The following is a 137,003-nucleotide window of genomic DNA, read 5'->3' as shown; positions in this document are numbered from 1 at the left end:
CCGAATTAAATCTTGTGATGATTTTATACTTGTAATCGTTTTATAAAAATAAAGTTTTAATAGATAAAGAGAGAAAATATATTAAAATATGAGTGTATTAAAGAGAAAATGGAGAAAAAAAAAGGAGAGGATTTAAATTCTTTCTATGGTGTGTGTTTTTCATTTTGTTGTTGGGGATTTGGTAGATTTTGTTATGTGTGTGTTTGTGGCACTACTCATTTGTGGGTCTAAGTGAGTGAAAATGATATGGTGAGTGAGTTAAAGTTAAAGACAAGAGATTTGAAATTGATGGTGAGAGTTCTAGAGGTGGCAAATGTGTTAATTGTTTAGGATTTGGTCGGATCAGTTTGGATCGGGTTAGGTTATTTCGAATTTTAGGTCAGTTTCAGATGTTAAGTTGTCGAGTTTATTCGGGTTCAGTCAATTCAGATCGAGGTCATTTAATTTTCGGGTATGGTTGTATGAGTCATTTTTTAGTCAGGTAATTTTTGTATCAGTAGTTAAAACACTTTAACTAGTACTTCGATCTACTACTTTGAACAAATAAAGTGTATTTTAGAAAAGAGGAATACTATCTACCTTCTCTTTTCTACCTTCTCCTCTCATAAACGGTTAAAATATTGCATATTTGGCCCCATCTACTTCTCATTCTACCCCACACGATATATATTTGTTTAACCGATTGTGAAAGGGCAAAGAGAGAAGGTGGAAGAGAAGGTGGGAGGGAGAAGACATCAAAATAAAGGGCACGATTTCAATGCTCCATACTAACTAAATAATTTTCTAACATTACTTTGACTTATAATACTAGTAATTTCGGGTTATTTAGATCACTTCAGATTATTTTGCATTAAGTCAATTATGAGATAGGTGATTTTGAGTTTGTAGATGCATCATTGTTTGGATAAGTTTAATTTCACATGACTCCATAACAAAGTTACTATACTACGTACTACGTAATAGTACGTTGTTAATTAATGTTAAAACATTACGGAGTACTATTAGTATTATTTACAAGAGTTATCCAAAGTTAATTAGAGGTAAGAATACACAAAAGTGAGTAAAAGCTCTGAATCCAGTACACAAAAATAGCACATGTATGTCACTTACTTGACTTTAATCGTTAAATCATTGTTGTTTTTCACTTTCTTCTCTTTAGAACCTTCTTTTTTCTAGGTAAAAATCAAAAGGTAAATAAATATATCAAGTGAATGTGAATGTTATCTTGATTCTTGAACATTTGAACAACATATATACTCCGTATGAGAATTGAGAACACTACGTCTTACATTACTTTATAATTCATATGATTTACGGCGTAGCATAAAGAGTGAAAGATGTTATTACAAATAATTATTCATCAGAAATAAAGGTATACTCGTATTATACTTTCGCCGATTCAGAGAGTTCTTTACGTTCCTTTTCATACAAAAATCCAAGTGTAAAACAAATGGACTATGTTATCCTTGTTATTCCTTTTTACGGAGTATTTTATTATCATTCGCCTGCGCAAGGATTATATTTTATAGTTATACTTAAGATATTTATATTTAGTAATGTTATAGGTAAAAAACATGCTAAATAAGGAACGAAAATAACTGATTGAAATACCCCATTAATAGAAAATGAATACGTATAAGTATAACCGCGACTAAAGGAGTATCTCAATATTTGCTACTCGAAAAATAAGCAATTATATTTAATTTATTGACGAAATAAACATGATTTCCTATGATAGAATTTCTCTCACTGCTCAATTAGTTATCATTCATATTTCATATTCCGTAAGATGGTTTTAAATAAGAGTTTGTGTAAAAATTTAGATAACGTAGTCTTTGCACTCTTTGGTAAGTGCTCATGTTTTAAATTCAATAAAATTCCGAATTTTTACGGAAATAGCCAAGAAAATATACAAGGATGTTTTTTTTTCCTAATAAAGCGCATACTTAGACGCATTAAAATAGAAAGGGGCAATTCAAACTTAAAACTATTATTCATAACACCTCCGTTTTAACCACTAGGATTGACTATTTGGCAAGTACAAGGTGAATGATCATTTGAATTAGTCCATGCATCATGCATGGGTTCATGTCCTTGATGACCTAATATAACTTTAATTATTAGCTAAGCAATCCTTTCATTTGAATTTGATGCTTACCAAAAAGTGTTGTTATGTTTTGAAATCTATGAACTAAAATTCATGCCGACATATCACATATCAACAAGTCTTTCATTTGCTACGTACTACAACTTAGATTTAATTTAAGAGGGTACAATAACCATATGGTCATATAGTATAACTTATCTATAAGGTCTTAATCTAGTGATTAAGATGGAGGTATCGTGATAGTAGATTAGTAGGTCACGAGTTTGAGTATCCTCTCCGTTATATTATATTGATCTTACGCCTCATTTGACACAGAAAAATAAAACATATAACTTGTCTAGCTAAATTTAAAGAGTTTTAAATGTAATTTAATTGCAAACAATAGAATTAATAAAATAGTGAATTTTTTATTGATCGGGGTTAGGAATATTTATGTCATACTCTTTAACGTTAGAACTAGTTTTGTGACTCGTGAAAATCACGGGTTTGATTGTTTTTATTCTTTTATTTTTGCGGTATCGTTTATGAATGCGTTATTCGGCTTGTTTGTCTTCTTGCTTATTATCTTGGATATATGTTGGTAGGATACCTAAGCAAGACAACAAAGGGGGTTCTGCCACAGTTCCTGAGGGTAAGATATATTATAGTTAGGCTTTGAGAATAAGGAGCATTTGGTAAAAAGCACGTCCCAAAGTAGAAATTAAAGAAAAAGGGTGATAATATAAAAATTGACAAAAAAGAGAAGTGGAGTGATAATTAAAAAATATTCATAAAAATTGATTTATGAGAAAAGAAAAATATATACAAATCATTATAAAAAAATAAACATTTCTCGAAAAAAATTGAGAGTGCTAGAAGAAAATATTTGATGGGAAATAAAAAATGATTTAAAGGCTTGAAAGCATTCAAAGTTTTTTTTTTTTTTTTTTTTTTTTTTTTGACAAGTAGAGAGGCAAATCAAGCTCTGGCCCAATTTGCCAGTCTATGAGCTAAAACATTACAAGATCTATTAACGTACGATATTGAAAAACAATGAAACATTGAAGCTAGATCATAGATATCCTTCGTGGTTGTCCATGTAAGGTGATTATTGGAAGTGCCCACTGCAATTTGACTCAACATGGTAATACAGTCGGAGTGGATAGAAATATGGAGCAGATTATTAGCAAGAGCCCATCTCATAGCTTCAAGTATAGCCTTACCTTCCGCCTGTTCTGGACATTGTGCATAACCAGAGATCCAATGAGTTGTTATATTATCATTAGAGTTAGAACAAGTCCATCCATATCCCGCCATTCGCGACATCTCCCAGGAACCATCAACATGAATCGTGGCCATATCGCACGAACTCATAGCGCCCACGATCCAAATTGTAGTCCCTGCTTTTAATTGTTGAATGTAGTCGGCATGTTCATCAAATGCCCCCAAAAAAGCCGTACCCGGTGGCATCTCCTCCTCTGTTTTCTGGTATGCAGCAGTTGCAACATTAAATTGAGACTCATAGAGCATCATAGCACCCACCAAATTTATTCTTGATTCCCTAAAACAGTTGTTGTTTCTTACTCTCCACATAGTCCAAAGAGTGGCAAGGAAGGAGATCACTCCAACTTTATTGTCATCCATTTTCAATAGAAAATGCAGCCAGTTAATCATCCACGTCTTAATGCTCACAAAAGAACAATTCTCTGCTCTTATCCCAATGTAGCTTCCCGCCCACAATCTTTGCGCGAAATTGCAATCGCGAAAAAGATGATCCAGGGTTTCAGTTGGTGTACAATTGTCATCTAGTCGACAAGTAGTATCATAAGTAAGGATATGCCGGGCAGAGAATTCCTGTCCAACGGGAAGAGTATCAGTAAGAATTTTCCATAGGAGGATATGCCAAACCTTTGGTCCCGGTAAAGTCCATAATTTTTTCTTGACAAAATCATGGTAATCAGGCGCTAATCTTGTAAGATCCTTAGAAGTTGCCTCTTTCGTCCAAATCATCGATTGAGCCGAATGATATCCCATCTTCACCGTATAATTCCCAGTCTTGGTGCCTTCGAGATACAGTATATCATCTGGAGCCTTGTCGAAAATGGGTATTGCTAAAATTTTTGCTGCCCAGACACAATCAAAGATGTGGGAAATGAAAGAAACATTCCAAGCATGATTTACGATTAGATTTCGGATTTTTAAGTCAATAAGACTTGGCGACCCTTCTAAAAGGCTATGATCTTTAGGTAAGGGTGCAAAACCTTCAACCCATTTTGATGTCCATACATTAAGGGTTGATGAAGAACATACTTTCCATGCGCATTTTTCCTTTATTAATTTGAATCCCCAAAGTATGCTTCGGCCACCCCAAGTCGTTCCCATTGGCCGTGTCCCTGAAACAGGCGATTTTAAAGAATCGAGCAGTTTATATTTTTTGCCAAGAGTTCTGGCAAGTAAAGAAGAAGGGAGTGAAATCATTCTCCAGGCTAGTTTTGCAACCATTGCTTGATTAAACCCTCTTGCATTTCTAATTCCCAAACCACCTTTTCCCTTAGGTTGTGATAAAAATAATTTACTACACCAACTTATATGTTTTCCCATTCGACCTCCTGTCCACCAGAACTGCGAAAGCATTCAAAGTTGGAACAATGGATTGGAGAATGATCACTGTATTTCAACCTAAAACCATGCAAAATATTTACCTTGATCCGCATTAGAAGATCCAATTTATATCCTTGGAGCATATATACTTCAACCATTCCATTAAGACATTTGATTTATAATCTGTTTGTCGACTAAGATATTTGATTTATAACCTGCTTGACAAAATACAAGTTGAAGAGCACACGGTAAACTAATAAAGCGCACGAAAGGGTGTAAGACAATTTGGTACAATTTGCAAAATTTGTCAATTAATGTTCCAATGGTTGGAATATATAATGTAACATGTCACCAATAATTAGAGATTCATACTACAATTTGATATTGCGCATACACCATTATAATAATAATAATAATAATAATAATAATAATAATAATAATAATAATAATAATAATAATAATAATAATAATAATAATAATAATAATAATAATAATAATAATAATAATAATAATAATAATAATAATAATAATAATAATAATAAAGGAAAATCCAATAAAAATGAAAAAAACATTCAAGTCAAAAGATAATTGCAAAGAAGTTCCATAACCGTTATTTACGGATTTCATGCAACGTTATCATATTCAAGTCAAAAGATAATTGCAAAGAAGTTCTATAACCATTATTTACATATTTCATGCAACGTTATTGATATGTGAGTATATCATTCTCCTGCAATTTCAATACAAACACAAAAATAATAACTAAATAAGATTCTAACTATTAATTAATTCAAAACATAATAAGAATAAAAAAGTTAAATAATTCATTTGGTTATAGTATATGCATACTTTGTTGGAATATGTGTCCTCCGACAATAATGCGATCACAACTGTCGATCATGATGATCACATGTTTAAATCTCATTTTTAAGAATACATGTGAGATGTAATATTTTACAGTCAACGGTCCACACATATCGGTAATGATTGCCTGTCTAGAGTTTGACATTACTGTCGTGCGACGGTGGTGATCAGTTGATCCCCTTAGGTCATACCTATAGGAAAATACTCTTAATTGATTATTTAATTAATCGTATGCCGATACGAGTTAATTAAATTGCTTAAAATTGACGGATGATTTGTGAGTAAGATTAACGTGTCTTATTATAATTCGATTAAATTAGATACGGTCTAAGTAATCAAATTGTTTTATTACTTAGATAAAACTATTGTTTACGAAATAATTGAAATTGAAATTGAATGAATAATTTATTATAAATACAAGATGTTGTAATTTATAATTTGATAAACCGTTTTGGTACAAGTAATTATGAATTACTAGTCGATTTTGTATATGACATATTTTATGAGTATGTTGATTTTTAATATGTTAAAAATACATTGCAATTTCACATGTCAAGTAACATGTCACATATGTCACAATTGACAAATGACAAAATAAAATGAACCATCCATTTTATGTTAAAAGTGCCGAAATAATGGAGGGAGTATAAGGTTTAAATTGTGTTAATTATTTTTAGTGGAAAACACAATGATTAAAACTAATTAGTAGCCATGCAAGCCTATTTTTCTTGGGAAGAAAATGAGCACCATGCATTGGCTCCCCTACCACCCCTCCCACCGGTTTTCCACTATGAGAAACAAAATGGTTTCCTCTAATTTTCATTCACTACTTCATCTAACATTTTTCTAGTGTAAGAAAAATTTATTCTCTCTAAAAACCTTGTGAAAACATAGAGAAATAAAAATCCTCATAAATCTTTCCTCTCTTGGCCGAAAAATACAAGAGAGAACAAAATTTATTTTGTGTCAAGTTTTAAGTAAGACTTGTATTATTTCTAGTACAAAATAATATTAGTTATTAGGGGTTTTCCTTCGGTATTTACTTTTGGGAGAGGTTCTATTTTGGACCTTTTGTTCATCCATTATTAGGAAAGCTCAAGAACTAACAAGAATGAGATCTTGTTGGTGCCCTAATATCCAAAACCTCAATGTAAGATTGACGATTTCTTCTTTTATCTTGCTTTAGTTTGCATGCATAAGATCTTCTATTTATTTTATGACTAAATAAATTTGAACATATATGAATATGTAAATTAATGAGATTAATGAACCTAACATACTTTACTTACCAGCCAAAGTGAAAAATAGGATTGTTGTAATATTTATATAAAGAAATTTTTGTAATTAATTTCAAGAATTTATTTGAGAGAATAAGAATGTTTTGTGAACTAAGGAGGCGATAAAAAAATTATGGTAAAATAAATACAAAGTATAATAATTGTGAGGAAAACCCAAAAGACCGTCTATTAAATAAAAAAATAAAAGTTAAATGAATAGGTAGATTGATACCAAATTTATGAGAGGGAAATAAAGAGTTTGTATTAATTTATATCCTTTTGTGTTTGCAACTAATATTTTTTATTTTGTTTGTATTTATTGGCATGTAACACATGGTATTTAGAGATTGCTTCTAGTTAGATAATCAAGTATTTAATATAAGTGAATTATTATTAACCAATACAAAATTACATGTGTATTAAAATTACGCAATTGCTAAATCCCGCATGCCGTTTTACTTTATCCTACACATTTTACCTTCTTTTTCCATCACTACCCTCCACTTAAAAAAAACTACGGAGTAAAAAAAGTTTTCTTTTTCTCTTCTTTCTCCCCTCTCAACACCTACCCAATTTGTAATAGTTTGATAATTAGGAACCATAATTCGCATATATCACAATTAATTTCTTCATTTTAATAACAAATTTATTAATACACATTTTTTAATCAATTGAATGAATTTTTTATCTTTAAAAAGGAGGTTTTTCAAACAATTAGGGTTTGGACGGGTTGTTGAAGAGGGCGGTTGTGAGTGGTTGCGAATTAGTCGGTGGTAGGGTGGTCGAAGTACTGTCCGAGGGAGAGCGGTGGTGGGTGGCAGACGATTGATGTGGTGGTTGTATGGCAGTTGTGGTTTTAAGAAGGCGGCAGCCAACAGTTTTGAGAAGGGCGTCAGTTGTGGCAGGCGAAGGGAAGGGACGGTCGAGGGAGGAGGAAGGGTGGTCGGCGCTGGCCATTGGGGAGGGTGGCCGCCGCCGGGGTGGCCGGTGTGGCAGCAGGTGGGGGAGTTAGTCGTAGCCCATAGGTTTCTGTTTTGGAATTTTTGTTAATTTTTTTTTTGGTGAGAAATGGGAGGGATAAAGTCGGAAAAAGATGAAAAAAATGTGTAGGATATAGTATTTTGTGTGTAGGATTTAGCATGTCCCTAAAATTAAATGCTTTAAGTAGGCTTTTAACTATATTGTATACATTTAAATCATGATCTTAAGGTTTCCATAAAAAAAATATTAGTAAACCTTATAGAGAGTTTTAATAAATAGCTCTAAAGTAGCCTTAATATTAACCAATACGTATAAATTAATTAAATTTAATAATGATAATTCTATGTGGCAAAAAAATTAAATGTGTTAAGTTGTCTTTTAACTATATAGTATAGATAATAGTAGTTGCATGCCTTCACCTTTTTCACCCATTTAAAATGACAAGAGATATTAGTCAATTTTAAACGATCAAGCTAAAAATTTAAGTCTTATGATAGATTTTATGATTGATTGGTTTAGAACATTAAGGGGGTGTTTGGGTGGAGACTTAGAGTTTCCGGAATGGATTGGTGTAGATTTAATTAGGGTTGAGCATCGGTCTAAGATCGGATCAGACCGGACCGAAAATTAAATTTTTATGGACTGAAGACTGAACCTAAAACTTTCGGTCTTGGACCGGACTAAACCGGAAATATTCGGTCCAGTCTGGTCTTTGACAGAAATGGACCTAAAACTATACTTTTCACTATTTTGTATATGATAAATACATTTAAATTCTGTTAAATCAATTGCATTGAATAATTAAACGATTGCTTTTTATGAAAAATAATTGTTAATATTAATTTATAATGTCTTTTGAAGATAAAATTATCATTCGTTTAATAATTAGTCTTTAAAAGGATAAAATTCGGTCCATTCCGGACTTAGACCAAACCAGATCAAAGACCAAAACCTAAAAAATTGTGGACCGAGGACCGGACCTTAAAGAAGTCGGCCTGGTTTCGATCTAGACCAAATGATCCAATCAGGACCTAAAGTAATTGTTCACCCTAGATTCAATTCATTCCAATGTTTTGTACGATCTTAAGTTTAAGCGATCACAATATAGTTTATCTTTACAAAAAATCTACTAAATCTTGCTTTTAAAATTTTCTTTAAAAGCATAAGTCTTTATTTAAAATTATATTCTGTATGTATCTTTTATTTCAAAATATGAATATATTAAATTTGTGAGTGGAAAATCTAAATAATTAAATTTAATAATAGATGGTGTAATGACTAATGATAACATGGTTTTGTTATGGTAAGGAAAAAGGTAAAAAAATGGGATAAAAGGACAAGATTCAGAAATACTTTAGGTTGGAGATATAATTATAGTAAAGAGAGTGAGACACAATTCAAAATTCAGCTTTTACTTTTCAATTTGGCTTGGCTTTTTATAAGAATAATTGGGTGACCAACTTTGTTTTTTTTTGGGGGTAAATAATAATAATAATAATGAGTAAACTTTAAATTTGTCTTTCTTCACATTCTCACCATTTTGTGTGTACAAAAGGTGACAAACGTAGCTTTGGCATGATCAAGTGGGGACATTTTTCTTCTTTTGACTAACTTATTAGTGTATGTAGTGTAACCCATATGCATATTGCTTGCTAGACTATGGAGTATGGTCCTTTGATTAAATTATTGGTTGCTGCTGTCATGCATGATAACCATAACGGCATGCACCTTGCACTAATAATTTGTGTATGTATGTGTGTGTAGATTTTGTGTGGTGTTCGTAATAATGTGAGTTACTTGTCGGACTTTTTACTTGTTCACAAGGAAAAAAGTTATAGGATCAAGCATAATGCATACTTCGTACACTGTAGGGCTGGTCAAACGGGTGGGTGGGACCGGTTCAGGCTGAATCGGGGCCAGGCCGGGCATGGCCCGTGATAGGGGGTGGCTCGAGCTGGGCTAGGTGGGAGTGGACCTAGAACCAGCTCGAGGTAGGTTTTAAGGGGCAGGTTAAGACCGAGCTTAGGACGGGTTCAAGTTGAAGGCGGGCCGATCCAGGTGGGAGTGGACCCGGAATCGACTCGGATTAGTGTGCGGGCCAGGCAGGGTTGTTCATGGGCCGGGCGGGACAGGGCAACCTATGAGGCGGGTCGGGTGCAGGTCGGACGAGTTGACCCGCATGTTTGACCAATCCTAATACATTAGTGTATTTACTTAGTACATAACCTCTAAAATAATGCAATAATGACTTTAGGTAAGGAGGCATTCATAAGTTAATTTTTTCGGAAAATTCACGTGGTACCCTCGAACTTTGTCATTTTGCACGTGGTACCCAATTTTTTAAGTTTGTGTACATGCATGATAGTATGATACCCTCCATGTTTGATTTTCATGCATAACATGCCATTTTTGTCGCTATAAAAAAACTTAATTGCGCATAATTGCTAGACCGGAATTCAGAATCAGCAAATAGCTTTTCCTAAAATGAATATCTCGTCATAAACTACAATTTGAGAAGAAAAAAATTGTCGCCTGACATTAAGATTTTTTTTAAAGAAAATTTCAAATTAACCATACCTTCAATCTTAAATTTCCGAATGACTATTTTCGTTTTATCAATTTATAGATCCCGAAGAGGTAATCAATTTGGAAAAAAAAACGGAAAATTCATGTGGTACCCTCGAACTTTGTCATTTTTCACATGGTACTCAACTTTTTAAGTTTGTGCACATGATATCCTTGAAATTTGATTTTCAAGCATAACGTGTCCTTTTTATCGTGTTTAAAATTTTCAATTGAGCATAAATTATAGAGCAGAAATCGGAATTGACTAATTTTTTTTCTCAAATTGATTAACTCTTCGAATCTATAAATTGATAAAACGAAATTGGTCATTCGGAAATTTATGATCGAAGATATGTTTGATTTGAGATTTTCGTTAAAAAAAACCCTATAAAATGTCAGTCGACAATTTTTTTTTTCTCAAATCGTAGATTATGACGAGATAATCATTCAACGAAAAAAATTGGCCGATTCTGAATTCCGATCTAGGAGTTATGTTCAATTGAGTTTTTTTAAAGCGACAAAAAGGATATGTTGTGCATGAAAATCAAACATGAAGGATATAATGTACACAAACTTAAAAAGTTGGGTACCATGTGCAAAATGGCAAAGTTCGAGGGTACCCCGTGAATTTTCCGGAAAAAAAATTAGTCAATTCCAATTTATGGGCTGTGATTTATGCTCAATTGAAAATTTTAAGAACGATAAAAAGGGCACGTTGTGTTTGAAAATCAAATCTCAAGGATATCATGTGCACAAACTTAAAAAGTTGGGTACCACGTGCAAAATGGGAAAGTTCGAGGGTACCACGTGAATTTTCCGTAGTTTTTTTGGATTGATGAGATCTATCGTTACCTTTTTACCAGGTATGTACTGAATAAATTCAAGAGAATTATAGTCTCCACAATTGTATACCATGCATGCATGTACGAGCTTGGCCACTCTTTTTATTGAGTAGGTGTTATTTAAGGGGTTCAAATTTGTTAAGATCGAATTCACTCACTTGTTAATCACTGGTTTTTACTCTAAAACAGAAGAGTCGTTAGATGACAACATGACGTCAGAATACAATTTGGATCATTGAGAGGAAGAGGATTTTGGGTTACTACTATAAGCATATGAATAGAGAAGGAAGACATGCATGCACTTCAGAATACAAATGAATTAGTAATGTTTTGAATATCTACGAGGATGGAAAAGACAATTAAATTTAATTAGCGTTGGGGCAGGTGTAAGCAGTGGCGTAGCCACATATAAGGCAATGGGGTCTTGAGACCCCACAACTTTTCGACAATTGATGTTTTTCATCATTGAAATTTGTCTGATTTGAAAATTTTATGTCTTTAAGACCCCGTAAAAGAAATGACTAACGATTACATTAAAATAGACTCCACACTTAAATGATTCTGGCTCCGTCACTGGGTGTAAGTAGTAGCAAAGACGATTAAATTTTGATTAGCATTGAGATATTAGATATGCAAGTAATAGTCATAGATGACTAACGTCGATTATTTAGACTAGGTTGATATATTTAGTATACAAGTTTCAATTTTAATGAAGTGGAAATTACTACTCCCTCTATCTCAGTGGTGAACGCGGAATTAAGGGGTGCATAACTTTTTTTTTCCGCATTGTCAAATATCGCTTGAAATAGTCTCGAGAAATTCGATAACTGAACCATGAATTTCATGGTCGATTGCTAAAATCATTCATGCAAAAATATTAATTTTTGAATGAATTTTCGAAAATAAAATACAAAATTAATGTAATTAAAAGAACACTTTTATAGATATATAACAAACTCGAATAAGCAAAGAGTTATGATTTAAACACGACATAGGTACCCTTAAAATGTGGTTAATAATAACTTTTAGTTCCTCTTAAATAGAACTATTGAATGAAGAATAAGAGTTGTTAAAGTGGTTTTATTTCAAAAAATTTACTAAAATAGTGGGGGTTCAAATCTTACCAACAACATAAACTAGTTTTAAACTCGTGCAAAAAATGCACGGGTCGTAATAACAGGTGTTATTATTGATACATGATCATATAAATGAGTGTTATTAAATGTGCAATGCCGTAACATTATAAATAAGCCCATAATTCAAGATTTGACGTAATATGATTTCATAATTTCAGTAACGGTCTTCATTCTGATGACATAATACGGTTTTTCATCATTAACGTAACTAACCTACATATAACGTACGTATAATTTAAAGAAAAAACAGTTTTCGTCTACGACAATGGTTTTCATCATTAATGTAATTAAAATAATCGATTTAATCTATCAGTCGCTGCTTCGAACCACTATCACGAGGATATCACCTTGGTTGGGGCTCGGGGACAATGCACGTAAGTTGTATATGTGAGTAGTATTTTTTTTTTCAAAATGTGCTTTTCCAAAGCATGCACTACAAAAAGAATTAAAACAGGCGACCGATTTTGGCGACTGAAATCAGTCGCTAAAATCAATTTGGCGACTGATTTCAGTCGTCAAACGTCAGTCGCAGACTTTAGTCGCCTTTTCTAACTTTGGCGACTAATGACGGTCGCCAAATGACAAAAATAGCGACTGAAATGGTAGTCGCCAAAATGGCGACTGATTTGAGGTAGTCGCCAAATTGGCGACTGAATTTCAGTCGCTAAATGTGGTAGTAGTCGCCAAATTTGGGTGACGTAGCCAATATCACTGAGCAAATTTGGCGACTGAATAAGGGCTTTGGCGACTGAAGTTCGGTCGCCATTTTGGCGACTACTCCTAATCAGTCGCCAATTTGGCGACTGAAATTCAGTTGCCAAATCCCTTTTCAGTCGCCAAAGCCACTATATGTTTTGGTGGTTTTTTTCGTTTTCATTGCTAGCCAAATATTTACAACCTGCATACAAACCGATGTTCCACAACGCCATACATCACAAATTTCAACACACACAACACCATACATTTCAACCCAACACCTCCCATTTTCTCAAACTTCATTTCATATATTGAAAATGAAAGTTTTACAAGCTAAGCTATTCTAATGTTCAAGTCTAAAGTTCAAGTTTTACAAGCTTACATGCTAAAATCATCTTACTTGGAAGCCAACACCGGCTCCACTCCCCCCTTGTGGACCATGCGGATCATTTGGATCGTAGTTGGGTCTAGGTCCGGGGTTACAACCTTGCCACCAATTCTCAAACATTTCCATTCTTTCCTTCATTTGGCGTAATTCTTCATCATGTTTGGCATCACGTTCATCACGCTCTCTTACTTGAGCTTGAAGTTGACTAATAATTCCCGGTTGATACGTGTTGCTGGGAATTGTTGAAGTCGATCTCCTACGTACGCGTTTTCTCATAGAAAGTCGGTGTTGAACTTCCGGTACCATACACGTGCCCTTTCTTGAAGCCATTCACCAACTCATACCATATGTCATTATCCGGTTTTTCTGGATTGGCGGGTTTTTCTTGTTCAAATGCTTCCTACAATATTAAACAAATGGTTGTAAGTTAATATGGTAACCACCTTATATACGACATTTTAAAAGAGAATAAATTAACAAAAATTAAGTGTTAGGGAAAACTTACATATAATTGCTTGTCTTTTGGCTTAGTCCAACTTCTAACCCCTTTGTGGTCAACCCGGAATGCGTGTCCGAAACAATTCCGATCATCGTCGCAATCGGCTTTGACTTCTTCTTTCCTTTCTGAATGAAAAAAAAAACATACATGTTAGAAAATCAACAAAAAATCTAACATAAAATAAACATGTTGCATTGAAAACCAAAAAAAGTGTGAAATAATAGACAAACTTACACCCAATACACGATCCCAGAACGATCGTGAACCCACGAAATGAGTAGGCTCGTTCACGGCATCTTCCTTTCCTCCTTTTTTGTTGAGGGATGCTTGCTTAGACTTCTTCTGAAAAGCTTCACTTTTGGTATGCTTTATTAAGCCTTCATACTTGTCACCTGCAATTACACATATGAAATCATAACTAATAAGTTACTGATATTATTTATAATATAAGAGAGTATATGCTAATTAATACAAATAACAAAACAAGTTATTTAAATACCTTTCATGTGCTCTGGTTCCTTCGGCGCGCGATCGTCTTCCGGATCACGTCCCGATATCGTCGAGTACCGCGTCATTGTACTATTACGGACATTATGTTCTTGAGACGGTGACCAAGCAAATGATAGCTACAAAAAAAAAGCGACAAAATTTCATATTAGTATAAAATAAAAGTATAACCTTGGTTCTTAAAAAAATTATCAAAATTAATTATTTGGTTTCTAAAACAAAGAATTACGGAAAATATATACCCGAAAGTTATTGAACCACGCCTCTTTTTGTGCATTAGAAGCTTGTGTCCACGATGTAGGAATTGGACCCACGAAATTAGTCTTCGTGCTTTTCGTGACACCTCGTACCACGCAATCGTCCATAAACCTGCATTTATTTTGAACATGTAAAATTAGAAACAATTATTATTTTACAAAATAAAAAAAAAAAAAAATAGTAGACTAATAAAGAATAAAACTTACCATAATCCCGCCGGCTCAAGAATCATCCGAAGTGTACCGTATCGGCACCCGTACTGGCTCGTCGGTAGCGTCAGTCTCCTCACCGTTACCGTCACCGTCTGTCTGCATCGGATCCTCCTGCACAAACTCCTCCTCCTCCTCCGCACGCGTACTCTGTCCAGAACCTGAGCCGCCTCCACGCTTCCTACCTCGACCTGCTCCAGCCATCTGCAGTAATACAAATAAAAATTAACACAAATAATGATAAATGAAAATTATACAGACTTCTAAATTTTAATAATTTACTCTTGAGGAATACAAAATTATACCAATTTAATCATCTTCATCTCCAAACCCCTCGTCCTCATCCTCATCCTCATCCTCATCATCGTCATCATTATCATCATCATCATCATCTTCATCTCCAAACCCCTCGTCCTTCCTCCTTTTCTCCTCCTCCCTTCTCCTCCTCACCTCCTCTTCCCCCATCCTCTCCTCCTCTTCTTCCCTTCTCTCCTCCTCCTCCGCCTCATCCTCCCCCGGCAGTCTCTCTTCCACATCATAATATTCTTCCTCTTCCATGTCTTCACCATCTTTATTCTCATGCTCATAGTTGATTTCATCTGGTGGAGACAAAAGTGTTTCATTTGAAACGTTTTCTTCTTGGAAAAAAGTTGTATCAACTTGTGACCGTGCCTATGTCTTAAAGATTGCACACCACGCATTTTGATTTCTATCATTTGTTGTGCTTGGATAAGTAGCAAAATACACTTGATAAGCCTGATGATGTGCAAGTATAAATGGATCATACTTAGAGTATGTTCTAGTACGATTCACTTCTACAAGCTTGTATTGTTAATGTACTCTCATTCCAGCCACAGAATTATCCTTCCAGTCAACCTTGAATAAGACAGTTTTATAAGCTCGGTCACGTCCATTATAACTAATTTCAAAGATATCTTCAACTATACCATAGTATTCGTTGTCATCAAGAGAAGAAATAGTAACCCCCAATTGCACCTAGCCTTACCTTTACCGTGGTTGAATGTTTGAAAATTAAACCCATTAACCGAGTATCGATTCCACGTTCTTACCATTTTTGAAGGACCAAAAGCCAAACTTCTTATCAAATCATCTTGAATATTCAACTCAATTACATGTTTCTGAAACCATGATGGAAATTGGTCCTCATGTTTGTCCCAAACATCATTATCCTTACTTATATTAGGATTCCTCTGAATGAAATCATTAACAAACTGTGTTTCGTATGACTCCAAGAGGTCACAATTAGATAGCACGTAAAGGTGGGCACGATTATACTCCTTATCATCCAAATATCGTGTTTGCCCCTTTGATGAACACCCTTCATCATCTTGAGTTTAAAAAAATTCGGGTAAACTTCCGTCTATTTCATCCGGTTTCTCAACATTCAAGTTTTTTGCTTTGGTTTCTATATGTTTTTCAAAGTAAAGAGAACAAAAGTTTGCAATCTCTTCCGTTAAATAAGCATTGCATATAGAACCTTCCACCCTAGCTTTATTACCAATTGTTTTCTTCAAATGATTAAGAAATCTATAAAAGTTAATGATGAGTTTTATTAATAATAAAGTTAACATATAATAAATAGATTAGTTATTATTATTAATTTTAATTTAAAAGTAGCTAGATTATCTTAATTACCTTTCAAATGGATACATCCACCTATATTGGACGGGTCCCCCAACTTTGGCTTCATATGGCAAATGAACCGGTAGATGCTCCATGGAGTTAAAAAATGCAGGAGGAAAGATCATTTCAAGCTTACACAATATCTGTGGTATTTGCTCTTCCAGACGAATCATGTCATCAACACATATTGAAGAGGCACATAAATCTCGGAAGAATTGACTAATCTCAATAACTACATTCCAAACGTTTGTCGGCACGAGGTGTTTCAAAGCAACGGGTAATAATCGCTCCATGAATACATGACAATCATGACTTTTCAAGCCTTGCAACTTCAGCTTCTTAAGATCAACACATCGACTAAAATCTGATGCATACCCATCAGGAAACTTCAAATTTTGTAACCACTCACACAATACCTTTCTCTTAGCTTTGTCGAGAGTGAAAATGGATGTTGGCTTAGACCCGTCGCCGCGAATGTGTAATTTGGAACGATGAAAAAATTTCTGCAAATCTTTTCTAGAAGCAATGCTATCACATTTTTCACCTTCTACATCCATGATCATGTCAATTAGTTGCTCAAAGAAATTCTTTTCTATGTGCATTACATCCAAATTATGTCTTATCAACATTGTCTTCCAATAAGGAAGGTCCCAAAGAATGCTTCTTTTAAACCAACCGTTTTTCTGCTTTTTCAATTCTTTAAATTCTTCCTCGGTACCATCAATAGGGGATGGTAAATCACATACCGTCTTCCATATCTCATCCCCAGGCACTCGTTTCGGAGGGGCATCAAGCACCTCTTTACCTTTTGTGAAAGCTTTCTTGTTCCTCCTATGTGGATTTCCCTCTCGTAAGAAGCATCTATGACAATCAAACCAGCTTATTTTCTTGCTATTGGGAAGCCAAAATGCTTTACTTTTCTCCATGCAACAAGGACATGTTTTTTGTCCTTGTGTAGACCACCCAGATAGCATACCATAGGCGAGAAAATCATTTATTGTCCACAAAAGGGAAGCTTTAAGTTGAAAATTTTGTTTTTTAGACACATCATAAGTTTCCACCCCAACTTCCGACAAATATTTCAACTCCTCCACCAATGGTTGTAAATAAACATCCAAATTACGTTTCATGCTTTTTGGTCCGGGAACAATAAGTGACAAGAAGATAAATGGTCTTTTCATACATAACCAAGGTGGTAAATTGTATGGTGTGACCATAACGGGCCAACAAGAATACTTCCTCCCAAAATTACCGAAAGGATCAAATCCATCCGTACACAAGCCAAGTCGTACATTGCGGGGTTCCTTGGCAAAATCAGGATACATCTGATCAAATCGTTTCCATTCTTCCCCATCACTAGGATGACTCATCTTCCCCGGAGCACGTGGGTTTTCTTTGTGCCATCTCATTTGTTCGGCAATGTTTTTGGTGGCATAAATTCTTTGAAGTCTTGGTGCGAGAGGAAAGTAAAACAATTGGTTACATGCTATTGGTTTCTTACTCTTTTTGGCCCTGTTACTATCGTTGCCTTTTTTCAACACCAAAACTGTATCTCCTTCACTTGTCTCATATCTATCCACCCCACAATCTTTACATTTGTCAAGCAAAGCATCATCTTTCCAAAATAGCATACATCCTTCAGGACATGCATCAATCTTTTCATGCGTGTAATCAAGACCTTTAACTACTTTTTTGGTAGTGTAGAAACTTCGGGTCATGATATTATCATCGGGGAAAGATTCCTCAAGGAACGAGGCAATGCCATCAACAACAACAAATGGCATATTAAACTCACATTTCAAGGTAACTAGCCTAGAAGCGGCTTGTAACAATGTCATTCTGCTTCCTTCATACAAGGGTTTTTCTGAGGCTTTTAACATGTCAAGAAAGGCTTTTGCTTGTGGGTGTGGCGGTTGTTCTTCAGAAATGGTTGTATGGTCATCACTATTAAAAATAGTGGAATCCATAGCATCAACAACCATCTCTCTATATGAGTTCTCATCATTTTGTATTTGTTGGGTGTGAGCTTGTTCATGAATTGGAGAATATGCTTCTCCATGTGAAATCCAATTGTAATAATTTGGCTTAAACCCGTTTATAATGAGATGTTCTTCTACTACAATGTCAAGCTGGTATTTCAGGTTTTTGCATTTGGCACAAGGTGTGACACCCTTAAATCTAGCCTTAGTTATATACGTAAATTCTACGGGAAAACTGGTAGGATATGTTTGTAAATGGTTCAACTAGTCCAAAAACCTGCAATTTCAAAACAATTTCTAACTAAACCATTCACAACCAATTCCAACTCAAGAAGAGTGTCAAAAACCCTGCAACAACTGATAAACTAATTTACATGCCATAGCTAAATAGAAAGTAGAATGATACAAACCCAAAATAGAAAAAGGGAGACATATGTCCCTTCAAATAATATACAAACCAAAAGATAAAAGGTTTACTATAATAATAGCCAAAAACTAGGTCCAAGGTTCCTTGCTCACTAGCTCGTCTGTGACCCCAACTAAGCATCAACAACCTGTCAATCGCATTTTATACAAACACGAAAGCCACAATTCGGTGGGGAGTAACTAACGAGTCCTCCCGGCCACGAATCGTCAAAATTAATGTAACATGTAATGTAACATGTAAACAATTTGATAAACCATTTACTTATCATGTATTCTAACAAATGACCCCTAAACTGACCAAACTAACTATCACGTGAATCATATAATAAATTGTAATCCAAACTCTATCAACCATAGCCGGCTTGCATCTCACCCTCTATGATTCATAGAATCATCAAACAAGAAAGGGCAATATATCAAAGACATGCATAAGTTCTTAGTCCCGTCAATAGTCACTTTGTAACTCGAGTCTATACCACGAGGTAGGGAAGGTAATCGAACCGGTATCTTGGCTCAGCGGTTAATATTAATAAAACATGGCCAAGAGACAACACAACCCTAGCCTAAAATCTGCGCAGACCTAGACATGCGGATACACACCACCGCACCCAAGACCCACAACTTTTTTTTTAAAACAAAGTGAAGTGAGTACCCTAAGGACACCACCGAAGGGTTGGCTAGTACTTAAGCTGACCCATACTATCAAAATAAGTACCTGAGGTCATGCCCCAACTTGGATATAAATCCACTAGTCAGGAACACAAAGGCTATCAAGCAGTGAACATATACTCGTCAGAGACTATAAAGACCTATCTATGATGAAGGCCGAAATACTCACCTAGGACCTAGTCCCAGCTAGTCCCAGCTTGAATACTTTAGCCCACACCACACACGACTCACCACACAAGTCAATTAAGACACCCACTTAACCATAAGAGGGCAAAAAGTCCCACTTACCAACATGAATTCTAACATTCTATCATGTAAAAGGCTATATACAGCATACAATCCAACAGAATCCTCAATACTAATTTCTAATTCTAACAATAGTAATCATATTAAAGGCTTTAGGGGAATCTAGGGCCATTACTACAAAATAAGAAGCTATTTAAATTCAACTTACTAAATAAGAAGCTATTTAAATTCAACTAACTACACATGTGAAATAGAGATATAATAAATGGCCTAAAACAAGAAAAAGGCCGATTATCTAATTCATTCAACCGAATTTTTACCCGCAATCCCAGCCCTGCGACAGGTACGGGTCAAATTGCGGCTGACCAATCACTCAATTAACTGACATCGCATCAGTCAAAGGGACTAAGGCTCAGGTTTCGGCACAATCAACAAAGCATTACAATTATCCCTATACAATTCATTCTGAGCCTATTATTTACAAATTCACTTTGTAAACTATCCTAACATGTGATAACTATTAATATAAGCACAATTTTTCCATTAACATAATTTTTGTTACTAGTATGCTTCAATTCAAAATACTACCATTTGTTACTTATACTATTCTATTATTAATTAACCCGAAAAGACCAAGATTGTACGAAAACCCGCGAAACAAGCACGGACCGACCCGGGCCAACCGTGGGCTAGCCGTGGGCCTGCCACGAGCCTGCCACGGCCTGCCACGGCCTGCCGGCCTGCTGCCCGTCACCCTATACCTCTTAATTTTCCGTTTTTTCTTCATTTTAACTCGTTTTAACATCATCCAATCATTAATTAATCGTTCCATTACTAATATCCTAACTTAAACTGACCAAAAGGCTTAAATTAAGCATGCATGCAACCATATTTTAACATGTGAAAATTATTACTTAAACCAAAAATCACAAAACATCCAAAATAACAAAGATTGTGACGATAATCCGTCGAGTAACTCGAAATATGTTACCTTAAGCTAGAAAAAGAGCAATTAACACCTTGAAAACCCAAACCCTAACGACACTAGCCGCTATCCTCTACAATATACGAGTCCCCGAACTCGTCTTCCAATCCTTCACCTAAATAAACAATTAAAACACAATAATTAAGCAAAAATACCGAATTTCCGAAAATTGGTCTTAAAATAACTTAATGAAAACTGAAATTAGAACATACTAAGTCGTAGATCTCGGCGAGGGGATTCCGGAAAGGTAAATTATGCGAAAAACGGATAAGAAACGAGTGAGTTATGTCGATTTTTGGCTTGATTTTATATAAATGGTGTTTTGGTGTTTTTGTAAGATGTTGATGATGATGATAGGAACAAAATCAGAAAAAGAAAGAATAGGGGGAGGGGATGCCGCGTGAGAGAGGAAGGAAAGGAGGAAAAAGGAAGTGCGGGATTTTTAGTCGGGATTTTTACGAGTCGGGTTTGACTTGTTTCAATAATAATTAAATCCGTAAGTCAAACGCAAATTCCGTCAAGACCAAAGTCTTTAAACACGAGATTACAATACAATTGAGTATTCATACGACCCACTTCCAAATTCGTTTACCCAACGTTCAAACGAATTGTCATTTTCCCCCCGATACGCCCTTATTTCGAAATAAAATATTTTACACGGTTTAAACTATTTTTAAACATTTCAAAACTATCAAAATAAATACTTTTCTTCAAAATATAATAAAATTATATTTCTTTGAATTATTTTTACTTTAAATACTTTATTGTCAAATTTTACTTGATTAATTAATTATTTTCGAAATATATTAACGATCCGAAATTTACGGGGCGTTACAATCACCCCTCCTTTTAAAAAGTTTCGCCCTCGAAACTTAGAAGAAGAAACTATATTTATAAGAAAATATAGGTATCTTTTCAATGAAACGGTGATACTCTTGTTGATCAGACAAGAACATCCATATTCATATCAAGATATAAAAATATTTCTACACCAATAAATGAGAAAACCCATTATTGGGACGTCACCAACAACGAGATTCAACATTCACTAATGTTAAAACCATTGAAAATCATAAAAGTATTTTCAAAATTTCAGTTTTAAAATTCTATAGTAAGAATGATATCTTACTAAATTATGATTATACAAGGCTTAGTAACTCGGAAAAAGAGTAAGAAAAGGAATACCTTACGAGAATAATTCAGGATATTTAGCTAACATAGAAGCTTCAGTCTCCCAAGTCTCTTCTTCGACATTTCCACAACGCCAAAGAACTCGGACTAGAGGTACAACTTTGCTCCTAAGTTGCTTGTTGGCTTTGTCAAGAATCCGAATTGGCCTTTCTTCAACCACCAAGTTAGGCTCCAATTCAAGAATTTCTTCTTGGATTATATGGCTAGGGTCACTAATATACTTCCTCAATTGAGAAACATGGAAGACATTGTGAACCTTGCTCAGATTTGGGGGCAATTTTAAACGGTAAGCAACAGGACCAATCTTTTCAATCACCTGAAAAGGTCCAATATATTTAGGGCTCAGCTTCCCTTTAACGCCAAACCGTTTCACCCCTTTCATAGGTGACACTTTAAGGAATACTTGATCATCAACCTCAAAGGAAAGTGGTCGACGACGGACATCAGCATATGATTTTTGACGGTCCTGAGCGGCTTTCATCCGCTCCCGAATGATCTTAACTTGTTCAATGGACTCGGTCACCAAATCAGGTCCTAACATTGGAACATTTTGGGTTTGATCCCAACAGACAGGAGTACGGCATTTTCTACCATACAGAGCTTCATATGGTGCCATTTTAATGGAAGTTTGATAGTCATTATTGTAAGAGAATTCAACCAGAGGCAAACATTTCTCCCAAGAAGTTTGGAAATCTAAAGCACAGGCACGAAGAAGATCCTCTAAAGTTTGAATTGTTCTCTCAGTTTGACCATCAGTGGCGGCATGAAAAGCAGTGCTCATTAATAGTTTACTACCCAAGGCCTTCTGTAATGCAGTCCAGAAACGAGAACAAAATCGAGGATCTCGATCTGAAACTATATCTTTAGGAACCCCATGATAGCGTACTACTTCATTCACATAGGCACCAGCTAGAACTTCTAAACCCCAGGTCTCTCTAATGGGAATAAACCGAGCACATTTAGTCAATCGGTCCACAACCACCCAAATAGCATTCTTCCCAGTGGAAGTCCTGGGTAAAGCCATTACAAAATCCATGGAAATAGACTCCCATTTCCAAAGAGGAACATCCAAGGGTTGAAGTAAACCCCCGGGCTTTTGATGTTCTATCTTTACTTTCTGGCAGGTGAGGCATTTACCGACATACTCCATAAAATCCTAATTCTACCCATCCTACCCTTCTCTCAAGTTTATTATTTAAAGGTCAAATGATTCTAAGTGGGGTGCACAAACGTGCATCGGGAGCAATAGGCTCTGATACGGAGGCAAGTACGGATCTCACGGTGGAAGTCAGGTTCAGCTGACATGGTAGAATCTATGTTCCGAGTGCAGCTGATTTGAGAAAAAGAGTTCTTGATGAATCACACCTTTCTCCTTACTCCATTCATCCGGGAGGTACCAAAATGTACAAAGATTTGAAATTGCAGGTTTTTGGACTAGTTGAACCATTTACAAACATATCCTACCAGTTTTTCCGTAGAATTTACGTATATAACTAAGGCTAGATTTAAGGGTGTCACACAAGGACACCTAAGTTTTTTGTCTACCAAGTCATATTCATCTTGTTGTTTAGCAAATTCAATAAACTCGCTAACACCCTTTATAAATCTAGCGGTAAGACGTCTTTTCTTATTGGAATGGTCTAATCTTCCTTCATACATCCATGAACGTTCCAATCTCTTCATTTTAATCTAAAGAAGACCCCACAATAATTTAAACATTTTTAAAAAATAACAATAATATTACATACAAAATTTAAACATTATACTCCACATTATACAATAAACATATGAAAACAATATATAAATATTGTCAATAAGTAATCCATCTTCGAATAGGGTCCTTATCACTCCAACCTAAACCCGTCAATGTACGTTTCAAGTCACTAGCAAACACACTTGTAATTAATGAGGAAAAAATTCGCAAAGCAATTCCCTTGATTCTCCAAATACACATCTATGTAGAATAACTAATTACTCCACATATACATGTATTCGGAGAACATTAAAGGGATCGCCACCAAACTCATTCCTCATTAATAAATCACAAGTTCGTGTTTACTACCTAAATGACTTGAAACGTACAAAGACAGTCCCAAAATGGGGACTATTCAAGAATTACTCCTAATGAGTAATTCTTGAACGGGTACTAAGTCAACATCAAATTAAACAACAACACAATCAAGTACTAAATTAATTAAGTCAATCAATAGCACAATTCAACCACATAATAAAGGTTTCTATCCTAAAATCCGTAGCATAATTTGAACTAAAATTAGTAAATTTAAAAGGTAACTGGTAAGAGGAGGTTACCTAATCAAGTAAAAGCAAAAATGAAAAGAAAACAAGAAGCAACAGCTACCGCGTACGGTGGTGCCTAGCAACAGCGGTGACAACCCCCGAAAAGAAAAAGAAAAACAAAAAAAACAAGGTTATTCAACCTCAATTCATCAATAACATGAATTATCAAACTAAATTTATCAAAATCAAGTCCTAAAGAAGGTTCCACTTAGCTAATATCTAATTTCTCTTAATCCAAAAGACGGTTCCACTTAGCTAATTCCATTAATGCAAAAGACGGTTTCACTTAGCTTAATATTAATAATAATACGGCGATTTCACTTAACTTAGTAATAATAATAATAATAATAATAACAATAATAATAATAATAATAATAATAATAATAGGAGGGAGGGCGATCAGGGGCGATTTCTAGGGCACGAGCACGACGATCTTCCAGCCGCTGTCACTGCCGCGTTCTCGCCGTCGCCACTGTCGTCATTCACGCCGGCCTTCCTCGGCGTTGGTGTTGGCAGTTGTTGAGGGTTGCAGTCACGGTGTTAGGGCCGTTGTTCGTGTTTTTGCCGTTTAGGGATTAGGGCTTAGTTTTTCTGATTCTTCTTCCGCCGTCAACAGCCAACAACCACCCCACGTCGACCTTTAGACCTCACGTCGCCGGTCAGGGGCAGTTGTTGTGGGTTGTTTGTACGGTGGGTCCGGGTTGTGAAGGGGTTGCGTGTCTGTCGTTTTTCAGGGATAAGCGTCGCCGTCTTTGCGATCATTATCGGCCTGCGCCATCATCAGGTGGTCACCAGACCTCACGTCGCCGGCCATTTGGTGGGGGCTGACGGCAGCCTTGTGATTCTCCTTCCGCCGGTGTGGGTTCGTTTCTCCTTCTCGCTCTTTTTATATTTTTTGCGTTTCTTTTTGGCCGTTGTTTTGTGCTGCTCGTGCTTTGCGGTTGCCGGAGCTTCTGCCTGAGACCGGCCACTGCCGCTGCTGCCACTGCCTTGTGTGGGTGGGGTTTGGTTGTTGTGGGTATTACGGTTTTCTTGGTGTGGAGGGTTTTGGGCCGTTTCTTAAGCTGCGGGTGGTTATCTTTTTTGTCTGGTGGTCGACTTTTCGACGCCGTGGTACGCAAGGAAGGGTGTTGGGTTGTTGTCCTTTCATGCCTGAGCTAGTTAGGTATCATTGTCCTTTTTCGAGTCTTCATGGGTGTCGGGATGGTTTCGGTAAGGGCCTTACAAAGGCAGCTTGGAAGAAACATTTGCAGGACCGACATTGTCATGACGGGGCGTTGGACCTTACGCGGCAGACTCTTTCTGATAGTTTGACTGTTTATTCCAATGCCGAGAGTTCTTTGAGACGGATGGGGCTCTGGTTGTGTGGGGTGTGTTTTATGACCCATACTCTTGGGGCTAGATGTCGGCATAATCGGGGTGATATTGTGGAGCATCCGGGGTGTGTTGATGGCATTTACACCTTCCATATTTATGGTATTCCGAGACCTTTGGCTCCTTCTACTTCGGTTTCTTCTGATGATAGTGTGGAGCTCGTTCGGGTCTATATCTTCGTTGGATCGTTTGTTGTCTTTGGGCCTTCGCACCGTGAAATCTATTCCTCCTAAGTGCCGTCTTGGGTTTGCTCGGGCTTTGAAAGGGGCCTTGGATGCGGTGTTTGATGCCCCTAGTGATCTCTCCCGCTGGGTTCGTTTGCTTGCTTTACCTCTTTGTTTGCTCAGGACTTTCGCTCCTCGGAGTAATCATGAGTGTCGGACCGCTATTCGGCGTCGATCGGGAGAGAGTATTGCCGGGCTATTCTTTCTTGGGGGACGCCTGGGGGGGGTTTGCGGTTATTACTGAGTGCTTTGATGAGGGTCCTTCTTCTTTTTCCGTGGATGAGGATCTCGATTTGAGTGACCTTAACCTCCGCCAATGCCGGCGGAAGATATCGATGGCCATTATACTGCTGGCGTACGAGTGCTTTCTTCCTCTGGGGTCGCCCCTACTCCGATGCCACTCTCGTGGCCCTGCGTGAGAAGCATCCTGTCGTCCCGCCTCCTTCATTGCCTCCTCTGTCTGGGGATCATCATCCTCTGGTTGCCTCTTCCGCGGTAGTCTTGGATATGATTCGGAGCTTCCCTCGTGGTACTTCTTGTGGGAGGGATGGTTTTCGTGCCCAAGACCTTATGGACTTTGTTTGAGTGGCGCTGTTGTGGCTATCTCCGATGATTTGATCACTTCTATTACTAGGGTGGTTAATCTTTTTCTTGAGGGTCGGTGCCCTCTTCCTCTGGGTGAGTACATTGCCAGCGCTCCTCTCACACCACTCGTTAAACCGGGTGGTGGAGTTCGTCTATTCTTTGTCGGTACGGTTTGGAGACGGCTTGTCTCTAAGGTTGGTGCTTCTATGGTTGGCCCGTCTTTATCTTCTTATTTTGATGGGCTTCAATTCGGGGTGGGTGTGTCCGGTGGAGGAGAGGCTATCTTGCATGCCTTGAACCGCTCATTGAGGCTCGGGGGAACAGTGGGGCTTTCCATGTTGTTTGGTTGATTTCGAACGCGTTCAACCTTGTTGACCGTTCGACCATGCTTCGAAAGGTCCGCCGTCGGTGCCCAGCTCTCTCCCGTTGGGTGGAGTTTTGTTATTCCAGCCCGCCCGCCTTTTTTATGGGGAGCACTTTGCTTGTGGTCTTGTCGGGGTGTTCAAAGCAGGGTGATCCATTGGGGCCTTTGCTTTTCGCGTTGGTTTTGCATCCCTTGGTTTGCAAGATCCGGACACTTTTGACCTCACTTTGCAGGCATGGTACTTAGATGATGGCACCATTGTGGGAGATACTTTGGAGGTGGGGAAGGTGTTGGACTTGATTCGGTTGGATGGCCCTTGTTTTGGTTTACACCTTAATGTCTCCAAGACGGAGGTCTTTTGGCACGTGAGGATCCACGGAGCCGGCTTCCGGGGTTTTCCCCACTTCTATTTCTCGGCCATTGCGCGGTGTTACAAAGATTTGGGAGGACCTCGTCAAGATTGTCCTGGTTTTAGCAAAGAGATTGTGGCGACGAGAGTAACTAAGACCATTGAGTTGATGGACTTGGTTGCGAGGATTGAGGACCCGCAGTGTGAGTTGCTTCTTCTTCGAGCTTGTATTGGTATATCTAAGCTCTACTTCTCTCTTCGTACTTGCTCCCCTAGTGTTTTTGGGTCTGTCCATCTTCCTTTTGATGCCGCTCTGCGTTCTAGCTTGGAACGTATTGTCACCGCGTCGGGGCCGGGTTTTGGGGATTGGCGGTGGCGCCTTGCTACATTCCCTTTTCATCTGGGTGGCCTTGGTGTTTATGCGGTCGGAGATGTTTTGTTCTATGCTTTTATTGCGTCCCGCTTGCGGTCTGTTGGTTTTGCGAGCTAAGCTCCTCGGCCCTTCTCGTGTTGTAGCCGCCCCCCGCTTTTGATGATGCCGCACGGTGTTTCTGCGACTACGGTTACGATATTTTAGGTCGCCCTAGTGAAATTGCTGCCCCCAAACTTATGAAGAAATTGGCGGATATTTATTTCACGACGGTTGCTCTTGCCTCGTAGTCTGTTTTTCTTTGACACCTCGCCGAGATCGCTCTTTGGCGATCTCGGCGGGTTCTCACTCCTCGATTGGTTGCGTGCGGTTCCTATCTCGGGGTTGGGGCGGACTATGAACGGAGGACTTACCGTAGTGTGTTGGGGTATCGTCTGGGTGTTCCGTTATTCTCGGTATCTAGGCCCCGTCCCCGCTTGCTCTCGGGTTTTTCTTTGGGGATGTTTTTGGGGACCACGCTGTTTCTTGTCTTGGTACCGTGGGCGTTAAACATCGGCATAACCTTGTCCGGGACACTCTCTTCGACATCCGCTATAGATCCGGTATATCTGCGGGAAGGAGGTTGATATCGGTTTGGTTGATGGGCATGGTGGCTCTCTTCGTCCTGCGGATTTATTGCTTTATTCTTGGGACGGGGGCGTGATGTGTGCGTCGACCGACGGGTTCTTCACCTTTGACTCGGTCGGGTTGGCGATTTTGTGCTTGGGCGGGTTGTCGGCCGATCTTTGCTCGGCGGAAGTGTGCTAAGTATGGGGATTTGTGCGCGGTAGCGGGTTATGGTTTCCTACCTTTCTCTTTCTCTTCTCTCGGGAGTTGAGTTCGGATCTTTGTTGCCTTGCTCAAGCGGATCCGAAATTCTCGGTATCTCAGGATGCTGGGGCTCGGGTAGCCGCTTACATTTTTACTCGTATTAGCTTTACTATCGCTAAGGGTGTGGGAGCCCAGATTGTTTCTCGGCTCCCCACCAATTTCATGTAAACCTTTTATTTTTATTATAATGAAAGCTGCGCGCATTTTATAATAATAATAATATTAATTAAGACGGTTCCACTTAGCTTAATACTAATGATAATGAGACGGTTTCACTTAGCTACCAACACCAAACACCACCCCACGACCCACCCCACCCACGCCCACCACGGCCCACCCACGGCCGAACCGCCACCCACCGAACCACCCCCACCCATAACCCTAAATCAAGACAAAAACCCCCTTAATCATTCCCTTTTAATTCAAACACAAATTAAACTAAATCTAACTACAAATTAAACTAAATCTAACTACAAATTAATCTAACATACTAACTACAAATAAATCTAACCAGCCAACCACAAATTAATCAAACTAACTACAAATTAATCTAACAAATTAAACTAATTAAACTGAAATTCAACAAAAAAAACTAACCTAATTAAAGAGGGTGGAAGTGGCGGTGGAAATGGCGGTGGAAGTGGCGGTGGAAGTGTAGTTGTGTCGTTCGTCGCTCGTCGTGGGTGTCGTCGCTGTTTCGCCTTTTTTGTTTTTTTTGATTTCGAAAGAGTAAAGTAGGAGAGAGGGGGGTCTGATTTGTATAAAAAAATTTGGCGACTGAAATATGATTTGGCGACTGAAATTCAGTCGCCAAATTGGCGACTACCCCTAAATCAGTCGCCAAATTTAAAATATCGATCGCCAAGTTTGATTCCCTTTTTAAAAAAGTCAGTCGCCAGATTGGCGACTGATTCAGTCGCCAATTTGAAAATCAGTCGCCAATTTGGCGACTAATGCTATCAGTCGCCAAATTTCGGTCGCCTGTTTTAGTTTTTCTTGTAGTGATGAGAGTATATACGTAGTATATATCTAATTAGTTGATAGTTGACCGTTACTAATATAATTTGGGGCACTTAAGCTTTGCTATAATTATCGATTAGGTTCCCCAACAATAGCTCCCCTCTAAGTTTAGAATTGTTAATGTTATCTGCAAATTAAATGATCAAACCGCCTTTACTCACTAATAAGTTTGTATTTACATCTGGTTTTACAATTACATTAGTGTAAAACTTCCTTACACAAGACTTACTCCATATGTATATATATAAAACTTTTACCCAACTCATTTTCATATAACCCAATTTAAAGACCACATATATGATATACCTCTTGTATTGTTTTAAACTCTTTTTTTAATAGAGGCAAATTCAACTCATTTGCTTTCATCGAAACCCAATTTTATCTAATAACCCATCATATAAATTCCACACAATGATGTTAAAGTTAACCCTAGCTCCTCCTTAGACTCTCTCATAGTTCAATAGTCTAATATCTCCATGGCTCACTACCAACGTCACCTCCATCATCTCTCCAACTCCCCTCAAATATTAAATAAAAATGAAAAACCTTCCACTCTCAATTTCATCTTATACCCTCATTCTCACTTGGAGGCCTCTCTCTAATCCCTTCAAGTTCCGATTGAAAAATTTCTCGCATCAAATCTGCCTTCAAAATTTACTTCACACCTCATATAACGACATTTGCAGTCAATTATCGAAATTATATGTATGATACAAAAAGATCGATCTTTATGTATTTTCGACTATTGATTTCTTTAAAATTGACTTCTTTTTCTTCCATGTAGTATTGTTATTTTTTTTTACAGTATTTCACTGTTTTTCCTTTTTTTTTTTCCGTTTTTTTCACTATTATTCAATTATTATTAATAATTATGATGTCTTTCAGACCTTTTTTTAAAAAGTTATTTAAATATTGTTGTCTTTAATTATTTCTGTTTTTTAAGTTTTTTTTCAATATGCTCATCTCATGCAAATTTAAAGGATTTGACTTTTAACATTAAAGCTAATTAAAGTGAATAATCGGAATAACTTCATGTAAGTATGATCCGAAACTTATATTTCCTCATTTTTATATTTTTTTCGCATTTATTTTAAAGTTTATATTTTTTCGATTTGGAACGGGAACTTTTTCAAATCTACTTGTATTATACTGGTTATGTTATATTTAGTTCTTTTTATATTTGCTTTCATTTATTTTAAAGTTTATATATTTTCAATTTATAAAAAAAAAAACTCTCTTACAGAGTAATCTATTTTCTACAAATTCTTTTTGATCTACCTCTACTATAATGTTTATGTTTACGAAAATTTTAAAAATGTCATATCAATATATTTTGTTGTTAAAATGTTCGGAACTAATATACTCTGTATTTGTGATGTTGGAATATAATAGTCATACTGATTTTTTTTTTATTTACACAATGAATTTAACTACTAATTTCGGATGATTAATCAATATGCATTGTTCACATTTTATTTGTTCAGGTTAGAAGTAGGAGGACGATTATTAGAAAATTTTATTAATTTTTCGTAATTGTAATTTATTAGTGTGTAGTTGTATAATGTATGATTTTGTGTAAATGTAATCTTAATTAAATAAGATTAAGATGGTAAAGAAGAGGGTAATTAATTATGTAGAGATCATGGCGGTCCCCATGTAAGGAAAAGAAAAGAAAAAAAATTGTAACAACCAATAGAAATCCTTTAAAGAACCCATCTTTATACTATGTAGATTATTCAATTTTACGAGTATCATTCTACTTCCTCTTTGATCATTTATAAAAAAAGTGAGAGCAACAAGGATCGAACAATGGTTAATACTTAACATAAACCTTTAGAATCTCATGGCTGGCACTTGCCCACCTGGCCCCTAAATCCGCCTTTGATCCTAGTAAATATTATATATTTGTTTTATTTTGTGAGGGAAATATAAAACAAATGTTAATTATTGACTGAGACGAAGGGAGGGAAAAATAAAGTAAATGTAAGTTATTGAGTGGGATAGAGGGGTATAGTTTATGAAATCAATATATTTTTATTTTTTTAATTAAATATTGTAATATAAATACACAAGTAAATAGTGGGCCTTGTGGATGTCCCTGTTCGGGAAAACTGGTGTCCGCGTCCAGCCCATTTATTTAATTGGGCTGATCTCGTCCCTCTCGCAACCTCTTTTATTTTTAGAAAATTGCTGTGTCCAAACCCGTTAAAAATAAAGGCCAGATGGGTAGGCCCTATCAGACGGTATGACCCGTGATGAACTCTATGGCATCGGTAAGTTCACCAAAATGAGACAGAGAATTCAAACCCGGTGTCGGGTCCTACCGAGAAGAAAGCGCAATACTCAAAAATCTAAGAGGACTCGGAGAAGAAGATAGAGATGGAACAAATCAGCAATGGTGGACACGAAGAGAGATGTGATTGGAATCGCCAAGAACAAGTATGTCCCGCGTACCTTCATCTTTTAGCTAAGTTTCTGAATTTCATTTTTAGAGTCGGAGTATGATATTTGCGGCATTTATTCGTATATGAGACGGTCTTACAATAAACTTATTTGCGGATGCTTATCTTAATTGGTATATTAATGGCGAATTTTTGTATATTCCGTATGTGGTAACTGGCAAATTAGCCTGTTAATGTAAACAACAACAACATTACCTCCGTGGCTCAAGGCGTCTTGCAAATTGCGGAGTAAGGGGAGGTCTGATGTAACTGTTAGGGTGCAAACCCATGTCCCACATCGGTAGAATAAAGATGGAAGATCATCTTTATAAGTATCACTAAATATAATAGTACGAGGTTTTTTGGGAAGGAGCCCAAGAGTAAATCCTTGAGGGTTTGGCCCAAAGCGGACAATATCGAACTTCTATAGCTCGAGGGAGAGCTAATATGTTCGTGATGAGACAAAAAGGCAAGGCCTTTTGGGAAGGAGCCCAAGAGTAAATCCGTGAGGGCTTGGCCCAAAGCGGACAATATCGTACTATTATGGTTTGTGGACACAGATGCAGCAGAGGCCCGACACGGGATGATATTTCACGCTTCCGCACAACAGTAACTACCTCCGTCCTGGTCAATTGTTGTTCTTTGGTTTTGGCACAAAGACCAAGGGAAGAAGAGAGACATGTGGACCAAATTGAATGTGAAGGGTTAAATTGTTCATCAAATGTAATCCAAAGACCAAGGGAAGAAGAGAGAGCTAATTATAAGAGGACATGTGGACCAAATTGAATGTGAAGGGTTAAATTGTTCATCAAATGTAATCCAAAAATAGAAAGGACAACAATTGACGGAGACACCCAAAATGGAATAGCACAACAAATGACCGGGACGGAGGGAGTATACACAGAGAGGCTGTTTTGAATGACCCTAAATCAAAATCGCTACGAGTATTTCATCGAAGGATTGTTACTTCACAATAAAAGCAAGCGTAACCGGTTTAATGAGTTATTTTGCTTTGTTCCATCATAATACAGAACCAAAGAATAAAAAGACTTTGGTTCCACTGAAATTGGAAACGTGCCTGCTAGTGTAAGCTTCTGGAAAAACTATGGTCCCCTATTTGGCAAATAGTGGGTAGCATGGTATCAGATATCAATCATATCATGTGTGGTACGCATCACAGCGGAGTTATTAAGATTTAAGGTTATGGAAGTTACTGTGCCCAAATTTTTAGGCGGTATCGGCTGCATTTATATAGCAATGACCATTGCCTAATTACCCTGCAATTTCGGATACCAAGATGAAGTCTCAAACCGAGATTTCATATCATGGTGGGTAGTAAAGTGACAGATAACTTATTACAGAACTTATTTTTCCAACTGGCTAATGGCGATGACAGGTTCTTTTCCTGTTAACGATATATGGAGAAGTTATGCTTAGTTGCTGGTTAGGGGAGTTAGTTCAGAAACAGCTTATTAACCCCAAAACTCTTGTTAAAAGTTCGTTGCTAGACACTAAGGTCAGACGTAGCTTAGCGAGTATTTGTGGTAGCTAAAGTGGTGATGAGGAAATGGTTAAGTATCGGTTCTTGTGGAGTCTTCTAAGCATTATTCTAACTCACGACGTCACCATAGTCAATATGATAGAGGCTATGTAGAACCATGACTGTCTATATCAATGTTTGCTGGTGCATTATTGCTCTTACAATCTTACTATAACAACAGCCTTGAGACACACAAAAGACAATTTTTAATCTATTTTTAACATTATCAAATGCATGATGTGGATGACATTGATGACTTGACGAGTCTAAACTCAATACTTAGTGCTAGATTATCCTATTTCGCTATATGCCTGATAATGATTTTAATTTGTTTGTTGCATTGCAGGGGTTCTATGCACTCGAACACGATGTTGCTCTGGACCAGATGCAGAGACGGATCGTCCTGATGCTGAGAGGGGGGACAGATCCAGACATGGGCGGCCCTGTTGGCTTTTGTGCAGTTAATATTTTAAACTTAAGGTCAAGTGTTCAAATCTTGGCCTCTTATCCGCCAAAGACGGGTTGGAAGGTACCTCAAGTGCTTCTGTTTAGTTCTTAGTTTAAAAAAGCGCGGCTTGAGTGCGCCTTGGATGAGGCACTAGCCAAAACGCCTCGGTGCATATTAGGTGCCTTTTAGACAAGGCTAACTAGTACGCACTTTCTATATCTCTTAGACAAGGCTCACCATTTCTTTTCCCCATTAATCCCTACTTTACTCCTTGACATGTTAGCCTACTTGAAAACTCCTAAAAAGCTATTGTTGCCAAAAAAAAAAATATTTGGAAATTACAAATTTGTTATCCAAAATAGGGTGGCTCATCACGTCCAAAGGCGCCCCCCTTCGCCTTGCGCTTTGTGCCTCATCGCCTCGGCCCGTTAGCGCCTCGGTGCGCCTTGCGCATTTTCAAACTAAGGTTAGTTGCAGTATGTTACTAGATCATAGCTATTGACTCAGATACAGGTATAACTTGTTGACTTATGAGAGATTCTGTAAGTTTGTGCTTTAATGTTTTCTTACTTTCCTGCCTCTTGGATCTCACTTGTTCTTTTATGCTGTCCTGCAATTCATATCTGAGCTAGCTCTGGTTAGCTCCCGCAACTCATGGACAGTTCTAAAACTGAAGCAACTGGCAACTGACGACATCTTTCAACTATGCAGGACATTCTTTTTTTTACATTTTTTTCAGTCTCCTTGAAATTGGAATCTCTCTGAGTTTAGTTTTCTGTTGTGATTTAGGTGAAAAAATGAGAAGAATGTTAAAAGAACAGTCATGAACAGCTTTCTTAGGACTCTGATCTCTTACTGCAAATATACCGGAAGAAACATATCCTCTGTATGTATTTTCAAGCCCTTGAGGAAAACATGATTTTATCTCATATTGGGACCTATTCAGCTATTGTTTTTTAATGATTTATCATCTAATTTGATACGTGCAGGTTACAAAGAGGTCACGAGTTGTATTAACTAATAACCAGTCAGGAGCCCTTTGATATGCATACTTATGCCTATATTGCAAGTGCTGTGTTCCTATGTTTTCACAGTGCCAGGGAATTGCTGGATATTTGCTTCATTTGGACTCGCAGATTGCAGCTAATCGGTACCACATTTCCTATATCTAAAAACTCTCTTTGTAACTGTACTGCTTTCTTAGCACAATAAGCACGGTGTCAATTATTTTGGAATTTGACAAAATATCAGGCTGGTGTATGCTGGCATAGTTTTCCCCTGATGCAGAGGTTCTCATCGTGCTTATATTATTTTTGAGATAAAACGTGCGGTAGTATTAGTCCTTCGGATTTCAAAATTAGAGAATACTTGTTCATTGATGGTTACGTGTCTAGAGATTATTTTGTCTCTGAATAAAACTTGACGAGAAGGCCTGCATCTGCCCTTGATGGGCAATAAGAACTTTGAAACATAGTTTTTGAAAATGTGTTTTTCAAGATAAAAAACTTGCCTACTTTTATAGTCTTATGATTATGATAAAATACTCCTTGAAGAGGCAGTAAATATTCATTATGTCACCTAGTTAAGTGGATAAAGTCAAGAGCAGTGCTCCTAATTTGGGTTCGGTTCCCTTCAGCATCGCCCTTGTGGCTCCCTTTACACACAAAAAAATATTCACAATGTATAGTGATACGCTGCGTGGATAGCATGCCAAATATTGTTAATTACATGTTACTTCCTCCATCTGGTCCTTTGTGTACATACATCTTCTTCGTTGTGTCAGTCGATTGTGTTCGTTTTTGTTTTGGGTATATATTGATGATGTGAAGTGTCTTATCCTGTAATGTTCTACTAACTATTCATGTAAAATATTCCCCAAAGCGATCTATTTCTTGTGTTCTTAGTCTCTGTGTCAAAAGCATATGTAAAAAATATAACAAGAGACGGGGCGAGTGTAAATTTTTCCATTGCTGAGTCAGTCTTCTACTTTTTCCATTTATCTTTTTTTTCAGGACTCTTAAATCTTTTATTTCTTTATATTTCATAATTGCATTGGGGAATATCTTGATGTGACATCTTATTTCCGCTTTTTCTTGGTATATGTGGCAGTAGGTATACTGGTAGACAGTTGCATATGAACTAAGAAAATACAGTTTGGTATTTTTAACAAACATGAAAATGCAGCTATAAATCTGATTTGTCTAATTCACAACTCTCTTTAACATTAAAAAGTAGCTCTCATTGCATTGCTAATGCTTGAGAACATCCATGAAATTTCCCATCAATTTCTGCCTTGAATGCTCCTAATTATACTGCTGGTCTTACATATATGTATGCACAAGATTAGATATATCACCCGAATGCACTGATTCTTGCAGGACATCAGTCTCTTATAAACAGCCTAAAAACAAGAAAAAGGTTCTTGACGTGACGATGGTGCACGAGAGAAAAGTTGTTGATGAGGTCTCTGGTTGGCTTAGGGTATATGATGACGGTTCAGTGGACCGAACTTGGGTTGGACCACAAGAGGCCAAGTTTATGGTCGACTTGGTTCCATCCCATGAGAACTTTGTTGATGGAGTTGCGATCCGTGATGTGGATCCTATAAACGGTACTCGTGTCCGTGTCTATATGCCTGAGCCAATTTTCAAGGAGGGGCTGGATGATTTCAAGCTGCCCATAATTCTGCACTTCCATGGTGGCGGGTTTTGCATAAGCCAAGCAGATTGGTTTATGTATTACACTGTTTACTCTAAGCTAGCTCAACTGGCTCAGGCAATTGTCGTGTCAGTCTACTTGCGACGAGGACCCGAGGACCGGCTGCCGGCCCCCGTTGATGATGGGTATGCAGCCCTCCTTTGGCTCACATCCTTAGCTCGTTCGGAGGCCCACCGCCCATGATTTATGTTTTTAACACTAGACATGGTGGACAAATTGTTGAGCCTGACATTGCCAATTGGAAGCAACAAGGACCACCCAATACTCTGTCCCCCCGAGACCGCCTAATGTCGAAATATATGTTCGTTGGCAACCACCACCGCATGGGTGGATGCTTCTAAATACAGACGGGGCCTCAAAGGGCAACCCAGGACCGGCTGGTGGGGGAGGAGTATTTCGTAATGCAGCCGGGGACCTCATTTCAGCATATCATTTCTCGTGTGGCATTTGTACCTCAATGAAAGCTGAGTTACTTGCGTTGTTAGTCGGGTTGGAAAGAGCGAGGACGATGCAGATTACCCGCTTATTGATCAACATGGACAATTTGCCTTGTGTTAATTTAATCAATGAGGATCAATTGATAAGCAACAATTTAAAATTTATTGTCGGAAGATGCAAGGATTTGATTCGGAACTCTACTTGGACGGTGAAGCTGGAGCATGTGTATCGCGAGGCCAACAGAGCGGCTGACAATTTAGCAAATAGAGGAATTGAGTCGAGCACGATTCCTACATATTTAGATACTCCGTTTAGTGAATTACGGTCAATCCTCCGGGAGGACGTTTTTGGGGTCGCTATTCCCCGTGTAATAGCTAACAATTAATCTTTTCGGGGCTTTGCCCCTCTCTAGCACCAAAAAAAAAAATACTATGTCCAATGGGCGAAGCTGCCCCGCCGTTAAGTGAGCTCAAGTTGCCTCCAATTATGTATTGTGTACCTGACAAGGATCTTCTCATTGACACCCAGATTAACACAATACGCTTCCGATAAACCATAGACGCATAAACTAAATTATTCGTATTATTTTTTCTGATTAAATCTTTCACAAATTCTCATTTGTGACGGCCAATATCCGTCATAAGCTTGTGAGGGGTCAAATAAAATCCACATGAGAGAATAAAGACAAGTCATTTGTGATTACCTATGCATTCTACTTTTTATCTTATCTACCCATGTGGGTGATACTTGATCCGTCACGAGGGAGATAATTTCCTTTTTTTTTTCCTACAAAATATCTTCTAACGACATTGATACAGAGTATCATCAGCTAGTCTTGCTTGTGACGGACTAATCCCGTCACAAGCTTATGACCTCTCACAAAAAGGGAGACGAAACGGTATCCGTCACAAGCTTGTGACGGATATCGTCCGTCTTCAATGAGATTTTGTGAAATATCATAGTTAGAAATCGATCTAATACATGGTAAATAAGAATTTTTATCACTCAAGTCAACTAACTTTTACTTCTTCCATTCAACTTCACTCTACCACTGTGATTTTTCACGTTTGCCAACGCGTATTTTACGCGATAAATATCGTTAGCTACGTATTTGAAAAAATTAAAAAAATATATATTTTTAATTAATGTACTCGTAAAAACGAATCAAACAAGATCGTACATGAATATATTTTCACTTATGTATTGAGAGAAAAATCGAAACTGAATATTTACTTGTAAATAGTGTAGAAAATGAAAAATCGGTAGAGTGGAATTGAACGGGAAGCAGAAAATAAGATTATCCTTTGCTAATGGCCACAACTCGAGAAGTAGTCATTTCGCCCACAACAACATACACAAAAATCTTAAGATACGACACCAAACAAACAAACCAAGTCGTTCGTCGTGTGTAAATTGCACATTATCCACACACCATACAATTACACATTCGCGCTTGACATGGCAGGTACCTCTGTCTCTCCACCTCATCTAGTGGTCCCCTCAAAATCATCCTCCACCGTTAGGTTTCTCCGACCACCTCTCTTCTCCGTCGTCGTCCCCCATCGTATCCCCGCCGCGTGTTCCGCCGCGAATCAGCCGTCTTGTCCGGTTCTTTCCGAAGGTCCGTCTTGTATCTTCGTCGGACCTATTGAATCCGCCAGTCAGGAGACTCTTGAAGCGCTTTATCGCCAGGTCTTTCTCACTCCATATTTTATAATCATAACCCACATATTTATTTATTACTCTCTTCGTACCAATCATTTGTTTACACTCGATATTTTAATTGTATTAGATTAATAAGTAGTCTTGACCATCATTTAAGACTCCGAGGATTTGATTGTGATAGACCGACCGTCTCAGTCGAAAGTTTAAGCATAAGCGGATGGTTAAATCATTTGTTTACCTTTAACTAAGAAATGCGGATATTAATTTAATGATTTTTATTATATTTGGAATAGGCAAGAGATGCGTATTACAGTGGTAAACCTTTGATCGTGGATGACATGTTTGATAGAGTTGAGGTTTGTCACTGAATTATTTAATTTTGATTTGTTTTAGTTGATAAATGAGGTAGTAAATTTGATTGATTAATTAATTGATTAATGTATAAATAAATGTTGATTGTTGAATGATACTCATGGTTTAGTTGAAATTGAGGTGGTACGGATCCAAATACGTGGTCAAGTATCCTAGATGCAGTTTACGCCGTCAATCAACTTATGCTGATGCTCAGGTGAACCAACCTTCTTATTGTTGCTCGTTTATGACACGTGCAAAGTTTGTTGATTGGATGATGATTAGGCTGTGCTCAGTAGGTTGAACTTAAGCGATTGTGCTGAGTCTGCTGATAGCAAGTCATATTCTTAAATAATCGCGCTCTTGTAACATGGTTTTTTGCAAATTCCTTTGCATAATGGGATGCATTGTACATTAACTTAGCGTATGTGATTAAAAGCAACAAAACATGTTGATTAATTCTATTGAGCATGCTTTCAAAGTGTGACCCTTGTTTCTGTACGAGTCTAGGAAGTGTAGATGTATACGAATATTAACATGTTCTTTGAAGGATACAAGTGTAGTTGTATACTTGTTGTCGTGATGAAGATGTAATGACGTGTATGTAGGGCAGGAAGACCCTTCACAGGTGTTTGCTTTGGCTAGCGTGTGGTTCCTGATTCTTGTGTTTGGCGGCTCAGTATGTCTTCTACCCATCTTGTACACCGTTAATCAAGCTTATCAAGAGACCTTCAACTCAAGTCCAGCCTACGTTAGCCAATCACCAGCAATGCATATTTTTGTCATATTGAACTGTGCATTGTTTATGCTGCTTGGTTCGGTTATTGGCTGTCCTATTGCGATAGCTTCGGGTAATGTTGTTTTCCTTGGCATTTTTATCGCTCTAATATGAATTTTTGTAGTTGAAATTCTCATTGTTTTTTTCGAATTCCATTCTATGTTTAAATTGACTCGTAAAGTTTTCAAATATTTAATGCATTCTCAAACCTGGTGTTCATTTTCATTGTTAATTACTCAGCTAGAGCATTGAACGGCTTATGGCGGAGTGACTTAGTTGCTTTGAAGGGTGCATGCCCAAATTGTGGTGAGGAGGTTAGTTTCAACCGCCTCTCCAGTCTCTACTTGATCTGTTTTTGCAGTTGACATCTTTAATGCTTGATCTGATAATCCAGGCTCACTAAATGACTAAACAATATTCTTGTATCCTGGCAGGTCTTTGCATTTGTGAGGTCAGATCAGAGCAATAGCTCCCCACATCGAGGGCGCTGTCACGTATGTGAATGCCTCCTAGAATTCCGCACAACGTCTGAGGTAAACTCTGCTTTCTTGAATACTAGATGGGGTGCATCCTTGACGTGATTTATTCACACCAATCCCTCCTAAGAATCTGTCTCATCTGAAATAAAAAATACAAGTCCAATTCTCTGTAAGGGGTTACTTAACATGTACAGTTAGGTGTTCGCTTTCTTGTTATTTTGGAGGCTATCGTTGGAGGATGTATTCAAAATAAAGTTAAATGGGAAACCCACATTCTTTTAAAGAAAACGAAGTCCTAGCAGCATAGCTCCCCTCCTCCCAATTCTGTTAAGTGTTAATCATGCGGAGTAATTCATAATTTTAGAGCAAGCCGACCAACCCCGCAGTTCAACATTGGTAGTTTGATGTTCTTAGCTGAAGGTTATATGCGCCCACTTATTTCTCTGTCGCATGTCAATGATGTCATTTACAGAAATCTCTATCAAGTTTGGGCAGACGGTGGGTTCATGGACGTATCTACTTGATCTCTGATAGGAATCGTCGACGTCAAGTTCGGACATGATACCTGGACACCTGGTGCATAAGAGCATTGTATATGATTCCGATCTCATCTCATGTATAGTACTACAGTATGATGATGATTTTTGCGCTGATGTTGGTCTCCAGAATTTCGGAACGGAGCAGCAAGCAGTCAATACCACTAGTAAACAAATGAAAATGATACTCAGCTTTGGGAATCTGTTTGATCATTTTGTTATCATTTTTTTTTCTCCTGCTAGTTTTTCATAGGAGTTTGTTTTACCTGAGCTGGAGTTTCATATATCAGCTGTAGTACATAGAAATCTGTTTTCTCGGCCTTGTGGGTTTCTCCGCAATGTGATGTGATTAGTTGCAAGGCTTTGATTATACCCGTCCTATACTATTCGTGTTTCTGTAGTAGATATCTTTATGTGATCCCTTTCATAAATTAAATTTGTGCTGCAAATTTATAAGCTAGCAGAAAAGTTCACTGAATGGTATTCAAAATCTGTCGTCTTCAAAATAGGCGTCACAAGCCCTTTTAAGACATTACACGAACCAACCTTGTGGACATCGGCAAAATCCCCTATTTACTAAATGAATAGGCATCCTCACAAATTTTCCCACAAGGCCTAAAACTAAGTTTAATTGACGGAAAATAAAGTTTAGGGATACACTTAGTGATAATGATAACAATTAGGGATACCATGTATGTTTTAAAAAGTGTAGGGGTACCATGTAGAAAGTCAAAAAATTGAGGGTTACCATGTAGAATATCCCTAATAATAATAAGTAAAACTTTAAATTTGTCTTTCTTCACATTCTCACCATTTTGTGTGTACAAAAGGTGACAAACATAGTTTCGGCGTGATCAAGTGGGGACATTTTTCTTCTTTTGACTAACTTATTAGTGTAACCCCAAAAATTCTACCGTCCTTCGGAGGACAGTACTCCACACACAAACACAATCCACCCAAGTGGAATATTATAATGATTTGTGTGTGAGGAGTACCGTCGTCCGGGAGGACGGTAGAATTACTCGTACAACCCATATGCATATTGCTATACTATGGAGTATGGTCCATTTTATATTCATTTACACAATTTATTAACACATAATAACTTTTATTAAAAATTTACAAAAAAAAAACTATGCGATTTATTCTGCATGTAATAAAAATTACTTGCATGAATTGGATTTCATTTATAAAGTATTCTCACATATATATAAATTGTATTAAAATAGGAATAAATTAATAAATATATTCTAAAAATTATGTTAATAAATTAGTTACAACTTTTTAAAATTATACTGTAATAATTTTTTAGTTCATGATAAACTTAAATATATAATTATTTAATTATACAATTTAGATTCAAAATGAAAATTGGGTTTGATTTAATTTTTGGTCAAATTTATGGGTCAAATTACTAAATTTGTACCTTATGAAACTTCTCACAATTGGCCAAAATTAAAGGGTTCAGATACTACTTTCGCAAAAGGAAAGGCAATCCTCATTTTCCTTTACTAAAAGAATAAGTCTTCTCCGATATTTTCCTGCTCAACTATTTCAGCTATGAATTGGGCCTCTATTTTGACATTATTCTATGGAATTGGGCTTAACATACGATATTCTGTAAACATTTAAACACTTAATATCTAACTATTATTCACACTGTCTAAACATTTAAATTTGGCCTTAATTTTAATTTTTTACCATCTTTATATTTGCTAAATATGTAACATCCTGATCTAAGAAAACCGTGCATTCGCACGGGATCTACACTAGTTAACATTAAGGGATTTTCTACATAGTATCCTCGTATTTTTTTAGAATTCTACATGGCACCCTTCATTTTTCCAAAACCTTAATAGTACCCCTAAACTTAATGAAAACCTCTTAAAATGCCTAAAATGCACTAATTCGGCTTTTTAAAACATCCCCCTACTACTAAGAGAATACAAATTCTTTTAATTTTTCCTCCAAAAAGCATCTAGCTAAATAAGGTAATAAATAAAATTTTCTTTCATTACATTATTATCTTTTCAATGAATATATTCTTATAAATAAACTCCAATTTTTTAAATAAATTCATAATTATGATTTTCTCATTAAAATAAAATAAAATTGATATTAAATTATAAAGTATATGTTGCTAAATTTTCCAGTAATGCAATAATTATTACTGTAGAGAATAATTTGACACATGCTTACTATTAGCTCCGTGACAAAAAACATTCACTAAAAAAAATTCACAACTTAAATACTTTTTTTTATTAGTTTTCCATTTCATTTTTTTTGCTTCATATCAAAATACAATGGAGTGAACTGATATATATTAATTAGGTGCAAATTTTAAAAGTATAAATCCTCCTATATAGAGAATACAACTTCTCTAAAGTTTTCCCTCCAAAGTGCTCAAACTTATATATGGAAACAAATTAGATTTTCATTTACTAAACTAATTTTCCATTTAAAATAATCTATACATAAAAACTACTGTATCTCCTAGTATTAACTTCGTAACAACTTAAATAATTTTTTTTATTAGCATTGAGGATTGCTCCGTTCGTGTGTCTCAGTCCAGCCCATTTACTTAATCGGGCCGCTCTTGAACTGTCCACGACCCATTTTTTTACAATATTTTGTTTCCAAGCCCCCTAAAAATAAGGGCTGAATGGATAGACTTTATGGAACGGTATGACCCGCGATTCCGCGAAGAGCTCTACGGTACAGGTAAATTCACGAAAATGGGACATAGAATTCACTATCGGACTCGGGTCCTACCGATTAGAACCGCAAGAAGATAGAGATGGAACCAATCACCAATGGTGGACACGAAAAGAGATGTGATTGGAATCGCTAAGAACAAGTATGTCCCGCGTACCTTCATCTTTTACCTAAGTTTCTGAATTTCATTTTTAGAGTCGGAGTATGATATTTGCGGCATTTATTCATTCGTATATGAGACGGTCTTACAATAAACTTATTTGCGGATGCTTATCTTAATCGGTATGATTTTCATATTTTCGTATGTGGTAATTGGGAAATTAGCCTGTTAATGTAAACAACAACAACAACATTACCCCGGTGCCTCAAGACGTCTTGCAAATTGCGGGGTAAGGGGAGGTCTGATGTATGCAGCCTTACCCGTGTGTTAGTTAGTACTTCCTCCGTCCCGGTCAATTGTTGTCCTTTGGTTTTGTTCACAAGGAAAGAAGAGAGAGCTAATTATAAGACAACATGTGGACCAAATTGAATGTGAACTTGTGAAGGCTTAAATTGCTCATCAAATGCAAAAATAGAAAGGATAACAATTGAGCGAGACACCCAAAATGGAATAAGACAACAAATGACCGTGACGGAGGGAGTATACATAGATAGGCTGTTTCTGAATGACCCTAAATCAAAAACGCTTCGAGTATTTCATGGAAGGACTGTTAATTTCACAATAAAAGTAAGGGTAACCAGTTTAGTCAGTCATTTTGCTTTGTTCCTTCATAATTCAGAACCTAAGAATAAAAAGACTTTGGTTCCACTGAAAATGGAAACCTGCCTACTAGTGTAAGCTTCTGGAAAAACTATGGTCCCCTATTTGGCAAATAGTGGGTAGCACGGTATCAGATATCAATCATATCATATGTGGTACGCATCACAGCGGAGTTATTAAGGTTATGGAAGTTACTGGGGCCAAATTTTTAGGCGGTATCGGCTGCATTTATATAGCAATGACCATTGCCTAATTAGCCTGCAGTATCGGTAGTAAAGTGATAGATAGCTTATTACAGAACTTATTTTTCCAACTGGCGATGACAGGTTCTTAGACCAACTTTGGGGTAGAGATTTGATGAGGAGTGTTGGTAAACTTAAACCAATTTAGAATCTATTTTATTCTTGTTATTCTTTTCCTGTTAACGATATACGAAGAAGTTATGCTTAGTTCCTGGTTAGGGGAGTTACTTCAAAAACAGCTTATTAACCACAAAACTCTTATTAAATGTTCGTTGCTAAACACTAAATTCTGAGTATCTTAGCTAGTATTTGTGGTAGCCAAAGCGGTGATGAGGAAACGGTTTATGGGTTCTTATGTAGTCTTCTAAGCATTACTCTAACTCACGACTTCGCCATAGTCAATATGATAGAGACTGTATATCAGTGCTTGCTGGTGAATCATTGCTTCGACCTGTCTTATCTCATGATACCATAGGTGTAATGTGGCATACACAGTGCTTGTAGATTTGCTTTTAGTTACTCCGTATTTGCTAATCAACAAAGTCATGGACAAGTGGACAACCTTGTTATGACAATTGCACTGATTGCTATTTGGAAGTACTTGTTTGAGTTTTTACTAAATGCAAGGAGACCTTTTGCAAATACAGGTATTACGGAATGGCAAGACTAAAGGGCGGTAAATGTGGAGCAACTGAAAAACTTGTGATATTAGATCCCCTAAGTTAACAACACAAAGAAGTTTTTTTGGGCGACCCAAATGCTTCGGGAATTTTCATTACTTCACAATGAACATAACTGCAGCTAGTTTAGGGAGCCATTTTGTCTTATTTCATCTTAATTCTCAACCAAAGAATATTGGTCAACTGTGAACATGATCCTTCGAAATGTATCTATTTAATATTTATTAGCTCCTGGAAGAGGAACCGGAACAGGCTATGCTTTTTTAAATTACTGAACCGCAAGAGAAAGTAGGATATGAATATGTTTTTCTTAAACAAAATAAGACTTTATCAAGCTCTGTAGAACATTTTTTTTTTGTGTGAACGTTTGAAACTACTTTTTATTGTGGCTGGGGGATGATGAATCGGAAAATAACCACTTACTCTTGTTCCTACACTCGTATTCTTCTCATTTTTTATTGTGGCTGGGGGATGATGAAACTTGAAAATAACCACTTGATAAGTTCTGCTAGATTACCGATTTCACTCGCTATATGCCTCATAATGACTTTAATTTGTTTGTTGCATTGCAGGGGTTCCATGCAATCAAACGACGTTGCTCTGGACCAGATGCACAGGTGGATCACCCTGATGCTGAGAGGGGGACCAGACCTAGACACGGGCCCTGTTGGCTTTTGTGCGGTGAATATTTTAAATTTGAGGTCAAGTGTTCAAATCTTGGCCTCTTATCTGCCAAAGACTGGATGGAAACTACCTCAAGTGCTTCTGTTTAGTTGCAGTATGTTTCTAGATCATAGCTATTGACTCAGATATAGGGTATGACTTGCTGACTTATGAGAGATTGTTTAAGTTTGTGCTTGAATGTTTTCTTACTTTCCTGCCTCTTGGATATCACTTCTTATTCTTTTATGCTGTGCTGCAATTTATATCTCAGCTACCTCTGATTAGCTCACTCAGCTCATGGACAGTTCTAAAACTGAAGCAACTGGCAACTGACGATATCTGCCAACTATGCAGCACATTTTTTTTTTTAGTTCTCCTTGGAATTTGAATCTCTTTGAGTTTAATTTGCTGTTGTTATTTAGATGAAAAAAATGAGAAGAATGTTAAAAGAACGGTCATGAACAGCGTTCTTAGGACTCCTGGTCTCTTACTGCAAATATGGCGGAAGAAACATATCCAGAGGTATGTCTTTTCAAGCCCTTGAGGAAAACATGTTTTCATCTCATATTGGAATCTATGCAGGTATTGTTCTCTAATGATTTATGATCTAATATGATATGTGCAGGTTACAAAGAGGTCATGAGTTGTATTAACCAGTCAGGAGCCCTTTGATATGCATAATTATGCCTATATTGTGAATGTTTGTGTTCCAATGTCTGCACAGTGCCAGGGACTTGCTGCATATTTGCTTCATTTGGACTCGCAGATTGCCGCTACACAGGTAGCATTTCCTATATCTAAAAACTCTCTTTGTAACTGTACTGCTTTCTTAGCACAATAATTGCATGGTGTCAATTGTTTTAGAATTTGACAAAAAATCAGGCTGGTGTAGTTTTCACTTGATGCAGAGATTCTCATCGTGTTTATATTATTTTTGAGATAAAATGTACGGTTGTATTGGTCCTTCGGGTTTCAAAATTAGAGAATACTTGTTCATTGATGATCATGTGTTTAGAGATTATTTTGACTCTGAATAAAACTTGACGAGAAGGCCTGCATCTGCCCTTGATCGGCAATAAGAATTTTGAAACATAGTTTTTGAAAGTTGTTTTTCGAGATAAATGACTTGCGTAGTTTTAGTCTTGTGATAAAATACTTCTTGAAGAGGCAGTAAATGTTCACTATGTCAGCTAGCTAAGTGGATAAAGACACGAGGAGTGCTCCTAACTTGGGTTCGGTTCCCGTTCAGCATCAAACTCAAAATAAATAAATATTCAGAATGTATAGTGATATGCTGCGTGTTAGGTAGGGCTAGCTAATATAGTCATTGGTGGTGGGCTACTCATGAGTCATGAAATGAGTTTGAAACTGTCCACGTCCAAACTAGTCCCTTTGAAGTTTGAACCCTAGAGAGAAAAGGAAATTATAGTATACATTGCCATATCAAAGGATTGCATTACGTACTTGTTAGATTTCAGAGATTGCATACAAAATTCACTTGATTATAAGAGCTATAACCGTGGGTTGATATTTTGTTAATTACATGCTATATCCAGGGTTAACATGCGATGTATTGTTATTACATGTTACTTCATCTGGTCCATTGTGTACATTTATCTTCTTTGTTGTGTCAGTCAATTGTGTACGTTTCTGTTCTTGGTATATATTGATGATGTGAAGTGACTTATCCTGTAATGTTCTACTAACTACTCATGTAAAATATTCCCCAAAGAGATCTATTTCTTATGTTCTTAGTCTCTGTGTCAAAAGCATATGTAAAAAAAAGAAATAAGCGACGGAGCGAGTGTAACACGTAGAAGTAAGGCATACATATAACAGCAAATATTCACAGAATGTAATCCTCATAGAAGGTGAGACTGATAGCAATGTTCAACTTAACTTCAGCTAGTCTATTCTTATTTCTGAATATTTTTCCATTGCTGAGTCAGTCTTCTACTTTTTCCATTTATCTTTCCTTTCAGGACTCTTAAGAGTTTTATTTCTTTATATTTCATAAGTGCAATGCGGAATTACTTGATGTGACATCTTATTTCCGTTTTTTCTCGGTATATGTGGCATTAGGTAGACTGGTAGACAGCTGCATATAAACTATGAAAATACAGTTTGGTATTTTTAACAAACATGAAAATGCAGCTATAAATCTGATTTGTCTAATTCACAACTCTCTTTAACATTAAAAAGTAGCTCTCATTGCATTGCTAATGCTTGAGAACATCCATGAAATTTCCCATCAATTTCTGCCTTGAATGCTCCTAATAATACTGCTTGTCTTACATATATGTATGCACAAGATTAGATATATCACCCGAATGCACTGATTCTTGCAGGACATCAGACTCTTATAAACAGCCTAAAAGCACGAAAAAGGTTCTTGACGTGACGATGGCGCACGAGAGAAAAGTTGTTGATAAGGTCTCTGGTTGGCTTAGGGTATACGATGACGGTTCAGTGGACCGAACTTGGGTTGGACCACAAGAAGCCAAGTTCATGGCCGACCCGGTTCCATCCCATGAGAACTTTGTCGATGGAATTGCGGTCCGTGATGTGGATCCTGTAAAGGGTCCCCGTGTCCGGGTCTACATGCCTGAGCCAATTTTCGAGGAGGGGATGGATGATTGCAAGCTGCCCATAATTCTGCACTTCCATGGTGGCGGGTTTTGCATAAGCCAAGCAGATTGGTTTATGTATTACACTGTTTACTCTAAGCTAGCTCAACTGGCTCAGGCAATTGTCGTGTCAGTCTACTTGCGACGAGGACCCGAGGACCGGCTGCCGGCCCCGGTTGATGATGGGTATGCAGCCCTCCTTTGGCTCACATCCTTAGCTCGTACGGAGGCCCATGATTTATGGCTCTCTAATAAGGCCGACTTTGGTCGGGTTTTCTTAATCGGGGATAGCTCGGGTGCTACCTTGGTCCATGAAGTGGCAGCCCGAGCCGGAAAAACCGATTTAAACCCATTAAATCTAGTCGGGGCAATACCACTCCACCAAGGTGTCACCAGGTCCACCAGGAGCCGGTCGGAGTTAGAAATGCCTCAAACCCCATTTTTAACACTAGACATGGTGGACAAATTCTTGAGCCTGGCATTGCCAATTGGAAGCAACAAGGACCACCCAATACTCTGTCCAATGAGCGAGGCTGCCCCGCCGTTAAGTGAGCTCAAGTTGCCTCCAATTATGTATTGTGTATCTGACAAGGATCTTCTCATTGACACCCAGATGGAGTTTTATGAGGCCTTACGAAAGGCCGGAAAAGAGGTCGAGCTTTTTACTAGTTATAACATGACTCATAACTTTTACCTCAACAAGTTGGCTGTTGATCATGACCCTGATACTAAGGTCCAAACTGAGAAGCTCTTTGACGGGATCGTTGATTTCGTAAAGAGGCATTGAGATAGATTTTTGGTATGAGATAATTTACATTTGTAATAATGTGTTTTTAATGGCATAATTAGGTGGTGATTGTATTGTTCATGTAGCCTATCCTACTATCCTATATTTGAGTTTCTATGTCGATTTGGCGAAAAGGCTTTATATTATGAAGAAAACAAGCATTTCAAATTAGAACTTGGTATAAAAATACACTCTCATCTTAACCATTAGACTAAGATTTTGTTTTGATTTGAGCAGGTTTTGTGAATAAAGCTATAGTGATCGGTGTGCTTGGTGGTGGCGGCCGACTTCTCTATGAATCTTGCTATGGTGTTTATTAGTGTCATTTGTTATGCTTCTTGGTTCAATTAGACTTCTAGTAGTACTTCGTAAACCACGTACCAAGCCGGGTTTTTTCATTTGGTTTAGATACCGCATGTAAAAACAATCATTGTTCGCGAACCAGGATAGGCCCGCTTTAAAAACGGGTATCCGGTTTTTCATCACCTTTAACATTGGATCTGGGTGACCAATTACCCAAACCCATTTTTAAACCAAAAGTATTTAGATGAAATTCCGGTCTTTGGGATCATTCACACCTTACCAACTAATTGAACTAATACCAATAGTTGGTTGGCGCAGTGGTAGCATGGGGCTGCGCTTGGTAGGGAGGTCTGCGGATCGATCCCCCACAACTGCGGATTGGGAGGGGTTTAAATACCGTAATCCTTGGACACGCCCCGAAATCCGGATTAGTCGGCCCGATGTGGTTCGGATTACCGGATGGTTTAGAGTTTTAGACCAAAAAAAAAAAAAAAAAAAACTAATTGAACTAATGCTATACGGCTATACCACATTTTCATGAATGAATCACAATTATCACAATACTTATAAGAAGGTGTCATAGGGAAATTGTATAATCCTCGCATATACCTATTGCTTTTCCCCCTTTTGTCACGGTCATTTATTTACTTACTCTATTTTGAAGAATAAACAAATGATCATGATAGAGAGATTAGCCCTTTTTATTGGACTGAAATCGTCTAAATCGAATTGAACTGAATTTAATAAACCTAAACTGAAGTAAAGAGTTAATTTGTAAAGAGAAAAGCTGAACTGAATCGAATTGAAATTTGCTGAAATTAAGTGACAAGGGGGAGGTAAAGAATTAGTTGAGACGGCCTAAACGGGAGAATATAAAATTGATTTTGACTAATAAAAAGTAAAAACCCAAATAAAAAACAAACTCTCTTCAACAAACCTCATTTGCTCTTTGAAGCTGGTGCTTCTCTTTTTTTCGGATTCCTTCCTGCTATTCTTTGCGTGTTCTTCCTCTCTTTCTGGATCAGCAGGTGCGGATTTTGTTTTGTTTTGTTTTATGTTGATGATTGTTTTTTTGTTTGGAAATGTGATTAGAATTAGGGCTCGATAATATTGGCAGTGGCGGAACCTGGATTTATTGTCGCCGGTGATAAATATCAGGGGACGTATGTACTAGTAATGCAATACGATAAACTAAACTAAACTAAATTTGAATACTTTAACCAAAAGTTTCAAAATTTACACCTTGATTTGTTGCTGGTGGGGTGGTGGGAGGGAATTTTAGGGGGCGAACTAGTAATGCAATAGAATACCTTAACCAAAAGTTTCAAAATTTACACCTTGATTTGTTGACGGGGGTGGGAAATTTTAGGGGACGAACTAGTAGGTGAGCCTGGAATAGAATACCGTAACCCTGTGGAGGACGGCCGATTGGATAAGTTGTGAGCAGTGGTGCCACAGATATAGCGAAGTATATATTTCAGGGCCGCGTAATGTGGTTCTCGGGGTCGTGCATGTAGAATGGTTTGGGGGATGGGGGAGAGAGCGTTTGTATTGTGCCGGGTCTGGGAAGTGGTGTCAGGTGTGTGCTGGGTTTGGGCCGGCAGGAAGTTATTGGGTTGGTTTAGGTTATGTGGAATTTAGGGGGAGGGGTCAGTGACTTAGAAATGGGTATGAGGAGGGTGTTTGGGGGATTTCATCATGGAAGGGAAGAACGGTCCCGTTAAATGTGACATGTTGGTTGATGAGGGCCTTACGCGTAGCCAAGTCGAGACACAAGTAGCCACGGTGAGCGGAGAGGTAGACAAGAATCTCGGAGAGGTAGGCAAGAATCTCACTGGGGTGGATCATGATTCGAGTTTGTGGATCGATGAGGAAGGAAGGTGGGGATAACATAGACAACCGAAGACGTAAAGGTGGTTTGAGATAGAGGCGTTATGTGGGAAAGATAAGATAGTTGGCTTTACTCAGGGTGATATTGTGGAGATAGGTGGCCATAGCAAGAGCAAGGTTCGGAGGGGCATAGGACATGAAAGTGAACATGGAGGGTACAAATGATATTGTTTATAGTACGGATTTTTCTTTTGGCTTTTCCATTTACTACTATAAGTGTGGGGAGAGGAGAATCAGAATTGAATGACATGGTTATTAAAAATTGTGTGGTAGGGTGTATTGTGAAATTTGCAACCGTTATCACAATAACATCAACATCAACATCATAGCCTTAATCTCAAAATGATTTGGGGTCGGCTGACATGAATCATCCTTTAGAACCGTCCATGGGTGATCGCACACCTCAAAATGCGAAAATATAGAAAAAGAGTAGTGAAAAGCAAATGGGAAGTGAAACATAATGCAAAAGTCAAGGTAAACTTTTAGAGGTTTGAAAATCAAAGCCCGAATTTCTTCTATAAAAACTTAGAATTTAAATCGAGAATAAAAATTAAAACGGTTTTTGAAAATCGAAGTAAAACTTAATGTTCGGGAATACCTTAGAAGTAAACCAAGTATTACGGAGTATTATATAAGAAAGTTTCTGGTAAAAACGTGTAATAAATCCAAAAAGAACAAATGATTTTTTTAAAAAAATTAAATAAAAACACTAAATATTTCAAATAACCGCAGATACTAAAAATCCACATGTATCATTTCCCTCCATTGTGCCCTCTCCCTCACCATTCCCTCTTCAAGCCCGAGAAATCCCATATCATGTTCTATCACTCTCAGTCTCAGACATGTCTGTTTCAGTCTCTCTCTACCCCTACCGACCGTTATCAGTTATCGCATTGAAATTTTTTATTTTCATATTAAATTGAGTGTGAATGAGACTCCAAAACAATTTCTATTCTATTCTTAACATTATCAAATGCATGATGTGGATGGCATCAATTACTTGACGAGTCTAAACTCAATACTTAACTGATAGGTTCTGCTAGATTGTCCGACTTCGCTGTATGCCTGCTAATGATTTTAATTTGTTTTTGCATTGCAGGAGTTCCATGCACTTAAACGACGTTGCTCTGGACCAGATGCTGAGAGGAGGGACAGACCTAGACACGGTCCCTGTTGGTTTTTGCGTAGTGAATATTTTAAACTTGAGGTCAAGTGTTCAAATTTTGGCCTCTTCTCCGCCAAAGACGGGATGGGAAGTACCTCAAGTGCTTCTGTTTAGTATGTTTCTAGATCATAGCTATTGACTCAGATATAGGTATGACTTGTTGACTTATGAGAGATTCTTGAAGTTTGTGCTTGAATGTTTTCTTACTTTCCTGCCTGTTGGATCTCACCTCTTATTCTTTTATGCTGTGCTGCAATTTCTATCTCAGCTAGCTCTGATTAGTGATTAGCTCACTCAACTGGCAACTGACGATATCTGTCAACTATGCAACACATTCTTTCTTTACTTTACTTTTTATTTATTTATTTATTTATTTTATGTTTTATCAAAAAATTTCCTTGAAACTTGAATCTCTCTGAGTTTAATTTGCTGTTGTGATTTAGGTGAAAAATGAGAGGAACGTTAAAAGAACAGTCATGAACAGCATTCTTAGGTCTCCTGATATCTGCAAATATATCGGAAGCAACATATCCAGAGGTATGTCTTTTCAAGTCCTTGAGGAAAACTTGGTTTTATCTCATATTGGGATTTGGGATCAGTGCAGCTATTATGTTTTAATGATTTATTATCTAATTTGATATGTGCAGGTTACAAAGAGGTCACGAGTTGTATTAACTAATAACCAGTCAACACTCAGGAGCCCTTTGGTATGCATAATTATGCCTATATTGCGAATGTTGTGTTCCTATGTTTTCACAGTGCCAGGGAATTGCTGTATATTTGCTTCACTTGGACGTGCAAATTGTCGCTACATAGGTACATATTTCCTATATCTACAACCTCTCTTTGTAACTGTACTGGTTTCTTAGCACAATAAGTGCATGGCGTCAATTATTTTAGAATTTGGCACAAAATTAGGCTGGTGTATGCTGGCATAGTTTTCACCTGATGGTGAGATTCTCACCGTGCTTATATTACTTTTGAGATAAAAGGTGCGGTAGTATTGTTCCTTCTGATTTCAAAATTAGAGAATACTTGTTCATTGATGCTTACGTGTCTAGAGATTATTTTGTCTCTGAATAAAACTTGACGAGAAGGCCAGCATCTGCCCTTGATGGGACAATAAGAATTTGGAAACATAGTTTTTGAAAATTTGTTTTTCAAGAAAAAAAACTAGCGTACTTTTATAGTCTTATGATTATGATAAAATATTCCTTGAAGAGGCAGTAAATATTCACTATGTAAGCTAGCTAAGCGGATAAAGTCATGACATGGGTTTGAAACCGTCAACATGACATACAATATTCACTTGATAGAAGCTATATCCGTACTTGTTAGATTTCATAGATGACATACATTATTCACTTGATTAGAAGCTATATCCGTTGGTAAGATGTGATATTTTGTTAATTACATGCTATATCCATGGATAACATGCGATATATTGTTAATTACATATTACTTCCTCCATCTGGTCCATTGTGTACATACATCTTCGTTGTGTCAGTCAACTGTGTACATTTCTGTTTTGGGTATTTATTGATGATGTGAAGTGACTTATCCTGTAATGTTCTACTAACTACTCATGTAAAATATTCCCCAAAGCGATCTATTGCTTGTGTTCGTTCTTAGTCTCTGTGTCAAAAGCATATGTAAAAAATATAACAAGAGACGGAGTGAGTGTAACACCGCATACATAATATGCAGCAAATATTCACAGAATGCAATCACTGATAGACTGATAGCAATGTTCTACTTAACTTCAACTAGTCTATTCTTATTTCTGAATATTTTTCCATTGCTGAGTCAATTTTCTACTTTTTCCCTTTACCTTTCCTTTCAGCAGTCTTAAGTCTTTAATCTCTTTATATTTCATAATTGCATTGTGGAATTACCTTATGTGACATCTTATTTCCGTTTTTTCTCTGTATACTTGGCAGTAGGTAGACCGGTAGACAGCTGCACATCAACCGTTTTTTCCGTTTTTTCTCTGTATACTTGGCATTTTTTTCAAACATGAAATGCAGCCCATAAATTTGATTTGTCTAATTCACAAACTCTCTTTAACATTCAAAGGTACGTAGCTTTTATTGCAATGCAAATGCTTGAGAACATCCATGAAATTTCCCACCAACCTCTACTTTAAGTGCTCCAAGTTAATGCTGCTGATCTTATATATATGTATGCACAAGCTTAGATATATCACTCGAATGCACTGATTCTTGCAGGACATCAGTCTCTTCTAAACAGCCTAAAAGCACGAAAAAGGTTCTTGACGTGACGATGACGCACGAGAGAAAAGTTGTTGATGAGGTCTCTGGTTGGCTTAGGGTATATGATGACGGTTCAGTGGACCGAACTTGGGTCGGACCACAAGAGGCCAAGTTCATTGTCGACCCGGTTCCATCCCATGAGAACTTCGTCGATGGAGTTGCGGTCCGGGATGTGGATCCTATAAATGGACCTCGCGTCCGCGTATATATGCCCGAGTCAAGTTTCGAGGAGGGGTCGGGTGATTACAAGCTGCCTATAATTCTGCACCTCCATGGTGGCGGGTTTTGCGTAACCCAACCAGATTGGTTTATGTATTACTCTGTTTACTCCAAGCTAGCTCAAGTGGCTCAGGCAATTGTTGTGTCAGTCTACTTGCGACGAGGACCCGAGGACCGGCTACCAGCCCCAGTTGATGATGGGTATGCAGCCCTCCTTTGGCTCACATCCTTAGCTCGTACGGAGGTCCATGATCCATGGCTCTCTAGCAAGGCCGACTTTGGCCGGGTTTTCTTAATCGGGGATAGCTCGGGCACTACCTTGGTCCATGAAGTGGCATCCCGAGCCGGAAAAACTGATTTAAGCCCAATAAATCTAGCTGGAGCTATACCCCTCCACCCAGGTGTTACCAGGTCCACCAGGAGCCGGTCCGAGTTAGAAATGCCTCAAACCCCATTTTTAACACTAGATATGGTAGACAAATTCTTGAGCCTAGCATTGCCAATTGGGAGCAACAAGGACCACCCAATAATCTGTCCGATGGGCGAGGCAGCCCCGCCGTTAAGTGAGCTCAAGTTGCCTCCAATTATGTATTGTGTAGCTGACAAGGATCTGCTCATTGACACCCAGATGGAGTTTTATGAGGCCTTACGAAAGGCCGGAAAAGAGGTGGAGCTTTTTACTAGCTATAACATGACTCATTGCTTTTATCTCAACAAGTTGGCTGTTGATCATGACCCTGATACTAAGGTCCAAACTGAGAAGCTCTTTGATGGGATCGTTGATTTCATAAAGAGGCATTGAGGTAGATTTCTAGTATGAAATAATTGACCTTGTACTAGTGTATCAGTGTTTTTTAATGGCATAATTAAGTGGTGATTGTGTTGTTCATGCCTATCCTACTATCCTATAATAATTGCGTTTCTACGTCGATTAGGGCGCAAAGGCGAATCAATACTATATATTAATTTCAGAAATCATGGAACTTCCATGTAATTAAATAAATCTATACACATTACTATATAGTTTTAAATCACTAGCGCCGTGTGATGAACCTGAACAAGGGACTTCAATGTAAATATTATATAGTTTTGGTTAAAAGTATAAATTTAGAGAATATTAGAATATGGCGAGTTTCCTTAAATAAACGGGTTCCACTTATGGTATTAATTAGTATAAATATGTTAATTATTTAACATACATAAATATAATATAAGTATATGTTATATTTTGGAAACTATTAAAAGGTAAGTAAATCAATTCAGATTTCCAAAAAATATAATATTCCATAATTCATTAGATTTGTAATTTAATTAGTAAATAATAATGTTTACTCTTAAATAACATTCTAATCTAATATTTCAGATTTATTTAAATAAATAACTCTAATACAACTAGATAATCAACTATTATGATAGTAACCTTCCATGTGAGTAGTAAAAGCAACAATAATATATAGCAACGGAGTAGTGAAAGTCATACTAGCAAGCAACGGGGTAGTGAAAAAGTAACAGTAGGAACAACAGAAAGAGTATGAAAAATTAACTAACAATTCGATTTTAAGAAAATATTAATTTATTTAAATATACGAGCATGACAAAACTAACAGCTTAACCGTAAAAATAGCAGAAATAGTAAAACAAACAACAGTAACCAAAGAAGTTGTGAACGTAATAGTATTAACAGGGGATGTAGTGAAAGTAATAATATTAACAGCGGGAGAGGTGAACGTGTCTCATAATTTGTTGATTAATTTTACCTCTCATCATAATTTCAATATAGAAATTGTAAATGTATGTGTTAACCAAATTTAGAGAAATCATATTTCATAAAAAATAAAATTTAAATGTTAAATAAAGGTAGCCCGGGCGTAGCCGGGCACCAAACCTAGTACTCCATATAATTAAGAAAACGAGGATTTGAAACTAGAACTTGTTATAAAATTCACATGTTTGTTAAACTCTAGAGCAAGATTGAGTTTTGATTCTAGCAGGTTGGGATAATTTGTGAAATAAATTGTATGCAGATTATTATTATTATTATTATTTTATTTTTTTTGACAGTCAAGTGACTTACAATATCCCAAAGATTACAGAGTAAGTTATTCGTCTAAATAGCACCAGAAAACCAGCTACCAAATTGCCTATCCCATCAACCTGTGGTATTGTCGACTTCAGCCCAATACCTTATAGCCTTGGGGTTGAGCAAAACCGAGTATCCGAACTAGTATTTGAATTTGGTTCACGTAGCTACATTTGCTAATCGGAAAAGATCTGTTTAATTGGCCATCGGTTAACCTATCACTTTTTTTTTTTCGACAGGTACCTATCAATACTATAATATATACTCCCTCCATTCAACTCCACATTGCATTTATTCCTTTTCCGTCCATTAAACTCCACATTGCACTTTTCCTTATTTGGTTGTACTTTTATTACTATAGGAGTAGAGTAAATTATAAATAACTCTCTTATATAATCGACTTTTTTTAAATAACTCACTTTTATAATTTTTTATTCAAATAACTCCCTTTTAAAACATATTTTTATACAAATCAATGCCTCTTCACCGGAATGAGACTTATTTTTAAATTTTCCGGCCAAAAATCCATTTTTTCTTTCATTTTTCACTTATATAAGATGTTAAATTACTATTCTGCCCGTTTACTCACTATGTTGTTCTTTAAAATACGACGAAACGAGGAATTTATGCTTGATTCTTCTTCATTCAGAGTGCATTATTTGAGTGTATTATATTTGAGAGAGATTTGGAATTGGTCACAGGTTATGAAAACTTAGTAAGGATGTAAGGATTACGTTATAAGAAGGGTAAATCAATCAAATTATAAAAAATAAGTTTAGTTCCGATGAAGAGGCATTGATTTGTTAAAAACAAGTTTTAAAAGGGACTTATTTGGATAAAAAATTATAAAAGGGAGTTATTTCAAAAAATGATGACTATATAAGGGAGTTATTTGTAATTTACTCTTACTATAATACTACAATTCCACTATTAAGGCCCACAAATTATACAAAATCATAACACTTTCTATCCATTTATTTTACTTTTAATATTATAATATAGTTTTCTTAATATTTGTGCATAAAGCATATATGCAAAGTGGAGTTGAATGGAGGGAGTATTAATTCCAGAAACCAAGGGCATTCAATGTAATTAAATAAATCTATACAAATTAATTATACTATGTAGTTTTTAATCATAGCACTGTGTGATGGACCTGGACAACGGGCTTCAATGTAAATATTATATAGTTTTGGTTGAAATATAAATTTAGAGAATACCAGAATATGGTAAGTTTCCTTAAAATAAACAGGGCCCACTTATGTTATTAATATGTTATATTTTGGAAACAATTAAAAGGTAAATAAATCAATCTAGATTTCCAAAAAAATATCATATTTCATAATTCATTAAATTTGTAATTTAATTAGTAAAAAATAATGATTGCTCTTTAATAATATTCTAATTTAATATTTCAGATTTATTTAAATATATAAATCTAATAATATTATATTTGTTGAATCGATTGGTAAGCTAATCGACGCGTTGTGAGTAGTAAAATCAATAATAATAGCAGCGGGAGTAGTGAAACCCATACTAGCAACAAAGGGAGTAGTGAAATTAACAATAATAAATGACGACGGGAGAAGTGAAAGTATTAGTAGTCACAATACATGTAATGAAAGTAACGTAAGAACAATGGAGAGAGTATGAAAAATTAACTAACAATTCGATTTTAAGAAAATATTAATTTTATTTAAATATATGAGTTTGACAAAACTAACGGGTTAATCGTAAAAATAGAAGGAGTAGTTAAACAAACAACAGTAACCGAAGAAATAGTATTAACAAGGGATGTAGTGAAAGTAATAATATTAACAGCGGGAGGGGTGAACATGTCTCATAATTTGTTGATGATTTTCACATCTCATCATAATTTCAAGATATAAATTGTAAATGTACGTGTTAACCAAATTTAGCGTATCATAAATAAAATTTAAATGGTAAATAAAGGTAGCCCGGACGTAGCCGGGCACCAAACCTAGGAGAAAAAGGATTGTACATCAGATGTACTACATCATACTTAATGACCTTTTGAGTTTTTGTGTATTTTTTTCGAGTACTATAGAGTATATAAATTACATTTTAGTTTTATGATGTCAAAAATCAAATTTTTTTGAGCTTATATATAATTTTTTTGAGTTATAATGTACTTTTTTGAGATTAAAGTTTAAGTAAACAAACTCAAAAACTTTATAATAAAACTCAAAAATTTTAGATTAAAACTCAAAATTTTTATCTTAATGCTCAAAAACTATACCATCTGATGTACTACATCAGATGTATAATCCACTTACTGCAAACGTAGTCACTTTTAAAGCTGGATATTAAAATTGATAACTGAAACCGGTTTTTGAAATTGGTTTTAAGTATTTAGTTGAGTTTTCAGTCTAATGGATCACTCACACCATACCAAGTACTCCCTCCGTTTCAATAAATAATTTACACTTGCTTTATTTTGTGAGGGGGAATAAAATAAGGGTAAACTATTGACTGAGACGAAGGGAGTAGTACTATATCAACTCTTTTGAGGTGGTTGAAAAATCGGTGGTTTCAACTTAGGCTCTGTTCTTTTGGACTTAATTTAAGTTCTTATAAGTTCAGTTCAGCTCCATTAAGTTCAGTTCAGTTCCATTAAGTTCAGTTCAGTTCAGTTTATTTCAACATTAATATTATTATTCTTATAGTTATCATTATTATTATTATTATTATTATTATTATTATTATATTAATTTATTTACTATTGTTATTATTATTACTATTATTATATTTTTTTATATTTTTTATATTACTATTACTATTATATTTATTATTATTATTATTGTTTTTATTTTTATATTTATATTTAATATATTTATTTATTATTATATTATTATAATTAATGACAATATTATTATTATTATTATTATTATTATTATTATTATATTTAATATTATTATATTAAGAAGTTATTGTTATTGTTATTATTATTTTTTTATTATTATTATTATTATTATTATTATTATTATTATTATTTATATTTATTGTTATTATTATTTATATTATTATTATATTATACTTATCATATTTATTTTTTAGTTATTATTATTGATATATTATATTATTATTAATAATGCTATCATTTATATTACTAATATATTATTATTATTGCTATATTTATTATTATATTACTATTTTAATTTTTATATATCTTATTAACTATTATTATATTATATTAATATATTATTATTAATGAATAATATTATTATAATATTTATTATTATTATTATTGGTATTATTTTTATTATAATATTTATTATTATTATTATTATTATATTTTTATTATTATTATTTCAGTTCAGTTCAGTTCAGTTCAGTTCAGCTCCATTAAGTTTAGTTCAGACAATTTCAGTCCAAATGAACATGGCCTTACTTTGGAACCAGTCTAATTTTCTTACCTTATAAAAAAAATACTATATCAAATTATCAACAAGTGAATTGAATTTTCATGAATTAAATCACAATTATCACATACTATAAAGAGGTGTCATATGGATATTGTTACCCTTTTCTATCTCGAATGATTCTTTACGTTTGATTAAAATACTACTAGTTTTAAACCCGTGCAAAATTGCACCGGTATGTATTTGGGCCAGAATTAATGTTTTTTTTATGTATATTTGTTTTTGCATTTCTATTATACCTATCATTGTCACCTACCAATTTCGGTGTGCCCGGCTGATAGTTCAGATGCCGAGTTTTATATTCTAAGTACATATGCCGTTATTATTGTTTTTTGAAAAAAAAGTTTTGTACCCTGTACTTTTAAAAAATTATGTTATGATTTTGTGGTACAATAATATTAACAAAAATACATGTAATTCATTTTTGTAATTCATTTCCGTTGTATGTTTGATCCCGTATATAACTGTAATTCCTTCATGAAATTATGTAATTTTATTGTGTAATTTTGTTTTAAAAATTATGTAATTTAATCACATTTACTCGCATTTGTAATTAATTCTGCGTAAATGTTATGCATTTTCTTTACACGGAATGTATAAAATTTTATCATAATATTAATTCGAAGAAATATTCCATAAGATGATTTTATATATAATTTGTTGCGAGACGGAATTTATCGCATGTTTGAAAAGACGGATATCTTAATAATTAAATACGTTGCACACTCATGGGTCCCACCATAATCTGGATTTTCCAAAAAAAAAAATGCATTTATGACGTGGCGCGTTGTACAATGAGTCGGAAGAAGTACATAATTGATTTGGATTTTTGATTAAAGTCCCCCATCAATTAAGTACACTAGTGTACCACCGATCTAGAACACCCTTTTCTGTTCTCCCCATAACTGACCAATAAAACCCCAAACAAAAACAAAACAATCTTAAACAAGTCTGATTTCCTCTTGATTAGCCGCGTAATCTGATTTCCCAACCTTGTTACACAAATCACAATCTAACCCTCAACGTCATCTCCCATTTTTTCTGAAAAATGGGGCGGAAATTATGGGGAGCAGCCATTGTAGGAGTAGGGATAGTGATAGGAGCAAGAGGGGTTAGCAAACAATACGGGTTAGATAAAGATGAAATAATTCGGGTTTTCGGGGTATTATCGGATCGTTTAGGAATATGGGCAATACCAGTTTATGTTGCTGTTCATACATTAACTTTGGCACTTTGTTTGCCTTATGCTGTTTTCTTTGAAGCTGGTGCTTCTCTTCTTTTTGGGTTTCTTCCTGCTATTCTTTGTGTTTTCTTCGCCAAGATCCTTGCTGCTTCGCTCTCATTTTGGATCGGCAGGTACGGTTTTGGTTTGTTGTTCATGATTATTGGTTTTGTTGTTTGGTAAGTACATATTTTGCGATGTTGGATTGAATTAAGCAGTGGCGGAACCTGGATTTGTTGTCGTTGCCAGATATATTAGAGGACGAACTAGTAATGCAATACAAAATCCGAATACTCCCTCTATCCCGCTCATTTGTTGTTCTTTTCCATTTTTGGGTGTCTCACTCAATTGTTGTTCTTTCTATTTTAAGAATGAATTTGATGAGTAATTTGCCCATTCACACTCAATTTGTTCCACTTGTCATTTAGTTATTGACCCGCTCCTTTTTCGTTGGTCTTTGTGCCAAAATTAAAGGACAACAATTGACCGGGACGGAGGGAGTACTTTTCAGTGGAAGTTTCAAAATTTACACCTTGATTTGTTGTTGGGGGTTGGCAAATTTAGGGGACGAACTAGTAATGCAATAGAATACCTTTAAATCGGGGTGGGAAAATTCAGGGAACGAATTAGTAATGCAATAAGATCAATTAAACTAAATTTCGAGATTTTTAACTAAAAGTTTCACAATTTTCAATGTTTAGGAGGGCGACTGCTCCTGCTGGTAGTACCACTACTGACTGTTAGAGGTTGTAAATTAAATTAATGGCAAGTGAATGAGTAATAATAACCTTATTTCATTGTGTTTTTCCCAGTTTTTGTAATAGTCGAGGCCTGAGGGAAATAAGTAAATGACAAATGTAGAAAAATGGGAAGAAGATGGAGTAGTTACTAGTTAGATAGGTAACCTTGGATAACAATGGTATTGAGTTGTGTTATAGTTTGTTTTTTCAGAATGTTCGGTGAGGCAATTACAATAACGGGTCAGGTTTTGGGTAAGAAGTAAAATGAAACGATGATATCTATCTACTAGTAACTTCAGCTCATGACTTTGCTAAAATGAGTTGGTTACAATTTACAATAATAGTGACAAGGTTTTGTTTGCCATTAAGAGTTTTCCCATAGCGTTGTGATGTTGGTTTTTTCATCGAGTTGAACAAAAAATGGCTCTCTTAATAGGTGGTGAGGACATGATATTGGAATCGGACAAATACGATATTAGATTATTGAGACAGATCATAGTTGGATTAGTTTCTCTTGTAAATAGTGTGATATGAGGTTGGTGCCATTTGAGGATTATGTAGTTGATATGTGATTGGTGCCATTTGAGCATAAGTATGTGTTAGGAGGTTGTCTCAGATGACTGGTGAGTGTTTGTAGTACTTCTGGTACATTTTGTTTCTTCACGGCTCTTGTATTGGCTCAGGTTTCTCTCATACGGGGATGCTAAGTTTTCCGCTAACATACTCTAGTTGTCTTATGGAGATCAGTGCACTAGATGATTATCACTTGGTGTTGTATGAAAATAAATATAATATAAGGATACTGGTTTGGAGTGCGATCTACCGTTTTAGTTGAAAACATGAAATGCATGCGGGTAGCCTTTTTCTGGCATTTTCAGCGTTGGCTGAACACAATATGGTCTATTTTTTTTTTTTTTTCCTGCTTAAGTGTGTGAAATGGCATAAATAAAAGCATATTTGAGCTGAGCAATGACGAGCCATTTAGTAGTAGTCTATGGAGTGTAGCTTTAGAAAGATGTAGGAATACTGATGTTCATAATGTCCCGGTTTTTTTCATGACTTTCATCATTACCTAAGTTCGATGCACTAGAGCAATCTGTATCGATTTCTGGATTTTTGTTTGAACCAGGCTGAAAAAGTACGTGGGAGACGAAGCTATCACCCTTAGAGGGGATGTTATTTACACTTTACTCTGAGAGTCTTAAAGATGTTTCCAGTGTGTTGCTATGGCATATAGTGGCTACATTTTCCCTTGAGAATCTGGGAAAGAAAATTTAATGTTGTCTGCAATGTTAGATGAATTTGCGTAGTCTGGTCTGATGTTCAGGACTTCGTTTTGATGTATTTCATTTGAGCATCAGTCAATGGGCAAGACTCTAGAATGTCATTGGGCTTTAAGGTCTGGTATGTTGTGTTTGTGCGGCTATATACTCTAGCAGACTGTCCAATCAGACCAATTAAATGCCAGAGTTTTATACTTTGGAACTATTTCAAAAGTTGTTGAAAACAGCTCTACTTACGAGTACTAAGTAGCCGACTGTACAAACTAAACCAATTGTTCATGTTATTAATTTGTCCAAGGATCTGTCATCATGCTTTCCCTTATGTTGTCATTAGGCATATCCATGTAATTAAATCACGGATTGGTACTTGATCTCGGCATTGGAAGTCACAGCACTATGATGGTTGATTGGTTGTTGGCTATAATTGCGGTTGATACCACTCCAAAATATTCTTATGGTATCCTTCAAACCATGATATCTCCGTCACAATGCGATGTGGGAGCCGGTATTCAAACAATCGGCCTAACCACTGATATACTCATTACAACTTACAAGTTCATTTTTTATCAGCCACTCTTTTCTCCTTGTATGTATGTTCCCAGTCAGATGCTCACCTTTACTAGTGTTAGTAAGATTTGAGGATGAACCTTTCACTTACCCGAGTTTTTTTTTTTATTTGTGGTTCATAATTGCCACCAAATCTCTGCAATAATCAGAATTCCTCACGTGTGAGATCAATCAAATCCTTTGGTCTAGTCTTACATGTTCAAAATAATTGCCTTAGCAATGATGCAGCAAAGTGACGTTTTTTTATCCATGTTGGTAGGCTCATTTTCAGGAACTCGAGCTCAGCGATGGAGTGGGCCCAGGGAAACAAGCATTTCCATGTTCTTTCCAAAGGGGTGGAACAAGATGGATGGAAATTCGTCCTTCTTGCCCGGTTTTCTCCCGTCCCATCTTACGTAATCAATTATGCTTTGGCTGCAACTAATGTCAGATTCCTTGTTGATTTTCTACTTCCAACTGTTCTCGGCTGTATGCCCATGATTTTGCAAAATACATCGATTGGAAGTCTTGCTGGTGCTGCTGTTGCTTCAGCCTCTGGCTCTCGGAAATCCCAGATTTGGTCATACATATTCCCTCTTATGGGTATAATGTCCAGCATTCTTATTTCTTTGAGGATCAGAAAATACAGTAAAAGTATCTCCATTGAACCATCTGAAGTTGATATTAACAACGGTTCTGAAAAGACTTCCGACTCATCTCAACCACAAACTAGCCGCGAAGAAGCCAAGGATTTGAAAAAAAGGCGATGATTTTTATTACGAACATTGCTTTAGTTTGATTTTGAAATACAAGAGAGGTTATAGAATTTGACATTCCAAGTCGCATTTGAGCCACATTACTGTCAGGTTTTTGAAGAGGCTCTATTTTGTCGAAAGCAATGTATCGGATCTTGAACTTATTTAGTTAACTAACTGTTGCCTAAGAACTGATATCAGGACATTTTGAAATTCACAAAATGCTGGTTGATTAAGGATGCTCCGAACCGGAATTTTTTCAAACCCAGGTTAATCTCAATGATATTTTTTCATGGTTGTGAAGTTAGGTAACATATTTTGCTAGCAAATAGTCATTGTCATTGGGTAAGATCGTTTTACCGTGTGAGACTGCTATTATAAAAACATACACGCTCATTTATTGATAGTAATAAAAACCAATAAAGACCTACCCTGTCAGACGGTTTTATGCTATAATTTGCGTTTGCTAGCGGGTTTACTTATTTTAAGCAGGCTTGCAAAGAGGCGAAAGAGCTACTGATATTTCGCCCCAACTTCATCTACCAACAACAACAACAACATCAGAGCCTTAATCCCAAAATGATTTGGGGTCGGCTGACATGAATCATCCTTTAGAACCGTCCATGGGTGATCGCACACCTCAAAAAGCGAATAGAAAAGGGAAAAATGAAAAACAAGAGAGAGCGAAATGTAATACAAAGTCAAGGTAAACTTACAGGTTTTAAAATCGAATTCCGGAATTTTTGTTGCGTCTCTGTTTATACAAAGAAAATAATTGTTTGATAAATTAAACATGACGAAATTTTTGTTGCGTCTCTGTTTATAGAGAAATTGATGGTCAAATTTAACATTGTTTAACTATCAAAGCCAAACGAAGACAAAAATTTCGAAGTTAAAAAGATTTTTCTAACGACCAAAGTCTATAAAGCCCTCTTTTGCTTATACTTCAAGGCAAAGAAAACATACAACAAAAGGTTTAGGAAGCTAAGAGCAGCCCAAAGCCAGAAGTAATTATAAAGCTGACCCTTATTCAGATTATCTGGTATCCAACCCGGTTTCCCGCCACTACTTGTAACCGAAGTGACTATAGTTAGAATCAGAGAACTGAAGTAACTCCCCACCGTCGTCTCTAGGAGACATAGAGCTGTTCCCAAACTTCTCATGGCGTCTGGAGATTGGTCGTAGAAAAACTCTAGTTGCCCCACATAGGTGAATACATCAGCCATTCCGAGTAACAAATACTGAGGAATTTGCCAAAATATGCTAAGTGGGACAGGACCTGTCTGATTGATTAGACCAAGTTCCTTGGCAAGGTGCAACCGTCTTATCTCGACCAAGGCAGCACAGATCATTGGGAGAATGGAAAGGGTAAGCCCGATTCCCATTCTTTGAAGCTCGGAAAAACCCTTTCTTCTTTTGGTAAATTTCCGTGCAAGAGGCACGAGAAGTCTGTCGTATAATGGTACTAAGATCAAAACGCTGAGCGTAAGGAATGTGGATAGGGAGGCTGCTGGGATAGTGATCGATCCCAGTGTTCTTTCCATGACTGTACCCTGCTCTACAAACATTGTCGACATTTGGATATAGACAGCAGAATAGATGAAGCCAGTTGCCCATATTGGGAGCATTCTTATTAAGATTTTCAGTTCTTCTACTTGTGTTATTGTACACAGTCTCCATGGATCGGAGAAAACCGGACTAGTCAGTTCAGTATCGGAAAGAATACAAGCTTTGTCCAGGAACCTACACCAGAATAGTTTGAGCACATTAGATCCATAGTTACTTCCAAGATTAGAAAAATATGAAATGTCGTCTTTTAACAGTAGACAAGAAGTCATTTCAGAATCGGAAAGATTTATGTCTGTGTTACCAAGGTTGCGTACATCCAACTTTATCTTACCTAGTCCTAGGCAGGAGCCCTCGAGACACTAGGTAATGTTTTAATTGTTACGTATATTAAATTGAATATATGACACGCTAGAATAAAGAAACAATAATGTTAAGGAGATAAAAGTGGAGAGAAAATTACTTCAGTTCATCAGTATGCTCCAGCTTTCGGCTTCCTGCAATTGCTGAATGTTGGTCGGAAATTTCATATAACAGACTGTAATCTTGAGGAACCTCCAGCTTACGCTTTCGTAAGGATGCAACTATAACCTGGGACATTCTTGTTAGCGGGCTTCCCCCGGGCTTTTGAAATCTGTACATAAGAGTCCCAGAAAGAAAACTGAGAGCAGCAATTCCCATGAATAATGCAGGAATCCCAAATCCGAGACCCCATCCAACATTTTCTTGTATCCAAACAATAAAAGTGCTTGCTACAAGAGAACCAATACTGAGTGCGAAATAAAACCAATTAAAAAAGGAACCCTTCTTTACCCTTTCACGAGGGTCAGTATCGTCAAACTGATCAGCCCCCATAGGTGAAACACAAGGCTTAATCCCTCCAGTCCCTATTGCAACAAGATAAAGTCCACCAAATAACATAGCATATTGTGCTGGAGTTGCAGAAGGACAAACTGAACCCACACATTCGCCTGGCTTAAAAGAGGGAACTGATGCCGATACAGTCAAAATACACATTCCCTGCAATGGTGAAAAACTACTAGTTAAAGAGCCGAACAAATGAGTGAAACACAAAGCTTAATCTCTCCAGTCCCTATTGCAACAAGATGAAGTCCTCCAAATAGAATACCAAAATATGTTGACTACTACTGTCATATGGACATTGCGCCTACTACATACGCATCCGTTCTAACCCTATGAAGTGTTTTCAAGCAGATATCTTCGGAACACTTGCTACCCTTTTCTACTGCTTAGAGTAAGGGTACATTTATTTTACAGACCCTGCAATTGGAAGAATCTCTGAGGGATCAATGTTGTTTTAGTGATCCAACCCAAAAATTTCCCATCTTTTTCTATTCTAACCTTCGTAATTCACTTTTAGAAGTGGAGGTATATTCATATATGAAATAAATTTCAAATATTACCGTTTCAGGGTTAAGGTCTGAATGACTTGGCAAAACACAACCAAAGACAAATCAGTAGTCAGATTAGGAATAAGTAAGCGAAAGGCCAATTCAAGACTGAAACAATAGGAAATGCTAGCAGCAAATAAAGACATAAGATACAAACCTTTCCCTTTACTATTTCACTTTTGTGCTCAAGCGTTTCAAAATTATGACTATAAATATGTCAAAAAAAAGATAAAGCACCATGATATGATATTAAAAAATTTACAAAAATAGATTTTCCTCATAAAAAAGTAATATGGAGTATATAATTGTGAGGGAGGGGGAGTACCACAGAAACATTTTCAGCAGCAACCGAGTATGGAAAGTTAAAAACAATATGGAATTTCAAAGTGCGGACTGCGGAGTCACGGGTGAGTGTAGCAAAATTACGCAGCACATATCGAATAAAGTGTCATTTATGCAGCATCACCAACAGTCAAACATGACGATAATATCAAATTTTTTATTATAAGAGTAGGAATAGGATTCAGAAATTACAATGAAGTAAATCAGGGAGAAGACTGCAATTGTATGGTATCTTCCCCAATACGCATCAGCCAAGAAGGCTCCAATAAGAGGTGTAAGGGAACAAGTACCGGTCCAGATATTGACATTTCTTGCAGCTGAAACATTTCCTTCATGCATTTTTTGGGTGAGATAACTTACTAGGTTTAAGAAAATACCGAAGAAGGCAAGTCGTTCACAACATTCAGTACCTGTACAAAAGAAGGGTAGGGGACGAATGAGATCAGATTTCTGATAAGTTGGGATGGCCCAAAAAACAGCAACCCAAAGGGAGGGTTTGGGGAGGTCCAAACGTACATAGTCATATCGCTAGATAGGAAATTTAAGGTAGATGAATGCCACCCTAATTAGTAACAGAGCATACCAAGAATGAAAGGGCAGGCTTTCCAATTTCCAGTTTTGCTCTTGAGAGCAGGGTTTCCTTGGAAATCAATGGAGCCATCTCCTGTAAATGGTTCACTGTTCTCATTCTGAGGATATGAGAAATAAATAAAAACAATAAGAATGAAGGCAGAAGGATCAATAATTAAGGGCTGACAAGAGAAATATCCAGTTCAATTTCACTTTTCTACTTTGCCTATGGACTACAAGGGTAACTCTCAAACAATAGCCCATGGTATTAAACCTAGGCTGCGACACATCGGCATGAACCACGACAGTCAAGACCAGTAGACTACGTTATGTAGATTACAACAATTGCATTTAAAGGCGGTATTGGCCACATCCATGGCGCAACACCCGAGATTAGGTCACGGCGACTGATTTAGAGAGTAAGGCTCAAACCAAAATTTTAATACCAGTCTGTTTTCGGACACACATGAATGTGCATCTTATTGGACATGATATAACTATATAACCATGGCCACAGTTCACAAATACATTATACATCAACTCTATGCAGATCAAATCTGTCTAAATTAAGAGGCAAAATTTAATGTGCAAACCCTTAATATACCAAAAAAAAAAACGGGAACGAATGTATAGGTACAATTGTACAAATGTACAATCCACTTTAAACAAATCACCTATTTATTTTATAATTTACGGATTTTCCAAAGTCTGCCTTAAGGGCACACATTAACAACCCAAATAAGAAAAGATTTTCATGACTCTAATGTTTGCCCTTAGAAAATCCAATTATTTATGATATGAGACAACTTCAAAAAGTGCATACCATACAACCTTTTCGAAAGGTAACAGTTCAACAGAAGTAGGAAATAGGAAGTAGGAAGAACTTGAAGTTTGATACGTAGAATGACAGCAAAATAGGAATAGAAAGGGAAGTAATGTGTAGTTGTTTTTTTTTTTGGTGCGAAGTAATGTGTAGTTGTGTACACGGCTGTATGTGTATATTTGAAAGGGAAGGAGTTTAGGGCAATGTAACTGAAACTCCTTAAGTTGTGGAAGGTAATACGTGAGTAAATTAATTACTCGTATTTCAGATCTACTGCATTGTTGACTCTTTTTAACTTTTTTTTTTTTAAATAAAATAAATTAAAAACAGTGCAAGTCTCCTCCGGAGTAAGGGGACCATCACAGCCCAAACACAATCAAGACCCTAGGCCCTTGAGGAACTCAGGTCTAGCATGGCCCACAGCACGTCTGCCGGTAACCACGATTGGACTCGGTAATTAGAAAATTCCGAGGCTCGGTTTCAAACTTTCTGACTGGCATGACACACCCTGGCAGAATCTATTTCCACCCTTACTTGGGAGACAGTTAGTTAGGAATATGATTATCAGATGCAATATTATCTGAATCCTATGTTTTCTGGACTCAAACTCCAGAATTCAACTATTAATCTGAATCCCAGATGCAATATTATCTCATTTCAGCAATCAATGTATACATTACATCTTTATTCACTAGGCAATTTGTAACCCATCAACAATGAAACTGAACATTTGGAAAATCGACTTGTTTTATTCCCGTGATTGGTATTTTAATCAAAGATAAACAAATAATTGGGACGGGACGAGTGTAATAAACATACACATACTCAGTCAGAGACCTCCAGCAAACATGTTTGAGAACCAAATTGGGTATAAAAAAGAAGACATGGGCATTTATGGAAACATTGATTGCACAAAAATGAGCATCATAAAAAGTCAACTAGTTTGGAATCATGTAAAGAGAGAAGAAAGACAAACATGTAGAAGATGGGCGTCTGAAAGCAAATGCTGATTATCTGAACCCCCCATTTTGTTGCTAATTACTGGCTTACAGTATTTTTTCACTTGCACTTCACTGTTTTTGCAGCTCACATATCACATTTTAACATGTTTATCATTCTTTTCTTGCCGGTACGCTCATACGAAGTACGGAGATATTGCAATTTTAAAATAACCGGTAAAGTACCAAAGTTGGTTCATTTCTTAAACCAAACTCGGGAAGGTCAACCCATTAAATTGCCTTCAGTCCCTGAAGGAGAAGGAGATTGCTCCAACTGTCGGTAGGGTAGGGATACTCCTGGTCAACGCAAACAAAAATAACTCTAAAGTAAAGTGTTTCAGTTTGGATACGGTGATGGAGTTTGTGAGTGCTAGGGTGCAAAGCATAAAGGTGGACTATATCGTACGAACGGTGGACACCGACGCAACAGAGGCCCAACAGAAGGTATGGAAGATTCGGTACAACAGCGAGCCATCCGGATTAAGCCATAAAGTGCGGGTCAATTCGAGTTGCGGATCTAATTTGCTGGGATGCTGATTAGGTACGATCAATTTGCTACATCCGGTAGTAGATCGGTCAATCGGGTCGGAGTTGGGTGGTCAGTTTGTGTTCGAGTTGTTCGGATTTGCAAGAATTCGGTCGGGTCATTTCGGGTTCAAATAATTTTCGAGTGGGTTGTTATTAATTTATTTTGGGATAATGGTTAGTATGCGATAATAAATATTCGGGTCTAGTAGAATAAGGTCGGGTTAATTTGGATTCCGGGTCATATTTGTGTTATTCGAGCCTGGCTTGTTTTGTCTGACATATGCTGGTAGGCCCGGCCCACCCGGTTCCATTTCAAGCTGGCCAGCTGGCCCGACCCCATAGCCCACCCAACCCGCTCCCCTAGCTGGGCCAGTCCCCGGCTCACTATTTCCCGGCCCACCCGACACAGCCCACTGTCCATGCCTAGGTCTATCTAGTACTTTCACTACTTCCTCTTCAAATACCCTTTTATTCCTGAAAGTTGCAACATTTTTCAAAATTCTCTTTGCATATTTTGCCAAAGCGTCTTGCTTGTGACGAATCCCAATCCTGTGTTCAAGACTCTCACAAAAAGGAGATGGGACAAGGTGGGGCACCCCCCATGTGCTTCCCACTCACCTCTCAATGGGTATTTTGTGAGAGGAAACGGTATCCGTCACAAGCTTGTGACGGATATCGCTGTCTTCAATGAGATTTTGTGTTTGCCTAATACGATAAATAGAGGGAGTACTACATTCGACACAGCGCCTTGTATGAGCTACTATGGAGATTGGAGACGGAGCCAAGTCCAATGTACATTTTAAATGGATTATACTATACAAGAAACCAACAAGCTTGCTGATATTATAAAGTCCTTTTATCTTTATACCTCATAGCAAAGAATACAAACACCAAGAAGTTTAGAAAACTAAGACAAGCCCACAGCAAGAAATATTTATCAAGCCGACCCTCGTTCAGATCATCGGGTATCCATCCTACACTTCCCTGGGAAGTCGTTACAGCGTTTACAACAGTAAGAATAAAAGAGCTCAAATAATTCCCCATGGAAGTGTTTAACAAACACAGTGCTATACCTAAACTTTTCATGTTGTTTGGTGACTGATCATAGAAAAATCCGAACCTTCCTGCAAATGCAATTGCATCAGCAATCCCGATCAACAAATACTGTGGAATTTGCCAGCAGATGCTCAAAGGAGCATCAACGTTTTCACCGACTATCCCAAGTTCCATAACGAGCTGCAACCGTCTCATTTCCACAAAAGCAGCACATAACATAGGAAGGACGGAGAGGAAGAGGCCAGTACCAAATCTTTGTAGTTCTGACAACCCATTTTCGATGCCAGTGAATTTTTTAGTAAAGGGCAGTAGAATTTTGTCGTAGAACGGAACCCACAAAAGAATGGTGATCATCATGAACAATGTCAGGGAAGCTGCTGGGACTTTAAAAGACGCAATTGATCTGTTCATGGACATGCCTTGCTCGACAAACATCGTTGATGTCTGAGAATAAACAGCACAATAGACTATTCCTGTCATCCATATAGGGAACATTCTTAGCAGAATTGTCAGCTGTTTAACCTCGGTTACACTACACGAGGTCTGTGGGTTGGAGATATCACCGACATCCAGAAACCTGCAGGATTTCATACAGCAAGAAACTAAATGATATACGAAGTAACATAGTATATAAAACCATGAAAGAGAAAAGACGTAGGATTGACATGAGACTTACTTCACCTCATTGTGCTTCTCCTTGACACGGCCTTTAACAGACAAATTCTTCTCAGGTGTTAGCCCATCACTATGATTTGGGACCTCTAGCTTAACCTTACGGATTGACGCAACTATGTCCAGGTATATTTGCGTAAATGGGCTTCCTCTGGGTTTCTGAAACCTATAAAAGGGAGTTCCAGAAAAGAAGCTTGCAAGACCAATTCCCATAAACAACGCAGGTATCGTGAAACCTATGCTCCATCCCATATTTTCTTGAATCCAAACAATTACAGTGCTAGCTAAAAGAGAACCAATGCTGATAGAGAAAAGAAGCCAATTAAAATAAGACGCTTTCTTTACCCTTTCAGTAGGGTCAGTATCATCAAATTGATCAGCTCCAAACGAAGGTACACAAGGCTTAATCCCTCCGGCACCTAAAGCCATTAGATAAAGTCCTCCAAATAAGAGTGTATATTGTCCTCCGGAAGCAGGTAGACAACTTGAATCCATACATTCAGCAGGTTGAAGTGCAGGAATTAATGCAGAGAGTATCAGTATGCACATCCCCTACAGTGTTTCAGTATCATCAAATTCATCTTGTTTTATTCCGTCATATTACTCAAAGCGCTTTAGCCATGCATAGAGAAGAGCGACACTAACCTAAAATGAAGAAAAGTCTAAAAAGAATGGAAAATGAAAAGAGAGAGTCTGGAAATTACGACAAAGTAAGCTATAGAGGAAACAGCAACAGTCCAATATCTTCCCCAATATGCATCAGCTAAGAAGGCTCCTAGAAGAGGTGTAAGGAAGCATGTGCCTGACCATATGGATACAATTCTTGCTGCAGAAACGTTTCCCTGGTGCAACTTTCCAGTGAGGTAATTGACGAGGTTAGACTCAATAGCACAAAAGGCCAGACGATCACAGCATTCACCGCCTGTACAGACAAGGGTAATTTTCTCACACCATATGATAGCTACAAGCCTAAACTTTTAAATAAGATAAGATAAAACTTTGATAAATCAAGCGTGCGTGACAAATTTTTTGTTCCATCTCTACGTATAAAGTATACAAAACCACCACCATTATCCTAGTGCCTTGAGGGTTTCCGCACATAGCAAGATAAAGAAGATCAAATGTACGCAGTTTTCAATTCATATAGAAAAATTGTTTCTTACTGACCCGAAATGAAAATTGTGTTCAGAATTGCATTACATGAGAAATATGTTGAAATTCCACGAATTTTTTTTTTTTTCAATTGACACATAATGAAAAACCCATCAACCAACTGCTACTTCACAATACAAGAAGCGAGCACACTCAGAGTAAGTGCTTTAAAACATTACTCGCCAAAAAAAACGAAATCATAATTTTAAACGACAGACTAATGATTCTATGGCTCCAATGACAACTAGCTTGATGATACATCATACTCACCAAGAATGAAAAGGCAGGCCTTCCAGTTTCCAGTTTTACCCTTGAGGACGGGGCGACCATGGAAGTCAAGCGAACCATCTCCAGTATATATTTCACTCTTATTGCCGCCTTTCTGAAGAAATCCAAACAAAAATGATTACTTTTCTTAATCTACACATGATTAGCAAACCAAAGATATTAAATACCCGGCATAACCTCAAGCCATAATACCCCACAAGATTACTCTTAGTAAGGCTTGAGCCCGAGACCCTTGGGAATTTCACCGAAATTTTAACTAATAGACTTCACCCTTTCGGACAAAAGTTATGCCTACTTTTTTAAGCTTTTAATTCATTCAATTAAGCCTAACATTTGCATCATTCAGATTATTACTGTAGTACAATAGTACTCCAAATTAATGCCAGTATATGAGATTTCTGGGACCCATAACAAGTATGCATATAAGTTATAACTAAAGTATTAACAACAACAACAACAACAACAAAGCCTTAGTCGTAATATAGGTTAGGGTCGGCTAACCTGACTCATGGTCAAACCATCTTAAATGGTTTTCCCTCATCTTATCTTCAATATATAATTAAAGCATTAACCTTGAAAATACATTTAACATGAATATGATCATACTTTCTTTTTTTGTCCCAGTATATAAAAGGACCGTCTCACATTGTAATATGATTTTACACTTAATATTACTTTCAACTAATACAAAGTTGGAAAAATAATGATGCAAATGTAAATAAGACAAGTAAACAAGTGAAATGGTAAAAAAAGGTAAGAGAATAGACCTGCAAAAGAGTGTCTTCCAGTAGTAAAACATGTTGATCATTATCACCACTCATCTCTTTGCTTTATTGCCACTTCTTATCACTTTCCCAAAATATAATAAGAATAATAACTACATTTATAAAATGAACAAGATATTTTGTTTCACAAAATGACAAGCAATTTGGAATCTAAGAAGTGATAACTTTGAAAAAAAATGAGTTTGAAAAGACTGCAAGACTGTGATTTGTGAATAGTAAGTAATACAACCTAAACAAGCAACCATGCAAGAGTTACAACACCCGATTAAAAAAAAAAAAAAAAAAAGTCGAAATGGAATGAATAATGATTGTGAAAGGGTTTAAGTTAAGACGGTTTTAAGTAAGATCAAGTGTAGTTGCAATCAATAATTCAACATAAAGATGGAGTATTTGACGTTCTTAATAGGAGCCCGCAAATCACGCAATCAAGGCTAGCATAATAAGGCTCCAACAGTCATATTTTCCTATTTATGTTCACTAGTTGTTGCACCGCGCCCTATCGGGCGCGGTGCCCCAATTTGGCGAAACGGTATGCGCCAATATTTAGGAATTATTCTGTATAAGATTAGGAAAAAGACGCGGCTGGTAATGTATTTGAAATGGTGAGTTAAAACATAGTGGTGATCACACAAACTGGGGAGGATGTTTGGAAGCGTGATGGCTTGCGAAATATTAGGGTGAATAGTTGTGAATAGACGACAAAAATAATCGCGCTACAAGGTGGAATTAAATCGCCACTCGATGTTACAAAGTAAGCTACTCGACTAGGTAGCACCAGAATCCCGACAACTAAATCTAGCACTACAAAGCCATACCTAATTGTAAGTTATTCTCCTATGCTGTCAAAAAAAAAAAAAAAAAAAAAAAAATCGCCACTCGTGGGTAGCTATTACTAAACCGGCAAGCTGGTTATTAGGCCGGTCCATGTGAATCTCGCTGCTTATATTATAAAATAGTCCATGTGAATCTCGATACTATATCAATATACACCCAATTACCCTATTTTCTACTCTAAATTACAACCAACTCATATGACCTATTGAGATTAAAACACAATTTGTAGCCCAACAAAGTAAATAAAGCTTATATCACCCGTGATTAATCTGTTTGAAGTCACAAAGTGACTCCTATAAGTAAGCAAATGGCTCCTTTGTTGCCCTGCAGAAAGTATCAATGATTCATAGATATCAATATACAACCAATGCCTTGAGTAAGTGGCATCTGCCATATAATCATATTACATTTTCTAAGCTTAACAAAAAAACTATTGTACTGCGGACACTGACAGGCAGTGGCTAAATACCTAGCCCAAAAGACAACTTATATGACCATTTAAAGCTAGACAGATTTATACTTATTTGTTAACAATCAGACAAGTATACAATCAGAAAATAGAAGTGGCATGTGGGCATTAAACTATGCTAAACAAAGATGAAATGGAGGACGTATTTGCATTACATGCGTTTGTGAAGTCGCCCGTTAAAGCAGCACAGTCATTTATGCTATCTACAATTCTATAACGCATACGAACTATATGTAAAACAATAAGAGAGATGGAAATTATGACATATGATTTTTTTCTAGTTTCCACCATAAAATTTAATCCATATTCAAGGAAGGTAGAACCACATGGCACCAAAAACCTCTCAAGTATTTGGCGGTAAGGGTCAGTTGAGGTGAGGTGATTCTGGTCATTATTATTAAGGGTTTGTTTTAACTTAGTCGAGCCGCGGTTGGTTTTCTCGGCTCTAAACCTTAAACAAACTCAAAACCTAATCAATCGCTTCTCACTTTCCGAGTAAACTTAGTCTTCAGAGAAATCACATACATGTCTAAGGGGTAACTATTAGTGAAATATTAAAAGCACAATTGTTTTTGCTAGTCTCACTTTCCGAGTAAGCTTAGTCTTCAAAGAAATCACACATGTTAAGAAGTAACTCTCTACGCAACATTCTAGCAGCACTGTTCAACATGCTTCCCTAACATGGAACTCAATTTCAGGTTTAAGGAAGCATTACCATGGTAGGTACTTCCTAAATCACCGTTTACGTCGTTATAGGTTTATCTAAGCTCTCAAGGAATTAATAAACACATACCTTTCGAACATGAATTTTCTGTGTATGAGTGATATGGTTCTCAAGAGCTGCTCCTTGCATATAAGCTCCTGATGTGGTAACCTGCAAGATAAAATAACAGTACACAAGGGATACCGGTCGTTCAGAATTCGACATATTAAATATAACCTTAACTTCTCAATAGATTATCAAATACTTCAGCTAAACTTTATAGATTGTAGGGCTTCTAAATTAATTATCAAATATAGCTAAACTTCTGAATTCAACATGCTATAATACCGGAGGTAAAACTGCCTAAGCATTGGCCAGATGTGAAATGTATCATTAATTTAGCTGGCTGGTTTGCAGATTAGAATACTTTGTGCTAATCTGTCTGAGTAATACAAGAAATGTTTTCCAGGTACCGATGGGTACTTTACGCCTGGAGATCCCATGGTAGCATATATGTGAGTTTTAATTTACATATCATGGAATGGATATGTTAGAACAAAAAGAAACGTGATAAATAACATGAATCAGTAAGCATACTAACATTAAAGAGCCTTTATTTTCTTAATAAAGATCAAGATGAAGCAAAAAACTGATTCATATAGTTCCGTATCAACAAAGTTGTTTCTGATGAAATGGTAGTGGCTAGCTCAACATTGAGTTAGAGACAACCTCATGCATATCTATTGGAATATGGCATCTATTCAAGTTGAATAAAATAATTTAGATGTCGTCAGATTTTAAAAGAGTCTCATCAGATAATTAATTGAATCTCTCCTAAAAGCGCTAGCAGCTAGGAGCCTAGCGCCAAGTAAAGTTCTTGCTGATAATCTTTATTCATTTACGGTTCATTGACCAACTTCACAATTTCACATGCCGAACTACCAAGCTTCTACAAATTGAACAGTCTCTAAACCCAATAATTAGTTAGCCGAATATAGCTATGGGCATCAACAACATGACATTCGCCTTTAAAAAAAAACCAATAATGAGCATAAATATGAAACTTTTATCCACAAATTAAACCACCCACATCAAAATAACACAACCCCAATTCATAATCCCAACAAATACTCTCAGTTTTCCAACCTCTCGGCAATATCAGCGGTATCACAAACAATATAAGCTACCCATATTAAAGAGCATCCAGTTCAGTAAAAAAAACATAAAGCAAAGGAAAGAAAAATAAGAAAGTGGAAACATGAAAAAAAGTGACAGAGTTTGGGTTTAGTATTTATAAAAACTCACACCAAAACGCAATATTCTCCATGTTGCATACTTTAGCAATTTTGTTGAAATCAAAGCATTGACTGGCCCACCACCGAATGAAGCATAATGGAACAGGGTACTCGTATCGTGGCAATTAACCCCGCGACAGGGAAAACACTAAACACAGGGAAGATCGGCGGTGGGGAGTGTATTAGAAAAAGAGAGCACTAACGACAGAATTATTCAGTTCTTCTAGCTTCTAAAGGGACACTTGAACACGGTTCTTTCCTTAATTGTTGGTCTATCATTAAGATAATAAACATTCAAGTTCATTGTCGGGTCAGCGACATAATAAACATTCAAGTTCATTGTCTGGTCATAGAAAGCTCTGCATACTCAATAGTGCAAAAAATGCTTAGTGATCACAGTCTTAACAATTCACATATAGCTTTGTAACTCGTCATCCATGTGAGGTAGTTTTTCATTCTCCCAATCAACCAGCAAAAAGAAGGAAACTTAGCCGTAGTTAAGAAAGCATTTTTTGTATATCTAGTTAATTATACACGCCTCTTCGATCATCGTCTCTACTCTCTAGAGTCTGATCCATACAACAACAACATTACCCCAGTGCCTCAATGGCTCCCGCAAATTGCGGGGTAAGGGGGGGTCGGATGTACGCAGCCTTACCCTTGTGTTAGAAACACAAAGAGGCTGTTTCCGAATGACCCAAGATGAAAATTGCGTCGAATCGCATCGAAGGATCAACTTTTCACAAGAGAAAGAAGCAGAGCCACTTTAGTGAGCCATTTTGCTTTACTCCATCATAATCCAGAACCAAAGAGTAATGAGTCTTTGGCTCCATTGGAAATATGGAAAAATTCTAGAGTCTGATCCATAAATAGGGAAAAACATTAAAAGATGGTTGTGGTTTTGATGCGTAAACCAGAAATCAGCACGCCTTCTTTAATCAACTGCATGAGCTAGCACTTCATTAGTCTTCATGGCAGTGAGCCAAAATTTGGCATTTCTTTCTCTATATATAAACCAGGGCAATGGCATCGAAATAGCCAAAAGTTTGAGGTTTTTTAAACAAAATCGAAAATTGCATTGATTTATCAGCACAATGGTATTGAATTAGGCGAGAAACAACATAAGTTCACAAATTTGAAAGGTGACAATAAAGGCGTTAAACAATCGTTGAATGAACATAAACTGGTAACAAAAACTTATAAATCAACAACTAAAGCTAAGACTACATCAATAGTAACTTAAGCCGAATGAAAAGTGTTGTTGTACAGAGCACTTAAATCCTTAACTATGGCTAAGTCTACATCACAACTAAAGCAAAATCAAAAGCAAAATTTACCATCACAATCAAAGATTAAAGTCAATCAGCAAGAAAATTAAATCCTTGCCCAAGAGAACACCCACAAATTATCCAACATTTGTTAAAATTACGAGAAATGAAGACAAATTGGTATCAAAAGTTGCGTATATTACCAATATAAAGAGTAACTATGCTAAACGAGAGATAGACATAGTAAGTTTAACATTAGCAAAAAGTTTTTAAAAAAATCAAGAAAAATGGTCGACCTTTTATATCTTGTGCATGCATGTTAGAGCTTTGTCAAGAACAACATTAATTCTATCATCCCTCTTCCTCTTCATGCGTATTCATGATGCACAAGTATTATCCACCATAGTTAATACCATAAAAATACAAAATACTCCGTATAAAATTAAAACAACAAATTAAGTTAATAAAGAAATGAAATCGTACCAAATGGAGCAACATAAATCAAATGGAAAAAACCAAAATCAGCAGCTCACACACCTCAATTATTTTATAACAAAAATTCGAAATAACACAATTAAATTAAAAACTAACATACCCTTGTCGGGTTGATTTCTTCTAAGGATGCCCCAGAGAAACAAGTATAAGAATAAATCGGAAAAAATAAGAATCATTCAGGAAAAAGAGAGGAAATGAAAATTGAAATAAATTGATTTAAGATGGGCAATATGGCTAAGTACAAGGACAAAGAGTATCACATAAATCTCACGAATTTGAAAAACTATACTAAATTTCCATATTGAACTCCATACCTCTATGTGGCCATGGCTCTAATTACACAACAAAATCCTCAAGAGCATATTCTACATACCTGAACCTGCAATTGGAGCTACTTCAAATATGCAATGGCTTCATCCAACATTGACGCCTTATCAGTATTGACTCGTACAAAAATATTAAATTCTGAAACAAAAGATGAAATATTCATAGCGTAACAAATTAATCTAAATAGTTCATCAAATACTCAATTTCAAAACATCTCTAACAAAGTAAATTCTATTAATTCTAATATGTTCAAGAAGTTTAAATTAATGGCCGAAAATTACCTTGTTAGAATTGAGAATAAGATTCTGCATTGCTTTCATCTTCTCATTAATTCTGCTCCTCCTCTGTTCACATAAACAAGTACTATTTAGCAATATTATTGAGTAAACAGGTCTTAGAGTGTGATCAGCCTATAAAATGACCACCTGACACGGTAAGGCGATCTTATCCTATAATTTGTGCCTAACTTGAAATCCTGGCTAGGATGCAACCAGCAATAGTGAGTGAGCTAACCTTTTCGGACAAATTATAAACTTCAGCAGCTCCAGTCCTATTTGACTGATTTCGCGACAGACTCAGTTGCTCATCTGTCGCCGCGCCTACCAAACCTTACTACATATTCCACACTCCGCTACTTGTAAGAAATTATCTAAAAAGAACAATAAAAGAAAAGAAAAGGGCAACAACCTGAGAAAGGAATTATTGTATTTAGAACCTCACTTTCATAATCACAGTAATCAGCACAGTCAATGTTGGACGAGAAATGGGACCCACCGCTGATAGGGAAGTAATCACCAGTTGCTGAGGAGATGATTTGGTTCGACCCCGAGAAAACCGCGGTCGGATGAAATAGAGGAGATGAAGGAACGGATAAGTGGTGAGTTATTATTATTATTGTTCATCTCGTCGTCGTTGTTGTTATCGCCTGCATGGGTCCCTATGAAAGTAGGGGAATGCACAGAAGGGGGAAAAGTGAAGGCGAAGAAGTAGAAGTGGGTGAAGAAGAACGACGGGAAAGGTGGCGGAGGAAGGTGGAGATATCGTCGGCTTAACAGAGTAGAAAGTCATCACACACAGACGACTGAGATAGCATTTACTTAATTACCAGGCAAGGCTCTCAAAATCCGGGAATTCTGAAAACCCAGGCGGCCCAGATCGGACTGAAAAAACAGATTTCTAGATTAGCCCGATCATCTTCGCTAAAAGTGGTTAGGCTATCGAAAACGGCCTTCCATGAATGACGAAACAATATATTTCAAGAAACTGAATGCACCATTAAGATCAATTTATAGCACGATACAGATGCTTACCAGCCATTACGTTCAATAGCATCATCAACAGATGCATTCAACATCTCACTCATTAAGGGAAGTTCACCCTGAATTCATAGCCACAAATACCATATTACCATCTATACCATATGGGAGTACATGCAAGCACAAGAATTGTTTGCACATTTCTTGGGACTCTCTAATTGCTAGGCCTTTGTAAAAAGTTGCACGGACGACAGCGTAAATATTCAGGCAAAACTAAAAGAGTGATCCTTCCACCAGCTGTTTACTTAACTGGTCTTAAATTTAATCTTTTCAGAATTTAATCTTTCTATAAGGTAGAATTGATAAACTTTGCATGTTGGACAACTATTCAAAAGTCAACAATCCAAATTCCAAACACTAACTTGAATATCAACACTTGAACCAACATATCAAAAGCAGGTTTTTAGCCCCTAAAAACAGGCACCAGTATAACCCCAAAATACCATTAAACCATCAAATAAATAAAATACAATCTCGAACGGAAAAGGCTTACGTGAATAAAACAGATCTTTTAGAAGCATAACCCTTATACATATTTTTCTCTCGATAGTAGTAATAATGGTGTTGAAGGGGAGCCTTGGCGCACCAGTTAAGGTGTTGCTTTGTGGCCGTGAGGTCACGGGTTCAAGTCCTTGGAGCGGCCTCTTGCCAAAATGGCAAGGGAAGGCTTGCCCCAATTACACCCTTGTGGTGAGACCCTTCCCCGGACCCTCGCCTAGTGGGGACGCCATCGTGCACCGGACTGCCCTTTTAGTAGCAGTTATGGTGTTACTAAGGTAGGGACCTGACGGTAACCCAATACTCAAATTCTCGGGTATTCGTGAAATTGACGTGAAAATCCTTGAAATTGATTGGGTTTTATATTGCTTTGTACTCACAATAATCATTAATTTTCTAAGGCAAAGGGCACCTGGTAAGAATGCGAGAAATCCCCGAGGTGGGAGAGACAGACCTGCACTATAGTTAGCTTCATACGAGTTCAGTACACGACCACCAACGTTTACCCTTAACTTGCTTGGGTATAGCGCTCCTGCAGTGACTGTAAACACACAGCACGTTCGCAATACACACTAACATTGGTACACCCACAAACAATTCAAGCTTAATTCATGTATATGGAGGCCCCAATTACTTATCGTGGTCTTTACTCCTCTGGCTCAGTAAAGCGTAGGTTAGTTGACGAGGGCCTGCCAATGTTTTCGTACACAACATACACATAAAAGCTATTGGGGTGCATGCCTGAGAGTCCCCTCTCCAACAACTTTCTCTTCTTCTCGTTCATATCGGACACTCTACACAATGAGAAGTTAAGCAAATATTGTAATAAATAAAGAATAGCAGCTGAAATATATTATAAACAGATAAGCAACCACTACTTTCCAGCCTGACCCTCAAACCCTGAAGTAACTGTTGAGCTGCAGATAGGTGATTGGTACGAAGCCCCAAAATAACCCCAGGAATTTCAACTTGCCCAATTTATTGCATGCAATCAATCTAAACCTCTAAAACTGAATAGATCACTACATGCAATCAAGCCAAATCCAAAAAATAACCCTAAGTTATCTAAATGAACTCACATTCAATAATCATTCAAAGCAAAGCACGAAAAAAACTCAGAATAATTTAAATTGGCCGAAATCCAAGTGATCAATCAATTTAATAATAAATGTAAACCTTTAAAAAGGGGCAAATAATTGCATGCAATCAATTAATACTATAGAATTATCCACTTTAACTAACAACTAAAACTAACAACTAATAATCCACTTTAACTCACAATCAACAATCTAACTCAGTAGATAACATATCGGAATCAAATCAGAAAAATATCCGAGAAACTTACCTGTTATGCGTTCATATCAGGCGGCATGGTGAATAGCCTGGCTAGGTTTAGGAAAGAGGAGAAGAAAAAGAGGGTGAAAGTAATAGTAAGAATAAAAGGCGGGAAGAAGCTAATCTACAGAAATTAGAAACATAAATAGGAAAATGGAAGTAACCACACGCAGAGACGAGGGTGCGAAAATGGTGATGGCGATGGAAACAAAAGACGAACTGAGTGTAGGGGATACGGGATTAAGAGGGAAAAAGAGAAGGGCAGATTAGTCAGAAAGTACCAAAGTTACTGTTACAGCTACAGTAAAGGGATTTTGGGTTTTTTAAAGAGTATGGATGGATATTGTCAATAGTGTATCTTTGCCATACTTAGATTATTTTATAGCTGTTAACATGAAGACTATATATACTTGTATTCTCTTACTAGTATAAATCCCGCGCACACGCGGTTTTTTAGATAGGGATATTAGAGAATTTAAATATTATCTAATTATATTTAACGTATTTTAATTCCATTTGAAATTTTAGTATAGAATAAAACTTAATATTAGTAATGTTTTGTATTAAGAGATAGAAAAAAAAGGTTCAACATCATATTTCTATATAAAATTGCTGAAACTATTTTGTGTGTATCTGTGTTGTAATAAATATACTTATGTATATATTAAATCAAAAAAATTACAAAATTTAAATGTTCACGTTGTATAGAGTAGAAATAGATATTAAATTAAAGTGTAAGAAAAATATATATTATTGGAAATTTTTTTCGTTTTAGAAGTAAAAACAATATATGAATGCTCTTATCTTGTAGTAGGTTAGTTATTGTATGTAATTAATCAGTATTGGCCCAGTTGTAGGCATATAAATGTGTAAATGGAATAGAATTATATGGAATTACGCAATTTGACCCAATTGTAGATAGGATATAATGAAGCCCAAATATGGAATATTCATTTAGGCGGGAAAATATTAGAGCTTTCTTATTCTTTTAGTTTAGTGGGGATTGTAAGGCATCATATCAGAATAATAATATCTTCCAAGTTTATGGAAAACTTATTCTTTCCACCTCGTCCTCCTCTCTTGATACTACACCCTCCACGTCAACTACACCCTCCACCACAACCACACCCGACCCGGCCTCAGGTAATTCTCCCACGGGTCCCCCTTCCTCATCCTCGGATCCTGACATCTCCTCTACCGCTCCAATATCAACCACCAATGAACCTATGGGCAAAGGCCATCGTCCTAAGATACCCAATACCCGTCTCTCCGGTTACCTTCGCCCGCCCATTGGTCCCTCCACTCACCTCGCTTCCGCAACGTCATCATCTTCATCAGGTACTCGATACCCTCTCTCCAAATTTCTTCAATATGATAAGTTTTCTACTAACCATAGAGTTTTTTTAGCGGCCGTGACTGACAATCACGAGCCATGTTCTTTCAAAGAAGCAATGCAGGATCCAAAATGGCGCACAGCTATGCAAAATGAAATTGATGCTCTCGAGCTCAACCACACTTGGACACTTGAACCTCTTCCATCTCACAAAAAGGCCATCGGCTCTAAATGGGTTTACAAGATCAAATATAATGCGGATGGTTCAATCGAGCGCTATAAAGCTCGACTTGTCATTATGGGCAATCGTCAGATCGAAGGTGTTGATTTTCAAGAGACCTTTGCTCCCACTATTAAGATGGTTAATGTCCGTACTCTCTTAACTATTGCTACAGCCAAGAACTGGGATGTCCATCAAATGGACGCTCACAATGCTTTCTTACATGGTGATCTTCAAGAATAAGTTTATATGAAACCTCCGTCGGGTTTTCTATCTCATGCACATGGAAAAGTGTGTCGCCTTCGAAAATCCCTTTATGGGCTCCGTCAAGCCCCACGACGTTGGTATGCTAAACTCGCTTCCGCTCTCAAACATTATGGCTTCACCCAATGTCCTTATGACCATTCCCTATTCTCCATTCTTCAACCCGATGCTGCAATCCATGTTTTGGTATATGTCGATGACATTGTCATATGCGGGAATAATACTCACATGATCCAAAAGTTCAAAAGCTACTTAAGTCATTGCTTTCACATGAAAGACCTCGGTCCTCTAAAATATTTTCTGGGCTTGGAAATAGCGCGTAATTCGAGTGGTATCTACGTCTCTCAACGAAAGTATACCTTAGACATACTTCAGGAAACCGGACTGTTGGGCTCTAAACCCGCCCACATTCCCATGGAACCCAACCACGCCCTACCCGAGTCCACTTCTCCCCCTCTTCACGACCCTCAACCTTACCGCCACCTCGTTGGTAAACTCGTTTACCTAACTATCACCCGACCCGAGATAACATACTCGGTTCACATCCTTGCTCAGTTTATGCACTCGCCAAAACAGGACCATTGGCACGCGGCTCTCCAAGTCGTCCGCTACTTAAAGTCTAATCCAGGTCAAGGCTTACTCCTTCGGTCAAACACCCACCTTCTCCTCCATGCCTATTGTGACTCCGACTATGCCACCTGTCCCCTTAGTCGAAGGTCCCTCTCGGCATATATTGTCTTCCTCGGCGGTTCTCCCATCTCGTGGAAGACCAAGAAGCAAACAACGGTCTCTACATCCTCGGCCGAGGCAGAGTATCGCGCCATGGCATATACTGTTCGCGAGCTCAAATGGCTCAAAGGCCTCCTTACCTCTCTCGGTATAGCCCACCGCCCACCCATTGCGCTGTCCTGTGATAACCAATCGGCCCTTCATATTGCTCGCAATCCCGTTTTTCACGAACGCACCAAACATATTGAGGTGGATTGCCATTTCATCCGTGATGAAATTTTACGCGGTCTCATCAAACCGAACTACGTTCCTACCAAAGTCCAACTGGCCGACATCCTGACAAAGGCTCTTGGTCGCACCATGTTTGATGATCTTCTATCCAAGTTGGGCATCGTAAATTTACACGCACCAACTTGAGGGGGGTAATAGGAGCCCGCAAATCACGCAATCAAGGCTAGCATAATAAGGCTCCAACAGTCATATTTTCCTATTTATGTTCATATTGTCAATAGTGTATCTTTGCCATACTTAGATTATTTTATAGCTGTTAACATGAAGACTATATATACTTGTATTCTCTTATTGTAAGGCATCATTATCAGAATAATAATATCTTCCAAGTTTATGGAAAACACATCTCTCAATTTCTAACAGTTCTTGCTAAAAGATGTGGATAATATTAAGGCAAAGGAGAAAGAATAATGCCTGGGAAAAAACTCTCTTTATTAATGAGCGTAGAAATATAGAATGTCTTGCTGCTTCGACAATGATTTGCTTTTGGTTTAAATTCCCCACTTCTATTGGACATTGAATACCCACTTGTGTTGCCAAGCAAATCAAAGAAATAACTCCATAGTAATAGACCAACGGTCCTTTGCTCCCATAAGAGCCGTTGCACATACACAATCAAGGGATGAGAATCATCCTTGATTGATCCTTACCATGTATATAAATATAGCTGTTGCACAAATATTTGTTTCCGTAAATACGTAATCTCGCATCATGTATATATAGCTTAGTATATGCTTTGTATTAAACACAATTTTCCGTCTGAATAATAAACGATACATTTCCGAATACGAGTTTCTAATATGGTATCAGGTTCTAGGTTAATAATCCTATAGAAATTATTACCCTGCTTCCTCTGTTTCTTCATTCGAAAAAAAAAAAAAACAAAACACAAAACGCCGTCATCTTCAACATGACAAATTCTACAGAAAAACCTCAAGATTCGAAAAACGAATCCTCATATAATCTCATCCATGTCGAAAATACCGGCAGTAAGATCACTCAAATTGCTTTTAACGGCAATAATTATGATGAATGGTCCCAATCCTTCAAGCTTGCTCTTCTCGCAAAGGGTAAATTGGGATACATCGATGGCACAATCACTAAACCGTCTGATTCGGACTCAAAATTCGAATCATGGCGGTCTGCAAACGCGTTGGTCACTCTTTGGATATATAATGCCCTCGAGTCCGACGTTCGAAAACAGATTGCTCTTCGACCTAAACAGGTATGGGACAACATCCGCAACCGTTTACGCCAGTGCGAATGATGCGCGTGTGTATCGCTTGCAGGCCGAACTAATGGCCTGTCGACAAGGTCCTACGGAGTCATTGATGGCTTACTATGGCCGCATCACCACTCTTTGGGACGAGATTCTTGAGAATGATCCTCTTCCGTCTCGCTCGTGTGACCCCCGCCGATGTGATTGGGTCACGATTATGGATGCGCGTCGGGAGAAGAAGCGGGTTCGGGATTTCTTAATTGGTCTCGATGAGCGCTTTGACAACGCTAGATCACACATCCTTGGTACCAATCCTCTTCCCAATTTAAATTTTGCTTATAATCGTCTTTTTACAGAAGAAGGTGTTCGTAATTTAACTGTTCAACGCGTCGATACCAAACCTGAACCCATGGCTTTCGTTACTCGCGTTAATCAGGGAAGTCGGGGACAAGGGGGACCTCGTAATGACCCACCGCTCCTAGCATAGTCGGGACTCGTTGCATCGCTTGAACCGGTCCGGACATAATTATAAAGTTTGTTTTCGTGTCACCGGACTCTTTCCTAAATGGTGGGGGACAGACCACGAGACCGTATTATTGTTGACACTAGTGACCCGAATAATCCCGTGGTTATCAAGCCTGACCGTGGCAAGGAACGCCGCCACAACACGACCAACACACAACCCCGTGCTCACATGGCGGCGGGCGGTCATCTACTCCTTCTCAACAAATGGGCTACTAGCTCCTTCGACATCAACAATATGACCCCAAATAGAGATGGTAGAGCTCAAACACTTGTGGGAATCACACAAGTCCGCCTCCACTGATCGCCTCAATGGTAAGACTCCTCTATCATCTTGGATTGTTGATACGGGAGCATCTCGACATATGTCGGGATGTCTCTCACATTTTACTAATATACGAAACATTGCACCTCTCTCTGTTGGTTTACCAAATGGCGACATAACGCAAGCTACCAAATGTGGTGATATTTTTCTCTCTTCCCGTCTTATTTTAAGAGATGTTTTATATGCACCTAATTTACAATGCCATCTTATTTCCGTGTCAAGTCTTCTTCTTGACGATTCTCTAACTATTCAATTTTCACAAAAACTTTGTCTTATTCAGGACCGTTCCTCGAGGATGCCGATTGGAGCATGTGAGCAACGTGAGGGACTATACTACTTAAAAGGTGTTCGCACCGACGAGGTCAAAGCCTTTTCTCGTAAGCCTCAATAACACAATCGAGCTTTGGCACGCACGGTTGGGACATCCCTCAACAAATATTTCTCATTTCTTACCTTTTATTAATAAAGACTCACGTCTCGCATCTTCTTCTTTTTTTTAAGTAAAACTTGTGACGTTTGCCTTCGAGCAAAACAAACTCGTGAACAATTTTCTTTAAGTTCAAACAATGCTATTGCTCCTTTTGATATGATTCATCGCGATTTATGGGGTCAATATTCCCCAAACGGCTCCTGTGGTTCCCAATATTTTTTAACGATTGTTGACGATTTTACACGTTCCACATGGGTCTATCTTTTACGTCACAAAAGTGACACACAACAAACCTTACAAAATTTTTTTGCTATGATTGAGCGTCAATTCCAAAAGAAAATTAAGATTTTGCGTAGCGATAACGGCTCTGAATTTATGTCTCTTCGTAATTTTTTCAACACTAATGGTATTCTTTTTCAAAGATCAAATGTTGACACGCCTCAACAAAATGGCCGGGTCGAACGCAAGCATCGACACATTTTAAACGTTGCCCGTGCCTTATTATTTCAAGCTAGTTTACCAATTTTCTTTTGGGGTGAGTGTATTTTAGCCGCGGTACATTTAATAAATCGCACTCCCACAAAACTCCTTCATGGTCAAACTCCCTACGAAAAACTTTTTAATAAACCACCTCCTATGGAAAATATTCGTATTTTTGGTTGTCTTTGTTACGCTCGTAATATAAATCGCTCACATGATAAATTCGCCCCTCGAAGTCGAAAATGCCTTTTCATTGGCTACCCATTTGGAAAGAAGGGATGGCGTCTTTACGATCTTGATACCGGGACATATTTTGAGTCCCGAGATGTTGTCTTCATTGAAGACCAATTTCCCTATCAATCTTTACATTTACACGACACTACCAAAGGACTCCACTTCTTTTTTAAAGGATGCTCTAACACCAATTGACGAGCTCGCCTTGCTTCGAAACAACACACACACGGTCACCAATGACCCAAACCCCGACACCACGGCTGCCTCAACCACGCCCACTGCCACTCACGGCGCACAACCTAACCCCACTCCCAGCACCACCACCGCGACCCCATCAAATACACAACCAGCCAGTGACACCACTTCCGCTGGTACACACGACATCGACACCAATCCAGCAGCTACAGGACCCGTCCACAACACGGCTCCATCCCACGCTACTAACACCAACGACCCAAACCACCACCCCGAATCGATTTGGGACGTGGTCACCGCGTCAAGTTCCCCACCCCCGTCACAAGGACTTCGTCAAACACACTCGTCCCTCACCCACCTCACACGCTACAACGACATCATCAGGTACTCCTTTTTCAATTACTCACTTTGTTAACTATGCTAAGTTTTCTACTAACCACAAAATCTTCTTATCGGCCGTGACCAAAGGTTACGAGCCTAGACACTTTAACGAAGCTACGCAGTACCCGAATGGCAAGAAGCAATGCGACTCGAAATTAATGCTCTTGAACAAAATAACACGTGGACACTTGAGTCTCGCGCTCCCAACAAAAAGGCCATTGGCTCCAAATGGGTGTATAAGATCAAGTACAATGCGGATGGCTCGATAGAACGCTACAAAGCACGTTTGGTTATCATGGGTAACAAGCAAATCGAAGGAATTGATTACCATGAAACGTTTGCTCCCACAACAAATTAGTCACGGTTCAGACTCTACTAGCCATCGCAGCCGCAAAGAAATGGTCACTTCATCAAATGGACGTTCATAACGCTTTTTTACATGGTGACCTCTCCGAAGAAGTGTACATGAAACCCCCACCTGGGTTCTCGGCCGCCACCAATGGGAAAGTCTGTCGGTTGCGCAAATCCTTATACGGTCTTCGCCAAGCCCCTCGATGTTGGTATGCAAAACTAGCTTCCGCTCTTATTTCTTATGGATTTAAGCAATGCCCATACGATCATAGTCTATTTTCTATGGTTAAAACCAACATTGAGGTCCATGTTCTTATCTACGTCGACGATCTCGTCATTTGTGGGAACAATACAGCAGTAATCGAAAAATTCAAGGATTACTTGAGCACATGCTTTCACATGAAAGACCTGGGGATCCTCAAATATTTTCTTGGGCTAGAAATAGCTCGCAATGACACCGGGATATTTATTTCTCAACGCAAATATGCCCTCGACATTTTAACAGAGACGGGTTTACTAGGGTCCAAACCGGCAACTGTCCCTATGGAACCAAATCACAAACTAGGCATCTCCACGGCTCCACCTATGCAAGATCCTCAACCATATCGCCGTCTTGTGGGACGCCTTGTCTACCTAACCATTACGCGTCCCGAACTCCTTTACTCCGTCCATATACTTGCTCAATTCATGCATGCTCCAACGACGGATCATTGGGACGCATGCGCTACGGTTGTTCGCTTTCTAAAGAACGCTCCAGGTCAAGGGATTCTCCTTAAAGCTACTAGTGATCTAAACTTACAAGCATACTGTGATACTGATTACTCGGCTTGCCCGACTACGAGACGCTCTATCTCGGCATATCTCGTACTTCTAGGCACGTCACCAATATCATGGAAGACTAAGAAACAAAACCGTCTCCTTATCCTCACCGGGCGAGAATACTGCCCATGGCTCATGCTACTTGCGAGCTCAAATGGCTCAAAGGCCTTCTTGACTTTCTTGGTGTCCTTCAAAGCCGTCCCATCCAACTTCACTGTGACAACCAGTCGGCTTTACACATCGCCCGCAATCCCGTCTTCCACGAACGTACTAAACACATTGAAATTGATTGTCACTTCGTTCGTGATGAAATACAAAAGGGGTGCTCGCTCCTAGCTACGTTCATACTAAGCACCACCATTAGCGATATCTTCACTAAAGCCTTGGGTCGTGCTCAGTTCGAAGAATTACTACCCAAGTTGGGCGTTTCGAACCTCCACGCGCCAACTTGAGGGGGGGTAATAGACCAACGGTCCTTTGCTCCCATAAGAGCCGTTGCACATACACAATCAAGGGATGAGAATCATCCTTGATTGATCCTTACCATGTATATAAATATAGCTCTTGCACAAATATTTGTTTCCGTAAATACGTAATCTCGCATCATGTATATATAGCTTAGTATATGCTTTGTATTAAACACAATTTTCCGTCTGAATAATAAACGATACATTTCCGAATACGAGTTTCTAATACATAGTAAAACCGTTTTACAATAAGTCATTGTAATATTGTCCTAAAATGTAAGTAAAAGGACACGAACGAAATAAAATGATTACTGATAAAAGCGGTCACATAAACAATGAAATGGCTTTTGGGTACTAAATAAAGGGTTACTGTCGATAATCAATATCAAAGGGAGACTTAAAACATATAGAGAAAAAAAGCGTAAATAACAAGCAATGATTAATCAAGCAATGACAAATCCAACAAAAATGAATAAAAAGAAAAGACACATACCAATTAATCAAATAGCGACAAACCAAATGACGAGGAAATTAAACAAACGATAAATCAAAATGACAAAAAACGATAACAACAAAAAATCGAAAATTACATAATTTAAAAGAAACCAACTTTAACTAACCTTAATAACGAGCTTCAACATTTTCACTAACTATCTCGATCAACAAATACTGCGGAATTTGCCAGCAAATGCTCAAAGGAGCTTCAACATTTTCACTGACTATTCCGAGTTCCATCACGAGCTGCAACCGTCTCATCTCCACAAAAGCAGCACATAACATAGGAAGGACGGCGAGGAAGAGGCCAGTACCAAATCTTTGTAGGTCTGACACCCCATATTTTCGATGCCAGTGAATTTTATGGTAAAGGGCAGTAGAAATTTGTCATAGAATGGAACCCACAAAAGAATGCTGATCATCATAAACAATGACAGTGAAGCTGCTGGGACTCTAAAAGATGCAATTGATCTGTTCATGACCATGCCTTGCTCGACAAAAATCGTTGCTGTCTGAGAATAGACAGCACAGTAGACTATCCCTGTGATCCATATAGGGAACATTCTTAGCAGAATTGTCAGTTGTTTTACCTCGGTTACACTACACGAGGTCTGTGGGTTGGAGATATCACTGACATTCACCTCAGCATCTGATGGAACCGCTACTAAATCCAGAAACCTGCAAGGTTTCATACAACAAGAAACTAGTTGATATATATACGGATTGTGGCCATTAGGCTTCTTTGACTCTTCACAGGGTTCTACTCGTATCTAACAAAATGGTTTAGGATCATTGTAGGATACAGTATGTGTGTGTGTCATGCAGAGTCGGAAACTAGGATATACCCATGTAAAATACTCATACTCTAATCCGGGTAACATAATATATAAAACCATAAAAGATAAAAGACATGGGATTGACACGAGACTTACTTCACCTCATTGTACTGCTCCTTGAAACGTCCTTCAACGGCTAAATTCTTCTCAGGTTTTTAATACAGTCCATCGCTATCATTTGGGACCTCTAACTTAACCTTACAGATTGATGCAACTATGTCCTGGTATATTTGCGTAAATGGGCTTCCTCTGGTTTTTTGAAACCTATAAAAGGGAGTTCCATAAAAGAAACTTGCAAGACCAATTCCCATAAACAATGCAGGTATGGTGAAGCCAATGCTCCATCCCATATTTTCTTGAATCCAAACAATTAGAGTGCTAGCTAAAAGTGAACCAATGCTCGTAGAGAAAAGGAGCCAATTGAAAAAAGACGCTTTCTTTACCCTTTCAGTAGGGTCAGTATCATCAAATTGATCAGCACCAAATGGCACTACACAAGGCTTAATCCCTCCGGCCCCTATAGCCATTAGATAAAGTCCTGCAAAGAAGAATGCATATTGTCCTCGGGAAGCGGGTAGGCAACCTGAATCCATACATTCAGCAGGTTGAAGTGCCGGAATTGATGCAGAGAGTATCAATATGCACATCCCCTATAGTATATGAGAAACAACCTGTTTAACTCTTTGTTTGAAATTGCAAGTAAGGCATTTATCGCCTTATCGGCACAATTTGCATGGCAAACTATTCTAAAGTTTCAGCAGGACCCATAGATAATAGAGAACAGCAGCAATAGCCAACAATGAAGAAAAGTCTAACAAGCAAGGAGAATGTTAAGAGTGGGAAAATTACGATGAAGTAAGCCATAGAGGAAACAATAATAGTCCAATATCTTCCCCAATATGCATCAGCTAAGAAGGCTCCGAGAAGAGGTGTAAGGTAGCTTGTTCCTGACCATGTGGATACAGTTCTTGCTGCAGAAACGTTTCCCTGGTGCAATTTTCCAGTGAGATAGTTGATGAGGTTTGTATTAATACCACAAAAGGCCAAACCAACACAGCATTCATTCCCTGCACAGACATTGGAAAGGTTGACATGGACAACCACATCACTATCTCCTCAATGTCTCAGAGCTTCTTGCCAAGGCGTAATATGTTGAAAATTCCGACAGATTTCTTTCCAAATGACACATAATGAAAATTCCATCAACCTACTGCTACTTCATAACACTAGAAGCTCGCACAATTAAGTACGAAATTTTGCATTATTCCATCATAATCTAAAACAACAGACTAATGACTCACCAAGAATGAAAAGGCAGGCCTTCCAGTTTCCAGTTTTACCCTTGAGGACAGGGCGGCCATGGAAGTCAACCGAACCATCTCCGGTATACGTTCCACTGGTATCGCTCCCTTTCTGAAGATATCCAAACAAAATTCAGGAGCAGGCAAACAGTCTACACATGATTAGCAACTAATTAAAGACATTAATTACCCTTAACTTGTGCTTACTTGTCTTAAGTCTTTTGAATTCATCCAATTAAAGACTACCATTTGCAAGACTTATAAAGTCGTCACCTTATAATAATGAAAACTGGTCACTTTTTAGTTTTTACCATAAAATGGTCAATTTTTATCTGGTCACACTACAGTATAATTTGTCTTCAGATTAACACCCCAAACAAATGACTGTCTGAGATTTTTTGTACCCAATGCATATGTTTCAAGCATTATCCCAATGCCTCAATGGCTCCCGCAAATTGCGGGGGGTAAGGGGGGTCGGATGTATGCAGCAGCAGCCTTACCCTTGTGTTTGCAACACAAAGAGGCTGTTTCCGAATGACCCAAGATGAAAATTGCGTCGAGAACTGCATCGAAAGACCGCCACTTCACAAAAGAAAGAAGAGCTGCCATTGTAGTGAGCCATTTTGATTTATTCCATTATAATCCATAACCAAAGAGTAACGAGTCTTTGGCTCCATTGAAAATATGGAAAGATATATGTTTCAAGCATTAACCTTGAAAATACATTCAACATGAATATCATGCTTTCTTTGTCCGAAAAGGAACGTCTCACATTTTAAAGCGGTTTTACACAATATCGCTTCAACTAATATCATATTTTCATAATCAACTGATACAAAGTTGGAAAATAATGATGCAAATGTAAATAAGACAAGTAAACAAGTGAAAATATCATATTTTCATAATCAACTGATACAAAGTTGGAAAATAATGATGCAAATGTAAATAAGACAAGTAAACAAGTGAAAATATCATATTTTCATAATCAACTGATACAAAGTTGGAAAATAATGATGCAAATGTAAATAAGACAAGTAAACAAGTGAAATGGTAAAAAGGGTAAGAGAACAGACCTGCAAAAGAGTGTCTTCTAGTAGTAAAATCTGTTGATGATCTTCAGCAATCATTTTTTTGCTTGATTGCCTCTTGTTGTCACTCTCCCAGTATATAGTGACTTAGTGAGTGACTACCAAATAAGCAGCACATTTATAAAACCAAGAAGATATTTTGTTTCACAAAACCACGAGAAATTTGGAATTTAAGTAACAACCAACAGCAACAGCTACATTCATTATTAGAAAGTGACCCTTAAAAATCAAAATGGTCACATTTCCGGTCGTCATAAATGAAAATATCATTTATAAAACCAACAAAATATTTTATTTCACAAAATGACAGCAAAAATTGGGTAAAATGAATCTAAATCACAACATGACCCATTATTAGGGTAGAAGTACAGAGTAGTTATCAAGAAATATTTATGAAGTTGTCCCTTGTTCAGATCATCAGGTATCCACCCTAGACTTTCCCCGGAAGTTGTAATAGCAGTCACAGTCGTAAGAATCAAAGAATTCAAATAACTCCCCCTGGAAGTGTTTAGCAAACACAATGCTGTACTTAAACTTCTCATGTTGTCGGGTGACTGATCATAGAAAAATTCCAACTTTCCCACAAATGTAATTGTATCACAAAATCCCATCAGCAAATACTGCGGGGTTTGCCAGCAAATGCTCATAGGAGCATCAACACTTTCACCGACAATCCCGAGTTCCACAACGAGCTGCAACTGTCTCATCTCCACGAGAGCAGCACATAACATAGGAAGGATCGAGAGGAAGAAGCCGATACCAATTCTTCGTAGTTCTGACACACTCTTTTCGGTGCCAGTGAACTTTATTGCAAAGGGCAATAAAAATTTGTCATAAAGTGGAACCCACAGAAGACCAGTGATCATAATAAACATTGGTAAAGGAAGCTACTGGAATTGTGAAGGATCCAATTGATCTGTTCATGGCCATGCCTTGTTCCACAAGCATTGTTGATGTCTGAGTATAAACAGCAGAATAGGCTATCCCCACATTACCTATATTGGAAACATTCTCAACAAGATTGTCAGTTGTTTTACCTCTGTTACATTATTCAAGATCCGTGGGTTGGAGAGATGCCCCACATTCTTCTGAGCATATGATGGCACCGCTACTATATCCAGGAACCTGCAGGGTTTCATACACTGTCATTGTCTTGCTTCTACTCGAATCCAAAAATACCGGCTGAGAATGTGACCTATAAAATCTATAAACGACCCTTAAGTCCTTAACAGTATAAAAGTTATGCTAGAAGAGCCAAAAAGAGAGGCACACATGACAAGATAAAAGGAAAGAAATAGTGTACAAGGCATATTTAATGATCATAATTATTAATTCTCGAAATAAAAGGAAAGTTACTCTTTGTCTAGCCAATAGTTTACTCATATGTGCTTACATGAAATCAATACAAAAGCAAACGTAATGACGTAAACTATCATATAGGGGACAATGGAAGTATATTATTGTATCATACACATGTCTTTGTTTTAGGAACCGAGTAGGGTAAACTCATGTCTGATACTCGTAGTCTCATACTCTAATCCGAGTATGTTAAACCAAGAAAAACAACAAAGATAATGTTGTTTGCTGTCAGCAAAACAAGTAGAGAGAAACATTTGACCCTTCTTACCCATCAAGGCACAGAGATAATGTTGCTTGCTGTCAGCAAAACAAGTAGAGAGAAATAATTGGACATGAGAAAAACAAATCAGCAAATCAGGCATAAATACACAAGTAATTATCGTTGAATGTGATCAAAGGTTACTTCACAATGTAAGAAGCGCAAGGAAATTAACAAGTCGTCTAGTTTTATTCTATCACATCGCTCAAACTGCTTGAACACGCATAGAAAACAGCAGTAATGGTCTAAAATGAAGAAACAAGAAGCAACTCCCATCAGCCTACAGCTAATTCACATTGTAAGAAGCAAATAGCCGGGTACACTAAATGTGTGACATTTTGCTTTATTCCATCATGATTTGAAACTGAGGACTGTTAAGTCGTCATCTCCAATGAAAATTGAGTTAAATGTCACATCATAACTCACCAAGAATGAAAAGGCTGCCCTTCCAGTTTCCTGTTTTACCCTTGAAGACATGGTGCCCATGGAAATCAACAGAACCGTGTCCAGTATGTGATCCACTTGTATTGTTCTCTTTCTGAGGAAATACAAACAAAAATCTCTCATTTATCAGCAGTGAATAGACACACTCTCTAGTTTGCAGACTTCCAGTTTCGCTCTTGAAGGCGCATGCCAGCCATGATGTTAGAGGAACGCCATCAAACTAATCAAAGCATCAGTCTTTAGCATCCCTTCTGCTGCTATACTTGATAATATACAGCATACATCTAAGTACCTCAGTAGCTTAATTCCCTCACATGCTTTGCTACGGTCATAGATCCAGGAGAAAGCTACTACTGAATGCCACATAAATGAATGTATACCCAACAACTTAAGTCAGATCTTAAGCATACTAAGAAACGGCGTTTCTAAATAAGCATACTGTAAAACGGATTTTCATAAACTATGGAGTATTTTTTACTTAAACGGACCATGATCTCATTGTGTATAGAACCATTTCCTCCGATAGTAGTGTACAAACCTACATGAACATCATATTGTTTATGGTATGAGCATCTTTAACTGGAAAGAACGACTCGCTATGCCACAACAGACGTAGACAAAAGCTAAAATAAGACCGTTTGCCTAAGATTTTTGCCATTGTTGAAACAAAGCAACGCAATACTTTGTTTACCTTTGATTAAAATACCCCTCACGAAGAATTAAAAAAATAAACAAATGATTGGGATGGAGGGTCACGTAAGTTTCAACAATGTGTGTCCATTTTTTCAGAGGGCACTGCCATTAATTCAAGAGCTGAACTTCCATTCTTAAGTCAAATTAAAGATACCAAGCTCAATATTTAAAGATACAAGAGCAGTAAATTGGGTTGTTAATTATAATAATTAGTAAAAGTGTTGACGACAAATACCAGCTCAATATTTGGGGACGGGTTAATTCGAACCTGTATCCCCTCTTAACCACTAGACTAAGACATATTCAATAACTCGGAAATACAAATAACCTTGCTATCAATAGAGATACAACCTAAGGAATGACAATCAGAGGGTGATCTTGCAATCAATAATTCAAATTAAAGATCGAGTCTTTGGTGTTGTTGCTCAAAGATGAGGATAATATAAAGTCAAAGGAGAGAGAATAACACCTGTGAAAGGCTCTCCTCTCAGATTCTCAATCGTTTGATTTAGGGTTTTAATTTGTTTGTTCCAAGCTACTTTCGCTTTTGGTTTTTTTTGTTCTTCTCTTCTATGAGTGTGTCTGCAATCTGGTGTTGTACCGGTACAATGGTGGAGTATTTGTATTCCGGTAGGTCTCCCTGGTGACGGACAGGTATCTGCTAGCGAGTACGGACACTAATTAATCGTTTGTGTCTGACGCCGTGTCGGACAGGACACCCGACACTCGTTAGACACGCGCCTAAACATGTTATAGTTTAGACGAAGAATAAAATGTCAAAAAAAATGATTAAAAGAAGAAAGATGAGTTTGGGTGGAAAATAAGAATTAGTTATAGTCAAGGTCAAATTTTATCTTCATTTAGTACATTATAAAAATAAAATCATACGTTATTTATAACCATAAAATATATGTTTTGTTTAAATAACGTGTCACGTGTCCTAAATTTCATGGGATGCTGTATCATGTACCCGTATCGTGTCCGTGTCCGTATCCATGTCCGTTTTGGTGCTACCTAGAATATCTGTCACAGAATTTGTACTTTCATTCAGGTCACTAGTTGAGCAAATGGGTTTGTCTATGCTTAGGTATGGATCGGTTCTATTCGGATGGATTTTAGATTCGATTTTGGTTAATTCGGTATTCATTTTTAGTTGGTTCGAGTGTATGGAAAAAGATGAGACTTCTGGTTTAGTTAATCGGTCTAAGTTTGTTTCATTTAGATCTGGGTTGATCTTGAGTATGCCAAATTCTATCCAATTTGGATTCGATTTAGGTTTTACTTGAATTTGGGGTGAACTTCTACTTATGCATTTCTGATTTTCAATCAAATGTCAATTAAGATTCTTTTGATTAATGTTTTGCGTTCGGATTTATTTAATCAACTCTATGTATGCTGTTTATGACAAGAGTTATATGAATGGATCATTATTCATTAATATAGATGATATCCAATTTTTTTTAAAAAAACTAACTAGTTAAAAGCACAATTTTTTGTTTAAGAGGGAACTATTTCAATATTTGTATTAATTTAAAGGATTTTTTGTCAAAAACTAACTTGTATTTGAGAAAAAGGAACATACATCGGATGTACTACATCCAACTTTTTTGTTTTTTGAGCATATATGTATTTTTTTTGAGCTTATTACTTCAAACTTTATTTATTTTTGAGCATATGTGTATTTTTTTGAGCATAATAAAGTTTATAAGTAGATTTTAATATTTTTTCCGTCAAAACTCAAATTTAACTAAACTTCTATGTAATATTTTTGAGTTTATTGTAATTTTTTAGAGCTTAATGTTTAAGTGAATAAGCTCAGAAACTTCATATTGAAACTCAGAAACTTTAAAACAAAACTCAAAAACTTTATTATAATGCTCAGAAACTATAGAATTGGAGGTAATACATCAGATGTATAATCTTCTTACTGCTTATATTTAGGTGTATTTGTAAAAATACTACCTTATATTATTTTTTTTGTTTTCAACTACCTTTGTTTTCTTTATTTTTGGTCATAACTACCTACGCTAAGAATCTAGACATATTTGGTCTATTTTCCGGCTTTAACATATCTCACATGACTCTTTTATGTTTTAATCTTACTAAGACCCGATTTTGGGGAGTCATAAATTACTTACGCTAAACTTTAGTAGATGTTTTTAGTTATTATTGAAATGTGAAATTCATTAATTTTGCTTATCTAAAGTTAAATTTTGGTTTGAACGCAGTTGATCATTGTTGTTTGATGTTAAGAAAGTCATGTGAGATAGGTTAATGTCACTAAATCGACCAAATCTCGCCATATTTTTAGCGTAGGTAGTTTTTGACCAAAAAATGAGAAAACAAAGGTAGTCTAAAACATGAAAAATAATATAAGGTAGTTTTTTTACAAATACCCCTAAATATAAGGTAGTTTTTGACAAAAAAACCCTAATTTAAACCGCAAATAGGATAGATGACATAAACTAGAATGCCAATATTGTCAGACTATAAGTTGTTGTACCACATTAATCTGAGCATCCAATTTCCAGTTTCATCCTCAAGGACAGGATGCCCATGGAAATCAACAGAACCGTCTCCAGTATACTGTCTACTCGCATTACTATATGTAGCCAAAGACTCGCTATTCTTTGATCATTGACTATAATTGATAAAATACAATACAGTGATACTACAAATAGTCTTATATAGTCGGTCGTCCACTGATGTGAATACGAAATCTTGTATTAACATTATTAGCTGCTTGTATATTCTCGAGTTGGCTCCGGAGGACGTTGCAAGTATCGAACAAGTGCACTACTCTTGGAATTTGACCTTGATTCGATATTTGTTTCCAATTTAAGTTGTCAAACTCATTCCAGTGTTGTAAGAAGCAAATAACTCCCGTGTTTCGCCACATCGCCTCCAAATTTTGTTCCACGGAGATGTGCGGGAGTACCTTACTTGAAAAACATGCCAATATGTCTTCTTCTCTAACATGAGGATCGTATATCCTGATTTTCCGCGATCCTTTCAAACAAAGTTGTTGACAGATACGTATAGCCGGTGAGTTTATAACATCGTTAGTATTTTCTTTATAAGAAAATCCTAAGATGCACACGACATTGTTTTGCAACGAGTTCATCGATTTCAGCATCTTTGTTACGAGATACTCTTGATGCTCTTCATTGCACTTGATAATACTGTTGAAAAAGCGGGCTGCTGCTTTCATATTACGTACTTCGGCCAAATGCGTAAAGAATGCCAAGTCTCTCAGTAATCCTGGACCTCCAATTCCGGCACTTGCTCTTAAGTTTTGATTGCCGTTATTTAATCTTGGATCGCTATTCATAATTCGTTCCACATCATTGAAATCACAATCAGGCAACTTTTCACACATTTCAGACAATGAATTCATCACGGTGGCCTGAATCGCCAACATAACATTGGTGACCATAGCGCCTAATATGCCAGATGAGGTAGATGTTATGATGATGTCATTGACGTTTAAAACCCAACCGGCAGGAGCAGTCAAGTAAAAATCCGATATCAAGCCTGTATTTGGATTATTAATATTAAGAGGATGACACGTTGTTATTACAACCCGTGTTGGTTGTCTCAAGCTTTGTAATGCTGTTCCAGCAGAAAAGAATTCCGGCACCCAGAATATATGATGCTCCGTTGCCATTGCATTTGCAGCACGAGCATCTGAAATGATGTTATTCACGGCTGTCAGTGCATCGTCAGCAGGTAGTTGGGATTTTATAACTATCACTTTCGGTTGTTGAGCCACGAAAAGCACATCCCTCATGACACAGTCCCATTTGCCCAAGTCTAATCTTTTCCTTTTACCTATACCTTCCATTTTTGTGTTAACGTCAACGGCAATCACGATCATATCAGCTAAATTCACTTGATTGTGATAATTTGGAGTTTCGAAGTTGACATTAACTTGATTTTGTGCCACCAATAATTGTGGTAGACCTGGTTCAAAACACCGCGGCCCTTTGTCCGCTGTCCACAAATCAATAGTTTTTTTATTATCCACGATAATGAACTTCTTTTGTGGCCATTTCTCAGCTGCTATAAGAGTGCTCAACACCCCTACCTTAGTTGCTCCAATACAACAAATGTTATGGACGTCTTGTATTTGAATGTTTGCCATAGGTATCACGATACCTATTATCACAAGATAAAACTTCGTTAGATTACTAATATTGACAAGTTCCTGTTACGGTTTTTTTTGTTGTACGGGTAATAATTTAAGGGGAACTCTAAAAAGTTGGGAAATTCTAACTAAAAACTTTTAAATTTCCGATTGTCAGCTACAGGCCTACAGCCCACAAAAATGTACAAACGGAGTACTCTAGGAACACAAAAAAATAGGCATAAAACATTAACGTTAATATTAGGATAAATAAGAAGTTTTTACGAACACGGCCGAAACAAAAATCTAATGTTGATTCTAAAATAAATGAATGTTTTTAGGGCATATAGTAACATTACCTTAAACGTGATGATCGTCTTTAGCAATGGATCGGAGGGACTTGAAGATGAGCCGAAAATAAGAATTCACGAACTTAAAATTACAAGTACTAGAGAATTTATCGTAAGAAATTTGATGTGTTTATTTATGCAACATCGTCTAGGTTTTATATAGATGATTGAAGGTTTAGCTTTGGGGTGCTGATTTTTGGTAATAAAGTGTTCACATAATTTAGGAAAGTTTCCAATTTCTTTTTTATTTAAAGAAAATTGTAGATTTCAATTTCCATAAATCTTATTTTACCTAAACTCGATTTCCAAGGTTTTAGGAAATAAATATAAATAAAAATTTCATTTTATATTTATTTATACACAACTAGTTTAGATCCGCACAATGAATGCGCGGTATTTATAGAAATTTTATTTTTGTATCTTAATCATGCTAAAGTAACGTCTTATTAATTTTTCATATTTCACGTCATTTTATTTTATTTTCATATGAGAAAAAAAAGAATTGAACTGTAAAATAATAATGATATCTCATTAATTGTTCATTTTTCTCGTTATTGTATTTTGTTTCGAGCAAGAAAAAAAATTAAAACTGAAAATTAATCCAAGAGAATTGAGTAATGTGCTGAAATGTATTATTTTTAAAAAGTATTTTTTTACCACAAAGCTAATGATTTCAATTTATAAATTCTCTCAAATTTGTTTGTTATGAAAATAATCAAAACGATTTATAATTTTGTTTATACGTACACAGTATGAATAGTATGAGTCAAGTCAATCTTAAATAATAGCTTCAATTAAAGATTTAATAGTTTATAGTTTTATATTATTTATACTTTAATTAAAATATTATAGTTTAATGTTTAGTAAAAATTATATAATTTGATCAAAAAATTAATTTTAATAAAAAGAATTATATAATGAAACACATTATAATCATTAATTTCCTTATTTAGTAAAAAAAACAATTAAATTATTAATAGCTTCCTTATTTAAAAAAATATTTTTTAGAGGGAAAATTTGTGAGTTCACCCATTCTTTTAGTAGATAGGGGATTTCCATAAATTTTATTTGAAAAATGAGTTAGCACCACCGGATAGCGCCCAATCTCGGCGTTACGTTTGCGTGATCCTATAGAATTTTCTTATCAATGCCGGTGAATTTTTTAGCTAAGGGCATCAGAAATTTGTCATAAATCGGAACCCAAAATATAATGCTAATCATAATGAACATTGATAGGGAAGCTGCTGGAATTGTGAAGGATCCAATTGATCTATTCATGACCATGCCTTGTTCAACAAATATCGTTGATGCCTGAGAATAAACAGCGGAATAGACTATCCCTGTTATCCATATAGGAAACATTCTTAGCATGATCGTCAACTGTTTTACCTCAGCTACATTAAATGAGATCCTCGAGTTGGACATATCCTCGACACTCGTTTGAGCATCTGATGGAACAGCTACTATGTCCAGGTACCTACAGGATTTCACAGTATGAACCTACAAATACAATATGAAACTACGCGATATACTGATTGTGACGTTGGATTGACAAGAAACTTACTTTAAACTCTGAACGTGCTCCGTCTTGAGACTTCCTTCAACTGCCAAATTATTCTTCTCACTGCCATTTGGGACCTCTAGTGTAACCTTACGTATTGATGCAATTACGTCCTGATATATTCGTGTAAATGGGCTTCCTCCAGGTTTTTGGAACCTATAGAGACGAGTTCCAGAAAGGAAACTTACAACAGCAATTCCCATAAACAGTGCAGGAATCATGAAGCCTATGCTCCACCCAACATTTTCTTGAATCCAAACAATTAAAGTGCTGGCTAATAGGGAACCAATGCTAATAGAGAAAAAAAGCCAATTAAAAAAAGACCCTTTCTTTACCCTTTCAATAGGGTCAGTATCGTCAAATTGATCAGCACCAAATGGCGATGCACAAGGCTTAATCCCTCCGGTCCCTAAAGCCATTAGGTAAAGTCCTGCAAAAAAGAGTGCATATAATCCTCGGGAAGTTGGTGGGCAACTTGAATCTACACATTCAGCGGGTTTTAGTGCAGGAAGTGATGCAGAGAGTATCAGTATGCACATCCCCTACAGTGTATGAGAAACATATTTACTACTTTGTTGGAAATTGCCGAGTAAGGCATTAATGAGCGCTTCTAATTATTGTAAAGTAGCGGTTGTTTATCCCGCTTTAGAGGAAGCCTCAAGGCAAAGTACAGATAATTGGATATGAGAAAAATAAATAAGCAAATCAGGCAGAAAAACACAGGAAGTAGTTATCCCTGAATGTAACAGACCGTTACTTCGTAATGTAAGAAGCGTAAATAATTTAATGAGTCATCTTTTTTATTCTATCAGATCAAACAGCTCGAATCATGCATAGAGAATAGCATTCATGGCCTAAAATGAAGAAAGGACTAAGAAGAAGGGAGAATGAAAAGAGAGTCTAGAAATTACGATGAAGTAAACCATAGAGGAAACAGCAATGGTCCAATATCTTCCCCAATATGCATCAGCTAAAAAGGCTCCAAGAAGAGGTGTAAGAGAGCACGTTCCTGACCACGTGGTTACAATTCTTGCTGCAGAAACGTTTCCTTGGTGCAACTTTCCAGTGAGATAATTGACCATGTTTGTATCAATGCCATAAAAGGCCAAACGCTCACAACATTCACAACCTGCACAAAGAAGGGAATGGTTGATGAGGAAAACCACAGCGTCGCCCATGAGACGAAGTGGTTAAATTCATGCAATCTAGCCCATGGATTGAAAATATTGTGACGTTTTCGAATGACTCGTGAAATACATCTCACCGACCTACGCTACTTCAGTGTATTAGAAGCACATACTCTCTCCATAACATTTACAGTCGACATTTATGGTTGAATGATGTCTAATTGTCTACTTTGACCAATTCACCGGGGAAGGGGGTCGCATGTATGTAGCCTTACCGCCTTGTTATTACTGAGAGATTGTTTTCAAATGAAGAAGAGATAAATAATATGGCGTCAGACATTACATCATATTACAGCTTAGATCACAATGAAAAGAATTGAACCAGTTTATGAGCAACTTCACCTAAAACCATCATATTTCATCTATGCTGGTGGTAATGCAGCCGAGTGTAGGCAGCTGTGGTATTAAATCTCAGTTTGAGGTTTAATTTCGTATTTCAGTATCAGTCTTCTGGACTTGATCTTGTGTATTACTACAGCTTATACCACTTTGGAAAACAATAACTCATACGCAACACGGTATTGCTTTTGATACCCAATGCTCCCTCCATCTTTTCATTTAGCCGCATTTCTCAATTTTTTGTGAAGGAAAATTCTAAAAGGGGATTAAATGGATAAGATGGAGGAAGTAGTATGTATGCAACTGTTGAAATACTGAGTCTGAGAGGTAGTGTTTATGTGAAGAAAATACCGTCAGCTTACCGCTACAAAACATAAAAGCGTACAGACGATACAGTTAAGTAACTCACCAAGAATGAAAAGGCAGGCTTTCCAGTTTCCAGTTTCAGCCTTGAGGACAGCGCGCCCATGAAAATCAAGAGAACCATCTCCAGTATATTCTCCACTCGTACTGCTCCCTTTCTGAAGGAATCCAAACAAAGATCAGAAGCAGGCACAATGTCTACATATGGATAGCAACTAAACAAGTGATATGAACTAAGAGAATAGACCTGCAGAAGAATGTCTTCCAGAAGTAAAATCTGTTCATCATCAGTACTCATCTTTTTACTTCACACTTGCCTCCCTATCTTGCCATGTTGCCTCTTCTTCTCAATCTCACTCACTGTACTATTGGTTGCTTTTTTGTTGTCTTCCAGATATTTGTCTTGAACCAATAGTTTTATAAACTCAAGTAGACGGAGTATGTTTTTTTCTGAAACAACGTGCCAATTTGGAATATACTAACAACTTTACACATTTTAAAATACAAAAAAAAAGAAAGCTTTGAAAAAGACAGCAAGCCTACAAATAATGCACCACCATCACCTATCAGATCATTGTCATCCTCCATAGTGACACTCCTACCTCCAGCTGACAGCCACCATTCGGCCCTTCCTCTGCTAATTCTAGCCCGCCCATCGACACAATGGCGCAGTGCGAAGGAATTGACGGAATATGGCCACGTTAAAATACGAACTCTTTGTTGATTTAGTAAAAAAAATCATGAAATTTGCCTCCCGTTGACGGAAGGCTTTTTCATTTTAGGAAAAGCAGCATAACTTGCAAAATACCAATTTAATGAAAAAATATACTTGAGACCGACAATCAGTCAATCTTGTAAGAGAAATTTACATATAAAAAGAAAGATTGATTTGAATCGTAGTGGAATAAATAAAACGAGCCCATCTGAGATATAATACAAACACCCTCACTTCTTTGAGGTGAAAGATAAGAATATTCAACAATGTAAACCTCACAGGCTCGACAGTAAGCCCTAGTAGGCGAAAGACTGACAGCATTTAACAGGCTCTGTTATGAAGCCTTCTTTTGTTTATACTTCTTTGCACAGAAAACATACAGCACCATATTCAAGAAACTTAGTCCAGCCAAGAGCCAGAAAAAGTTATCAAGGCGGCCGTTGTTAAGATTATCGGGTATCCACCCGGGCCTACCACCAGATGTTGTGACAGCTGTCACAATCGTCACAATCAGCGAGCTCAAGTAATTTCCGAGAGAAGTTGTTAAGAGGGAGAGGGCGCTACATAAACTTCGCATGGCGTCAGGTGACTGATCATAGAAGAACTCTAGCTGCCCAACAAAAGTAAATACCTCAGCTGCTCCTACCAGAAAGTACTGAGGAACTTGCCAGAAGATGTTAAGAGGGACCGACACGTTTTTATCGAGCAGATCGAGGTCCTTGGCAATCTGCAATCTTTTAATCTCGACTAACGCAGCGGCAACCATTGAGAGGATGGAGATGAAGAGGCCGATACCCATTCTCTGCAGCTCGGAGAATCCTCGTTCCTTGCCAGTGAACTTCCTTGCAATAGGCACGAGGACACTGTCATAGAGTGGGACCCAAAAAATTACACTGATGACGTCAAATGTTGACAGGGAGGCTGCTGGGATCGTGAAGGACCCGACTCTTCTGTCCATGACTGTTCCCTGTTCAACAAACATGGTTGACATCTGGGCATACACTGCTGAAAACACAATTCCCGTTGCCCAAACAGGGAACATCCTGATCAAGATCTTCAGTTCCTCCACTTGTGTCACTGTGCATAATTTCCAAGGGTTCGAGAAATCCCCTTCTTCCCTATCAGCTTCTGACACAATAGCGGCTTTATCCAAGCACCTACACCAGAAAGACAAACGAGGTGATTACAACATTTATCTGGAGGAGAGAGGTTTGTAATTAGGTTATAAGCTAAACTGTTGATAGATAAACTGAATATTTCCATTTCGCTCTCCATGTTTTAGGCTAATTCTACTTCGCTGCCGTAAGGTTTTGCTAATTCCACTTTGGTAACCTTGAGTTAAAACAATTTCTAACTTCGTTGACTAAACATAAAATTGCAATTCATAAAACAGACAAAAAATTACGTTAATTCCTCGGTGTGCTCCAGCTTTCGGCTACCTTCAATGGCTGAATGCTTGTCTGGTGTTTCATAAAGTAGACTACTATCAAGAGGGACATCCAAGGTCCACTTTCTAAATGATGCAAAGACAACCTGACACATTCTTGTCAACGGGCTTCCCCCGGGTTTTTGAAACCTATAAAGAGGAGTCCCAGCAAAGAAACTTGCAATAGCAATTCCCATGAATATTGCGGGAATTCCGAAGCCTAAACCCCATCCCGCATTTTCTTGCATCCAAACAATAACAGTGCTGGATACAAAGGCACCAATGTTGATGGAGAAATAAAACCAGTTGAAGAAAGATCCCTTCTTTACCCTCTCATTCGGGTCAGTGTCATCAAACTGATCAGCACCAAACGATGAAACACATGGCTTAATCCCTCCAGTTCCAAGTGCAATTAGATAGAGACCCAAAAAGAATACTCCATACTGTGCCGGAGTAGCTGAAGGGCAAACTGAACCCACACATTCAGCAGGTATAAATGCAGGAACCGCAGCTGATAGAGTCAACGTGCACATTCCCTGCAGTAATAACAGCACTCTTTAGACTGATGAGAAGAATTGAAGAAGCATCAGAACGAGGTCGAATCTGGAAATTCTCATAGGTGTTACTACTCCTACCAGAACTTATTGTCCCCGACTCTGGTCAAGTCCATTAATTTTTCCAGATTTATGTAGAGATACAATGTAAACTTCATGTTTGTTTTACCGAAACAACTGATTTAATATTATCATTTTAAAAAAAGCTGTAACCCTATAACTAATGTATATTGTAAGAAAATATAGGTCGAGAGCAACATTACTTAACCATAAAAGTCAAATGGAGTCAACATAAATATATGGAGGGAGTATGGACGTATGGTAGATCACAGTTATCATCAGAGAAACCAACAGAATTTTTGCAGCAAGGCACCACTATCATTGATTCATTGCTTAGTCAATTATCTAAACAAATCCATCATATAAATCAATGTCACCCAAACTTCTGCCAAGTGTTTCATGTATTATGGCATACAAAGAGAGGATATTTTGCAGAGTCATAGAACCATATCTAAAACTACCGTAAGTGTCGGGTTGAAGGGAATATCATCTTAGCAAGACAACACGAAATCGAGTTAACAGTCGAGCAACACATCTTAAAGGCCATCATATCATCAGTTTAAGAGTCACAATAGCTATGACTTAGGCTACACAATAAGATCCAAAGATTTGAAGCACAAGATATCCCACTGACATCAAAACAGCTGATATAATCAGCATAATTCAGTGCCATGTCCATAGCAGAGCATACAGAAGAGAAAAATACCTACCAATTTGGTTAAATAGTATTAAAGCGAGACTCAATCTGATGGATGCCAGAAAAAAGGAGGGGAGGGGAGGGGAGGGGGAGGGGGGTTTTGAAACAGCAAAGGACACATGATAGGAGATTCAGAAATTACAATGAAGTAAATCGTGGAGAAGACAGCAATAGTCCAATATCTTCCCCAGTATGCATCTGCTAAGACAGCCCCAATAAGTGGTGTAAGGTAACATGTGCCTGACCAGGTGGTAACGTTCCTTGCAGCATAAGCATTTCCTTCGTGCAATTTGGTGGTGAGGTAACTGACAAGATTAGTTGCAATACCGTAATAAGCAAGACGCTCACAACATTCAGTACCTGGAAAATAAAAAAGGTTAAGAAGATGTTAAAAATATAAACGTTTTTGTGATGGGCAATCGATGTGAGGAACTGAAGAGTTTTCTAATTTACCAAGAATGAAGGGACATGCTTTCCAGTTTCCAGTTTTACTCTTGAGGACAGGATTCCCTCGGAGATCGGTAGATCCATCTCCAGTACATTGGTCGTCATTGACCTTCACAACACATAAGATAAAGATTAGCATGAGTTGAGGCATTACTCCATTTCATTGATCAGGACCAAATTGTAGCAACAAACATCAGTTATAAGACAGATGAAAAAGTTTACAGAATAAGAGAGGATATGTGGGCTTCCATTAGATAGTACACACTACAGTGTGAAAAACTTAACTTGATACTTCCTCCGTCCCAAATATATTGTCCTCATTTGACTTTGGTAGTCAAATTATATACACTTTGACAATATATTTCACGCAATTTACAATAATTACGAATTTTTAGAAATAATAAAAATGATACAAGAAAGTCAATCATGACAATTTTGCACTGTATTCTCCATATACTTGGACATTTAGATGGTTCAAATCGACATTGGTTGATCACCAAAGTCAATTAGGAGTTGGGACACGATAACTTGGAGTAGACGAAGGAAAATATAACTCTAAACACAAGTCTTACTAGTAGAAATGCCTACTTCTCATTAAAGGAGTTTAGGACGATAATGTATAAGATGAGATAGTTCTCAGGTTCTCAACAAAAGGATTCTTTAATGACACCATTATTCTTGCTGCAGCTGAGTGATGGAAATATCATAAATGCTCTGACAACCTAAAGAACAGCTCAGAGGGTGCACAGACATGAGATTATAGAGGAATTTTGCCAAAGCATCAGTCTTTAGAAGCCCTTCCGAAATTCCAGGTGAAGTTACAGGCAAATGTCACGAGGTTTAAAGATGCAAATTGCACCTTCTGCTTGATTGCAGTATAGTGATTCCTGAGTATATCATCAAGTACACACTAAGTTCCCTCCCACGGCTCCCATGTCTCACCACGACTCTAGATCCAGGTGTAAGCTACAAGTGAATCCCACATAAATGAATTTGAATCCAATAAAACCAACAACATCAATCAGATTTTAATCCGACCTACTTCAGTTGATCACAAGCACTAAATACTTATGTCGGGCTCTTTTACGCAAGCGTTGTCACAAAAAACGTGTTGCTTGACCCAAATACCCTTACAAAAAGAATACTTCTATCTAGTAACTACCATAACTTTCGGTAACCATTACTTATTATTTACTTGTGATCTCCTTGAGAATGGATCCCTAGTATGAGTTGTACCCAATACTAGTGTAAATCAGTCTTACAAGACTAATTATGATGGTATGAATATAAGTGTCTTTAATTAGTACTCCATCCGTCCCAGTCAATAGTTTATGCTTGTTTTTTTTCCCCCTCTCAAAATAAAACAAGTGTAAACTATTCACTCGAACAAAGGGAGTACGAAAGAGTACCCATATCATAAGGCTATATGAAGAAACAAACAGCTAAACATCAAACCCTTTGCCCAATTTTTTTTGCCTGTTGAAACACAACAACACATGTTTCAACCATCTCTCTCCATATTCTTCTACAAAAGGGCACACACAAATTGTCGCAATATTCAATGCAATTCTCGACGCAATTTCCAATATACATACAGATGAATTAACTTAAGCTACAGACTTAGAAACACAAACAACCTTGTTATCAATACCCACATACAAAATCAGATCATAAAATAAGTATACAATAAACAGAAACAACATCAGATCAAAATTACCAAAAGGGCAACCTTACAATCCAACAATTCAACATAAAGATTGAATCTTTGGCGTTATTGATCAAAGTCAATGATAACCCAATAAAGTCAAGGGAGAGAGAAGAAGATTGGAAAAAGAAAAGCACCTGAGAAAGACCATCATCTAAGAGCAACGGATAATCTTGTTGAGTACCCATATTGCTCTTGTTTCAGCAATGGCTTTGCTTTTCTGCGGATAAGATTGGGAATTTCGAGTTCCAAGACGATGAATGCTGATCAGTTTTAAAGTTTCAAGGAGTCGTTCTGCTGAAGGAATCTAACCAACATACGACTTCCCGCTTTTTACTGTCCCACTTCGATGCTTTTACGTTACTTCTACTGATGAGAGTCCTAGAGCTGCCCAAAAGTGCGGCCAGCACCGCCTATTCCGCACAATTGGGCTACTTTACGACCTATAATAGGTGGGTAGTATTATAACTCAAATCATCAGGCCCGTATACTAATTTTTTTTATTTTTTTTTGGTACAGATGAGGGGCGAAGCCCTGTAAATTAATTAGGCTCGTATAGTAGTGCAGACTGTCCCCTATGACCTACCTGGACCGGGCTATTGCCAAAGAATTTCAACCTGGACCCGATAAAACTCCAATAAATAGATCTTAATTACATGGGTCGGGTTTGGCCCAGGCCAGATAATAGGGAGCCCGGCCTGGCCCAGTCCACTCACAAGCTTGCAGCCCAACCAATCCCCTAGCCTGACCCGTGTTTGACCCTCAACTCGAGTTCTTGTTTAGATTTGTTTATTTTCATAAATTAAAATGTAAAGTTAATCAATGTGTGCCCTATGCTAGTATGAAAGAAGACATTAATCAAAATACAATCTTTGAATAGCTGAATACCATAATACAGGTGAAAACATAATTAAGAGTAAAATACGGTGTGAGTTGGAATACATACACTCTAATGTAGGGTGGTATTTTGTAATAGTAGAGGATAATTAATAAAATTCACTAAATTTAAATAAGTGAAGTAAAATTTGACTTTGAACTAATTTTTCATTTCCCACCCAAACTCTTATTCTAATCAATCTCTTTCGACAACTCATTACTCGTCTGAATGTCTAAATTATATTCCCTCTGTCCCGGTCCATTGTTGTCTTTTTGATTTTGGCACGAAGATCAAGGAAAGAGGAAGGAGCAAATCACTAAATAAAAAGTGGACTAGATTGAATGTAAATTATCAAATTGTTCATCAAGTTAATTCTTAAAATAGAAAGGACAATAGACTGAGACACCCCAAAGTGAAGTAGGACAACAAATACAGGATAAAAGGAGTAATATGTTTAGGCGTGTATACAACAAGTATCAATATCCGACACGATATCGAACACCGAATGACTGATTAGGAGGAGTGTTCTTGCTACCTGGCTCGAGAGCGGTCTCATTTCATTTCCAACTTTCCATTCCTAAATTATCCCCAATCTACCCCTCCCTAGTCCCTAGTCCCCAAACACCCAAATCTCGCATTCAACCCATCAATCCACCCCAACTCACCAACTGAGGAATCACATCAGCCGCACCAATCAACCACAAGAATCAAGATCATCGAAAATGGAGGTCCCAGGATCATCAAAGAAGATGATAGCTACACAATCAGAAATGGTGGAAAACAAGGTTCCATTAGCATACAGAGACCAATGTGCCCATCTTCTTATCCCTCTCAACAAATGCAGGCAATCGGAGTTTTACCTTCCATGGAAGTGCGAGAATGAACGCCATGTTTATGAAAAATGTGAGTATGAGCTTGTTATGGAGCGTATGCTTCAGATGCAGAAGATCAAAGAACAACAACTACAGCAACAATCTCAGGGTCAATCGATTCCCCTTGTTGCTAAGACTGCTAATGCTTGATTTTTATGGTAATTCTCTTTTTTTATTTTAATGGGTTTGCATTGAATTTTCCGGGTTGTTTTGTTTTTGATGATTTTTGGGATTTTTAATTGATTGTTAATTTGATGGATAATTGCCTGATTGCCCCCTCTTGTGTATTTGTTTTCTAGGGTTTTGATGAATATGTGCTTGGATATCTGTTTTCGCGGTTTTGTTGGGATATTGGGTGATTGATTTGTTATGTGGGTTTGCTGGTTATGGGACTAGTTATAGTTTATTTGTTACTCCGTTTGTCTCGGTCATTTGTTTACCTTTTATATTCTTTATGAGGAGTATTTTAATCAAAGGTAAACAAATGATTGCGACAGAGGGAGTATTTGTTTGGTCTGATACATATTTTGTTTAAGCTGTAGATTATTTTATGTGGGTATTGTTCATCTTGCTTGTTTCCATTTCCAATGGAATCAAAGACTTGTTACTTTTGGGTTATGGATTATGACGGAATAAGCAAAATGACTCGATAAAGTGGTTTCCCTTCTTATTATTGTGAAGTATCAGTCCTTAGATGTAGTTCTCGATGCATTTTTCATCTAGGGTCGGAAACAACCTCTTCATGTTGCTAACACATGGGTAAGGCTGCGTACATCTGACCCCTACCCCAAAATTTGCGGGAGCCATTCAGGCACAGGGGTAATGTTGTTGTTCATCTTGCTACTTTTTGATAAATGGAGGCGCTATCGTTTCTCTTGTTGTTTCATGTATACGTTTGTGCAATGATTCTGCTGTCGTGTTATGTTTCTTAATGATTCAAGCTGCTGCAAATATTGATCTTGCTCGTATAAATGTGTCATCTTTGTTTGAGTTTTGATAGTGTTGTGATTGGAGAATAGATCTCCATCTTTGTTTCTCCCAGTCATAAGGAGGAGGAGGATTGTGTCAGATGTTTGTATGTGTGTATGGCTTTCATGCTTGTTCTTTTCTTAGAGAAAGGCGAAGGTCTAAACCCTGTATGGAGATAGTATATAAGACACGCAAGGCAAAACAGAAGTCCAAATTAGTTGTGTCTACATCAGTGAGAGGAACTGACTTGGTCGAACATTACTTCTACAATTAGTTAGTCGATTCCCTGTCAGGTCTAATGTAGCTTTTCTACAATCTCCACTCTAAACGGTTTTTTGGACCTATATTCGTAATTTTTAAACTTAAATATTCCCTCTTAAGTCTTACTTTCTTTCCAAAATAAAATGGCACAAGCTGTTAGGAACATTTTTCGATTAAGTAATAGGGGATATAGATGAAAGGACACCAAAGGGGTGATGCGCTGCTGCTCATGTACAAAAAGACTCCTGGGGATAAAATGACAGGGAGAAGAATTAGCTCTCAAGCCAGTAATCATATACTTCGTATTTAAAGAGAGCTAAGGTTAATAGGCAATGGCTTAGATGACATAAAATGATGAAAGTATACATCATGTCACCAAGACCACCGTCAGACTCAGACTTTGGACGACGTACATCATGCCACTTAACACAATGAAAATTGTAAACCCTTGTGCAATTCTGTTTCCAAGTGATCCATTACCACTTCAAATGGCAAAAGTGCTCAACATGGTTGAAAACCCACAAAGAACCCCTTTCAAGTGACCAACAATCATTTTGCATGCCAAAATGGACAAGCCCTAATCTTCAACAAATGCACCCTTCTAGGAGAGGGGTAAATTTGGTTTTATAAGTGAGGGTATATGTGTCATCATATTAGCAAAACACTTGCCGAGTAAGAATATGTAAAGCATCAATTATTCAAGTGCTCATAGAAATCGGAAAGTATCAATGAATTATGAATCATAGGTAGAATATTCCATGCCAGAGGGAAACCAATGTATGCTTATGTAACAAGCTCTCATTGTGGACTTGTGGTAGCATGTCATCCTTTTTGTTGTGGATCATGTCACTCATACTCGACTCTTAAGTGTCCAATATGAATGCGTGTTGAACATGCAACACGGAGTTCAACTGAAGTGTCGAAATAACATAGGTCGTGACCTTTACTTTCTTGAATTGTGTCTTAAGAATGACACATACCAGCGGCTTTAAAAGGTTTTGCCAAAACATATCCAAGGACTGTCGAGATATGGTTGCATCTAATGATGCACCATCTGATTTTTGAAAGGGATATATAAGATGCATTTGGCTTTAGATAAAGAACATTCAACATCGTATCTCTGGAACTGTCATGTGTGAAGCAGCTTCACCTGGTTGACAACCAATCTAGCCTCAGCCTCCTGGGAAGTACAAGACGTCGGAAGTAATTAAGTATAAGCTAATGTAGGTTTCCTAGGATCACCGCTATTTCTTGTATGTTAAGCATATGGGTAAGGGTGACATAAATACTACAATGGGGGCTTATTACAAGACTAGCACTTATTTTTTCCTGACCTAGCACCATTCTATGCAATTCGTTAATAATATCTTTATGGGTTATTTTGAGACAACCTCTATATTGTTAACACATGGGTAAGGTTGCATACTTTTTACCCCTGATCTCGCCATTTATGGGACACTTGAGAGTTGAGACTCTACTGACATTTGCTTTGGGTTTAGCGAGTTATGATACCAGCTCAAGCAGGCAATATAATGGGCCTGATATGATTTCATTATATCCGAATCATATGTTTCATATTCGCCAGTTTAGTGCTTTAAAGTTTCAACTCTCTCATTTTGTATATGGGCATCATATTTAGGGTGTCTTTTTTTGTATATAGTCGTCATCTCCATTGTGTCTTTTTGTAGAAGGGCGCCACCTCTATCCCTTTCAAGCTTCAACTCCCTTGGTGTCCCTGAATTAATATTATCTCTCTTATAGGAAAAAAAACCCATCTTTTATTATATAGTTTCTCCAAACATTGATGAAGTGGATTCATTAATTTATAACCACACCCTTACTCCATATATAATTGATCTAGTTCCTGCTATTATCAGTCTCACAGATTCTCGTATCATTAACTACTCCATTATCTCGTCTTTTCAACATAGTGTGTGCCATCTCACTATCCCAGAGATTGTGTCGAGGATTGCCAACATGTGGTGATGGTCAATGTGGCCACCGAGAATGGAGGCTAACCCGGGGAGAAAAAGGAAGGGAAGGAGGGACTGAGGGTGCATGTTAACGAGGATAGAGGAGAGGAGGGAGGGACTAGAATCGTGGCAGCTTATCATTTCAGGCATTGGGGTTTGACATAGTGTGCGATGGTGCTTAGTGGCACCAGGAATCAATGGTGGAACTGTGGAAGGAAGCGGTGGAAGATTCGAAGAGAGATAGTTCAAACATTTGGTAATGCTAGAGTATATTTAGTTATGGTAGGTTTCTTTAGTGATCTCTTGGTACAAGGCAGTCTCAAATTATTATGGAACTTGACCTCATACTTTAATGGTGAGGTTCTCTTGAGAGTTGACAGATTGAGAGTCTCGAGACTTGGTGTCAAAAAAAAATGTGGAGTATTAATAAGAGTCTGTATGCCTCCCTTTTTCCTTAGTTTTCGGAATTTCAGTAACATCTATGAAAGCAAGGTAAATATCTGGAAATTCGTAAATGTCAGTTATACTCAGCAGTCAGGACAATTCAGCAAAATTCAGAAATCTTAATATGAACTGTTTGTTTGGCTAGGATATTTCGGAATTTTTTTTAAAGTATATTGATGCCAAGGAATGAAGGGTAATTTCTGAGTAACAAACTAACAATCAGATCTGACTTGGGTATTGTCTGTTACAACAGAGGTAGCAAGTGTAAGTAGGTCTGCTCTAGGATGAGATTTCTAACTAGATTGGAACAGTCCATCGTGGCCGCCTCCTGTCAGTTCACTCGAGTTTCTTCTCGCAATCTATGTTACTTGGACACTTCATATGAGCTCACGTAACTGTGTCCAACACTCGACCCTTGGACATTGGTATGACACTCCAACACTTCATTTTAGACCAATATTTTCATAAAATAACCGAATCCCACACTTGGGTACGCGCACCCATGTCTGATACTTTGAACTGAGTCAGAGCAACATAGCTCAAAATAGGGTATGAAGTCAGTCACCTCAAAATTCAGAGATAAGAACTTTACCAGTAAAATTGCAAGTACTGGTATCTAATTAAGCCCCCTTACGAACTGTATTAAAAAACTTGAAAAGTGTCTTGCACCGCTGGTGCCTAGTCAAGGCCTGTTAGTTGTTCTGATATGATATGAGCAGAGTATTTGTTAGAAAAATATCGTTACATTAACACATGTTAAGTTACATAGCAATTCGTTAAAACCACTTGTTTCTTTCGCCAGTTGGTGAAAGTGGAGATGTCTGTGACGTTTTCTGCTGATTTTGACTGGGTTGTAGTTATGCAGCCTATTGTATTGTTGTGGAACACACTCTGGAATAATGTGGGATTTGGACATTTGGAAAAGTTCATATGCTAAACCTTATCTGGAAATACTGTTTGTAGCTTGTCTTTTGTACATGCTGGAATGAAGTAAAATGGGTCGCTTACTGTCTATGCTTGTCGTATTGATGTAAAGTAGCAACTGGTTGATGCAATTAGCGACTAAATTCTCATTTAGAAGTTGGAACCATTCTCTCTGTGGTCAACGCAGGATAAGGTTGCGCACTTCCGACCCCTGCTTAACACGCCACGAGGGAATGTCCTTCAATTTCATTAGTTTAGTTTGGTTCATACGCTTCTAGTTATTTATGTTTGTATTTCAGCTAAGCGTGGATATTTTCTTCTGAACAGGTGGCTCGGTTGCCGCCATTGTCATGGCAGGAGTTGTATTTTCCGTGTTGCTTGGAATTGTTCTCAGACCGGACTTTGATTTAAGTTCAAGACACTTCTTTGTTTCCTTTCAATCCAGGTTGCAATAATTACGTGTTTAACGTCTGTACTTGAATTTGTTGCTCTTGATGATCATTATAAACTAGTCTCCACCTCAAATCAAAGTGTTGAATGTATGCTCTTTAACTTTCGCTTCATTAGTGTCTGTTTTTGCCTATTTTCATTTTGTGAAAGGCTCGTTATTTTAGCTATTAAAATATGATCAAATAAAGCAAAAATTATTCGCTAATTTTCACCTTTTTTAGTGTGAAGTTGCGGTCCATTAGATGTAACTCTCAATGCAATATTCATTTATTATTAGTCATCCAAAAGCTAAACCCCCTTTGGTAAGGACCGTTTTTTCCTTAACAAATTGGTTACGAGGTTGATTTCTAACTCTCCGGTGCCCTGAAGTTATCGAACGCTTTGGAAGTTCTCTTGAGTCTTGAGCAATACCAAAAACAAAATACGTGTACTATATAGTGGTAACTGGTAACTGGTAACTGGTAACTGGTAACTGGTAACTGGTAACTGGTAAGGCTGTGTATGTACATGAAAGTATTTGAGAGACTCGAATGACGCAGTGGTTGGACTGGTGGTAGTGCTGCCTCTCATTGCTAGAGCTTCGAATGTGTTGTAGCCATCCCTCCGAATTGTCATGAACTTTTGTGGGCCGATGAACAACTGTGTCGGTATAAGTTCTGATGGGCCGTTCTTTGTAAGGTATGTATAATATGCTGGCCAACACTAAATGAAGATGGAAATTGAAATCAAAATTGTAACAGAATGGCTCTGAAAAGGAATAGAAAGACAGAAATAGTTAATACTAAATTATATCAGCTGACTCAATACACCCGAAAGACTCGGCGGTTTTTCGGTTACTATTAGTCGACTTCAAATCGGTTTATATCAAGCAAAAACTTGTATAAGACAATTTCGCATTAACCTTATTGTAAAACTTTTTTTTTTTTTTGAACGTCAATACCGTTGTGAAAGTAGTTACCAAGTTATTTTGTGTAACTATTTTGGTAAATAAGAAACGGTTTTACACTGAACTGTTATAAAGCGGATTTACACAAGACTTTTTTCATTCCTTCATAAATACGGTCGCATTGGCTTCATAATACTCTACAAAAATGTAGTAGCAGGGCAGTCATTATGGTGTTGAAAATTAAAAGGGGTTATTAGAGTAGACTTGAGTGTATTGGACAGTTGGACCCAACAATAGTCAGTAAGAATAGGACCATTCATCTATTATTGTTCTATTTATTCTTACTTGTTTTCTGAACTTGATATTGGTTTTGTCAAACTTTTTAGGAAGCAATTAATGTTATCTTTATTTGTGAGTTGGAAAAAGGTGAATTTTCTAAGTGCAAAACAGAAAATTAGACCTCATTGCATATTCCATGGTGTGGAGGGTGTTGATACTTGAAAGCTTAGACACATGACACATGCACATTAGGGTACTTTCTTTATATTAGTACACAACTACTTTGTCTTTCTTATGTTCAATGCCTTGATTGATATTCACATATTCTGGTTTAAGATAGAGATATCCGTTTTAAATCTTAAAACGGTGTAAATAGATACCAAATGACAAGACATGCTGCTGGTAGTAAGACCTATTGATTGTTGATATTAGTTCACGCAAATAGATAAAAACGGATGTCTTTGTTCTAAGTAAGACCTATTCATTGATATTAGTTCACAAAATTAACATTCTTTGTCTTCCTTCTTCCCAATATCTCATTGATGGTAGTAACTTGTTTGAGTCGAAACTTGTCCGAGTAGCTAGTGAAAGATGTCTAAAACAGATATACTAGCAATGTAAAACATCAATTGTCCAAAAATCGCGTGTTACAAAAACCCCATTGGCTATGTTGGCAAATTTTGGTTCGTTCAACGGATTTCTGGTATATGATTGTTGCTAATATTGAAGTTTTGGATTTTTCAAAGATTATATAGATAAAATCATTCAAAAACAGTTTTTTTTGTGTCATTTAAAAACAGTTTCTTTATGTTCAACACAAGGATAAGGCTGCGTACATTCGACCCTCTACCCCGAAACTTGCGGGAGTCATTAAGGCGCTGGTTAATGTTACTTGAGTACCTTGTAGCAATCATGTGTTACAAAGACCCCATTGGCTAAGTCTTGGTTAGCCATTCAGAAATAGACTTATTATGTTCAACACAAGGGTAAGACTCCGATTATATACATCCAAATATCCAATTCCCCCTTATCCGCAATTAGCATAAGTCATTATTAAGGCATTGGGGTAATATTGTTATTGTAGATAGATAGATAAAATGATTGTGTTAAAACCCATAAACACAAACAACAAAAGAGGAGCTAAGAGTAGACAAACATGTAAACAAATAAAATAGGAAAAGAGAAAACATAGTGGGGATGCCTAAACAACACACCCCACATGTACATAAATTTGGACAGAAGTTGATGATGGAAACAAACAATTAAAATTCAGAGCTGTTGGTGGTAGAATAAACCCCTTTTTCTAAACTGGGACCTAAACACTTGTTTTTTTTTTTTTTGAGAAATCTTGAAATTCTATTATCACAAATTTTCGGGCATACCTGTCACAAGCTGAAGACGGACAAAGTAATACCCAAGTGAATAGATAAGACAATAGCAGAATGCTATTTCCTAGACATTTTGCTTTTATCTTATCTAGTCACTTGGGTATTACTTGACCCGTCTTCAGTTTGTGACGGATATGCCCGTCTTTAATGAGACTTGTTGTTCTATGACTCAGAAAATAATAAAAATAAATATTACTCCTTACTGATAGCATACATGGAGAGAATTATAGAGGTATATGTCATTGTATTGTCACTTTCCCCACTCTTTTAATTATTCGTTTCAGGAAGATTATTTGTCCTTTTTATATCAATACTACTACTTGAATTTATACTACCATCCAATTTGTCGGGTTTTATTTTTTCCTGAGTCAGTTTGTTACTTTTCTTTTGTTTTTTTCTCAAGGATGTACTTGATTTACTTGAGTACCTTTGGAGCAATCATGGCATAAAATTTAAACGGTTTTGAGATTTTGAGATTTGAACACGTGACCTTGTGCGTGAGTATTTATACTCATCCACCGCGGCACTGAGTCAAAGGGAGTCGAATGACATAATTTGATTACCTAGCAGTAGTGGTGTACAGGCCGGGTTCGAGTTGACCCTGGGACGGCCGGGCTCTCCTAGCTAGGCCCTGAAATGGCCCTTGGGGATAGACGGGTTTGGCCAGGCCGAGTCGGGCTGAGGGTGGCGTTACCCGACCCCATGGGTGGGCCGGGCTGGCTTGCCTAGTTGGACTGGGCCCAAAGTGGCCCGAGAAACGAGTCGCGCCGAGCCCGTTCATTTAGCGATCTCTACCTAGCAGCAATCAAGATTCCACTTATCCCCCAGACATAACTAAGGTCCTTTACTGTTGTCATCACCTCGTGAACTAATATACCATTTTGTCGTAATCTAACTACTGTTACTATAGACTTGGCAAAAAAAAAAAAAAAAAAAAACTAATGTTACTTTAGGTACTCGGATTATTTGTGATTTTTTCCTACTTCGGTGTCATTTAAGACCGCGGTTTTTATTTTTCCACATTATATCTTTATGATACCTAGTTTAAGAAAATTTTCATTTCGATAATTGTGAGTATGTGTTTTTGTTCACAGATAGACTACTAGTCAATGCAACAAGAATTTGTTACTCCCTCCGTCGCTGTCATTTGTTGTCTTTTTTTATTTTAGGGTGTCTCAGTCAATTGTTGTACTTTCTATTTTAGGATTACAATCATTCACATTCAATTTAGTCCACTTGTCATCTTATAATTGACTCCTTCCTCATTCTCTGGTCTTTGTGCCAAAACCAATGGACAACAATTGACCGGGACAGAGACAATACATTTTATCTAAATACAAAAAATATATGGTAATATTTACAAGGTATTCTCATTAAATATGGGAAAAATGAGAATATACTTGAGTATCTCATGTGAATATGTTGTAAATATTACCATATATGGGTTATTAATATGTGACTTTAGGTTACACGTTAGAAAAACCCAAATAAAGATTAGGTACATATTTCTGTTTGAATGAGATTTTAGGCCAAGGAGTGCATGTCAAGACGACATAACATGACTTTTATTTGGCGTTAGTGCTCCATAATTGATTTAAAAAAAAAACAAATTCATGTTATATAGTCGTTATATCATTGTACTCCGTATTAACATAAAATCGTCTTACAAAAGATTAATTGTCTAATGTCTATGTATACTACAGTCTCTTGTTTAATCATGGCATTCATGGGTGTGAATTATTGTAATAAATGTATACATACAAGTGACACAACGTCACAACCATCTCATACAAGACTAGCTATAGATTTAACAACTTTACCAATTTACCAACTAGCAAACCATGGATGAAAATGGATTGCTATATACGGAGTAACAATGTTTTCTTGTTTGAATTTTGAGGAAAATGGAATCGAATAGAATAGAGGGATAGGAAATAATCCAATATAAGGTTTTGAAACCTTTTTTTTCTAATATTTCATGAATTCTTATTTCAGACGATAATATTCATTTTAGATTTAAAACGGGGTAAGTATACACGGTAGATGAGACAAATACCTAAGACCTAAAAAAAGTTTTCGATATATACAAGTAAAAGCATATTTAACCTGTTATATCTTAAGACGGTTATAATTGTTCTCTGAGAGACTTGCCGCAGATATTTATATCTCACATTCTCACTTTAGCCTCTAGTTAAATCTACTAGACAAAGTTATAAAGAGATTACCTAACCCTTTGAATTTCTTATTATTATAGTCGTTCTAGAAGAAATTAGCTTGTGTTCGTTAGCAAAGGAATTGTGGAATATAATCTACAACGTTAATTATTTTACATACAAAAGTAAGAAGTAACCCTTACGCATTAGTGCATCAGCATTACTAGTATTAAAAAGAATAGGTCGTGGGCATTAGGGCAGAGTACGGATCGGGTATTTGATCCAAAGTGCTAGTTCGGATCAGATATCCATATTAGAAATCTTGAAGTTAGATATCCAATATCCAAACCAAATGTCTCGGATATCCAATGTTCGGGTATCCAAAATAATCAGATCGGATGCGGGTATCCATCGGATATCCATACTTTTGAATTTACTTTAAAATTAAGTTTGAAACACGATTATATTCATAGTTTTACATGATGATTTTCTTTCGTATCCTTATTTCAATGTTCTCGCTATAAAATTTAAGTATCACCTAGATATTTCTCTAATATTTTAAACATTAATTAAGTTGTTATATCAAATAGAATTTTATTTTATCGAAATTATACTATAAAACTATAGTTCGGATCAGATCGGATATCCAAATATTTTAATTTTAATATCCATATCCAAACCAAAACCAAAGATTTCGGATCAGATATCAAACCAAACTTAACTTTCGGATCGGATATCCAAAAATTCGGATCGGATTCGGATCGGATATCGGATCAGTTTGGATAATCGGATTTTTTGCTCAGCCCTAGTGCGCATACAAAATTTGAGAGAGTTATCTAAAAATATGAAGAAAAATGAGTAATTTGTATTTTGTAGGTTAGCTCATATGGGTATTAAAAATTAATAGAAGTAGTGTCTTATGCAAGACTAAATTTGTTGTGTTGAGAACATTAAGTGAATCTAATATATTATAATATGCTAATAGAGTGAAAATGATTAATTCCATGCTTAGTAGTTAGTTTTAGCAGCATAAACACTTTACCAAAGTAGGTTCAACATTCATATTTCTAGTTAGAATGGCGATAGGGTGTCGTACTAAATATGGACGCCACATAATTAAAAAAAATATAAATATAAAATGTAAATTTTATTTTTGCACCAAAGTTTTAATGATATGCATCTAATTTAGATTTATTGATCAATATCTATTCAATTAAATATTTTACAATAAAATAGTTTATATAATACTTTACAGTACTAGACATTCTTCATCAATAATTACTTTCTTCATTGTTTTATTGTTGTGATCATCATCTGGTTCGTTCTTCATCTGCAAGCTAACAAAAGAGAAAATACAATATGGTACATCGGGTAAATTATTGGAATGAATTGAGAAAAAAAATAGTCAAAGTAGTGAATATCACAAAGAAAACAAGCAGATCGAAGAAAAACAATCATACACATTGACCATCCAAATATAGGAAGTTCGAGTAAAATACGAAGTATATAATGTGTTCCAATTTGAAGCATTGATTGGCAAGATATATATGTGGCACGACAAAGATCTGTTTTGCTGCTTAGGCTCTGTTCTTTTGGACTGAAACGGATCTGATCTGAACTGAATTGAATTTATAGGATCTAAACTGAACTGAACTAAACTTATAGGATCTGAACTGAACTTATAGGATCTGAACTGAACTAAACTTATAGGATCTGAACTGAACTGAACTTATTGGATCTGAACTGAACTGAACTTATAGGATCGGAACTGAACTTATAAGATCTGAACTGAACTTACACGGTCCAAATTTAAATTAACTTAAATTAATTTAACTTATTATTGTTGTTGTTGTTGTTGTTGTTGTTGTTGTTGTTATTAGGGTTTTTTTTTTTGCCAAACACAACCTTTTAAAAAAAAATATTTTCAAACACCACCTTCAAAAACAACGTTTGTCAAACACAACCTTTAATAAAAAAAAAATTTGTCAAACACGACTTTTTTGACGGATTTCAATTTTTTTTAAATGTTGTGTTTGACAAACTCTTTTTTTAAAGGTGGTGTTTGAAAATATTTTTTTTAAGGTTGTGTTTTACAAAAAAAAACTCTTGTTATTATTATTGTTCTTGTTGTTATTTTTATTATTATTATTTTTTTGATATAAAACCGCAACTTTTATTATTATTATTATTATTATTATTATTATTATTATTATTATTATTATTATTATTATAAAAAAACGTAAACTTTTATTGAGATTAAACAAAAAATTTACAAGAATTTAGTGGGCAGCCAAGAGAAACAATGATAAGAAAATATAATCTAAAACACAAGGTAAGATAATAACATTTTTCCGCTTTATATACATTGGGTTGTTCATACATTATACTACGGTTACATTACGATAACAAATAATGAGAAGAGTGATAATTTTGTTTTAAAAATAATAACAATGTATATATGTATCGAATAATTAATAATGTCAAATATTTTTGCGCCGGCTTTTAAAAATAATACTTTGCATATAACTTTCTAAACTGAATTTATAGGATCTGAACTTATAGGATCTGAAATGAACTGAACTTATAGAATCTGAACTGAACTGAACTTATAGGATATGAACTGAACTGAACTTATAGGATATGAACTGAACTGAACTTATAGGATCTGATCTGAACTGACTGAACTTATAGGATCTGAAGTGAACTTAAATTAAGCGACTTTATATCCAAAAGAACATGACTTTATTAGACTCATTAGACTCTATGAGAGACATAATGCTTCAGCTAGATGTCTATTCAAAATTGACCTGCAGAAGGCATATGACACTGTGGAGTGGCAGTTTGTGGAGGAGTTAATGAGGATGTTGAAATTCCCAGCTGATTTCCAAAGCATGGTTATGCAATGCATTACCGCTGCATCTTTCTCTTTATCTCTCAATGGGGAAATGTTTGGTTATTTTAAGGGAAAGAGAGGGCTCAGACAGGGTGACCCATTGTCTCCTCTGATATTTACCTTGTGTATGGAATATTTGACCAGAACTTTGAAGTATGCTGCAGCTAAGTATGAATTCCATTTTCACCCTATGTGCAAAAACCAGAGGTTAAATTGTCTTATGTTTGCTGATGATGTCCTGCTGTTCAGTAAAGGTGATGCTAAATCCATGATGCTTTTGTTACAGTCCTTTTCTACTTTTTCAAAAGCTTCTGGCTTAAAAATTAGTCCTGCTAAATCTAATGCCTACTTTAGAGGAGTACCTGATCATATTAAGTCTGATATTTTGAGGATATCAGGTTTTACTGAGGGAGCTCTTCCTTTTAGGTATTTGGGAATGCCAATCCAAACTACCAGACTGAAGATTTCAGACTGTGCTTGTCTCATTGAGAAAATATGTGGGAGGGTTCACAGTTATGGAGCAAGGAAGTTTTCATATGCAAGGAGACTTGTGTTGGTCAAATCAGTCCTGAATACATTGCATTCCTACTGGGCTTCGATGTTTATTTTACCTAAGGGCATCATAAGAAGTATAGAAGCTACTTGCAGGAATTTTTTGTGGGATAATGGTACAGAATATAGGAGGGGTCCTCTAGTAGCATGGGAAAAAGTCTGCTTACCAAAAGAAGAAGGAGGCTTAGGTCTGAAGAATCTAAGAAGTCTGGAATAAGGCTATGGTAGGGAGGTTGGTGAACTGGATTGCTGAGAAAAGGGATTTCATATGGGTACAGTGGGTGCAATGGAATCATATCAAAAGGAGAGATTGGTTTGAGTACATTCCTTCAACTAATTCTAGTTGGGTTTGGAGAAGGATATGCAAGGTTAAGCAGGAGATTGCCCATGGGTTTGTGGATGGAGTATGGGGGGTACAACCAACTGGGTATACACCTAGTGGTTGTTATGAATGGCTCAGGAATACCAAGCCACCGGTATGCTGGAATAAGGTGATCTGGACTAAATGGGCTCTGCCAAAGCACCAGTTCATGGGATGGCTAGTGGCTCATGAGGCTCTAAATACTGTGGACAAGCTGATCAGTTATGGGATGGATGTTGATGCTGGCTGCCTGCTATGTGGACAGGCAAATGAATCCTTAAATCATCTATATTTTACCTATCAATACAGTAGGAGAGTGGTGTTGTCTCTGCATCAGAATACAGGATGCAGCTTCCCTTTGGTGATTGATCTTGACTAGTGGTCTAGTAGAGGAGGTACTAACGTCCAAAGAGGGGTCCAGATTGCACTCTTCTTGGGGGCAATCTACTCTATCTGGTATCAACGAAACAAGTGCAGAATTGATGCAGTCCTTGTGCACCCAAACCAGATTGCTTTGCAGGTTATAGAAGGTGTGAGAAACAGAATTAGGGGACGAGAGAAGGAGATTAAGAATGCTAATGATGTAAATTGGTTATGTCAAAAACACCTTATGTAACTAGGGGTCTGCATTACATGTAAATCCTACATTTTTGATATATATTTTACTCACATTTTACCAAAAAAAAAAAAGAACATGACCTTAATCACACATGCTGCTTCCTCAACAAGGGCTTTAGTATTATTGATCAAATTAATTATAGTGCATACAACAAATAAATAAAATTTATCAACTTTAAATTATTACTCGATCTACCCCGGTTTTTTTTTGTATTTTTTAAAGTAATGTTGGAACTGTTAAAATGGATCGGAGTTAAATTGAAAATAATTAATAAAAATAAGTTCGAGTAGGATTGAATTGGTTTATAAAAGTTGCTAAATCGCTAGACTTCTATGGAAATCGATGAGCTATTCAGCGACTTTGTGTAGAAATGTAAAAAAAAAAAAATGGATAGTGTGACAAAATTGTTGAATAGCGAACAACTTTGTTATACGTAGTACCATTTTTAATTTTTTTTTTTTTTACAATATTGTACTAACTCTAAGTCTGTAAAAAATTTAGAAGACCTTGTTCCAAAATCATTTTTTTTTAACTTGTATTTTTGTATATAAGTCATTGAATGATTCAACGACTTTGGTCCAAAGCCGCTTAGCGACTTTGAACCGAAGCTAGAAAAAATTTCAACTTACATGGATCCGTTTTCAATAAATAAGTATACAGATGAAAAGAATAGATTTCTAACATGTTGGTCTATAATCTAGACTAGATTTCACACATATTGGTCTACATTATGCTGTAATTTATATGCGCTTAGTAACTCAACAACTTTTGTCCAAATTAAAGCCGCTTAGTAACTCTAACAACTATGAACCGAAGCTAGAAAAAATTCCAGCCTACAATCTACATGGATCCGTTTTCAATAAATACTTTCAATCAAGAATACAAATGAAAAGAATAGATTTCAAACATGTTGGTTTAGACTAGATTTCAAACATATTGGTCTACATTCTCCGGTAATTTATACGGAATATGTGCTAGCCTAAGTGCCTAACTAATAAAGGTCGGTTCAAAATTCTTTGTATGTAGTTGTTTAAATTTGTGACAGCTTGAATAATCTGTCCAATATGTACTTATGTAGGCATTGATCGAGAATCATTTATCCCTTACACATGCATAAGATAAATCACTACTCCTTCTGGACCGTCTCGATCAATTATTTACCTATTCTATTTTATTTTTTGATGTATTGGTTAATTTTTATCATTCTGTTTTGAAAATACTTTTAATGGACAATTTTATAATCCACTTCTCATCTGATAATTGACCTTTTCCTCTTTCTTTGTTTGATCTTTGTGCCAAAACCAAAGATCTGAAAGGGAGTATAATGCTGGTTTACTTCATTCATAATGTATTTCGTACAATAATATATATTGCATAGTATTCCCTCCATCCCGGTCAATTGTTGTCCTTTGGTTTAGGCACAAAGATCAAGGAAAGAGGAGATGACCAATAACTAAATGACAAGTGTAACAAATTGAATGAGAATGATCAAATTACTCATTAAGTTCATTCTTAAAATAGAAAGGACAACAAATAACTGAGACACCCAAAAATGAAAAAGGACAACAAATGATCGGACAAAGGGAATAATACAATATCGGCTTATCGTCAAATGTGATTAATTAGAGCGTGTCGCCGCGACATAAGATCATACATACACAAAAATCCCAATAAATTAAGTACAAGGCAAGTTATAAATTAAAAGCTTATGAAAATAGCTGTTATTTGAAAAATTATCAAACTGCTCGTTGATAAATTCACTAAAGACGGCATGCATGCATGCATGGAATTAATATACTTGTGCTTTAAGGGCTGTCCTAATAATAATCCTCAATGTCATCCTAATTCCTAATGTCACCGTGATACGACTATGCTCATCAAGTAGCTAGTGTCCAATTGTGTAACTATTTCATATTTTCATGTGCGTACTTAAAGGGAGGAATGGCGTATATGACTTGAATTGCCTCTTTTAAAGTCTTTTATCAGCGCATACACCTAACTAATAGTGTAAATGTGTAATGGTTAATGTTAGATAGTACGGAATACTATATAGTACTCCATTCGTTTAGATTAATTGTTGGTCGTCAGTTATAAGATGACAAGTTGACCAAATTGAGTGTGAAATATCAAATTACTCATCAAATGAAATCTTAAAACAGAAATGACAACAATTGACTGAGAAACCTCAAAATAGAATAGAACAACAAATGACCGAGACAGAGAGAATAATACATATTATACCGGCAAACCCAAGGATGCCTTCTGGTATAAAATTCTTATGTAAGGGGCATTGTTTCACATCGGTAGAATAATAATAAATGGACTAGCTTATAAATAAGTGGGCTACTCCTTCTATCATCAATTGATTTTAGGATGGAACCTCACTTACTTGTGAACTGGTTTCATGCACATAATTCTATAAGACGAAACAAATAATAATAACAAAGAAAGATAAACTCAAATATGAAATATTCAAGTATAATCATTTACAAGCTTTTGATTTGGACCACTAAATTAACAACTCATCCAACATCAAAAACTAATTTGCACGAAGAATTACCAAATCCAAATATTCCCAATTTTCCCTTGTCTTTTCTACTCACCAAATTCTTACTTTTTGGTATTAGAAAGTCAATAAAAGTTGGTCCTACTTGCCTTTTATGTAATATTGTAAATTGTAATTCCCTCTTTTATTCTTCGATTGCACATGTTCTCCCGTAAATATACGTAAGAAATAGAGACGGCTGGAATTTGGATTAACCACACGTTTTATTAAAACAAGTTTTATCCTGGCCTCCAATGACATTATCTACTAGTTTTATTTATTTGGGTTACAATACATTACTCTCTCCGTCCCGATTATTTGTTTATCTTTGATTTTGAGACAAAGATTAAGAAAATGAAGGGGACCATTTGTAGTATCTGTTAGTGAATGATAAATGGACATGATGAACGTGTACTATTAAATTAATCATCAAAAACTTACCTAATATAGAAAATTTAACAGTGAATAAGACATCCATAAATGAAATAAGTAAACAAATGTTTAAGATAGAGGGAGTAGATTAATCTAATGGGTAAAGTGGAATTGGTCATGACAAAGTATATTTTATTCAGCTAAAATAGACAAAAACATTGGAACTAAATCAACACACAAAAGATTATTAAACATTTAAACGATACTGATTGTCAAACATATATTTTTGAAATATTAAAAATATAATTAGAATAAATACTTGTTTCAAAATCTAACTTATGTGGGATTTAAATAGATACGGACTATTATTGTATGATTATAAATTGTACGGAATATCATATATTATCGACCTTATATAAAAATAAGTTTAAGTAGGAACATTCAGTTGATCAATTGAGCATGATATATACCAAAAGAAGTTAATTATTGTCAAGGCATTTGGAATAGAAATAGAATAATTGACTAATAACACAAAAGTTGGGCTTGACCGCATATATAGGAGTATAACGTAGTATTCCCATGCAGATTGGCTGCTAATTACGTCTCCCGGTTCATATACCTTTTCCTAATTCTCTCATTTTGCCATTTTTTCAACCCTACACTTTTTAAAATCGGTCCTAACTCTTACGTGCACTTTTTTAAATTACTGGTTGATTAGTCAACACATTTATTTTGAAGATCTATATCAATGGCGGAATCAGGATTTATGGTTAGGAGACGATAAGATTAAGCAGGGACGAACAAGTAATGATATAACGTAATAAATTTTCCGAATTTCTTTTTGCCCAACAGGAATAAAGTATAAACACCTCTGCTAGCCCTCCCTAAATCTGACACTGCTTATAACGAGTACTTCAAAATAAATCAAACACGACCAGTGACGGAGCTAGGGGGCTAGCAGAGGCGGTCACCCCCTGACGGATGAAATTTTCGAAGTTTTTAGTTAAATTTTTCGAAATTTTCTCGAGGGTGCCTTATGAAATTAGTCGTTCGCTCCCCCTAAAATTTTCCGCCTCCCTAAGTTCAAATCCTGGCTCCGCCACTAAATACGACTAATTACTTGTTTTGATGACTCCGCTACTTTATATTGGAGTATTATTTAGTCCCTCCATTTCTTTGATAATTTACACCTTAAAATAGAGAGAAATATAAAGTAGGTGGGTTGTGTACATCAGTACATGTGAAAGAAATGAAATACCACAATAGTACCGTATAAGATGCTCTGTATCAAAGAACTTTACTTAAAAGGAATAAGTGCAAGAAATCAAAGAAAATAGAGGAGTACTAAACTAATAACAACTACTCCCTCCATTCAACTCCACTTTGCAACATTGCTTTTTGCGCGGGTATTAAGAAACGGATTAAAAAAACTATTAAAAGTACATAGGGAAAGGGAATGGTGGGGTTAAAGATATTAAAAAAATATAAAGGTGAGTTTTATGGTGGATTTGTGTGGGGTATGAATGACATTTTTTGTAAATATAGATTTTCAATAAGGATAGAAAGGTCTTTTACATGTCCAAATAAGGAAACCTGTAAAGTGGAGTTGAATGGACGGAAATAGAATACTTGTAAAGTGGAGTTGAATGGAGGGAGTATAAAGTGAAATAAGAAAATAATTATTGATATTTGATATTTTTTTCATACCTGAGTTCTTTACGTATTTTATTTTAAACCGTTTTATTTGATTCTTTACGTTTTTATTTTAGTCACAAGTTACAATCTTTTTAAATGACTTGATTTGGGCATAATAAAGTCCTTTAATTGCTAAATGCCTCCCTATTTCACTTGTTTTGCTCTCTCCTTAATATCTAGTGGCGGATTTAGAAGGCTAGCAGAGACGCCCAGCTGATCAAAGAAAAGTTCGAAAATTCTAGTTAAAATTTTAGAATGTTTTCAAATTTATGTTATACAAAGTATCATTATTTGTTCGCCTCCAATTGTAAATCTTAGCTCTGCTATAGTTATTATTTGCGCAAAATATAAAGAAATCAATAGAACAGATTAAGTATTATGAATCGGATCAAGAACTTGTTCCAAAAGAAATGTTTGGTCTTTTTCGCAAATTCTCATTTGTGACGGACATTTTTTGTCCCAAACTTGTGACCTGTCACATAATACAAGTGAAAGAGTAAGTGGGAATGCAAGTGGAGAGAGCTTGTGAGACGTTACAAGCTTGTAACCATCAGAAGGGAGATTTATTGTGCCTTATTACTCCGTACATATTTACAATTGTCCTTAATACTTTCTAAGAATAAAATAAACAGAAATTCTCATTATAGACGGCGTATATCCGTCTATAGTTATAGACGGGCCAAATATCCACCCACTTTAAGCAAAACGGGTAAAATATCACCACTTTAACACCAAATGTCATCAGTGTTATTTCCTAAGCTACAACAGGTAGTTTATCACATGGAAATGGTACTGGTGACATTTAACGTTAAGGTGGTGACATTTGGCTCATTTTGTTTAAAATGGGTAGATATTTGACCCGTCTATAGCTATAGATGAATATTCCCATCTATAATGGGACGCTTTGTAAAATAAAAAGTGCATATTTCAACTCAAGTTAGGCAAAACTAGTAAAAAAGCAAACCCCAATTTCCTTGTCGTGTTTAGCCAATTCTTTTTACCCTACTACTACCTTTTACTTTCTCCTTTAGCCTGCATAGTTGACCTTAGCTTGTTCAAATCTACTGAATGACGTGAAAGGAAATACTTCCTCCATTCAACTCCAAACTACCATAGTACACTTTTCACGTTTGCCAACGCATGTTTTACGCGGTAAATATCATTAGCTACGTATATGCAAAAATTATAAAAGTTACATATTTTTAATGTACTCGTAAAGACGAATCAAATAAGATCCCACAAGAATATATTTTCACTTATATATTAAGAGAAAATTGCAATTGAAGATTCATTTGTGAATAGTATGCAAAAACCAATATGGTAGTTTGGAGTTGAATGGAGGAAGTACTTAATACTCATACACTATATACTCAATTACTCTATATATGCCTTTATTTTCATCTCTTCTCTTTGTCCAAGAACCTACTCCTACTACTCCAAAGTAAATAACTTTAAATTTAACTTAAATAAAAGCCCTAGGGTTTGGGATTTTGACCATCTATACATACCCTAGAAAGAGAAAGTAACAAAGAGAATATAATAAAAGAATAATTAAAAAAAGGAATGAAATAAAAGTTGGAGGAATTGTTTATGGGTATTGTGCATTTGTGCGTGCTTGGTGTGCCCCCCTACATACAGCTTTCGTATGTAGACTCTGCGTAAACAGTTTAGAGTTATCACTACATTTCTCCGTCGTAGTAGATGTCAAAGTTCACCATTTACCACCAATGCTCATTTGTGACGGACAGTATCCGTTAACTTGTAACAGTGACATCTCCAGGATTCTAGTAATGGGGGTGCGGATTTCTAAGAAAGTTTTTTCATTGAAAATATTATTTTATCACTATTACAAATAATAAAATAATAAAATATTTATCTTGGTCATCCATAACATCAAAACATAACAATTAATATTATCTATAGAATAACACTTAAACATATGGTAATAAAGGTTGCTTAAATGAAAATAAATTTTTTTGAGATTCATACATGAATACATCTAAATACCTAAAAGTACTAATTAATATTTAATATAACTCAAGTATGATAGGAGGTAATAATGCCATGAATATATGAAAGGAAAATGAAAGGGCGCCACCGGGTGACACCCAATTTGGGCGCCACCCTCTCACAAGGGGTGAGTGGGGACCCCTTCAATAAAGAATTGTTGTGAGAGGGTGGCACCCAATTTGGGCGTCACCCGGTGGCGCCCTATCACTATCCTGAAAGGAAAATGGGCTAGAAGTTGGAATTAATGCTTGCTTTTTTAGTTGATGAAATGGGCCAACAAATCTCGAAACCCAAAGACCACCAAAAAAATAAAATGCTATTAGCTGGATTTGAACCTGAATGGTAGGGGGAAGAAGGTGGGACTCAAACCACTGCACCAACTAAATACTATTGAAACTTATATGCGGTTCGTTTTACTTATTTTTTCAGAAACAGGGGGTGCGGGTGCATCCACTGCAACCCCCGTGGATACGCCTATGACTTGTAATGGGTTAAATAAAATCCACACGGATAGTTAAAGACAAATTATTTATAAATTATAACAATATAATTCTATAATCACTTTGATTTTTGTCTTATCTAACCATGTGGATGACATTTGACTCATCACAAGAAAGATTTACCGGTCAAAGTTCTTGAATTCGAATAATTATTATTCCCTCGTATCCAGACCAACGGTTACATTGACTTTTTGACATTATTTATAGTTATAAAGAATCTTTTGGTATATTTATAGTATAAGAGAAAATATAGTGACGTGAGAATTGAGATCTTGTTTGTTTTATCGTCATAAATGTTCTAAGAATATCAATTTTTTTAAATTTTTAATAATGTGTAGCTAAAGATATTCACGTTAGAAAAGGCGCATTAACAAGTGTGATGATGATAAAGTTAATGTAATCTCTGGTGTGAATAAGAGGGAGTACATAAGACCGTTTTATAAAGAGAAATGTCTTTTAAAGAGGTTAACTAGTGAAAAATATTGTTTCCCGTTTCAAAATAATCTTATTTTATTTATTCTATTGTTTGTAGGGAGATTCATGCACCATTAAAAGGATCTAGCCCTCCACATCCTTTTTTTCATTTCCTCTCTAAGATTCTTATGGAGTATAATATAATAATAGGTTTTATTATTCAATACCTATTATCTCTTTATTTTTATGCATAAAATAAAAATCGTTGGATGAAGTTAAAATACAATTCATCTAGTTAAAAAGAAATGGTTCAACCATTTTCCGGAGAGAAATCTTAACCTTAATAATAACAATAAGTCTTCCTTGTGACGGGTATATCCGTCACAAGCTTGTGACGGGTCAAATATCACCCACTTGGGTAGATAAGACAAAAATAGTACGGAGTAGTGTCTAGGGAATCAAAAGTGGCTTATCTTTATCTACTCAAGTGGATTTTATTTGACCCGTCATAAACTTGTGACGGATATCAGCTGACACAAATGAGAATTTGTGCAATAATAATGGGTAGACTTCTGATAGCTCTCTACGTACGGAGTATTATGTACCAATTGATCTCTCTTGTGACGGGTTATCATTTGTGGCGGATAATTTGTGAGTAAAAATGGTAACAAAATGGGTTAGTAGAGAAAGGGGACCACATGAACAGTGTTGCAGAGAGAGAAAAAGTGGTTACTTTGTGAGGTAAAATGGTATCCGTCACTCCAAAGTGACGGATATTGCATGTCACAAATGAGAATTTGTGATTACGTACTCCTCCGTATATGATTAGTTTGCTTTGGTGTTTTCTTGCAGAATTTACCACGCCTATTTGCATAGGCCGTGTCTACTTTAACTCTATTGGGTTGCTCAATGTACTACAACAGGGTTTACCATGCTCTACTCATATTAAATTCACAAATTAGAAGAACTCCCTCGATCTTGGTTATTATAAACCTGTTTCATATTTGTGTTTTTATTTATTTATTTATCTTTTTATATTAAGAAAAAATTTTCGAGATAATTTAATTATTCATATAACAAAATATATCCATTTGTTATTCAATTAGAAGAACTCTCTAGATATTCTGCTTTTGTTTTATCTACCTCATATGGGTAATATTTGACCCGTCGTAATCTTGCGACGGATATGTCTGTCACAAATGAGAATTTGTGTATTAGGAAAGGGGTAAATATTGAAAAACGTGTAAATGTTGAAATTTTTAAAGTGTTCTGAATTTAA

At 36.8% G+C, this 137,003-nt stretch overlaps 11 protein-coding genes, 1 long non-coding RNA gene and 1 pseudogene across 29 annotated transcripts; 6 read left to right on the top strand and 7 right to left on the bottom strand.

The window, feature by feature from the left end:
* Positions 1–3,064: 3,064 nt before the first annotated feature.
* On the bottom strand, positions 3,065–4,588 carry LOC141641770 (uncharacterized). The gene has a single exon (XM_074450419.1). It carries the CDS (start codon positions 4,586–4,588, stop codon positions 3,065–3,067), a length of 1,524 nt encoding a protein of 507 aa, XP_074306520.1.
* A 14,305-nt stretch (positions 4,589–18,893) lies between these two features.
* LOC141631594 (uncharacterized) lies at positions 18,894–21,196 on the bottom strand. Its single transcript, XR_012537662.1, has 3 exons — positions 21,071–21,196; positions 20,865–20,973; positions 18,894–19,086 (listed from the first exon to the last, which is right to left on the bottom strand). It is a non-coding gene; the product is annotated as an uncharacterized LOC141631594 (long non-coding RNA).
* A 10,515-nt stretch (positions 21,197–31,711) lies between these two features.
* Positions 31,712–49,708, top strand: LOC141643689 (strigolactones hydrolase CXE15-like). 12 transcript variants are annotated; one of them, XM_074452954.1, is made up of 12 exons: positions 31,725–31,942; positions 33,831–34,013; positions 34,722–34,818; positions 34,922–35,082; positions 36,311–37,551; positions 38,554–38,780; positions 39,047–39,109; positions 39,235–39,321; positions 39,718–39,955; positions 40,123–40,196; positions 40,317–40,415; positions 40,834–41,367. In XM_074452954.1, the coding sequence occupies exons 5-12, from the start codon at positions 37,527–37,529 to the stop codon at positions 40,921–40,923; spliced, it is 903 nt and encodes a 300-aa protein (XP_074309055.1). In that variant the 5' UTR covers positions 31,725–31,942; positions 33,831–34,013; positions 34,722–34,818; positions 34,922–35,082; positions 36,311–37,526; the 3' UTR covers positions 40,924–41,367. The 12 variants fall into 12 exon arrangements, with proteins under 12 accessions (XP_074309046.1, XP_074309057.1, XP_074309055.1 ...); XM_074452953.1 differs by having other exon boundaries at positions 34,295–34,818; XM_074452955.1 differs by adding an exon at positions 32,132–33,272 and having other exon boundaries at positions 33,831–34,818.
* Positions 49,709–50,528: 820 nt separating this feature from the next.
* Positions 50,529–56,114, top strand: LOC141643688 (strigolactones hydrolase CXE15-like). Of its 3 annotated transcripts, XM_074452941.1 has the most exons (5): positions 50,529–50,702; positions 52,664–52,879; positions 53,173–53,266; positions 53,377–53,545; positions 54,958–56,114. In XM_074452941.1, the coding sequence occupies exons 4-5, from the start codon at positions 53,439–53,441 to the stop codon at positions 56,021–56,023; spliced, it is 1,173 nt and encodes a 390-aa protein (XP_074309042.1). In that variant the 5' UTR covers positions 50,529–50,702; positions 52,664–52,879; positions 53,173–53,266; positions 53,377–53,438; the 3' UTR covers positions 56,024–56,114. The 3 variants fall into 3 exon arrangements, with proteins under 3 accessions (XP_074309042.1, XP_074309043.1, XP_074309044.1); XM_074452942.1 differs by lacking the exon at positions 53,377–53,545 and having other exon boundaries at positions 52,664–53,266; XM_074452943.1 differs by lacking the exons at positions 50,529–50,702; positions 52,664–52,879; positions 53,173–53,266 and adding an exon at positions 54,670–54,805 and having other exon boundaries at positions 53,458–53,545.
* Positions 56,115–61,605: 5,491 nt separating this feature from the next.
* On the top strand, positions 61,606–65,583 carry LOC141643687 (uncharacterized). The gene is made up of 2 exons (XM_074452940.1): positions 61,606–62,100; positions 64,816–65,583. The coding sequence occupies exons 1-2, from the start codon at positions 61,793–61,795 to the stop codon at positions 65,303–65,305; spliced, it is 798 nt and encodes a 265-aa protein (XP_074309041.1). The 5' UTR covers positions 61,606–61,792; the 3' UTR covers positions 65,306–65,583.
* Positions 65,584–66,068: 485 nt separating this feature from the next.
* Positions 66,069–71,363, bottom strand: LOC141643685 (protein NRT1/ PTR FAMILY 8.3-like). Of its 3 annotated transcripts, none has more exons than XM_074452939.1 (5): positions 70,980–71,363; positions 69,194–69,274; positions 68,803–69,020; positions 67,320–67,876; positions 66,069–67,033 (listed from the first exon to the last, which is right to left on the bottom strand). In XM_074452939.1, exons 3-5 carry the CDS (start codon positions 68,947–68,949, stop codon positions 66,211–66,213), a joined length of 1,527 nt encoding a protein of 508 aa, XP_074309040.1. In that variant the 5' UTR covers positions 68,950–69,020; positions 69,194–69,274; positions 70,980–71,363; the 3' UTR covers positions 66,069–66,210. The 3 variants fall into 3 exon arrangements, with proteins under 3 accessions (XP_074309040.1, XP_074309038.1, XP_074309039.1); XM_074452937.1 differs by having other exon boundaries at positions 69,194–69,299; positions 70,980–71,362; XM_074452938.1 differs by lacking the exon at positions 70,980–71,363 and adding an exon at positions 70,004–70,121 and having other exon boundaries at positions 69,194–69,299.
* A 1,004-nt stretch (positions 71,364–72,367) lies between these two features.
* Positions 72,368–92,909, bottom strand: LOC141643693 (protein NRT1/ PTR FAMILY 8.3-like). 3 transcript variants are annotated; one of them, XM_074452961.1, is made up of 7 exons: positions 92,459–92,909; positions 87,221–87,526; positions 75,465–75,880; positions 74,680–74,791; positions 73,962–74,179; positions 73,262–73,809; positions 72,368–73,162 (listed from the first exon to the last, which is right to left on the bottom strand). In XM_074452961.1, the coding sequence occupies exons 3-7, from the start codon at positions 75,516–75,518 to the stop codon at positions 72,373–72,375; spliced, it is 1,722 nt and encodes a 573-aa protein (XP_074309062.1). In that variant the 5' UTR covers positions 75,519–75,880; positions 87,221–87,526; positions 92,459–92,909; the 3' UTR covers positions 72,368–72,372. The 3 variants fall into 3 exon arrangements, with proteins under 3 accessions (XP_074309062.1, XP_074309061.1, XP_074309063.1); XM_074452960.1 differs by lacking the exons at positions 87,221–87,526; positions 92,459–92,909 and having other exon boundaries at positions 75,465–75,908; XM_074452962.1 differs by lacking the exons at positions 75,465–75,880; positions 87,221–87,526; positions 92,459–92,909 and adding an exon at positions 75,199–75,439.
* Positions 85,474–85,818, top strand: LOC141641769 (putative mitochondrial protein AtMg00820). The gene has a single exon (XM_074450418.1). The coding sequence runs from the start codon at positions 85,474–85,476 to the stop codon at positions 85,816–85,818; it is 345 nt and encodes a 114-aa protein (XP_074306519.1).
* Positions 87,770–88,565, top strand: LOC141641768 (uncharacterized). Its single transcript, XM_074450417.1, has 2 exons — positions 87,770–88,084; positions 88,149–88,565. The coding sequence occupies exons 1-2, from the start codon at positions 87,770–87,772 to the stop codon at positions 88,563–88,565; spliced, it is 732 nt and encodes a 243-aa protein (XP_074306518.1).
* Positions 92,756–96,127, bottom strand: LOC141643694 (protein NRT1/ PTR FAMILY 8.3-like; annotated as a pseudogene).
* Positions 96,128–96,298: 171 nt separating this feature from the next.
* LOC141643695 (protein NRT1/ PTR FAMILY 8.3-like) lies at positions 96,299–107,457 on the bottom strand. Its single transcript, XM_074452963.1, has 6 exons — positions 106,931–107,457; positions 106,730–106,841; positions 105,706–105,923; positions 104,798–105,336; positions 104,396–104,710; positions 96,299–96,809 (listed from the first exon to the last, which is right to left on the bottom strand). The coding sequence occupies exons 1-6, from the start codon at positions 106,979–106,981 to the stop codon at positions 96,299–96,301; spliced, it is 1,746 nt and encodes a 581-aa protein (XP_074309064.1). The 5' UTR covers positions 106,982–107,457.
* A 100-nt stretch (positions 107,458–107,557) lies between these two features.
* On the bottom strand, positions 107,558–112,748 carry LOC141643692 (protein NRT1/ PTR FAMILY 8.3-like). Its single transcript, XM_074452959.1, has 5 exons — positions 112,425–112,748; positions 110,589–110,691; positions 110,278–110,495; positions 108,804–109,360; positions 107,558–108,555 (listed from the first exon to the last, which is right to left on the bottom strand). The coding sequence occupies exons 1-5, from the start codon at positions 112,473–112,475 to the stop codon at positions 107,733–107,735; spliced, it is 1,752 nt and encodes a 583-aa protein (XP_074309060.1). The 5' UTR covers positions 112,476–112,748; the 3' UTR covers positions 107,558–107,732.
* Positions 112,749–113,735: 987 nt separating this feature from the next.
* LOC141643684 (NADH dehydrogenase [ubiquinone] 1 beta subcomplex subunit 7) lies at positions 113,736–119,273 on the top strand. The gene is made up of 2 exons (XM_074452936.1): positions 113,736–114,194; positions 118,935–119,273. The coding sequence occupies exon 1, from the start codon at positions 113,887–113,889 to the stop codon at positions 114,184–114,186; it is 300 nt and encodes a 99-aa protein (XP_074309037.1). The 5' UTR covers positions 113,736–113,886; the 3' UTR covers positions 114,187–114,194; positions 118,935–119,273.
* Positions 119,274–137,003: the final 17,730 nt, after the last annotated feature.

The sequence above is a fragment of the Silene latifolia genome, chromosome 2 (genome assembly GCF_048544455.1).
Source record: "Silene latifolia isolate original U9 population chromosome 2, ASM4854445v1, whole genome shotgun sequence".
NCBI lineage: Eukaryota > Viridiplantae > Streptophyta > Magnoliopsida > Caryophyllales > Caryophyllaceae > Silene > Silene latifolia.
This window is presented reverse-complemented; position numbering and strand designations above follow the sequence as displayed.

Excerpts from the sequence above, each read along its gene's own strand:
- LOC141643693 (XM_074452961.1), bottom strand. The coding sequence starts at position 75,518 with ATGAGTGGTGATAATGATCAACATGTTTTACTACTGGAAGACACTCTT. Across the intron at positions 74,180-74,679 it reads GGCCTGCCTTTTCATTCTTG|GCGGTGAATGCTGTGATCGT; the intron begins GTGAGTATGATG and ends TTGTCTGTACAG. Across the intron at positions 73,810-73,961 it reads CCTCTATAGCTTACTTTGTC|GGGATGTGCATACTGATACT; the intron begins GTAATTTCCAGA and ends GAAACACTGTAG.
- LOC141643685 (XM_074452937.1), bottom strand. The coding sequence starts at position 71,030 with ATGGGGGGTTCAGATAATCAGCATTTGCTTTCAGACGCCCATCTTCTA. Across the intron at positions 69,021-69,193 it reads AGCCTGCCCTTTCATTCTTG|GTACTGAATGTTGTGAACGA; the intron begins GTATGCTCTGTT and ends TCTTTTGTACAG. Across the intron at positions 67,877-68,802 it reads TCTCCCTGATTTACTTCATT|GGAATGTGTATTTTGACTGT; the intron begins GTAATTTCTGAA and ends TCACCATTGCAG.
- LOC141643695 (XM_074452963.1), bottom strand. The coding sequence starts at position 106,981 with ATGAGTACTGATGATGAACAGATTTTACTTCTGGAAGACATTCTTCTG. Across the intron at positions 106,842-106,930 it reads TGGAAGACATTCTTCTGCAG|AAAGGGAGCAGTACGAGTGG; the intron begins GTCTATTCTCTT and ends GGATTCCTTCAG. Across the intron at positions 105,337-105,705 it reads CCTCTATGGTTTACTTCATC|GGGATGTGCATACTGATACT; the intron begins GTAATTTCTAGA and ends CATACACTGTAG.
- LOC141641769 (XM_074450418.1), top strand. The coding sequence starts at position 85,474 with ATGCAGGATCCAAAATGGCGCACAGCTATGCAAAATGAAATTGATGCT.
- LOC141643687 (XM_074452940.1), top strand. The coding sequence starts at position 61,793 with ATGGGGCGGAAATTATGGGGAGCAGCCATTGTAGGAGTAGGGATAGTG. Across the intron at positions 62,101-64,815 it reads CTCTCATTTTGGATCGGCAG|GCTCATTTTCAGGAACTCGA; the intron begins GTACGGTTTTGG and ends CCATGTTGGTAG.
- LOC141643689 (XM_074452950.1), top strand. The coding sequence starts at position 46,656 with ATGTTTGTGTTCCAATGTCTGCACAGTGCCAGGGACTTGCTGCATATT. Across the intron at positions 46,739-48,305 it reads CGCAGATTGCCGCTACACAG|GACATCAGACTCTTATAAAC; the intron begins GTAGCATTTCCT and ends TGATTCTTGCAG.
- LOC141643692 (XM_074452959.1), bottom strand. The coding sequence starts at position 112,475 with ATGGGTACTCAACAAGATTATCCGTTGCTCTTAGATGATGGTCTTTCT. Across the intron at positions 110,496-110,588 it reads AGCATGTCCCTTCATTCTTG|GTACTGAATGTTGTGAGCGT; the intron begins GTAAATTAGAAA and ends TTTATTTTCCAG. Across the intron at positions 108,556-108,803 it reads GAGCACACCGAGGAATTAAC|GTGCTTGGATAAAGCCGCTA; the intron begins GTAATTTTTTGT and ends TTTCTGGTGTAG.
- LOC141643684 (XM_074452936.1), top strand. The coding sequence starts at position 113,887 with ATGGAGGTCCCAGGATCATCAAAGAAGATGATAGCTACACAATCAGAA.
- LOC141641768 (XM_074450417.1), top strand. The coding sequence starts at position 87,770 with ATGACAAATTCTACAGAAAAACCTCAAGATTCGAAAAACGAATCCTCA. Across the intron at positions 88,085-88,148 it reads TTGCTCTTCGACCTAAACAG|GCCGAACTAATGGCCTGTCG; the intron begins GTATGGGACAAC and ends TATCGCTTGCAG.
- LOC141641770 (XM_074450419.1), bottom strand. The coding sequence starts at position 4,588 with ATGGTTGCAAAACTAGCCTGGAGAATGATTTCACTCCCTTCTTCTTTA.
- LOC141643688 (XM_074452941.1), top strand. The coding sequence starts at position 53,439 with ATGCATAATTATGCCTATATTGCGAATGTTGTGTTCCTATGTTTTCAC. Across the intron at positions 53,546-54,957 it reads TGCAAATTGTCGCTACATAG|GACATCAGTCTCTTCTAAAC; the intron begins GTACATATTTCC and ends TGATTCTTGCAG.